The sequence below is a fragment of the Lonchura striata genome, chromosome 1 (assembly GCF_050655825.1).
Source record: "Lonchura striata isolate lonStrDom1 chromosome 1, ASM5065582v1, whole genome shotgun sequence".
NCBI lineage: Eukaryota > Metazoa > Chordata > Aves > Passeriformes > Estrildidae > Lonchura > Lonchura striata.
Genome location: NC_140703.1, coordinates 106,648,287 through 106,792,465, shown reverse-complemented (window position 1 = coordinate 106,792,465; position 144,179 = coordinate 106,648,287). Strand labels below are relative to the sequence as shown.

Here is a 144,179-nt window from a genome sequence, read left to right as displayed (position 1 = left end):
AAGAAAGATAATCTCAATGTTTTTAGAATTTTTCCTTCTCCATTCAGAATGACAGATTTAGGTGTTAATAATTATCCTCCAGAATTTAAAATGTGTTTAATTTGTTGGGATTTTTTTAAACAAGTAGGCCCTTGTTCAGACCAAAATCCTCCTATATAGCTGTCTAGGACAGCTTTGAGTACAATGTGTTCCCTAGTGTGCTCTTTCCTTAAAAATGCAGCTAGACATAGCCCCTCGTCCTTTGCAGACCTCCTTAATCGGCTCATTGAGGTTGCAGAACACATCTGCCGGTACTGACTGAATCACGAAGCACTTCAACTGCCTTTTCTCACACCTAGATTCTCCAGATATAAAAAAGCTTGCAATTACTCACTCCTTAGGAATTCAGCTCTGTGGGATACCCAGACCCCAGAGGGAACCCCCGTTGATCACCACATTTATGGTGTAACACATAAAACCCCTGTAAAGTGTCTTTAACACTGGTTTGGTTGCAACAAGGCGACTTAACTGAAGACAGTATAAACTGCTGGAGGATTTAGTGTAGGACTGAAGGCTGGGAAAATTAAGAATTCTTTTTGCTTGTTTGTTTGTTTTTGTTGTTTTCTCTTTTTTTTTTTTTTTTTTTTTTCCAGTAAGATACAAATAATGCTTAATAAAAGTGCTGGAAGTTCTTTTATACCATGAAATAAAACAAAGGTTCTCTGTTATAATCTCTGCAGTATGTAGCTTTTGATTGCTATATGTCTCAGATTGCCATCTGTAAAATGGGAATAATAAACCCTAATTACACTCCACATACAGTTTTTGAGGTTGTCACATTTCATAATATATATCAGAGAAGTTCTGTATATAACATTTTCTCAAGACTCTTCCCAGCTTATAAATTATTAAGAAAATAAAAAGACATTTTTATTATCAGATTTACTTTTACCTTAAATTTAAGAAGGAATTCCCTTTCTGGATTGCAGACTCCATTATATTTACCTCAAATTCAGCAAATTATTTTGCCTGGTAATATCATGTAAGAAAACTTGTACATTCACTAGTAGAGTCAGTGATGACTGACACTGCTAGTGAACAACAACGATGCAATAACCACAGTCTCTTTAGAAGTTTTTCCAAATAAGGGATTTTTCTCTATTCTTTGTGGTCCTGTAATGACACCTCTGTTCTGTCAAGGTCAATGTTACTCAAAAACATTAATCGGATTCACTAATAATCATGACAAAGTTTTCATAATGAAGTAATGTGTTGATTGCTTGAAGTAAACTGAAGTTTTTATTAGAATGAGAAAATACTTTTTTGAAAAAATTACTTGCTATTAATTCGCTCAAAAAACCTATTCTGGAATGACACAGTCACTTGAACAGAATGAAAATGTGGAGGTTCTGATTTAAAGACCATTTTATTTATAATAGAAATGGCCAGAATGTCTGTAAGTAAGCTCAAAATTATGAAATTTCAAGAACAACAATAAAAGAGATAGGAAAAAACTCAGCTGAAATTTCTATCTGAAGTTATTTTCATTGGCTTAATTGTAGACCCTGGTAAAAGTAGGGGTATGTGTATGAAGATATACTTTTTTATTAAATGGAAAAATTGACAGATATAAACTGTAGTCATGCTAATGAAACTATCATTACAATTCCAATTGATTTATTATAATAGCAGAAAAAAAATCCACTATAAAGACATTAAATCCCTGTTACTTACTGATGAGATTTATTTGAACTATTCACTACATAGCTGTGTTTTATATTTTTACCCATAAAAGACATTACAGGAGTTGCAGGAGGTAAAAAACAAAGACAAACCAGTAATTATTTGCCTAATTTTTTTTCTGGCCAAAGACATTGCTGCTATTAAATTGCCAGAAACAAATCAACCTTCATTCAAATGACAATTCTGCAAATTAAAAAGAGTAAAGCCTTCACGAGGATGCAAAACTTGCAGTCAGTTTGTAACTTTCTGTAAGTACTTTTGAAGATTAATTACATGAGGGTCTGCACTGTCCTGCCTTTCTCTCTGAACATGGCTGGTATTTTCATGAGTACAGTTGTGGGGGCCACATGTGGATATGACAGAGCACAAAACACCAAGATTTTATCATTCCTGCACCCTGACCTGGATAGATTCTGGAATGTCTATTTCAGGACCTTACCACCTTTCTGCATCTTCTTGTCATCAAGATACATGAGCCTTTGCGTGAAAGCAAGAAGGATGCTTGAACCACCGTGTCACTGAAGAATAGAGCAAAGAACACTGGCATTTCCATGAATCCCTGACATTTTAATATCAGTTAGGCATAGGACTCAGCCTTAGCTGATAATTCATCTATACTATCATGAAGGTATGTAAAGGGAAGCAAAGATGTACATTTCTGATTCTTCTTTTTCACAACACATAGAAATAAATTATTTTCTGGAGCTACTGGTGATAAGGCAATGCTCTGTCTAAAAACTGAAGATGTGTAAGTGGCCAAAAGCATTTTAAAATCTTAGAAAACTCCAACATGCAGAACCTAATTGACAAAACGTGCATGCAGCTCTGAATCTGTTCCAGCCCTCAAATCTATGGCTTGCTCTTCTGTGGTGTGGGGATTGCTTTGGCACACATCATGTCACAGAGTTGGGCCACATCTCCCTGTGCTGCTCCCACAGTCAGCTGCATCTCTGCACATCCAGGAGGAGCTTCATTCCAGCATTTGCAGCGCAGATGGCAGGACTTGGTAGTGAACAGCAGGGCTCAAACCTGAAGTTCTCCAGTGTTACCCATCTCCACATTTATAGCCAGACTGGCACTCAGATGCAATATGGATTTACATGGTGTCTATAATTTTATACTTTTTTTTTAACCTACATTCATTTATTTTGATCCAGACACCATATTTCTGGAGAAAGTAGGGTTATTCACTGCTGTGACAAAACAGCAAATGTATTTCTGCAAATTCAGGGTGTTTATTTCACAAGGAGGTAAGTTCATGCTTTATTCTCTAGATTTCTATTCAATAATTTCCATTCAATAGCAAATTATTCACAGAATGTTTTTAGAATGGAAAAGTGGAGATAACAGAATATAAAAAGTAGCATGTTCATTGATGCGAACATTCCTAATTAAAAGTTTGAAATATACATTGTGGAGAAAAATACAATGAAAACTCTCTGATTTTTTTTTTTTAATTAAATTAAACACACACTTTCTTGTTTTAAAAAAAACCCAAAATTGTCAAGATAAAAAGGAAATTACAAGCCAAATGTATTTTGGTATAAAATTATTCTGACATCCTTGGTAAAATTTTAAATTTAACAAAAATATTATTCAATAAATGTCTTTAATCCACTGTAGTTTTGAACAAATAAACTGCATCAATTGGGAATATCATTGACTACACAACCCAGTCTTTGAAAGCTGTAGACAGCTTCAGAAAAAGACATGATCTTTGCTTCCTTTTAGCTTCAAACCATCTTGTTAAGAAACAAAATATGAAAGCTTGCTTTCCTTTCCTGATCCATGAATAAAAAGTAGGTTAGAAATGCTGAGACATGATGTTTGTAGAATTATGTGTTGATAAAACTGGAAATAACCCAATTACCTCAAAAATAAATTAGTTCATTAATATTTTAAGTACTCCAGTTTTTATGAAAACATGTATTTTGCATTTTGTTTATATACAGTATTTTAATTTTTTTAAAAAAAAATAAGCAATCAAATATTAGATTATTTTTACACAATGTTAATTAATATACAGCTTCCTTTCAGAAATAAATTTACACAAATCACAGAAAAAATATTTTAAATTGCATTTTAAGTCACCTTTTTTCAACATTAAATATGCATAACCTGAAACAGCAAAACATAAGATCTTTAATTCCTTACATTTGTAAATAATTAACATTTTTTAGAAAAGTAGTTATTAATTTTTAGGCAATAAAATTTAAAAAAAGATAGTAAGACTCAAATAGTGATTTGTAAAAATCACTAAAATCTATAGAGTGGAAACTCTTGCACCCTACACTTGCATAAATTGGAAACTACATTCATCAAACCCATTCTGTCATGGAAATATTTCTCCCCACTTACCTGACTTACCTAATTCTGCTCACATTTAAATTCAAACCCAGAAAAAGAGATTTTTTTCTTTAAAAAAACAGTCATTTAAAACACATGTAACTACCTAGCTATTAGCATAGATACAGAACTCAGCATAAGTAATTTTTCTGAGAGCTGGAATAGTCAGACTTCTTTATATTCTGTTTGAAATTTCCTTTTTCTTCCAGACATGTTCAGCTTCCTTAGAAGAGGATGAGCGCCACCTTGGAAGAGAAGAATGGAGATTTGGTCAGATTTTAGGAATGAGGAAGACAGAAACTCATTTACCCAATATTAATGAAATATCAAATCTAGTTTAAAGTCTAAAATAGCCATTGAACAATTTTATCAAATAGAGGTACCAAAATTCCTGATGTTAGGCTATCTCAGAAGGCAGAAAACAACTGAAACCCGTGCTATTTTTATACCTAAGATATGCATCTCTTTATCTATCTATCTATCTATCTATCTATCTATCTATCTATCTATCTATCTATCTATCATCTATCTATCTCTCTATTCTGAGTATAAAGTAATGTTATTTCAGAATGAGCAAGGGATGAATTGCGGATTTCGTGCACTTTGCTTCTTGTAGGCGTAGCGAGGACTAGAAAAACCCTAATTCTGCAAAAATCTGCCAAGATTTTTAATAACAGGCAATGACAAAGTTTTGACTTCAGAATTAATTGGAATTAACATCAGAGACTGATGATTTTTATCAGCTGTTCAGAAGGGATAAGTCTTGGTTTTTTTGCATGGAGAAAGCAATAAGGGAAAACAAACAAACTCTCATTGTCACGTCACCATCGTTACAGCATTCTTTGAAGATTAATTGTGTCCTTCCTATTTTCTTCTCAAGTTACTTTTTTCCCCTAAGAATTTTCATTTTCCATCCCAGCTGCTAGCATTATTACCAGAAACTTCTAAATATCACTAAAGATGCAAAGTTGCAGTTTCTATTTTTAATTAATATGAGTAGGTTTTCAAGCACTTGTATGACTTCTGGTACTAATTGCTAGCTCAGTAAGTAAGAAGCACAAATAAAACCTAGATATAAACCAAGATATAAACGAACCCCACCTTCTTTATATTCCTAATAATTAGCAAACATACTTTGATTTTATGTTAATGTGGGATGTTCTTTTGAACACTCATTTATGTTTTTTTAATTGCATTGGTTGAATTTTCTTTCTGGATTCAAATTATTTTCCTTAATTTCCACTGTCTTGCATTACAAAAATAGCACTGCAATGATTTCCACATGAATGTACAGAAAATTTAAACAGTTTATTGATTTTAAATTGTAGTTTCTTAAGTCCCAGCTGTAGATACTGCAATTTTTTTCCCAATATCTAAAGATTTCTTAAATTTTGGAAGTAACTAAATAATCTTACCTTTTTCTGAGTTTTTATAATATATTGAATTAGGAATCTATTGAATCCTAATGCAAAGTTACACAAACCTTTTTACTTCTTCTTTTCCTTTTCATATAAAATTCTAATATCTCTTTACAGGTGTTTAGTTCTTTACCAAGATTAGAAGTCATTAGATTGAAAGTACACATTTGGCACCCTTCCATTATAGCACGACATCCATGGGCTCTACCAAAATCAAATTTTATTGCATACCTTGGGTTATTAATGATAATTGCTTCAGTCCATTGAAATAGCGAATATTCCTTCCTCCACCCTTTAGTACTGTGGAGATACAAAACCAGGTAATTTCAAAAGAAATTTAGAAAATAAATACTGGTGAGATGCAGGATGGGGTTAGTGAAGCCTGAATACATTTTATGTATATACAATTTGGAGGTTATGGTCTTCTAGTCATGATACCATTATGAGACTATTTCTTTCTAGGGCAAAGCAATTTCTGATATTTTGATAGAAGAAAAAAACCCCAAAGGCTCTAAAGATTAATCTTCTCTTAAAATGATACTCTCCTCTCTAATATTTTGCACTTATGGCAGATGATTCTATACAAGCAGAAAAATAACAGGATTCTGTATATTGAGTATAGTATGAGATGAGAGAGAAAACTTGAGTGTAACCTTAAATCTGAGAGTGGAATGCTGGCTAGTTGAATAGACCCTTTCTCAAGTGTTTAAATCAGAGAGAAAATATCTTTATAGGAGATAATCTCACCTCCAGTGACAACTATGAAGAAAGAGAATTTCTGAGTCCTTCTTTTCCTGGGTATTGAGCATGGCTCCAGCATTACACTTTTATGCCATGAAGCCCTCTGCATGTATTTTTCTTCATCTTTCTGATTTCGATGTATAGAAAGAAGCATTCTTAAAGAAGCTTGGGTGTAAACAGCAGTTGATGAAGTTGCATCTGTGAAGCTGCACAGTGGGGAAGGGGGATGATGATAAGCAGAAGGAAGAGGGACTCTAAACATGAGTTGACACACTTTGTGACTCCATAGAAAATAAAGGGTTTCAGGGGTAATTTTGTAACTTTTTAAAAATGTATTGTTCTTTGAGCTTTTATTTTAAGATAGCATTATGATTTATTCCTTCTAATTTCAGCACAAAAGAATTAAAGAAAAGCAGAGAAGGATATAAGTAATATTAAAAATCATATCTGTGATGGTTATAGTGTGATGGTTAGTATGGTTTGGAGAAGACCTTGTTGATGGACTTAAAAATCTATTTTTTCTGATTTGTATTTCAAATAATAGGAAAAGGAGGTCTGCTTCTGGGGAAGACTGTGACCAGGATAAGGATTATTTCTATGCTTCATTTGTGCAGTTACATATTTTTATTATATAATTTAATAGGCCAAAAATGTAATTATTACAGGAAGTATTATAATTTTCAAAATGCTTCTCATTCTAAATTGTTATTTTATTTTTCTTTTCTCTGAAATATTTCAGTTTGCAAGCAGGGTATTTTCTACCAGAGAAATTTCAAATACTTATTTTCTATCCAGTGTTATAGCTTACACTTTTAAAAACCACGACTGTTTGTTAGCATAAAGAGCTGGTTTGAAGCTAAAAGGACAGAGATTTTAAACTTCTGTTTCCTGGAATATATGCCATACTTAGCTATCAAAGTAATTAATAGAAAATTTAAAATATTTTTACATAAATGTGCATGCTATTTATATACCTGCAGAGATTCTGAAAATATGCGCAAGTTGTCACATCTTTCTCTTGCCTCTTACTATATCACATTAAACATTTAAACCAGAAATAAGATACTGAATATATACTGAATGTATACTGGAAATTCTAAATTATATTTTGAATTATTTACCTTTTCCATATCATCAACAGACATATGCCTTAGGATTGCTTTCCTTTCCTGTCTTTAATTAAAATGAGGGTTGTTTATTTTGGTTTGGTTTGGGTTTTTGTGTGTAGATTTGTTCTGCTCTTTTTTGGGTTTTGGGGGTTTGGGTTTTTTTTGCACAGAGAAAGTCTTAAGTCTTTCTCTCAATAGAAAACCTATGAGACATTAATTTTCTAGAAGTGCATATCTATGTAGCAAATTCGACGCAAATTCACTCCAGGAAAGCTTTCTTTTTTTTTTTTTTTTTAAGCTAGCACTACCATGACATCAGCAGATACTGGTAAGAATTTTTCAAGTTGTAATTGCCATTTATTTCAGGAAATAAAAATCAAACAATAGTCAATTAATTCAAGATTTTTTAAAAATTTATTTTCTTTGCTAAATACTGCATGTGGTTCACTGGGTAGTAAATTAAGAGCAGCTATCTCTGCTAGTGGTAAGCTGAGAGGCAATTTGTTTTTATTTCTGTCAAAAGATAGGTTGTGTGCTCCTGAACATTCACTTTGATCCACTAATTCTCACCTGTTATACTGTGATTACATGGATGAATTGCAAAGAGCCTGTATCAGATAAATTGCCAAGATAGGAGCACAGTGGTTTTCCCAAGAAAAAATATTTCAATTTCAAATTCGTCAGAAGCTCACTGTGTGCACAAATATTTCTCACAGTTTTAAAAGACTGCAGATGGGCTATTTGAAATACATTTAATTATGCAAAGTGCTGGCCATCCCCCTTCCCTTCAGACTATAGAAACTAACCACAAATACCAGTTTTAAGTGGCGGCTTAGCCTTTTCTCCTGGAGCATTACCAGATTTTTTTTTTGGTACAAAACTCTCCACCTCTCTGCAAGGATTTCTGGATGTAAGCTTTTATTCTTTTGTAACTTCACTGGCACCATTTCTAGGCATTGTTTTGTGTCTTAATTCCCTTAATAGTAAAGGGCTCCTGTGTGCCAGCTGCAGTAGACCTGTAAAGATCACCACTGACATTTCCATGGTATCTTCAGCCAGATCCTGGAGTATCAAACATGTCTTGTGGCTTTGCAGATTTTTCCAGATTCAACATTTGAAAGGAGAACATGGATTTTTAAAGGATGTTGTAAGTAACACCAACAAAAGTCACAAGGTGCAATTTGGTCAATAAAACCAATATGCCACCTTTGGCAAAGAAGCAATTGCACATGAAATCCTGCCTGAAATTTCTTTTCCCTAAAGAGCAATTTTGTCTTCCTGAAGGATCAAAACTTTTATTTCAGACACGTTTCTCCCAGTCAAGATTTCCTTGAGCTTTGTGGATAGTCTGTCATTGCTAAACTTCAGTATAAAATATTCCCCTTTCCCATACCTGTAGGAGAAGTTGTTTATTGTCTTGAGAAGAAAACAATTCACAGCTTTAATTATAACTCTGATATTTCTTTCTTTTCTTATTTTTTTTCCCATTGCTGCCTTTGTGGTCAAATTATACTCATTCAGTTCCCATCCAACATGAAAAATGTGCTGAAAAGGTTTTATCTTGCTTTCTACTCTTCCAATTATAATAAAGTGTTTGTATTTTATAAAAAAAACTAGAAATAAGTCCCACTTCCCTGCTTTATGGCAAAATATTTGTTCTATGTAGGTCCTAATATTTTACAGGTTTTCTAGAAGTCTACATGTTTTTTGCTTCCCTGAGTGGATGGTGGGACAAAAACCACACAGAACTTTAAATTTCTCTTTGGCCAAAAATAAAACTTGTGCCAATTTTTAAATTAAAGAGGATCTGCCAGTCTGTGCATATATGTTTATGTTAAAGATATACACTATTTATTCTGAATAAAATTACTCCGATTTTCAATAGAAACTAAACATTATCTAAATCTTAGAACATAAAAATATACATTTACTGCTGTATGCATTCTCTGCAATTATAAGTTAGCTATATATAGGTAAGCTTGCTCTAATATATCCATAGAAAACAAAGATTTTGTCATTGATGCCTGGGGCAGTGTTGGCAATATAAATGCATGTAATATAAAATAGTGACAGAAACTGGCACAGATGATGATGGTTTTTGGAAGCATTTAAGTATTTGCATATGTATTGTATGACATTCTGCTTCAGTTAGACTATTTTTTTTCCCTAGAACAGTTGATATGTAGTTTGCACCCCTGACCCACGAGCTAGAGTCAGAATGAAGATATTTTTGTGCTTGTCTTGTTTCTGTGAGGGTTCCAGCATGTACCCCAAAATGATGATCCCCCTATTTCAGCAGGAACTCTTGCCATATCCCTGCAATTCCCTTGATTTGTTTATAGAGCCCTCCAACAGCTTTGTGGCCTCTAATTTTAACCCATAAGTAAATTTATTTATGTACTTATGAAAAAAAAAAAAAAAGGGAAAGGATATAGGGAAAAAGGAAAAAATAAATTACTCTCTTAAAAGAGGAACAAGAAGCATTAGCCTGGCACTAGCACTAGCACTTTTCCCTCTTGTATTTGTTGTGTACACACCCATCCTTGTCTGTGATATCAGCAGGGATCACATTCTCTTCCTACTACCTCAATAGGACATCCCATTTCATGTTACACCATCTCTTCCTATTGACCCAGCAATTACATGTGATATTTCAACTTCAATGTCTAAGAACATTTATATTCATCAATAAATGAAGACAATTCAGGTTAATAAAAGTCCTTTCTTGATGTCATAACTAACACACACCACTGAGTGTTTTAAATCTTTCCAAAGGAAATAAAAACTTGGTGTTTTCTTTTTACCCATAAAGTTTCTTCATGAAGATGTTATTCCATGTGCACACACTTAGCACATAATTAAATTTATCGAATTTGAATAAGTGGGGCTAAGGCCTTCAAGAATCTCCTCAGGTTCCCTTTGTAAGCAGTGGAAAGACATAATGTATGACTATTTTAATATAAAACATGTATTTAAATTACTTGTTTTGTTCTGTAAAAGCACCGTGTCTCTCCACTGACTTTAAAAGGATGAATAACAGAGCTGAGGTGTCTGGTTCAAAACTGAGCATCTCTCTGCAGACATTCACAACTAGATTAATTACTTTCCATCTGTCATGTTTCAAAAAGAGAGAAAAGAAGAAGATAGAGCTTCCCTTTCAGCCACAACAAGAACAGTTTTTATATATTTAACTCACTACCCTTGAGAATGCTTCTATCAACCATAGAATCATGGAATAGTTTGGGTTGGGAGGAATCTTTAAAGGTCACTCATACACCACCCCTGCGATGAGCATCGCTGCATCTTCAGCTAGGTCAGATTGCTCACAGCCCGTCCAGCCTGACCTTGCATGTTTCATGGTACAGGACGTCCACCAACTCTCTGGACAACCTGTTCCAGTGTTTGCAACCCTCATTGTAAAAATTTCTTCTTTACATCTAATCTAAGCCTGCCCTCTTTCAGTTAAAAGCCATTATCCTTTGTCCTGTCACCAATGGCCTTGTAAGAAGTCCCTCTCCAGCTCACTCTTCCTGTATCCTTTAGGTCAGGAAGAAGCTACAAAGTCTCCCTGAAGACTTTTCTTCTCCAGGATGAACAACCTCCCTCAACTCTCTTGGCCTTTCCTCATAAGAAAGGTGTTGGGAAGGATGGATAAATATAATTATTCATAAATAATACAGTCAGGATGAGAACAGTCCTCTCTGCAAGCCGGACAATGCCCTTGACTATGGATGGGTCCGGGGGTCAAGTGGACTGTTCCATCTCACCCCCCAAAATGTATGGTTCACCCCACACCTGTAATCCTCCCCTAAAATATCAAGTGCTGTAGCTCCATTGGCCCGAGCCTTGTTCCAGCCCACCTTGAAGCCCCCTGATAAGGGGTCTCCGAGGGGCCAGACCCTCTCTTGGAACTTCCCCTCCTCTTGGAACTTCCCCTCTCCTAGAGCATCCTTTTGTCTCTCCCCTCCCCCATCCTCTCAAGCCTCGCCACGTGCTGCGTCTGGCAGCTCCAAGCAGGACCTTTCTCCATCCCTAATAAACCTGATACCCCAAGAGCAAACTTCAGAGATCTCTCGTCTCCAGTCACCTAAACCGTCCTGGAGCAGACAGTGCTCCCTAAAAAAGGTGCTCCATCCCTCTAATCATCTTTCTGCACAAATGCAGCTGTTGGCAAGGCTTTGGCCAGAGGAAAAGAAATCAAGCTCCTGATTACTTCAAAAAGAATAGATGGCAATAAACTGATGTCTGTTTTATTCTGAGATGAAGGATTCCCCTAAAAACATATTTCTCTATGACATCTTGATTTTTTGTAAAAGTCTGGTGCCTAACTTTTGTTATTTTTCTTCATTGTCTAGGAATTAACTCAAAATATTTGGAGGCAGAAATAAAAAATTCCACCACTCACAAAATATAAACTGATCTTAACAATAAAAATAAATTTAACATTTTAGTTCAAAACTTTATTTCTCCTTCTAGAACAGCTAAATATCTTCATAGGTTGGACTCAATTATCTCAAAGTTCTTTTCCAACCTAGTTGATTCTGCGATTTCTATTCTTATACAATTTATATTTTCTTGTATTTTAATTCTTAATTTTTATTCATTCCTGGTCTTTTTAGCTTGTTCTTGTTTTGATATGCTAATTCTGAGGTGATTTTTTAAACTAAATAGCTTCTTTGTCCAATAGAAAACCAGAGAATTAGTCTAGATTTTCAAACAGACTTAACTGATATATTACTCTAGAATTAAAACTGTGTAAATAAATTAAATATAGTTTGATGTTGCTTTTTCTACAGTAAGCCCTATGGAATTGTCCCAAAACACTATCTGGAAGTATTACAGGTCTGTGAAAAGGGAATAATTTGTGTCCAAAATAGCACTAATCATATAAATTCTGTTGGTTTCTTCTGCAGTCGTTTCCATCTTCTTTGACTATTTAATTCAGTTGGATCAATACTCATAAAGAAAAGCTTATCCAGCTGTTTTGACTCTTGAATGCTCTGATGCGATGACCTTGCAAACATAAAATCCCTAAATTCAAAGACTGATTCCCTAAACTCTTTTATACACATATGCTAACACAGTAAACTAAAAATAAGCTTTTCCAGACATCTGTGAAAACCATAGATGGGCCAGTCCTGCCTCCTCTCCACATAATGGCACCCTCAGCTGATCCTTCAAGCCTTTCTTTCCACACATCTACTCACAAAGTGACTGAGAAGGAATGCTACTCACTAAGAAGAAAAAGTGCTGCACTTGTCTTGGTTTTCACAAGCCTGTCACAAGGTGTCCCTTGCCTATTTAATCTGTTTTTCAATGATCCTCTCTTAATCTCAAAACAAAGAGAGCTGCCTACTTCTGCCACCAACGTCAAAAATCTATATGCTCATTAAGTCCTCTTGCAAGGGCCAAAAGTTTGTAGAAAAGAACGTTGTAGAATTTCCATGTGGGTTTTGGCATTCTTTTTTTCTTCAGGAAGCCTGGGGATGTTCACTCCTGGTCCGGGCTGCAGAGTGCACAGAGCCCTTGGCCTCAGAGCTGCTCCAGAGCTCAGCAGGCAGTTCATGCAGTGAGCACGGAGCTTCAGAGTGGCACTTGCAGGAACTCATGCTGAAGGTGTCACCTGGGGCCCGTTTGGTGTGGTCTGCACTAAAGACAGCCAAACACCCTCTGCTGCAGGAGAAATTGTGGGTAAAAAGTATTTTGGTCAAGGGGTATGAGAAAAGGAGCATCACGTCCTGTACAATAGATCAGAGAGAATCTTCCTGTGCTATTACTTCAAATTATTTGTCAGATCCACACTTCTGCATAGTTTAGAATACCCAATGATTTTCCCTATATCACACAACTGATTTTGTATTTAATGTAGCCAAATAGCATGATATGACCTTTTTAATGTGAAACTTTTCTTTGAGTAGATTTTAGAAACCAAACTTCCTACTGATTAATAAACTGGTAGAATTTCATTTTCTGATATAACATTGATTAAATTTTGAATCTCAGCTACAAAAACATATGGTGTAAGTAAAACATGCACAGATTGAAACATTTCTCAGGCAAAATTGGTTAACTCATTTTTTTGAGCATCAGCAACATTTAAATTTGGATTTAAGTTATTAAATCTGATATAATATAAAAAAATATAATATAAATATAATATAAATATAATATAAAAATATTTTAGCTTTTTTATTTAGATCATTACACCTTTTTTTCAAGTTCAATTTTCTTTACAATAGAAATTCAATTATTTTATATATTTCTTAATTAATTTTTAAAGCTACTGGACAGAAGAATTCTCTTATCAAGATCAGATCTAGAAAGCCATCCTAAATGGAAGCATGTGTCTTAGATGTTCCCAAATGTCTTAGGGACATGGGACATGTTCCTTCAGAGACTTATTTAGAGATTTATTTGACCAAGTGTAAAGGCTTGTGACAAAAAACAATTCTATGAATATCAAGGAAGTTATGAATTACCTTCATGAAAGGTTCTTAGAGGCAAAATAGTGAGATATCTTGTGTAATGGGATTTAATATTATGATTTAAATTGATCATATAATGAAACAGGAACTTATATATCTGTGTCTATGTTTGTGTTCACATGCACTTCTACTTGTCCTGAAGTTTTGACACGCAACAAAAATGTAACTAAATGTCTCAATGATATATTGAGGGAACCTTTATATTTGTTTCTGAAGAATATTTTTTTTTTTTCTCACAACCATGGGCTGCTCCTTGTCAAAGTCAGAGCTTTTTTTCAATTGATATTAAATAGCAGCAATTCCAATGCCTGCCAGTGAGAGGTTAGGGAAGATTAGTTTAGTGATCAGTCCTTTAATCTTTACCTTAACTTCAAATTCTGCAGCTCAAAGACTTTTTTTTTTTCCCTTCAGTATTGGAATAAATGAGAATTTACTGTGTGGAAGATGTAATCACTTTACCCTGTTGCAATGAAGTATTTAGATGATGATTTAGAGAACTAATTTAATAAATGTCTGACAGATGTGTCAAAATATTTATTCAAGTGAATACATGTTGTTTAAAAGGTGAATGTTTACAATCTTGTAGGAGTAGTACATTTAAAGGTTCATTTAAAATATATATTCCCTGATTAAAACTGAAGCTAAACCACTTTTTCTACTTTTTACAGGATCAACTAGGTTTTTACTAAAAGACTCAAGGAAACAAAATACTTCCTAACTGTAAAAATATAACACCTTGTATAGATGCAGCAGATATTCAAAGTTTAAATATCCTTCATTTTCCAAAATAAGTTTCTTTATGGGGAAGCAAATCACATCCTGTCTAAAAATCAGTATTTAGAGACTTCTTCAGTGTTGCCATATTTACTAATTCCCTCAAAAAACATTTCTTGCCATAATTTTCCATTACTTAAGAAATATTGTAAATTGTTTATTATTATTATTATTATTATTGTTATTATTATTATTACTACTAGTACTACTACTACTGCTATAATAAAGAGTTTGACAGACTTTTGATCCCTTGAGTGCAAAGTCTTTTATAACTGGTATGGTATAAACTGCTATATTTTACAACACAATCTAAACAGCAGAATATGAATACCAGATTAAAACAGTTATAGTCTCATAAAAAGCAATTTCAACAATGCAAAGTGGTCTCCCATATAAACATTATTACTACTCTAAGGCATTATTACTGCACAATTTCAATAAGAAAATATAGCAAATATGTAATAAACAATTTGAGAAAAAAATTAAAAAGTAAATAGGCCAACTGATTATCAAATTTATTCAGTTTTATGGGACAAAATAATTATATTGAGTGGTTATGACAATGTTCTGCACCAATACAGAAATTTGGAACATGTGTGTTGAGTATGCAGTTGGCATCTTTGACCCCCTTATGCTCTGAACTTGCAAACACTTCCCATTGAGCAGAAGGTCCATTTGGGTCTGTGTCACATCCTGATGGTGACGTTCTCTGTCTTTCCTGGTGTTCATGCCTCTCTTTGGTATTCCCCTACTTGCTTGGGAATATGTGCAGTTGGAGAGATGGGCCATTTATAGCCTAAGTTTTTCCTGTTATTTGGTAGTTTTTTTTTTTGACAGAAATCCAGGAGATTTTCTTCTTTATGTCTACCAGTTGTTCAGCATCTGGTGGCAGAGATAGTAGACTGCTTCAGGCCCCGTCTAGAGAAAATCAGTTTCTTTGATAAGCAAAAAGTGATACAGATCTCTGTGCAGCAGGGCTTACCAGGGAATGTTGGATTTGGAGCAGGATGAATAAGAATAGCAGTGGGGACATTTATTTTTCTTCTCTGGAATTGATAAGTTTTCATTCTTTCATTAATTTTTGCTAGCTGTTGAATAACTTCTTACGAATAATAACTTCTAGCTGCTGAATATGTGTCTAAACAGGTTTGACACATTCTTAATCTGTTGCTGATGATACCTAAAACTAATTAAATTTGGGTAAAATTAACTTATTAACTTTTCATTATTGAAATAAATTTATAATGGAAAATTGCTTCAAGTAAGACCTGCAGCTAGTCCATAAGAAAAAGAAAAATCCCAAACCAAAACCAAACCAAACTGAACCAACAAATCTATCCCCACCCCTAAAAAGTACCAAAAAATCCACCAACCAAGAAAAAAAAGAAACAAAACAAAAAACAAACAAAAAACCAAAACAAAAACAAACAAAAACAAACACAAAAACAAAACAAAACAAACAAACAAACAAAAAACAAACAAACAAAAAAAACCCACCAAGGATAAGCCAAACAGGAATTTCTAAGCATTCCACAAAAAGTCTCTCTTTTTTTTTTTAACTGTTTGCTATTGGTATTTTATTTTATTAAATTTGAGAGTATGCAAATGTATCCATCAGTTTACTGCTTTAATCTGCAGATAATGTATTTTGAAACATGCAGGAAAACCTGCATCAAGTGCCAAATTAAGTACCAGATCCATGAACTGAAGAACTTATTATAGGTTCTTGCTGTCAGAAACTAATTTGCTTACCTGCTGTCGAGTATCCATTTCAGTGCAGTCCTACCCCTCTGTAATCCTCCAGAAATCTTTCTGGTGCCATGTGAACCTCTGTGACATTATGACATGTAGCGGGGAAACTAACCCTTCATTTCTGACAGCAGTTGACTCACCTAAAGTTTTATATTCTGCACAAATCTCCGTAAAATGTTTTCAACAGTTGTCAACTACCACGGGTTGTTTTATTCACAAATGGTTGCTTTGGCCACTAGCAAAACATATAAAATATTTATCCCTCCTTATATTTGTGAAAATTACGGAAAGTCTTTAGAAGAAAATATAAAAAAATTCTTCAGTCCTGTCTCTAAAAGTTTTGATTTTCCTTATATATATCTATATATATATATATATAGATATAGATATAGATATAGATATAGATATATAGATATATGTTTTTATGAAATAAAAACTCTTACACTTTGTCTTTACAAGTGAAAGGAAGGATTACTGAAAAGCTTTTCAAGAGAATATGTTGGGAAAACTAAAGTTCACTTAAAGCTTGCTGCAAACTAATATTGCTGAGTGAAACATACTTTGCTGCATAGTCTTGAAAAAGCATCATTGATATCTAAGGAAAACATTTAAAATACATTTTTGCTCAGTTTTGTTATTGTTTATATGGTACTGTTCCATCAGAATTGCATAGGATAAAACAGTAGATGGAATAAATTGAGTACCATGTAAATGAAGTAATCCCAGTGCTGCCAGTCAGCTCAGATTTACCTTTATCTAAGGTGACAGAGGTCAAATTCTAGGCTAGCTGAACAACACTTTTAATTAAATGGATATTAAAGAGATTCCACAAAACTTTATAATTTGACTATCTATAAGCATTCATTTATACTTAGTCTTATTTCAAAGATTATATCTGCAGAAAGTGAGAAAATGTAGTCTTATTGCTCAGCATTCACTTTAAAAAAAAAAAAAAAGGCTCTCCCAAAGCAACCAAAACATAGAATGAACTCAGAATTTTTGAATAATAAATAAGAGACTCCTTACAACCCTGACACAAAAAGCACTGCAGACACTGGTGTTACATCAGTCCTTCCTAACTGTCTTGAAAAATATGTACCATGTTACAAAGAAAACAGCTTACCAGCTGTTTATGTAAAAATTATTTGAAGAAAAACAAGCATAGCCATATGGCACTCGAGCAATGCAGTGGGAGCATGGAGAATATTTTCTGTAGATTGTAGTAGATAATAGTCATACTAAGTGAAGTGTCAAATATTGATGACACATTGTATTAATAGTTAATCTCTCCTTTTATCTTCTAAGTGCCTACATTTCTTAGCAGCTTGTGTGTTGGAAAAAAATTAAGAACTTATTATGATGAAGAATTCAATTTTATGGAATGACAAAATATTTAATATATTGAAGAAGTCCCAAACATTTTCCAGTTAAAGTATATTCAAAAAATATTATGCCCTCATTTGAATGGCATCATGCCTTTTCATATTAATAAAAACCACTACCCTTAGAATTACCATGTATTATTCATTTGTGATTTGTTTATTTTGGGGGTATTTTTAGCACATATATATATGGCTCTTCATTTGTATTTTGACCTTGAAAATTTATTTTTATAGGGAAAAAAAAAATCTTTCATTTACTTCTGAAAAAAAGACTACAACCTGAAAATCTAATTTGTCAATATGAAGGTTCTGCAAAGATTTGTCAACCCTAAATGCATGTATCAAAGATATTAACAAGGTTAAATCCTAGGCAAGCCTAGAGCTACCAGACAAAGGATTAAAATGGAGAAGGAAAAGAAAAGCAAGTGCCAGTGCTAAGCTGCCAAGCTGGAAAGTGAAGCACCATGGTTCGGGGGTGGAAAGGGGTGGAGGGGTGGGCTGGGAATTAAAACAAGCAAATTATTGGGGAATACTTTTTAACAGCTTTGTGTGTGTTTATCCTTAAGTACATGTGAGCACTGGCTTTGCTTCATTTTACTATTGTGTACTTTTAAATATTGATTCAGACTGGATTCTCACTCTCACTCTCCACTGGGAAGACACTGACACAGATCCACCTGACACAGACCTATAGGTCATGGGGTGAGAATTTTGGTCAGGTGCCTTTATTCAATTATTGTAAACTCCCTCATCTTCCCACCCTCTCTCCTAAGCTAGTTCCTCTGTTTTCACAAAATCAAAACCATAACAATGTTAGGAGTTTTTTTTCCCTCCAGTTGGTTAGAGAAACAACATATTCACATTCCATGCATTACAAAATGCTTTGGGTTTAGGTTTTTGTAGGTTTTTTTTTCTTTTTTTACTCTATAATTGAAATAGAACAGTTGTGCACAGATAGAAATAATAAATTTCCCACAATGATATATAATCCTATAATATCAGTAAGTCTTAAAGGATGGAATGGTCAAACCTTAGAAAATGGCCTGAAGTTAAATAAACTCAAGTGGGAACTGGATTCCTGAATCAAGTCTTCCTCTGAGACAGAATAAGTGAAGATAGACTAATTGGCTTACAGACTAGGGTATTCTACTTTCTCCATGGAGTAAATCCTATTATGGTTACTATATCCATCTGTTAAATAGTTGTATTTTGCCTGCTAAAAAAAAAAAAAAAAAAGAATGTTTGGAGTTGTACTTAGAGAATAGCTTCTGTTTTGCTTCAGCAAAGGACTCCAGAGGTAAAAGTCTTTCACTGAGGATGTCAAAAACATTACTTCTCACTGCATCAATCCAAACACTGAACTAATTGTTCTGGTCTGTGAATAATACAGAAGACATGTCTGAAAAAAAAACCTCACAAGTAATATAGTACCATGGACCATTCTGAATTGATGTAGATTTTATAGCTGCTTGCTATTACAAAGACTTAACTTTAATGTTCAAGAGTTTCTTCTGGCCTGTACTTTCTTCTCTAATCCTGTATTGAACTGCATATATGATGTGATTGGAAGCGTGTGCCTCATATCTGACTTTTGATCATGTCACACACATATAAAAAAAACTGCTTATTTTTAGGATTACTAATGACATTTTCTTTTGAAATAGCGTAATTTTCCAAAACCAATGCACATTGATTTTGATAGGTTAGAGTCCAGCAAGAGTATCTGTAGCACTTATCAAACAGATTTATCTGAATCTTCTATCTATGCATTTAGACATAGAACCAAGTTCAATCACCTGTATCTTGACACAAGTACTAAAGAGTACTAGCTTGCTTCCAGCCATCTCTTCCATACTCCAACATATCCTTAATGGCAATAAATTTGACTCAAATGCTTTTCCAGATTACTACTGACATCTTGAAATCTTTGGGCACCAGTACTAAAACACCACTAGTAACAAACACGTCCATTTGCATACTTGTGACAGCAAGACCATGACATGTCCTGACCTTTCCTTGAGCTTTCTTATCAATCCAAATAGAGCACTCCAGAAAGTTTCAACCATTGACTGCCTCTGCTCCTGTCAGGAGAAGCAAAATATCATATGCTCATTATGCATCCAGCTGTGTCTATTGGTTTTACTTCATAGGCAGCAGTACAAGTATATGGATATCAAATGGATCTTCATTTTAGATCAAATCCAGAGGCATAATGCTGAATTTAGTTCTTTAACTCCCTGATCTCCTTTCACTGCATTTATTAATTTATTCACAGAATTGCTGAGGCTAGAAGGTATCTTTTGAGATCATCTACCCCAATCTTCTGCTCAAGCAGGGTTAGCCAGTGCCTACTGACATTCTGGCACAGTAGTTTTCATTTCTAAAATACTGATTAAAAAGTATTTCATTTTGCAACACTAAGCCAAAATCTTGGAAAATTGACTGAAAATTTACACTTACTATAAATATATGACTGTCTATATATTTGCATGTTTTTATAATAATTCTAAAGGAATTGTGTATTTGCTTCATCCAAACTTCAACTGTGCATTGATTTTTCTCCATTATGCTTCTAAATTTTTTTTTTAATTTATCCTTTTAAAATAGAAGTTTGCATTTGGAACATTCTATTTAGTTAATTATCTCAGTTTTATGAAAGTGTACTCATTTCTACTCTTATTGTATCAGTGACTGAAATTATTTTTGTTAAAACCTAGCTCATACCAGAGGAAAAGATGGCAGAGGATTCCATCTTTTTGATCATATTATCCTTCCCTCACATTCTGTTTTTATCCTCAGGGATCTTAATGATATTAAAAGGAAAGAACTGGAGGCTTTGTTATGCTCAAGAAACTGCATTTTGGTTCCCAGTGCTGCTGATTGTGTCAAGCTTTTGTCAGTTCTAATTAGAAGTGAACTCCCAGATTTCAGTAAACCAGGTAGGGATGTCACCCTTTATAGCGGCTGCCCAACTGGGAGGCAGATATTGCCTGGCTGAGTTGTCAAGCAGTGCCAAACCCTCATGATGTGGCATTAGCAAGGATCTTCTGGCTTGCAGCATGACTGGAGTCTCTTGAGGTCACTGCTAATATGTCTGTGTGGGTTTCAAATGTAGGGCAAGAAGGTAAGCAAATGTAAAGGTTTTACCTTGCAAATATAAATTTCTGGGAACTGTGAAGATCTGCAGTATGCTTTGTGCCTCTTTCTAGTACCAATTTATAACATGATTCTTTCATTAGTTAAATAAATCTCCAAACAAGCAGGTTCCTTTATATTCCCTTAGTACTTCTTCAGCACTTTCTCTCTAAACATTTTATATTAAAAATGACAGAACTTGTTCTCTAAACCTGTTATGAATCATTTGGCAGAAAATAAGCATTTAAAAGTCATAATAAATATAGAAAAATATGTGAAAGCTGAAAGATGCCAGATTAACTAATTAAATTCTTTGTAATGTGTTTGATTGATAGAAAAAAACCCTTTGCTTTTTTTTTTTGTAAATTGATGAACCATATTTTTTCAGTTTATTGTCCTGCTGTTTCTCAGATTTTGGGCAGTAGAGAGATCGGTGTGTGTATAACAAAACTTTTGACCCAAGAAAAGGCTGAGGAACAAAAGTCCTCCTGATAAATAGGTTTTCCTCAAAATGACACTAATTTGTCTACTAGCATCTTCTTTTGTTAGCACAAGAGAGAACAGACTGGAAGTAAAAGGGTGCCAGACTTCTTGATGGGACCTGTCTGAATGGGAATTGCGGTGAAAGGAGAGTCCATCTCTTTCAGGCAGCATCACGAGATCCAAAAGAACCAGCACACTTCAAAAAGTGGACTGCTGCATTATGAGCTTTTTGAAATTGTAATATCCCAGAAAAAGGAATCAAAGTCAAAGTGTGCCACAGTTGTCTACCTGATAAATACTTTGATACAGGAAAATTCACGTGTCTACACTTGAGTACTCCTCAAAGAGACAGGAACCCAAATATCAGAAAAACCACACTAAAAATATGAAAGCAATTGCAGAGGTGACTCTTCTGGAAAGATTTTTTCCCTTACACCTCCAAGAATTGGATCTATAATTATACCAGACTGGAAAAGAATAAACTTTGAGACATAAAAATTTCTCAGTTAGATTCCTGATTGGAAAATAAGAAAAAACAAATTAATTTCACAGCATTCCAGTGTTCATACACTCACTATGTCATGTACTATAGCACCTACCTCAATAAATGGGTCTGCTATGTTCATCCCTACCATTCTTTCTGTGAAAAGGCAACTCACATTTTCTTAAGGGGAAAAGAAAAAAATACTAGAGAGCAAAGAACATCAAGGAGAACAAAGTGCTGACATGAAAAGAAACATTTTGAACTCCTGTAATTTATTACATTTTAAATCAATATTATCCTTTCACTATAGACTTTGGTAACTAATGGTAAACAATTGCCATTTAGTTAAAATGATGACCATTACTTTTCCTATTGAGCTACCTGGTAATAGCTTTTCTTTCATAGCTATTTTTTGATAGCTATGTCGTCCCCAGCCATTGAAGTCAGAGGAAACAACAGATGAAACAGTAGCACTGCAGAATAAACTCATGTTTAACACTATTCCTTCGAGCTTTTCTGCCTAAAAACATTGTACAAAAAGGCTGATAATTTTTTTTTTAAAGAAGCTGCTCTGCCTTGTGTAAAAGAATCTGTTCTGATTATTTCCTAGCCTCTCCAATAGACCAAGAAAAGACAAAGTCTTGGTAAAACAGCTGTTACTCATATCAAAGCACTAAAGACTATCAGCAGTGCCTGAGAGTCGTTGACATCAAAGTTTCTCAGTAGATCAAATTGCATTCTAACTTATGTTCGACATTTATTTTGAGGAAAATCAAAATGAGTGAAGAGTTACAGGGTGAACATAGACAGACAAAATTCAAGCAGATTGGAATATTTCCAGCAGACAGATTGTGTTTTGTAGTGTTTTGTTAGCAGTCTTATTCAGAAACAGAAACCTTTCCCAGATGTCAAGACTGTCAGGCAAGAAATTGGTCAGAATATTCAGGTCAAGTGATTTGTTTCCTTCCTAAGATGCACTCCAACTAACAGACTTCCTCAGCACATTATGAGCAGCACCTCCACCTAATGGTGCCTTTACATTAATGGTCCTCTTACTTACACAGTGCCCATTACCAAAAGAAAGAGATTAAGATCCAGAGATAGCAGAGCATTTAGGTAATATTGACCAATAAGGTGTCTCCCTTGAAAACAGCATTCGTAAGTAATTCTAATACCTGCAATAGGTGCAGGAAATTCAGTACTTAGAAATATGCTAATAATTAGATCAGAAACTATTAATAGAATTGAAAATGGGGGATGAAATTTCAAATATGGTAGTAGAAAAACAGTAGCAATGTGTTAAAGCAGTGATATTTAAAACAAAAAAAAAGTGCAGAAGAATGTATTAAGATACCACTAAGGAAACTTGCACTCCTCATAACAATCTAAATTCTTGGAAGAAGTTTTATTTAGGGATTCATCTTTAGAAAATTATTATATTACCCTTACCCACTACATTTATTTGTGTATATTCTCTTAAACCTTGGATGTTAAGTTCTATCAGAAAAACAGTAAGAAAAAATGCAGCATATACTTTAAAACAAATGTGTTATATGACAGATGTTTCCTCTTCATTGTATAAAATGGAATTAATACTCTACTCTGAAAAGAAAAATTAAGCCCAGACTCCTGAACAGAACATCTGTGTTGCTTTGGCACTTTGCTATATGAATTGAAAAATAATTTCACACTCCTACTACAAGCAGGTTTCATCAATATACAAAGCATGATGAAGTTGTCAGCAGCAACTTTGGCTTTCTTAAAAGTACACATGTTAAAAATCACAGCTCATATTATATTTTTCCTATGTTCTGAAACAATGAATCGGGATATGGGTCCAGAGAGAAAAGTAGAACCAAATGCAGTAGAGTATTTTTGTATTTTGTTCTGATCTATTCCAGTGTGTTAAATTAGAATAATTTTGTTAATCCCACCCCACACATTAGAACTGAGGAACAGAATAAAAAATAATCTGCCAGCAAGCCCTAATAAAAAAGAAAATGTACATTATACACAATAATGAATTGAACAATATTTTTACTTATAATAATCACTCCATATTATACTGATAGGGAAATGAAATGTGTCAGTTATATCTGGAACACTAATTAGGAGTGGAAGCAGGGATGTCAAGACCAATGATTTAAAACCAGAACCATGTGAGGCATTATAGATGATAACATCTGCAATAATTGTTTCTTTGCAGATTCACTGTTTCTTAATTAGATGTGTTGTAATCAGAAATAGAATGTTTTGAAAGTTGACACAGCTCTACTGATTTCCACCTTTCGTGGGCCTTTTCTCCACTTCCAAATCAATAAAAAGATACAGGAAGTGGCAAGTGCAGTAGAAAACAGAGCCAATGCAGTGGGATGGTAAAGGGGAACTCTTAAAAGTAATTTAAACTGTATTTAGTGATTTAATTATTTAAGATAAAGGCAAAGTTAAAGATATATAACAATTTATGTTCATAAGGGTATAAACCAACATCACATGCTAGATGATCACATTATGGATGTTAGTAGAAATTAAAAATCACAAGATTTCAAAGCAAAATAAAATGTACACCTCCCCACAATATAATTTTGGCCCAATATAGTGATAAGCAGAAAAGTTCATGGTACATAAACACCCTGCATAACAACCTGGTCTGGGGTTTAATTATATACTCAGAATAGAGGGAGATCATTTTGCATTGCTCAATACCATACTAAAAACAGGATAGTGAAAAGCACACAGTGGTTCTTTTAAATTATGAGCTCTATAGGGAAGCACATTAATGTCAGTAAGAAATAAATAACTTCAGAAGGTCTTAATAGATAAAGTGCTAAAAATCATATTTGCATTTGCTGCAGTACACGTTATGGATAGGAAGGAGCTGTTTTCCTTAAATAATAGCTGATGAGGTGCTATGTTTTAGGTTTGTGATGTGTTAACCACAAAGGGATGTTTCAGCTTTTGATGACCAGTACTTGTACAGTCAAAGCCTTTTCTGATCCTCACCCCAAGCACCAGGGAGGAGGCTGGGGGTGCACAAGGAGCTGGGAGGGGATGCAGCTGAGACAGCTGATCCCTGCAGACTGGAGAAACATCTCATACCCTATGGCTTTGTGCTCCACAAGAAAAGCTGGGGGAAATATAAAAGGGGGAGCCTCAGTTACAGTGTTTTTTCTTGCCAGGTTATATGTGAGGGATCCAGGCTTCCCTGGAGATGGCAGCACACCTGCCTGCCCATGGGGAGCATGGAAGAATCCCTGTTTTGCTTTGCTTGTGCATGCAGTGTTTGCTTTGCTCATTAAACTGTCTTCAGCTCAAACCAAAAGTTTTCTCAAATTTGTGTTTCTAATACTCTCCCCAGTCTCAACATAAAGGAGTGAGTGCTGTGCGGTTGAGCTGCCTACTAAGATCAAATCCCAGGCAGCTGGGAGGAATTAGATGAAGAATTGTAAAATTGTAAAAATTTAAACTTTAATTAATCTAAGTTTAATATTGGTGTAAAAGTTCTAAGAAACCTAAGATTCTTACATAAGATTTTCCATTAATTCTACTTTCTATAGAGTGTAGGGATTGATTACTTTATATATATTTATCTAGACTGAAGTAAGTTTTCACAGTTACATTACAGGAAAATAGGTATTTCAAACAAAATTGTTCACCAAAAGAAAGCAGTTCTGTCAGTTGATTTTTTTCATCCTTTTAATTGCAAAGACATTATGTTTGGTACAATAAACCAAAAAAACCCATCACTGGTACAGTTAAACAAAGTAAGGATTTTATGCTTCAGGGAGCAGTTTTAAAGCAGGAATTCTGTAGGCCCTGAAGAAATCAGCAAGGGTAGTGATGTGGTTAGAGAAATTCTCAAGTTGGTCATTGTAATTTTTTCACCTGTCAAGCTATATTTTTTTTTAAATAAAAAATAAAAGTTAATAGTTAATAAAGGAGTCATAATTTTTATGCAAGATGAGATGGAAATTAAAGGAAGACTAGAATTAATAAATGCTTAGTAAAATCTGTCATATACAAATAAGGAGGTATCTTGGGTTCTTCTAATACTAATCAGATTTTGCAATTGTCTTCCACTATTTTAACAATAATAAATACCGAATTTGAAATTTTCAAAAATCCATTTTCCCTTACAAAACCCCCACAACATCTGCAATACAAACTTATCAAGCTTATATGGGACAATTTAAAATGTAGCAAATATTCCATTGAAAAACTATAGTCAGAAAAATTTAAGCACTAATAAATTTGGGTTAGTTTGATAATTTAGTCTTCCCAATTACTGCTTCTCTTTGAGATTCAATTTTTTCTACCACTGTCTCAATTTAATTAAAACCTTTTTTTTTTCTCATTGTAAAAACAACATCTTGCAGTGGAAAAACCAATAAGTGATAGTTAAAAGAAGCTTCCTAACAACAGCTATTAAATAAATATTAATACTGCTCACTATGCTATTGACATTTCAGGCAAAAAAATAATTGCCTAATAAATAACCTTCAGACACTGCATCTGTGGTGTTTTGAGGTTGGTTTTTTTTTGAGAGTTTTTTGGGAAATTTTTTTTTTTTTTTTGGTTTGGTGGTTTGGTTTGTTGTTGTTTTAAAAAGAAAATATATATATATATACACTTTGAGTAGTTGTAGTGGTGTTTCTTTCTTTTCAAGACATCTTTTTAAATCTTGAACTCATGGAACACTTTTTGATTTTTCTCTTTAAGTTTTCCTTCCTTTCCTTCATGGCATTTATTTTGTAATTCTTTCCTGCAGGAACTGTGCTTCATCATAGTTGTATGAAGCAAACTTTGATAACTGACAGAAGAATTGGTTGGTGTCACTCAAAGAACCCAGAGAGCACTGAGAATTTCATTGCTGATCCAGCTTTATTCTGGCCTCAATTAGCAAATGACAGGTTTCTTCAAAGACTGCAGGAAGTCTTTGCAGAAGCTGCCAGTGATTTTTCCAAATATTTAGTGGATCCTTGCTGAAAAAAGCAATTTCATTTTCTGTGGTCTATCATCGTACCCAAAGAAGAGAAATGCAGCTGGTAAGGAGCTAGAGCAGAAGTCCTGTGAGAGGTCACTGAGAGAGCTGAGGAAAGAAGGTTCAGGGGGGGCTGCAATTGTTCTCTACAACTACTTGAAACGAGGTTATTGTGAGGTGGATGAAGGCCTCTTCTCCCAAGTAGCAAAGATAGGATGAGTAAAAATGTCCCCACGTTGCACCAGGGGAGGTTTAGACTAGATATTAGGAAAAAAGTTGCTCACCAAAAGGATTAGTAAACAGAGAGGCTCCCCAGGGAAGAGATAGAGTCACCACCCTGGAGGTATTTAAAAATCCTGAAGATGTGGTGCTAGTGGACTAGGTAGTCTTTTGTTAATCTTTTTGGATCTAAAAGGTATTTTCCAACCTAAATGATTATAGGGTTTTATGATCTCTTATAAACCTTCCAGCTTTGCATAGAAAATTAATTCCTTCTCTTTTTTGTTGGAATGTAGACCATGTTCGCTTCATCCAAACTTGTTTGTTTCATTTTATGTCCATACTAATAAGTGTATATTCCCAAGGTCATCTGTAAGGCAGAACTGAACATAATTTCTCAAAAGTCCATGATGAATTTAGGTATACTTCTCTTTTATTTAAAAATACAGTACTTCTAATAAGGTTAATGGAAGATCTGAGATAGTAGGGGAAAAAAACCTATTGAAGTAATTATTATTATAATTTCTGAGCGGATTTATACCTTTTATGGGACTGAATATATGTTATTCAAATCAAATGAGTATTTTCAATGATATCTACATGAGGAGAGTACACTACCTCTATGAATGTTATACTACACTGATACAGAAATTTGGAGAGGTGTGAAGGTCTCATTGACTTCTGTGCTCTTGTGCCTTTTGTTTAGTTTTGATATTAAGGATTTTTCAGAGAAAATTATGTTCTTAACTTACTGTACAAGAAGGCATTTGAGGTTGGTAAAGGAATGAATATATATAAGAAAGGCTTCTGGGCAATTTTCAGTTGCACTCGTGGCAATTAGACACCCACCTTTAATTAAAAGTCAGTGGAGCTTAGTGACTAAGTACCGCTCATGAGTTTCAAAGTATCATTTAATTGATAGAGGAATGAATTAAAAAAAAAAAAAAAAAGGGAGGGGGAGACAATATTTGACTTGAAAGAAGTAGACTTCTGTGAGTCTGAAATGTTTGGACTGAAAAAGTGTCATTAAAATATTTTTGTAAGGCAGATGAGGAGAAGAACACACTAGTACAGAATAAAATAGAAAAGAATTGGTGCAGCTGAAGTTTCTGGTTGATTAGAAATCTGTCACTGAGCAGCAAACTGTGCGATGACTTTTATGTGAACAGTAAGATAATGGAGTTAGAGCTGCTTCTCCCCTCCCACTTCTCTGCATTGCATGAAAAAAAAGAATGATGACATGGCATTTTGGGTGCTGAGGAGAAGATGCTGCAGCCCCAGGCAATGAGAGGCCCTGCATGGGGATCAGGGCCAAGGGGAGAGGCTGATGGCTGAGGCTTAAATCCTGGGAAGAACAGTGGCCATTGAGCCATGTGCCAGTTGCCTCCTCCCTTTGAGGCTGGGTCTGTCTCACCAAAACTTACCCCTGGTGTGAGCAGACCTTCAGTCTGAGCACCAGAGCTCAGAAATGGCACACGAGGGTAAGTGGACTTTCTTTTCTAATGCTTCCTCCCCATACCTGAAAGACAAAGGGGAAGACTAAATATATAGAGAACAATAAATTCAATGTCAACAACTGCCAACAACTACACAAGCATATATGCATAGATAAAAAATCTGTTCTTCAAATTAATTTGCTGCAGTCCCAAGCAAATGAAATCTTAGTAAACAGTAAAGGCTTTGGAAAGGATCTTGGAAATCGTTGATATAGGTCATTCCACTTCCTGGATTATACTTACTGTTGCAAGAAATAATGTTGCTGAATTGGCTAGGAATCACCAAAAATAGGACTGGAAGGAAAATCAAGGGATCATCTCATCCTACCTTCTGCTCTAAGGCAAGATAAATTCTGTCCAAACTGTTCCTAACAGGTTTGTCAAAGATACTCTTAAAAACTGGCAGTGATAGAGACTCCACATAGAGACTTGACATTCTGCTGATTTAAGTGGTGTTTAACCTTCCTTATATTAGAAGTATTTTGTAATGGATTAGCATATCTACAAGGAGAATATTATGTTATGTGAAATAGAAACAAATACATTAATAAATAACTTAGAGGTATTTACCACCCTATTGATTTTCTTTTCCATTTGACTGAATAAAATGCATAAGATTTTACAAAGGGTATAATAAGTGCTAATATTTCTATAATTTAATAAAATAAAGTTAATTTCTTTTACTGGATATATTCTGGTCCATTTATTAAACCCTGTTCAGATTCTAGAATATCAATTAAAGAGGTATTATGGGGTAATTTATTCAGATTTGACAGCTAATAAACTTGGTATTAAATAAATAACAGCAGCAAAATTAATCTGTTTAATAGCAGTTCTTTTTTGCAAAAAGTCTTTTGAATTTTTTAAAATCAAATATTGAATCATTTCATGGAAAAGCATTTCTTTTGAGCATTGAAAATTGTTTAGAGCTGTGCATATAGGTGTTTACACAGGAAACTTTTCAACTGATGTTGCTAAGACTACATACACGAGCAATGACTGATGAAATCCATGAAAAAATGTAATATTTATGTTAGAGAATTCAACCTTGCATGCATTTATACTAATGAAGGCAGGAAAATTACTCATGAAATGTGAAATCCTTTGGTGTTTATATTCTGAATACTGAAACACACTTTGGGGTCTACATTTACTGAAGAGAGAGTTCACTTGCACAGGTATTCAAATTTGTTTTTTGATTCTTTCTGTGATTTTGACATTTTCCAGAGTGATGTGGGTATCAGTGTTAATGCTCTCAGTTTTACCTTCTGATGGTATCTATTATTGATAACCTTGGTGGAGAGAAATAGGACAACTAGGATTTGCAATTTTTTAGTTTGGATTTTTCCTCAGATGTGTTAAAAAAAAAAAAAGACAAAAATTTCAAAGAAACAAAAATTCAGAGAATCATTTGCTCAGGTAATGCTGAGATATTTATAAAAGGTCCAAGAAAAGCTGAGAAGGTAAGTAAGTATATGATGCATTTATTTCATAGTGATTTTCCTCAGGTTTTGTTGATTTTGCACAGGAGTTGAAAGGAGAAATGTAGGTGCATAACACTTATAGAAGATATCTTCATAACCAGGTCAAATTTCATTTCATGTCACCTGAAATGATCATATTTCTGTCTCAAGATATACTGAAGCAAAAGCAGAAGTTCTGATGGGAATCAGCAGTGGTGATAGGATTTCAGAATGCATATAAGCAATATAATCAATATATTGATTATATGTAATGCACATAACCAATATAATAATAAATATTTATCTGGCCATACATTGCAACTTAGTTTTTGAAGATGGTGGCCACTTAGTCCAGGTTAAAGCACAGGAAAACAATGGGTGCATTTTTATATTTTCGAAATGAGGATTTTTTATGGTGGAAATGTGAAACTGTGTAACAGCTTTTTCAACCCCAGCTTTTTGTATTTCACATTAGGCTCTGTCAGAAATCTCAGGAAGTCTCTGATTATTTAGGAACATAATATTTAATCTTAATTTCCATGCATTGATGTGAATACCAGCAACACTAATGTTGTGATAATGCTACAGTTAAATTATTACTAGAGTGCACTTGCTTAAAAGTAAGTAGAAAGTATTTTTAAAAGCAGAAAAACATACAGAAGTCAGGTGATAAAAATTGAAAACTATAAAAAGAAACACAGTGTAATCAAATTCTGCTTGATTGGAATAAAGTGAAAGATTGAATTAGTTAATAATCAGCTTAGTTACTCTCAAGGTATTGTTAATGTAAAAGTGTTTATAAAAAATCTGAGATGTTTTTATGTTAAATTAGATAGGATGAAAATGTATAAGCTATATTCTTTTTATTGAAACCTTGAAAAAAGTGCTTGTGCTTAATAATTATTTTTGTTTTACTAAAAAATTGAAAACAGGAAATAACCCTTTTTTTCCATAGAAGGGTGTGTGACTGATATATTTCATATAGAAGAACAATTACAATAAGTATACTTGAGGATAGAAAAGGTTTTTCTCAGTTGTGCAGAAGACAATATCTGAGTATTCATATTCCTTTCCAAGATTTCTATAACATATTTTTAGCTGTATCCTTTTCATTCCACTTATGTACAAAACCAATTTACTTTGCCTACTATTCTTTGCATTTTTAAGACTACACAGAATAGTGGGGCTCATGGACCAGGTTTCTTAGGCCTTTGGAATTATTATAATTTAGAACACAAAAGAGAGTGTCCTTAAATATAAGTCATGTAGGTTTTTGGAGTGTTTAATCAAATACTAGGTTTGAATATTGAGTTCAGTGTTGTATGGAGACAAGACATGGCAGAATTTAACTTTGGGAGATAACAATTCCAAAGGGGAATTTAAAACAACAGAAGATAATGGATGGCAAGTAACAATGCAAATTAAAATTTCTTAATGAAACATAAGGTAATTTAATTTCTTGGACTTGGAACACCAGCTATTTGAAGATGTACATAAAAAAAATTAAGTTGGAACAGAATTGCATATCCTTAAACAAAAAAATAAAATAGGAAGGAACCAAGGAACCAAAGCAAATAAAAATAATTAGAAGGTTCTGATCCAATCTGATATCTTTTAAGTAAGAAGAAATGCTTTCTAAATGAAACTAAGAGGTCCCCAAATATACTGATGTTAGGGGGAAAAAAAAGGAGGAAAACCTTACAAAACAGCAAAAAAAAGAGTGAATGTCTCTTGAAATAGTGGAGGAAGAATCAGAATAGAAATAACTGTCTAGAGACACTCAAATAATAAAGAAATCAGTGGATTATATCAGAAGCAAGAAATGTGCAAATAAGCAATAGGAGGAAAATATGAATTTTGGAGAATGTAAAATACAAAAAAGATATTCACAGACATTACATAGCTTTTCTTCATTCATATTTATATTGATGAAGGTGTTGAAAATGTACGCACCAAAATATTCATGATTCTTTTTAGCTAACACTGAAATCAGACTATAGTTAAATTACAGTACATTCAGTCAAGTACAGTCATTTGCATTTAGTGATTTGCGTTTTTTACAGTAGTTCTTCCTATATTGTTCATCACATGCAAGAAACAGACCCATTTTAGCATCACCTTGCACCCCCACATTTAATTTAATTTCTGTCTTCAATTATAATTTGATTATTGTTTGCTAAGACTGAATATTTTTTGAGTAAAAAAGTTTGGACTTTTAATTAAAGAAAAATTAAAATCCCTTGCTAGTACATTATTTTTCTCAAGAACAAGTTCTTGTTCAGTGCTTTGGTCAAAGGAAGCAATGATATTGGTTTCTAAGTTCTGGTGCCATGGCCAATACTATAATTTGTGTTGTCATGCACTCCATACACTGGGTGTATGTGTGTTTATAGAGCGTGTGAAAGACTCGCTTGCTGCTTCTGGTCCTGTGAAAGGAAAGGTAGGGAATGGAATTGTCACTGGAATGCTGCCAAGGAATAAGTCCCAGACCTGAAAGTGTAATACTTCACACAGAGCTGCAGACAAGTAGCAAACAAGTGAGTTAGAGGCTTTTGGAAGGGCCTCCAGAGGTTTTCACTTAGCCTGGAACTTGGTATGACTGACAATGAGAATTCTTCTGGCTTTATTAAGCAGAGCAGTGCCTAAGCCCCAGACATCAATCAGTAAATCTTACCTTAGAAGAAGACTTACATAGGATTGCTAGAATTGTGTTGAATATACAGCTAACAATCCAGAACAAGAGTTGACAAAATGGCATACCACAAAAATATACATTAGTCATAGAAAGCTATGAAGACTCCTAGGGGACCGAATGGTAATCAGATATAAATAGGATGGTAGTCAAAATTCTCTAGGGGCAAAAACACAGCAGCATACGTAACAAGAGATGACATAAAAAAAATTTGTACACATTGATTGGGTTAAATTAGCTGAATTAAATAGGGGAAATGATCAAGTCCATACTATTATCTGTGTAAACCAGTGACCATTAGTGGTTAGAAAAGAATCCATGTTAGGCTCTATAAGAAAAAAAAATGAAATTAACAACCACATCTTTCTAATGATGGATGCAATTATAAGAATGCCTTTATACTGCAATGGATGAGATCAAAAGCTTGGTGATAAATGTTAGAAATATAGAAAGGATCAGAGTACTTTAAAAGCAATTTACACAGTTCAAAATACAGGTACATATTTTTAAATGGATTATAAAATGTCTCTTTTTTCATTCTGCAGTTATGAAACTCAAGGAAAAAGAAAAATAAAATTTGTGAAAATAAATACAACTTTTTCATTATTTTTAACTCAATGTGGTATTCAAGTCAGTAGCTTACAAGAAGTTCAGACAAGACATGAACATGGCTGATAAATATTTAGGTGGAAAAGGTAATTAAAAGTCAATAAATTATGACCAGTTTAGATCAAGCTTCATATGTAAGTAAGTTCTCTCAGTTATACTCTCCCTCCATTTGAAGCATCTTATGTTACTACTTTAAGGATGTGATAAGAGGAAGACTGTACAGCAAAATCTGATTTGGAAAGATAATCGCTATAGGAAATTAAGAGGAAATACGATATCTCTTTAGATAACATCTTGAAATATCATCTACCTTTGTAGATATTTCTGATTTCAAAAGAGATATCTAGCCTCTTCTAGCTACTACAGCAATATATAAATCAGAGTTGTCAACATTGCCAAATCATCTTTGCCTGTCTACCTTTAGGCACCTTTTGCTAATGGTTTACTCATTGCAACATTGTGCTGCTTTCCAAATTTAAAAAGCCAAGAATACTATTCAATACTATCGAAATAACACTAAAGAGCACTACTGTTTCTTTCTGTTAATTCAATGAATGACAGAGATTTGTTTTATAAACAAAAGGAAGCACCCTATGCAGGTATTTTTGCAGGATCTTTGAAGCAGACGTTGTCTCCTCTAGAAAAAAAAGAAAATTAGCAATTTTTATATGACAATAGTTGTTTGTTCATCTGTTTGTTTGGAGACTGTAGAAGATATGTTTGCCTTTAAACATCAAATTAGAGGAGATTAAAATCTGGATTTGGAAATCTGGAGAAAGGCGAAAGGCTATTTTGAGTGGAACTCCTAAATCAAATACTTGCATTTAGAAGGAAAAGTATCAGCATAAATCCACATTATTGCAAAAAATGTACCTGCAGTGCTTCCCACTAAACGAGAGGAAGCAAAATTTACTTAAGTGAGGAGTATCTAGCTGAGCACTATTCCACAGATATGAAATTCACAGTTGCAATTTGAAGCTATGTTTCTTTGGGGTTTGCATTTATGAGACACATGAAAAGAAAAATCACATTCTGTGTCGTGCTCAGGTGCATTTGATTACAGAAAAGGTAATTTTAAAAAATATTTTTTGAAAGATTCTGCGTCAATTGTGTGATATACATATTGTTGTGTCAGTCACAATGGAAAAATATTAGTATCTTGCCTTCTGAAGCAGAAAAGTAGAAACTATGGTGATAGTAGCAATGCCTTGCAAATGGAATCTCATGTTGATTGCCATGATTATGCTACACATGAATCTACAAAACTTCATTATTCTTTTGCCTTATGCTGGTTTAGCAGGGTACATTGGTAAGATTATGCTCACACAAGTAGAAAGATAATAATGCCGTATAATTATTGCCACACTTTTAATAACTCTTCTTTGTCCCTCATGGATATATGGCAAGAAAAGAATACTATTTCCATTCTATTCATTTCAGTGTTGTTTCTGATATAAGATTTTGTCTAATCCCACACAGCTATTCTTATGCAATTATGTGATGTAATTGTACTTATTAAACATTCTGCTAGTACAGCCATTAGATAACCAAGAGAAAAGTTTCATATCAACTTGCTGTACTTGGAACTTTCTAAAAACTGGTGATAAACCCAAAAATCTTGCAACACATATTTTTTTAACATGAGACTAGTTTTAACTGAAAGCAGTCTTCAAAGCAAACACTTTGATGACTTTGCATAGGCCCTATTTAGAAAGAGGCTTGATATATCAGTGGAAAGATATGAGTCAATATATAAAACTCAAAGCCAAATGAACACTAAAGCTGAATAAATTAATGGAAAATGAATTTGTTTTTAATTAAATCTGTTGGATCTGAAACACTTGGTCTGTGTCTGACTGGACGAGTTGTCTTTCATAGCAGCCTGTGTGATGCTTTGGATTTGTGGCTAAAACCGTGTTGGCAACACATCAATGTTTTGATGGTTGCAAACAATACTTACACAGTGTCAAGGCTTTCTTTTTTCTTACTCTTCTTGCTGCCTATCAAGCATGAGTGGATAAGAGGTTGGCAGGAAACATAGCTGGGAGAAAAAACCCAAACTGGCCAAGGGAACATTTAATATCATATGATGTCATCCTCACAAACAAAGAGTTGGAGCAAGAATGCTTTGACTTTCAAGGAGGCTGTTGCTTGGAGACTGGCTAGATGTTGGTCTGATTTCTTTTGTTTCATATTTTTGGTGTCTGTACCCTTCCCTCTCCCCCTTTCCTTTCACATATTAATCTATCTTATCTGAAATAATGAGTTTTCTCACTTTTTCTCTTCTGTTTTCTTCCCTATCCCAATAAGAGTGAGGGACCAAGCTCTGTAGAAACTCAGCTACTGGTTGGCATCCACCCATGACAACACAATTGAATCATATACCATTTATAATCTACATGATTCTGTTATCCTGGTGACTAAGAATCTTTATATTAATTAATTTGGATAAATTCTAGCTACCACAGCTGTGTGGTCTCAGAAATTTGAAACAAATATTTAATAGAAACAATGAGGGAACAGAGATTGACCTTAACTGCTGAGAACATATAGAGCCCTGGGTAAAAAGTATAAAATTACTGATAAAGCATATCTGACTAAATTAATATAAATTATTAACATGCAATGACTAATATCATAGCTAAAGAATAATAAGAAAAAATATAATTTGCTTTTTAAAAATATATTTTTTTCTTTTGGGTAAGCTGCTGAAGTCACAGTGTTATATCTGAAATCAGAATTTGGTGTACTGAAATATGTAAAATATTCTGAACAAAAAAAAAAAGGTGATTTAGGTGCTGGTGTAATGATGCTATTCTTGCACTGGTATAGTCAAGGTTATATTTACAGGTAATTAAAATATGCAAATTTAATATAATTCCATTTTGTCTTTCTCCCTTAAAAAAAAAAGTTCCAGATTTGAAATATTACTGATTAACTGAAGATGGCATTACACTATCTTACTTAAAATCTTTGCTTGCCTCTTAACTTGGTTTTGCTTCTCATTTATCACTATTATCTTATGTCATCTTTTTTTCCATAAATAAATTAACATGTTTGGCATAAGAATTTTGCTTAAATTTGTGTGACATCAAGATCCAAATGATCTTGTAACATTTTTCTTTAATTACCTCTTTTGTGCAATTAGCTCTTCTTCACTATATCTCTAAATGCTTGATCCTGTCTTTCATTTGCCCTAAATTTTAGAAGTGAAGTCACAAGTCAGCTAGATCTGGTTAGCAATCATTTGAAAGTCTCCTTGAGGTAGCACCAGTGGTGACATCTAACCTAAGCTTCCTACATGAGTACTCAGAGCACACTTTTCCATCACTCTCAAACCAGGACAGGAAAACCACCAGGTTTCTGGAAGTGGTTGTTCCCCATGCTGGGCTTTTCTGAAAACCTGTGAGTTTTCTGCAGTTGAACTTAGATGTTACACTTGGAAAGTACCAATGGTACAAATAACTGATACATTGCATGGAGGAACTAATAAATAGCTACATATTCAGCTGAAACATATTTTGGGAAAAGCAGAATACTCTGAATTGGCACTGATGTTACAATAAAATATCTGTCTGACTCTTCCCAGAAGAATATATTGGAATGAGTCCCCTCCAATTAATCTCCTTCATGGAATTTCACACAAGTATAAACGTTACTGTGAATGATCTCTGAGGGGATATTGTAAATTGGACATAAAGAAATTAAAATTTCTGAGAAATAAATTGAAGTGACTAGTACAGTTCTGAAAGTGAGTAAGAGCAAAGTGTGTGTGAGATAAATACATGAATGCCATTATCTCTGTGGATTTTATGTGATCCTCATAGTTTACAGATAAGCACATATACCATAGACATAACTGATTAATTAATTCTCCATAGTGCCTTTGCCCTTGGAATCTTCCTACAGATTCTAATATACTAATATACTAATATTCTAATATACTAATAAATTAGGAGAAAAAACTGTTAGCCATGTCCATGGTCACTGTCTCCTTCAGCATCTCATGGACAGTAGACCAGGCACAGCCAGCTGAGTCTGTCTGCAGTTGAGGAGGGCAAGAACCTACATAAAGGTGTACAGTCCTGAGTCACCAATATTCCCATCTGCCCTCAGTGCCAAAAGTGAAACAAGAGAGATATCTGTTGCTCCTACAGACAGTAATCACACAAAACTCTAGAGCTGTCCATCCCCAACCATCCTCTGCTCTGAAGTTCTTTGACTCTTAACCTTCCTCCCGTCACATATGAAAGCAAAACCAAGTGAGATACATGTAGCAAAACACCTCAGCTTTTACTTTCTTTGTAGCCTGTTATATTTTCTTCCATTAATCTATTTGTCTCCTTCTATTTCCTTCTGCCTCTGTCATCTGCGTGTTTATGTACATACACATTCAATAGTGTGCTACAAAGACAAGCTCTGGTTTAAACAACTGTAAATCTTTACCATGAGTGTGTCTCAGTGCTCTTGATTCCATTGTGTTCTGATACAGACAATATATTGTTATAAGCAGAACACCTTCTCACAGTGGAAATGCCACAGGGGTAGACAGCCACCTATTATCAATTTCATCTTCCATCTCAGTTAATGTGCCTGTGTGATTGAACATCTGTTTTAAAAATCAGCGTGGTGCCTAACACTTCCCAAGTGAAGTCTGACTCACTGATAAGGTCACTTGCACCTCAGCAACTTCTGGACATTAGATAGGAGAGCCTCCTCAGAGCCCCACATCAGTGGAAGTGTTTTGAGAATAAACAGCCAAAGCTGAAAGGGATGGCAACACAAGGAAAAACAGCAGCAATGTTCCTGACAAGGATATTAATCATGAGGATCAATGTCAGGAAATATCTGGAAAAAGTCAAAGGAGATCAGGCATAAAGGAACAATTTGATAGATTTATCTCCTCCTTTAGGAAAAAGAACAGAGAATTAAAAAAAAAGATAATACATTTTATGATAACTGAACTTTCCACCAGAGCTAAATTAAATATATATATATATATATATATATATATGCCCAAAAGGAATATCCAAGTTTTGCCTAAAATTTTAAAAATATATTTAATTTTCTTCTGGAGTACCCTGTGAAATGGCCATTTTTACCTATCTTATTTTGTAGTTTAACCCCAAGTGGGCAGCTCAGCCCCACAGAGGAATTGCTCAATGCTTGCTTTTCAGTGGGATGAGGAAAGAAAATTTAAAGTGAGAAAATTAATCAGTGGCATTAAAGACAGATTAATAAGTAAAGCAAAAGCTGTCCACACAAGCAAAATAAAATCAGCAATTCATTCACCACTTCCCAAAGGCAGGCAGTTCAACAATCTCCAGGAAAGCTGGGCTCCATCCAGTGACTTGGCAAGACAAACACCATCATTCCAGATGTGTCTCCCTCTTTCTTCTCCTTCACCCAGTTTTTATTGTTGAGCATGATGCCGTATGGTCTCGGATGTTCTGCTGGGCAGCTGCGGTCAGCTGTTATGGCTCTGTGCCCTCACAACTTCTTGGGTGCTGCCATATCACTTGTTGGTGGTGTGAAAAGTGAAAAAGGCTTTGACTCTATATGAGCAGAACCTAAAACATTCATGTTATGAAATTATAAACACAGAATCACAGAATGACTAGGTTGGAAGAGACCTTCAAGATCATCAAGTCCAACCTAGCCCTAACACATCAACTAGACCATGGAAGAGAGTGCCACATCCAGTCTTTTTTTAAACATATCCATATCCACCTCCCTAGGCAGACCATTCCAGTACTTTAGCACTTGTTCTGTAAAAAACTTTTTCCCAATATCCAACCTATATTTCCCTTGATGCAGCTTGAGACTGTGTCCTCTCATTACCAGGATCCTCCTTGCTACCTTTTTTGTGAACTGGTGTCACATTGGCCAGCTTCCAGTCATCTGGAACCTCACCAGTGAGCCAGGACTGCTGGTAAATGATGGAGAGTGGCTTCCCAAGCTCATCTGCCAGCCCCCTCATCATCCTGGGATGGATCCCATTGTGGCAGCAGCTCTCTGGCCACAGAGAGAAACAGACAATTTTCCCAGGCATTGTTCCAGGAAAAGTCTGTGAGAAGATCAGAGAAAAAGATGAGAAACAATTAGCTTAAATTAGCTTACTTTACCTGGTATTGTGAACATGTGGAATGCATTATGGAGATTTGTTTAGCAAAGCCAATGGTGATGTTGTTTTAATTAGAGGACTAATTAGGTCTACCTGTAGTGAACTAGGATATGGGTTCCTATTGAAAATAAACAATCAGCCTTCTGTAAATACATGAAGTCTATGTAGCTTATTACCTGATTGGGGAACCTTGCTATGATATCCCATCTGGTCCCACAGACTTATAAACATCCAAGCAGCTCAGCAGTTCTCTGACTGCTTCCTCCTGGATAACAGTGGAACCATTCTGCTGCCTGACACCATCTGCCAAGCCAGGACAGTTGTCCTGAGGACAAGCTGTCTTCCCACTAAAGACTGAGGCAAAGAAGGTGTTAAGCACTTCAGCCTTCTCCTCATCTGCAGATACATGGTTCTCTCCCACATCCAGTAGAGAACAAAGGTTGGTCTTACCCTTCCTTTTGCCATTAATATATTAGTAAAAATATTTTTTACTATCCTGTATGAAAGTTGCCAAATTAAGTTTGAACTGAGTTTTGGCTTCTAATTTTTTTCCTACATGCCCTAGCAACCCCCTTAAATACTTCCTGAGAGACCTGACCCTCCTTACAAAGATGATAGATTCCCTTTTTATTCCCAAGTTCCTTCTAAACCTCATTGTCCATCCAGGCTGGACGTTTGCCTCATCAGCTCATCTTTTGGCACACAGGGACAGTCTGTTCCCATGCCCTCAAGATCTCTGTTTTGAAGCACGCCCACCTTTCCTGGACTCTTTTGTTTTTCAGGTCTGCTTCCCAAGGAAATCTCTAAGTCTCCTAAATAGGCCAAAGTCTGCTCTCTGAAAGTCTAATGTAAGAGTCTTAATGATGTTCACCCAGATTTCACAAAACACAGCACGAGAGCAGCTACCATAAAAAAATTAACTTTATCATTACTAAAGACAAGTACAAAATATTTTTTGTATTATTCTGATTTTTCCCACAGAGCTTTATATATAATTCTATGACCTGAGGAGCACCTGCGAATCTCAAAGATGGCAATGATGGGACACTTTGGAAAAGAAATATGGTATTTTTATTTATTTCTTTCATTATTTGAAAATTATTTAATATGCCTCATGGACAAATTGTAAATAAGTCTTGCTTAACACAGTGGAGGAAGGAAAACTAGAACAAAAAATAAACACACATACTTCACGCCTGATCACTCAAATCCTGAACCTCTTTCAGTCACCCAAATTTTTTTAACAACTGAGTATGCAGAGTACCTAAAGGATTCCACTCTATACCAGCTTTGTGCTCATCCCCAAAATTTTTTTAAAAAAAAATCTTTTCTTAAGAAAATATGCAATTTTTTTGTGCAGATAGAAAATGATAAATTGAATGTTTTCAGCTACAATTTTGAAAACATTCCTTTTGTATCTCAGCAGGCTGACAGTACAGCATTTCATGTATTTGCACATCTTTGCAAATCTTTACTTGTTTTTTCTCATTATCCACTTATAAAACAGAAATGCATAAATGGTTAGATAAAAGGAGAACAACTCAAACAAGAAATTCATGTCATTATCACAAATTATTCTCAGCATTATAAAGGAAATAATGATGAGAAAAAGAAGAAAAAGCAAATAACAGACCTAATAAACTGTACTCTATTTCTGGTTCATTTGTGTATCATAAAAAGAAAGAGTAAAATATACATTAAATATCACATATTTGTTTATTTGATAAAGATAAAATAAGATTAGTATTTTTGAAAGTATCTTAACTTACAGAGATGAAAACCTTATTTAAGTGCTTTCACTGTTTTTCTAACATAAAAATTATACATATTTTGATCTTCAGTTTGAAATAAAATATTGATAGAAAAAGGCATTTAATCTAGGGAATTATTAAATTACAATTAAGTCAGAAAGTAAACAGTCATGCTTTTTTCTCCACAAATCTCACAGTAACAAAAACTGGTAAAGGGTAGGTTCAAGTTAGAATTATAGAAAGTAGTCCTTAGTACTTGTGTTCATCTCACGTTTTCCATTTGACCATTTCAGCTTTAAAATAAAATTAAATGTTTAATCTGCTGCAAGAATGTTAATTGTTATTATCTCATGAGGGCTGAATGACTTTGGATATAGAAGCATCTATCTGCAGAGTGAGTAAACAGCAGCTAATAAGTAATCATTATCATGTTTGGATTTCACTTAAAGATTTTTTTTTATTTTCTTTCCGTCTCTACAGGGTGGAGAAGGAACACCTCCCAAGGAAGAAGCATTCACAGCAAATTTCTTTCAACTACTCCTCTAAAAATTCTCTACTTAATTCTGAAACATTGTTATGAGGCATTTTTATGCTAAGATGTTTCAGAGCTGTAAACTGGGAGGGGATCACATCTCAGAATTTTGCTTTACTTCTCTTAACAGAAAATGTCTTCATTATGTATACAAAAATAACTGTTAAAACGAAGATGCATCTGTACTGAGTCTGTCTGAGATGGACTTAATTTTCCCCACAGCAGCCCTCAGAGTGCTGTGCCTTGCATTGGTGGCTAGAAAGGCATTGATAACACACCAGAGCTTAGGCTACTGCTGAGAAGGGCTCACAGAGCACCAAGAATGATTCCCCAACATTCCCTCTCATCAGTAACCTGAGAGTGGGAAAGATCCTGGGAGAGGACACAGCCAGGGAAACTGGTCCAATCTGACGAAAGAGTTATTCCATACCATGTGATGTCTGCTCAGACATAAATGCTGAGAAAAGAGGAGGAGAGGGGTGCAAATTTGCTGTAATGATATTTGCCTTCTCTAGTAACCACTACACAGCTGACGTCCTGCTTCCCAGGATCTGGCTGGGCATTGCCTGCTTATGAGAGGTACAGGATTTTTCTTTCCTTTCATGCATGACCTTTTCTTTTGCTTTTAAAACTGTCTGTACCTTCACCTATGAGGGTTTTTTTCTTATTTTATCCCCTCTACATTTTTTTGCTGAATAATAGAATAGTTTGGTGGACACCTGATATCCAGCCAACATCAGCCCACCACACCATCAAACTCCTCTATTGTTTTTGACAATTTCCCACCTACCATGTTTAAAAAATGTAGGATTCAATTTTAAAAGATATGTTTTATCACAAGAAGATATTATTTTTATAAGTATATTATTCTTATTTTTTATATTACTGATTTTGACTTTGTATGATCATAGTTCTGCTCTGGCTAACTTCCTATTGATTAACATTTTCTGCACAGTATCCAATTTCTATTTTGGTCATCTATCTGACTTTAGAAAAATGTCCTAAATGTGGGTATTTTTATTGCTAATGTATTAGTTTAACCTGTCTCAGATCAATTATCAACATTTATGTGTGATATTAATGGTGTACTTTCCTCTTTTTATTAGTAAGCAAATAAAAAAAATCTCAAAACAGCAAAACAAACAACAAAACCAACAAAGAAAAGACCCAACAAAAATGTGTCCAAGTCCAGTACTACCATATATCCCTATTCCCAGCTCACTCTTGTCACATCTGGAAAGTTTAAGATGTTGCACAGAAATCACCTCATTGGCTAATAAGAAAATTTCAAGCTTCAGCAAACCAGTGGGGAACTCAGTCAAGAGGTGGTAGTGCTACCTGGGAATGTCCTTTTTCAAAACATGAAATATATGATTTTCCGTAATTAATGTACATGTGATCTTAGCTTACAATTAGAAAATTCCTACTTTTTTTTTTTAATATAGATTTGTTAAAATCTTAGAATACTTGCTCCCTAATAAACACACACACAATTCCCTCTAATAGTGGTTCCTTGCTTGATATTGATAGGAGTCAATATTAGACTTGATCATTGTTCACAATGATTTTGTTGCAAACATATCTGAAAGCAAATTGAGAAGGCTGTGTTCCCTCTAGCAATTTCTTAGCAGCCTTTTATGTGAAATATGTAGCAGATGAATAAGGAACCAACTGACTACATACAGAGAATATGGAAACTACAAACTATGAGGAGATCTGTAAAGCAGTTCCACACCATAAAGAATCTGGGATTATATAAAAATGAAGATGTTCTGGTCTGTCATATGCACAGGTACACATAGCCATTTATGACAAAGGTATATGGAATAGAATAGCAAGATTATCAGGATATTCTACAGAACTGAAAAACTTACCAAGTGACAGATTACACTTAAAGTGCAATAGCTTAAAAAGATGGATGAGAAGACTCTGTTTGTACAATTTCTCAATACACTGCTAGTCTAATTATATATAGGATAGTATGAGCTAACACACTTTTATCACACTTAGCAATGAAAATTCAGCATTCAAATGTTAACTGCATCTAAAACTGCATTTAGATTGTCCTTTAAAATCCATTTTCTACAGCATTGATTTTACAACTAATATTTTTTTCTCTTGTGTTACCAGCTCACAATAATTAGAGGAATAGAAATAAAAATTAAAATTAAATGTAAACATTGAAGTAGTGCTTTACTGCTAACACTCATACTAAGAAGGCAAATTTACTAGCTGTAACTTTGACAAATAATTATTTGTGCATAATCAAACAATATCTTAAGATGTTTCAAGGGGTAGAAAATATTGTCAATTGGTTGCTTGAGCATTTCCTGTCAATGTCTGACAAATATAAATCAATCTCAGGCCTACTTTCCAAAGTGGGAATATAAACAGCCTGGCAGCAGATTGTCCTATCTGAACGGAGATTTTTAGAGAGTTGATCTCAGAAAGCACAGAAAGACACCACACATGTACACTGTGCTCTGCATTAAAGTGTCCCATGATCCACTGGTCTGTAGAGGTGCTTCAATGAGTTTTTGTACTGCAGTGACTCCCTGTGGTCTAAGGCACAGCAAAGCAACATTACTGAACATCATTACAACTTAACGAAAACCTGTTGTTTGATGTGGACTATAATAGAGTTAATTTTCTTTGTAGTAGTTTGAATAGGGCTATGGTTTGGGTTTGTGACAAAAACAGCATTGGGAACACAGTTTTAGTTATTGCTGAGCAGTGCTGATACAGACTAAAATATGGAGAGGAAAAACAAAAAAATAGATGTATATGCACAATTTCAGTGTGAAGTTTTGGGTCCTTATACATGAATATGTCACCAAAGAGCAATTACTTGGTTTTAACTTTGTAAATTTTTTGTTCTTTCAGAATGCATACCCATTTCTTGCTGTATTTAGGATACAAAATGAGGAAAAGAATATATACAAGGTAGAATGCTAACAATAGTATCCTGTGCTACTCTAACCCTTTGCAACATTTTTACATATGCTTTGGTTGTCTGAAATATGTGAGCATAAAAGCAGGAAGAGAAGAAAAAGGTTTATTTTTGGTATGCACAGGGCTAATAGCATGTTGCCAAACATTTACCAGTTTTAAGGACATGAGGGTGTTACATGCAAGTGTTTTAAAGTTCCATCAGAAAATGCTCTGTGATAGACAGAAACTGAATATGTTTATCTGTTTTGTGTTAAAGGTGTTGACCCCTCATGAAAGGCATTTTTATTGCCTTTCTTTCTCATGGATGAGGAGTTTGTAGTATGCTTGCAGCATCGGTAGACAAGTTCCCCATTGAATTTATTTTCTGATTATTACTGGAGCAAAAATAAGACTTTTTTTCTGTTCTTTGTTGCAGAAAATTAAACAATGTCATAATTTTGAATGAGTATGAACAAACATTTTCCCAATGGCTTTTAGAATGCAATCATTTAGGCAAAAACACTGCTAACATTATTAATAAAATTTACTAAAATAAAACTGCACTGAAATCTTGGAACTGGATTCTACATATCAACAAAAGTGCATTTAGCAAGAAAAATATTAATTCAAAAATAAGTTTACCTTTTATGTTTTGTTGATATATAGCTATCAGACATTTTCTTGCAGTTTCTGCACCAAGCCATTATTGCTTGGCTAATTTCTTGCAGGTGTCACAGAAACATTGATGAATGAACTATTAGTCCAGTTTGGAGGCTGGATTTCCCATTATATAGAGATAATGATTTTTTTTTAAATACAAAATTGAGGAAATATTTCTATTATGTTTTCTGTTCAGTTTTCTGAGTCAAATCCTAAAATCATCATATCCACTTCAGAGACTTGCATTTTCTCACTTAGCCTAATTTTTAATCATCAAGGTCTTCTAAATGGACTTATGGCTGCTAGTATTAAAGCACCAGTACAATTTTCCATCCACCAGTTTATAGTTTTGACCTATAATGAACAATTGGACTGGCCAGAAAGGTAACAGTTTAAATGGAATTGAACATTCTAGGCCAAGAATTAGACAAGAAAAAGACACAAGATCAAACTGGTGAACATTTAGAAGGACAAGCCTGAGTGCTGGAGAACAAAAGGAAGTGTATTGAAAACAAGTCTGATCAGAGCTGACAAGCTGAGACTTTGTTGTGGAAAGTAGGAAGTTTGGAAGAAGAAACTGAAAGACAGAAACAATCTTGTAGGATTGGCAAAAGAATCCAACAAACCAATCAACCAAACAAAACCCCAAAAACATTATAAAAGAATTCATTAAAAAATTGTGGTCAGGAGGTCATAAAATTGAGACCTATTTAATCTTTATTAAACCTGACACAAGTGGAAGAGACACTAGAAGACAGATTCTGACATACTGACAGTACTATGATAATTCCATACACATCCCTCAGATTTCACTGTTTGATGTTGTCTTCTGTACCGTAACTTCCTAATATACTGCTTATGATACAAAATTTAACTTTTGTTTTAGGTTAGAATTATTGAAGTACAAGTTCTTACAGAATCAACTGCTGTTTTGAAATACACTGAAGTATTTATATTGCTCTTTCTTATTTGTGAAACACTTGTGTGTCTTTCAGAATTTAAAATTTATGAGGACACCTCTTATATACAGTTTTGTACAAGTCAGTTCCTTTAAGTTCCTTAACCACTGATCATAGAACCATAGGATGATTTGGGTTAAATGAGATCTTAAAGATCTTCTAGTTCAAACCCCTCTGCCATGGGCAGAAACATCTTCCACTAGGTCAGTTTGCTCAAAATCCCATCCAATCTGGCCTTGAAAATTTCCAGGGATCTCTATGCATTACTTTGTAAATCCTCTTCACAAGAAGTGGATTTTTTTTCCCTGTCTCTCCTGAGTAGATGGTGTATAAAAAGGAAAGCATGTCAATATATTTTGTGTTGTCCTTCTGGGACAGACTTGATGTATTTTGCATGGAAAAATTTGTGTTTATTCTAAAATTTTGGGACACCAATATATGCACAGAATCTAGGACTGGAAGAATTGACATAAAGAAATTGTTGACATTTTCTTCCTTCTTTGTTTTGGAGAAAATGTCTCACTTACTTGGATTTATACCTCAAAATAGATTCTTCAAACAATTTAAATAGAAGAAAGGAAATTGTTTTTTTACATTTGATATGTAAACTGGGAGAGCACATTGGTAAGATTTTTCTGCAATATAAATTGACCACTGCATAAAGAAATTTGGAGGCAAGGTAATCCCCACAGGGAAAGACAAAAGGGTTTAGCATTTACAAGAGAAGTTCAACAGAACATGGAGAGTGTTTGGAGGGACCAACATTGTTATTATGCTTGTTTCAATGAGAACAAAAGGAAAAGCTGGAAAGAGAGGGAGGGAAAGAGGGAGGGAGAGAGAGAGGTGACAGCTCTTGAAAATTGCAGTTTATTTCATTCAATAAAGGCAAAAGAACACCATGGTCATTATGCAGTGTCCAAACAGGGTTACATAGTGTGTCCAGCAGAGGGAGATTGATTAGTTACTAAGCCTCTCCCTTTAAAAAAAAAAAATTGTGCGTCTGCATATGTTAGGATGCCCTTGAATTCAGTCAGCTGTGAAAGCTTCTCAAGATCCATCCAGCTGTGAATGCCAAAAAGGCAAATTTTTATTCTAGTATATAATTTTGACTCTCCTTTGGAGTTGTCCCCATCCGTAACCTGGAATAACACCCTATAGTATAACATAACATTTTTTGCTGCAATCCATGTCAAATTATATTACAGTAAGAGAAAAAATTAACTATGGTGAATATTATTTATTTTTGGTAACAGTCACCTTATTATAATTTTAAAAAGTTAATTATTTTGTTTATTTTCAACAGGAAACTTTCTTCTTCCTGGGAAAAAGATTGTTTAAACTAGAATAATGAAATATTTTCTGTATTCACAGAAAAATGTGGAAATCAGTGAGGCTCTACAGAAATCGAGGCTGCATGCTAAACTCCTGCTCCTTGGATTAGGTGTTAAGTTGATCTGGAAAAAACCCAAACCCCTCCCTTTTCCTTTCCTATAATTTCCTTGCTGTACTGTCATTGCAGAAGTATTAATAGGAATGGAGGACAATATTAAAACTATTTATATACACAGAAATACATTTAAATAAATGTATTTAAATGTATTAAATCATTAAAAGCTGAAGAAGAAATTTAAATATTTTGGTTTGATAGATTCTTTTCGAGAAATGTGCAAATGAAAAAAATAGTTTGTTGGGATGAATATGTAAATCCTTGAAGAAGAACTCATTACTTAAAGGCAAATAAATATATTTTTCATCTTGTAACTCAGTTCAGACTAACTATTATTGGTTAGTTGTTCTGCAGTAGTTTCTTTATGTGAAGCCTTAATAAGCTGGAAAAATGTGGTTTCATGCAAGTGACTCATACGGCTTTCTTTGAAATAGAAGGAAAGAAACAGTTTTGTAATAGCATCAAGGGATACCCTTCCTTGCTTTAGAGAATATTTTTTTCAAGATTAATAACAACAATTTAGTAGTCTATAAGCAACCTGGCTTCTTGATAGGACTATGTAAAAATTCTCTTCTTAGGACAGCAACCACTCTTCTTCCCCTATAAAGCATTCCCCACATATACCACTTCTGCTCTCCAGAATAAAGGCACCCTTTATGCCAATTGATGCATTTTTGTCTGTCACTTCATCAGCCACATCCTTCATACCATTCTCTAACTAGATCTTCCAACCTTATGAAAAAGTAAACTTTTTTTTAATAGATTTTTTTCTTCTTTTTTTAGTTTATGTACATGGCGAATTTAAAAACACAATGACCCATTAAAATCACAATTAAACAGCTTAAGGCAGTATTTCAGCTTCAAGCTTTTTTATGACCTACTGCTCTAAAAACTGAAGAGTAAGCATGAAAAGAGATTGAAGGTTAAAGAATGACAATGCTTAACAGTCTGCTGTGAAAAATGCCTTAATCCTTGAGGCAGCGTTTGTCTGTGCTGTGAAGGCCAGTGTGAGGACCTCTGTACCCACTGAGCCCTGTGGTAAAATTACATGAAGAAGATGAAGGCATCATTTAGAGAGACTTGGGTTGGGACAAAGAAAGGATCATGGCATGTGGGGCTGTAGAGGGTCCAGTGGTGCATTGATGTTACAGATTAAACTGGCAAATAATGAGCTTGGAATGTTTTGAGCAGCTGTTGGTGTCAGAGATCGGATTCATCCTCAGCAGGAAAGAACGAAGGTAACAGAGTTTAAAGTGCTCTGGAACAGACCTGAATCCCCAAAGATTACACTCCAAATGGTCTTGAACTGTAATCTAGCTTGTACTGATTTGTTTTGGTTTTGGTTAGACTTGATTTCAAAATGTTAATTATTCATAGGCAGACAGTTTGTAAAAATGCTGTTGAGATAATGCTGTTTTTATTAATCTATTTGCTTCAATCAAATCTCTGTTATTTGTCCTGTGATTTTGGCCATGAAAATGATAATTAAGCACAAATTCAAGAGCAGATTTGTAGGATATGAAAACAGACCTGTGACCTCAGGTTGCTTATTGGGGAACCAATCTGTTAAATACAATGGGGGCATTTGCCCAAGATTCATCAACACAAATAACAAGAGATTACTGAGCTGTCATGGAGAGAAACATGCTAAAGATAAAATGCCATTCTGAAAAATGTTTCTGCTATTCTATGGATCATTTACAATCTTACTGTCATTTTATTATGTACATGCTGCAGGACACTTTTGTAAAAAGAAACATCACTTACATGTCTCTGTTGGCCTGTCAGTACCTTTTGAATTGACCAGTCAGGTGTTGCAATCTCTTCTCCAGTGCTGTAATTGGAATTAGCTTGTAAACTGGGTGGAAGGAAAAACAGAAATTAGGTGTGAACATTCTGTCTGAGAAAACACTCCAAGTTTTCACATGTGCTGCTGAAACCTTAGTTATCCCTGCCTTATGTGGATTTCTCTGTAACATAGCAGAAGGAAGGAGTTGGGACATGATGATGACAGAACTCATATTTCTAATTTTAGCTGGTTTAAGATGGATTTAGAAAAAGAAATGAGGAAAAATGGAGACACCCAAAGTTAGCAGTTATTTAGGCACGTATTTTCCATAGAAAGCATCTTAAAATTATGTAATTCTGTCAAAATCTGTTGGTACTTTAAAGGCCAAAAATATTTACTCAGTGCCCTAGAATTGTAAATTGATTAAAGGAAAACCCCCGACAATTAATATTTGTTGGATCTATAATTATTCTTCAACTTTTCTTAGGATTTGCAATCTCTTTCACTATTTAACAATTTTCTGTTATTGGATAATTTGCTATTATTTTCCAAAAAAAGTCTATGGGAACTTTAAATATTAAACTTTAAATATTTCACTGTTTTGAAATATTTGATGAATGCTGACATACTGCATAAAATTGCTGGCTATTGTTTTAGTTTTATTTTTATATTATAATAATTTTGAAAATCAGTTTCTAGTAGCAATGCAATAGTGAATGTAGTTTTTATTTTCATGGTTATTATTCTGTAGCTAAATGTCATATTTTCTTTCTGAACATTTCTGGCATACAAAAGAATTCTTTATTGTCAGACCATTGCCTCTCTGCCAACATGCATTAGAATGAAAAGAGTTTTCTGCTTTATTCAAGCACTTGTTAAACTTGTTGCAAGAGAGACTTTTTGCTGCATTTGGGGTAGTAGAATGTAGTATGATGTGCATTTTGATAAAAGGATTTAATATGATGTATGCATATTAACTGCTTTAAAAAAGTGATGCTGAGTTTTGACAAAAGCCTTCTTTTGCTGTTTTAGCTGCATTACAGATGCTTTTGCCATAAAAGAAGAACAAGTAAGTATATTTGTTTTCATGATAAGTTTTTTCCAAGATTTGATTTTCAGTAAAAATACTAGCTTTAAACTGAGACTTCTGGAGTCTCAAGGATGGTTTTAGTTTCTATGATTTGTGTTCCTTCACAGCAAGAAAGGGACTGAAAACCCATCAGTGAAGTTTACACTGTGAAATAAGTAGTCCCCAGAAAAAAAATACTGATCCAGATCAGGACTTAACAGTATTCCAGGTATGTGGTATTTTATGTATTTTCAGTCTGAAAAACCCAGAAGAGAACAGAATGGGACAGAAAGGATGGAATAAAATAGAATGGGACTGAATGAGATGACATCTTAAAAAAGGGAGCACAAATAAGCTATTGAGGCAATTACCACAATTATTTCATGATGTTCTATTGCTTGTACTGTTCAGAAGATCTTTTTTCATGTATTGCCTTTTCTGATTACAAAAAGCATGGATTTTCAGTATCTATAAATCCATATATAACCACTGTCATAAGTGTTTTTACCTTGATTTATACTGAACAAAGGCCTGATTTGAGTACACTAAAAGGTGTCTATGCTATTACAAGCCTCAAACCAGTCACTGGTAGGTAACAGCATTTCTTTTCGACCCTGTGCCCATTTCAGAACTTCTTGCAATAAGAATTCACTTTTAATAAGAAGAACATATTTTAATAGCCTATCCTGGCTGTACTGTGCCCTGCCTTCTTTTGCACCTGCATCGGCAGATCATGGGAAACTGAGAAGTCCTTGATTAAGAATAAGCATTGCTCAGCTGCAAGTATCAATGAGGTATTGATATTATTCTTGTATTAAGTTCAAAACACAGCACTGCATGAGCTGCAAAAAAAAAAAAAAAAACAACTAGGAAAAATTTATGTAGGACTCATTTTATTTTAAGGACTATTGACTAATTCTATGAGGTTTTTTTAATTGTCAGGCGGTTGTAGATAGATGGATTTTAGCTTAATAAAATATAGATGGGGCAAAGGCATTTTTGGTCTATGACCCAGTATTGATGGAAGTTAAAGGTATTCACATTTTGTTACATGATGTGTCTACTAAGTTACAGTATGTTAAATCATAAAAAAAGCCAGCTTACAGTCTGTCAGTCACTTCCCTGAGAGGTGCACCAGTCTTCACAAAATGCTGACTTCTACTAATATTATAGTATTATATGTATGGTATCTGGATGACAGCTACCCAAGTTCTTATCTGTCAGAAATATCATATAGGTAAATTATTATTATTATTATTATATTTTTTGGTTTTCTACTATATATGTATATATTTATGTGTTTGGAAAACAAATAGTCAAAAGGAGGTATATGTAACAATTCTTGTCAGTAAATATGTAACTACGCACTATTAAATGTTATTTAACAAGACTGCCAAGATGAAATATATGGTAGACAGAAATTATATAAGTAGAAACTGTCTTTATGCATAGATGTTGGTTAAAAACAGTTTATAGTTTTTACCAGGATATACATAGAATTTTATGTATGGTTAGATTACATGTATTAATTCACCACATATGTGAACTTTGTGGGTAATAAGGGACTGTGAGCTGGTCTTGTAGCAAAGATCACAACTGAGCCAATGGTTTGCAGTCTGATTCTTATGAATTCTCTAGAGTGAAAAATTTCAATACATAAATTTCAAGTCTCCCTTCTGATTTGTATCAAAATTTCTTCCAAAGGAAAAAATTCCAGCAAGTTGTTAATCACAGGCTCAAACTTATTTAAAAGGCCTCATTCAAATCTGTAATTGGAGGCATTAACCTCATTCACCTTCACTGGTCTGGCATTTGTAAGAAAGGCAATATCTGGTGCCGCTCTTGTAGTTCCTATGGCTTTGCTTTATCTGCTGGAGCTCAGATTGGAGTGACATGAAGAATCAGGACACAATAAAGAGCATAGGAGTTCTTCAGGAATTGCAGCCAAGTCAAATTCATAAAGGTCATGCTCATTTATTATTTAGCTTATCACTAGGAAGCTCATATGAGAAAAGCTTCTTAGAATTTGTAAACACTACACTACCTTTATTAGTCTGATCCTAAGGGAGCAATGCAGTGGAACTGATGTGGAAGAAATATGTACATAACTAGAAATACAGGTGTTAATAATATTCTGCACTGATATGGGGGTGGATGGAGCAGTTAAAAACACATTACTGACTTCACTGGCCATGAATAAATGTCTACAAGATTATTCCATGGAAACACTAAAATAAATCATTGGGGCATAAGAACAGGAATTATTTCCTGGGGGAAGAGGTAGTTAAGTCTGTAGAAAACTTATTAAAAATGCGGATGCTTTAATAAAATAGAGAGAGAGAGGAAGAGAGAAATAGGGAGAAAAAATGCTGGCATAGCTTTAAAGACTAGAAATATTAAAAAGGATTTGGTGAAAAAAAAAAAGTATGTGTCTTGGACAAACTGTAACTATCCATTACATTGATGAAAATATGGAATAATCACAAAGAAATTCATATTAAGAGAGAAAAATATTGCATTATAATAGAGTAAAAGGACAGATTAGTCATTATTTTAGTCATTCATCCTGTAGAAAGTATATTAATCTCAAAAAGGAAAGTACATAGTGTGACTAGATATTTCACTATATTTTACTGGGATACACAGATCTCAAATAATGACAAGGTTGAAAAAGCAATGATGGGACACAAATTATCAGTACAGTGATATTCATATGGATTTTCTGAAATTCATTTTGAAACAGTCACAAAGTCTGTGCTGCTGTTAAAAAGCTGCTCAGGGTGCATCTGCTATTGTCAGGTAAATCTGCATGTCTAAAATAATTCAGAGAGCTTTCAGGATTGTGATGTTTAAATGTCAGAATGGTGAAAATCCATTTTTCTTGGAGACACTCCAAGATTTAGTGAACAGCAATAATTTATTGCAAATCACAGAAAGTTAGGTTTCCTAGCCGTATCACAATCATTTGCTGTGAAATCCCTCCACAGGATTATGTATTGTTTATGAAGTCTGCACCATTCAATGGACTTATGTATTCCTGATACTGTGCAGTTATTGTTTGAGGTAAGTAAATCTTGTGTGATACAACCCAGCCTTCCAAAAGGACGGCAAGGAAATCATAGGACATCACCAGTGTCCTTTCCCTTTGCACCAATTAAAGAAGGAATTTGCAATAGGAATTTGCCTTGTTCTAAGACAAATCTGCCAGGGCTGCTTGAGCAAGCAGCTCTAGTATTGCACAGAGAGATGCCTCAAAGGGAGCATTCCAATTGAAAGTTTTCTGGATTCCAACAAATCAGAAAAATAAGCCACAATAAATTCTATTGAAGCAGTTTTAGTGTTTACAATTATTTTATTTTTTCTCTTTTAGATATTTTATTCTCTAATTTTAACTTTCAATAATGGCTTTCCTTGTCTAAAAGAAGTTCCTGTAAAAACTTGCAGCCCCAAAAACCCTAATTCCATGAAAGGTTGTGGCAGAAACTCAGCAAATAATATTTTTTTCTTTTTCACTCGCATTGTGATTTTTATTTTCTAATGATTGCACATGGTTTCTCTCCTCAGGGAACATTATTTCCAAGTTTGAAGATAATAGGACATGATGCCTTGAATATGGGAGAACATTTTTGCTTTTGGGAATATCTCCACTTCTGTTTAGAACTGATTGTCCTAAATTCATCCCAGTCTCTAAACTTTTTAAAAAGAAATATCTGTGTTCTATGTACCTTCAAAACTTTGTTATCTAACATAGCAAGTCAATTAATAATTTTTTATATTTTCTCGGTGGGTTCATTGATTAACATATGAAGAACCTTTCTCTACACATGGGGTAAATAGCTCAGGGTAGTTTATATAATATTAAACTGTGCATATTTGGACACAGGTATTCAAGGCTTTTTATTAAAAAATGTGTCCAATAAGACACAACTGCTACAGCCTGAACATCCAAAGTCAGCCAGTTTGTGATCCTATTGCCTATTCCAGCAGCATATTTTCCACTATGTTGTTCAGCTAGCTGTTTGACTTTTTAATGGCTTTTCCCCATCAATGAAAAAGAAGGGAGTTACTTGTAAACATAAGTGGGAAGATATATCTCTAAGTGCTAATCAGATCAAAGGAATTGCTATTCCATCACCACCTGATTGAGCTCTCAATGCTGAGCAGGAGTGTCAGTGGTGCTATTCAGAGTGTTTTAGAATAACATCCTGCAATAAAATCTCTTAGACAAGTATTAGTCATATGCAGGCATTATTACTGAATTTTGCTTTTTCTTGACATGTTATTAAAAATGAATCAACTCCTTTTGGAGGCTGCTGTGTCTGTTCTTTTGTTGAGCAAAATAGATTATCAGCTGTTTAAATAAACATCCATATCTGAGGAAGCTGCTTTTGGAAAATACATGTAGGCAAGTTAAGAGCATCAGAATATGAAAACCTGAAGTACTGCTTACACACACTGTAATTAGCAAGCTTTTGCTATATGTTTGTCTTGCATGGTTATCTGTTTCAATCTAATCCAAACCACTGATGATCAAACCTACCAGGTTTAGGGCTTAGGATCTTGAGCTGACTTGTTTCTAGAAAATTTGAATAGATATTCAGAAAATCAAAACTGATCTTTGTAATTGAAAATCAAATCTCGATCTCTTGTAGTTGGCACTGGTGAGGCCACACCTCAAATCCCCTGTTCAGTTTTGTGTCCCTCACTACAAGAAAGGCACTGAGGGGCAGGAGTGAGTCTAGAGGAGGACAATGGAGCTGGAGAAGTGTCTAGAGCAGAAGCCCTAAGAGGAGCAGCTGATGGAGCTGGGAATGTTTAACCAAGAGAAAAGGAGGATGAGAAGAGACCTTATCACTCTCTACAATTACCTGAAAGGAGGGTGTGGCCAGGTGGGGGTCAGTCCCTTCTCCCAGGTAACAGTGAGAGGGAAGGTTTAGATTGGATCTAAGGAAACACTCCTTCACTGCAAGGATGGTCCATGAAGTAGGCTGTCCAGAGAAGTGGTAGATTCACCATTCCTGGAAGTATTCAAAAAATGTGTGGATGCAAAACTTGTGGATTTGGTTTAGTAGTGAAGAGGGTAGTGCTGGATTAACAGTCATACTACATTATCTTAAAAGTTTTTTCCAACCTCAATGATTCTAAAACTCTTTGAATAAGTAGAGCCTCAACAAACAGGTAAAGTCTTCATTCACTAAAATTATTTAGTGAAGCTCATTGAAATATAACGTTCAGGTATTTGCCTCTTTTTCTTTTTTTTTTTTTTTCACTGTTTTAAGTAACATAAACAACACCTTAGGCTTTCCAACAGCCTATATCAATATTACAGCTCTCATTTTTTAGTGTCAGTCAGGGAGAAAAGCAGGCAGGGTGAATTTTGTTTTTCTGCTGTTCATGCTGAACTATTCTTCATTAATATTTATATATGGCATTTGTTTCTATAAACATATTCTCTATATCAGTGTTCAATATCAAATTTACAAGTGAAAATAGTACTATCAGTTCAGACCCAGATAGCTCTATATTCTCTTTGCCACTCATTAACTTGCTAGTTATTATGACAATTACATACATATGAAAGAACAGGCCAGAAGGCATTTTTAACTCGTTCACAGAGGTATTTGTGTTGCTACTCATGAAGTAGATAGAGAATTGAATTAATTAGGAGATAAATAAAATAATTTTTAGAAAATTATGTAATTTAGAGACTAAAATAATTTTATTTTGTACATTTGTACTGAACTCTTGTGTAAGTGATACTTATATATGAATAGCCTTACAACAGTCTTTGAAAATCTCTTTGAAACTCAAAACCTGTATGGAAATTTGTGTGGTACATTTCAGATCTAAAATTCTACCTTTCTTGCATGGCTAGAAATCTGTAGATTAAAGGTGAGAGCAACTGGCATCCTCATTTTATATTTGTGCCATAAAGAAGCAGAAAGAACTATCTGATTCTAGAACTGTAAGAAGAAAACTGTCAATGAAACCACAGGCTGAAATAGAGAAGGCTACATGAAAACATCCTTCTTTTAGCTCAGAAAGATTCTTGTCATAATTGTCATTCATTTGTTTAACTACAAATGTCAGACAAAAAATATTAGAGTTGTACACAAAGACCTGGACACTCTTCACAGCTGCTGTTCGTAGAGACCCTTTTACAAAGCAAAATCAATTTTCACAGGAGCAAAGGTACTTCTCAACGAAGGTCAAACTTCAACATTCTGCTTATAATTGTTTTGGCACTAGAGATATTTAAAAACATAAATAGAAAGAAAGCAAAATCAAACCACATGCAGTCGGAGGATTTCTTCTTTTATAACTGAAAAATAACTTTAGGCAAGAGATATAGAAGTGAGTTCATTCTCACTTTAACTTTTTTAAAGTTTACTGGAGTAAACTTTAACTCCAGTATAAAATACTGAGTTATGACTCTGAGCCTATCACTGGAGGTCTCCAAATGTGCCTTGAGAAAACATGAAACACTCTATATTTAAATGAATTAGCAACTCCTGGCGGATTTACTTATTTTTTGGAACAAGCTAAATAATTTTTCCAAAAGGAAGTGGTCTTCCAAAACTTATGGATGTAGGTAATATAACTTCAGTTTTAATCAAAAATGACTCAACTTCTCCTATGTTATTTCCAGGTATGAAGTATCTTTTTTGTACACACATTTTTACTTTTTTCAGCATGGACAGAAATCTATATGATATGCTGAAGAGTAATTAAACAGAAAACCAGTTTCTTATGGATGAGGATGCACTGGGAGATGAACAGATGGAGAACAGTCCTGGAAGAATGACTTGGGAGAGTTGGTGGATGAGAGGCTGAAATATGAGCTGGCCCCTTGAATCCTGGTAGTGCTCAAAGTCAGGCTGGACAAAGCCTTGAGAAACCTGATCTAGGGAAAGCTGTCCTTGACAGTGACAGGAGGAATTTGATCAAAGAGACTTTTAAGGTCCCTCCCAACACAAACCATTATATGATTCCATGAAATCATGCTCATCAAGAGGTTTTTTCCAAGCTCTTCAGATTTTCTGTCTGGGTTTGTGTCTGCTGATTTTGGGCAAGTTGTGACGGAACTAAAACATTTAGAACCAGATAGTGATTGCTCTGCAAGTTCCTATAAACATTCTCTAAAATCCTTTAGCAAATAATCTTCATCTAAACCTGGACGCTTTGCATTTCTTGTTTTTGAAATATATGGTGATAATTATACAGCTATTATGCAATTTAATTATCCTATTAGGCCAATATACAAACAAATCCTGAACCTGCATTTACTGTTATTTAAAAGCATGTTGTCTGAAAAGATTGGCTTAAATCAGTAGATCAGTAAATTTTGACAAAATATCTCTGAGTATGGGCAAATAATATAAAAAAAGTCTGAGTCCTTCACTGAAAAGATTCAAGATAATTCTGTGGGTATTATGAAACTGTTCCACTTGTATTAATCTTTGAGATTTTAAATATTAATAGGATCTTTAGTTAAGTAAATGTGAATATAAAATATCAAACTAAAATGCAAATGGCATAGATCTTTCAAATATTTATAATATATGCTAACCAGACATCAGAGGAGCAAAGGGCAGTCTGGGTTTCAAAGTCATATGTAAGCAAAACAGAATAGTCAGAAAATCATGTAATGGGACACAAGACTTGAATAGTAAAGACAAGCACTACATGTTTCTCAAACAAAGGAGCCATTTTAGAAAGATAAAGAATCAATAGTATATGTGATAAAAATATCAGTGTAGAAAAACAATATCAATTATACCATGTTCTTTTCATTACAGTACAGCCACTCTCTCTACTGTCTCTTGAATAATAGGAGTAAAATATATAATGAAAAATTCCCAAATTCTTTAAAATCAGACTATTTTATGGTAGTTTCCACAAAAATGTGCAAAAATTCCACTTCTCCAAGTGTCATGAAGAATTCTTGCTGATGCAGACAGAGCTTTTATAGCAGCTATGTATCAGTCATTCTGTCCTGAGCTTTTCTGCTGTCATCTACAAACAATATATGTGAAGATTTTCATGAGAAAGTAAATGGCAACAACAAACTTTCCTCTGAAATTTTATGAAGTCACTGGCGCTGTTTCCTTTTATGACACATCTGAGAAGGGTGAGGAAAAAAAAGATGCAATTTCTGCTTTCTGAATGGCCATTGACTGTTGTTTCAGTTCCACAGGTCATGGCAAGAAGGGAATATGCTCATGACCCCATCTCATATTTTGTCTGAAACACCAAATGGAAATAGTCATTTGAGGTCTGACTCCAGCAGAGGTCTGATTGCCTGAACTGCTTTTAAATGGACATGAGGGCACTGATCCCTCCACAAGATGATGTCAATGTAACCATCTGTTCTTAGGGAAGGGACCAGCCCCTCCTCTTCAGCAGTAGAATATAAAGATCCATCCGGGTTTGGGACAACATTCCCCATGTTGTCCTAGTGTTGAATAAGATTTAGTATTCTTTTGGTTTTTTTCTTCTTATTTTTTAACTCAGCAGAAGTCCACAGTTTGAAATATAGCTCAATTTTGCTGCTAAACCTGAAGCTTTCTCACACACCCTTTTTTTACACTCTCTGCAGAATGATATTTCTGCAGATGTACAAAAATTCACATTACTTTTTTGCAGTGCATTTGCATGTTTATGTACATAACATAACACTTCATTCAAAATAATTGTGGCTTGGATAGCAGCCTACTGCAATGCCTAGTGTTGTAAGGATCCTCTATAAGGATATTTAAATGACTTAAATGTTTGGTTTTTCAGGGTTTTTTTTTTGGTTTTTTTTTTGGGAGGGAGGGGAAGGGATGAACAGTACAATAGGACCTGAAAATCCACATGTAAAAATAGGTGATGGGTTCAATTTAATCCTCTTTCTTTTTCTTGCCTTTTATTTTTTATCATTTACCATTTTTGATCCTGCCTTTTCTCATGATTATAACATATATTGATCAGAGGGGAAATGTGGTCTATCTATTGTGATAGAATTAAGGTGTACTAAAGGTCCTCTGGATCTAAGACACAGAAAAGCCACTTCAAGAGTGTTAATTAGCACTTTCAGGTAGGGTCATAAATCAAAGTTTAGTGTGATTCTTAGGGAAAGAGAATCTTCTTTCCCTTTTTTTGGTTATGTAACATAGAAGTGGAGTAAAATATGCTGTGTTATAATGCAATTAAATGTGTATAGTCTTGAATAGGGACATAACCCGTATTTTGGATTACACAGTGTAGATCAAATGTAAGCAGCCAAATAATGTCTCTGGTAACTACTTAATTAGCCTTTCAGTCAAATTTTCTTGCTTTCTTTTATTTTCAATTTTCCAGCAGAAATGATTGAATAAACAAAAAATAAACCAAGAATCTGTGTTTCACTCTAAACCAAAATAAATTTGTAACAACCTACTTGTTAATTTGAAATTTTTTATCTATTTTCTAAAGATTTTGCTTTTCACTAATTCATAATTTAAATGTTTGGTGGCAGATATCAGAAATTTTGAGTACAAACATGAAAAAAACCCTCAGAAAATATAGTAAATTACATTAATGTTGACCTTGTATTACCTTTTTACTGTCTAGTGGATAAGTATTTTGGACAAAGGAAGAATATCTCCTGAGAAAAAGCTTACAGTAATTATTTTTTCTGGTTTTTTTTGTTTGTTTGTTTGTTTGTTTTTTTTAATGTGTAGGTGTGTTTTTGGATGGGTTTGGGTTTTTTTTGTTGGTTTTAGTTTTTTGGGGGTTTGGAGTTTTATGTTTTGGGCTGTTTTACTTTTTGGGTTATTTGGTCTCTCTTTGTTTTGTTCTGTTTTGGGAGGTAGGACAAAACATGGAAGAAAAGTAGCATTTGTGAGGTGTCCTTGAACATTGCTGTTACATGTGATAGCCCAGCAAAGTGACCAATTGTAAAGCAAATTGGGTCTTCCTATTTAATCAATTTATCAAGGTATTTTTGTTTTGGCTTGTTATTACTCAGTTCTCAGATACACTTCCATGTTTTATTAAAACTTATCCCTCAAATTCTCTTAAAATTTCTACTGTTGTCTCCCAAAAATGAAACAAGTTTTAAATTACTGATTTTTCTATTATTGTGAAACATGCAAAATAAAATTTGTCTCTTTTATTAACGATTTATTTTTACTTATTCCATATACATTTCTCTCTGATCTAAGTCATCAAATAAGTATCATAAAAGCAGTCTTCTGAAATTTCAGATATCATTTAACTACTACCTCCTCTACACTGCTACGTGGTATAGGTTTTCTTGGCAATAAGAGAAAAAACACCACAAAAACACAGTTTCAGAGACTTGTTCTTGAGCATGATGCTAAAAAGGTGATAGTTCATTACTGCTCTTATTTTTTGCATTTATTCATTTATTTAGCAAGCAGCATACTATCTGGTTGTAGGCTTGTAATCAGCAGTTACACACACACACACACACACCATGCCATTTCAAATGAAAACATGGTCCCTTATTCATAACTTTCATTTTAGGCAGGATAATATGAGAAAAAAATGGCTAAGGAATACATTAGATAATTAAGCAATAAACCCCCTTTAAACTTCCTTTAAACTAGAGAGTATGCTAAAATTGTGATAACTATTCTTTATAAAAGATAGTGTCCCTTGGGGATTCTTTGAGCGTCATGAAAAATGTGTGACAAGCTACATTCTTACAGGTCTCTAATTTATGAGAAACTACATAACAAGTACACCATGAAATATCCTATGTTTTCCAAATGGGCTACATCTCATTTTGTGAAAAAACAATTTTTAATTACCACATGGTACACACAGGACAACAAGGGGACCAGGCACAGTCAAGATGGGTTTGCAAAAGGCAGGTTCTGCTTGACCAACCTGACCTCCTTCTGTGCCAAAGTGACCCTCTTAATGGATGAGGAAAGGCTGTGGGTGGTGTTTACGTGGACTTCAGTAAAGCCTTTGACATCATTTCCTGCAGCATTCCCCTGGAGAAACTGACTCTTCACAGCTTGAACAGGTGCACTGTTTGCTGGGTAAAAACTGCATGGCTGGGCATAGAGAGTGGTGGGGAATGAAGTTAAATCCAGTTGGCTGGTCACAGGCGATGTTTATTTATGTCTTTATTTTGTTGCCTAGATCAATTTATTTGCTGGAAGCAGTGGAATATAGATCTTCAAGACTGCTGGCATTATATATGAGAGTTTTCTTTTACTGTTCAGCTTACCATATGTTTCTCTCTCCTGAGTTTTAAGGTTCATTCTTTGCCTTTTTTTTCATTGTTTAAAATACATAATACAAATACAAAATATATTGGTAAATACATAAAAGTCTGAAAACAGTGTATTACAATAAGAACTAGAAAACTTTAATTATAGCTACTATATTACTTCTAATAAATCAACAGACCTTGTGAAAAGCTGGTGCACATCTATGCATGTCTCAATCAAGCACTTTTCAGCAGCTCCCTTGCTTGCTAATTTTCTGTACAAACTCTGTTGCCCTATGTCTGCTGGGGGTTTCAGTTTGTTGTCTTTTAACTTCCATCTTGAACTGGGAACCCAAGGGATGGGAGCAGATGGCTAACAATGCAGAGTAATCAAAATTTATTAGCCTGAAGGATGTGTAATTCAAAAAGAAGTATGTTGCCACAGTGAGCTAAGAGATGAAAATCCCAACAGGCCTTACTCCCAGATGCACTTACATGTAAGGGCTCTTTAAGGGATAGGAAGTCAGTAGGAAAATTTATCTGAAAGTGGGTTTGTGGAAGGAGCTTTAGGAAACATGAATTTGTAAAGTCCTCTTTCATGCAATTAGCATAGGTAAGTGCACTTGGCAATACATGTGTGGCTTTGACTTTTCTGAAAACCCTGATAAAACCCTGATAGGATTCTACACCCACTTCCTGTAAGCTTCTCTTTTCACTCTGAGTTTGCACAGCAGCTCCTTATCCATCCATGGAGGCTTTCTGGCATTTTTGCCTATTGCCTCCTTGTTGGTATACATTGCTCCTGAGCACAGAGTAGATGATCCCTGCAATTCAACCAGCCCTCTGTCTTCAGTCAGGACTCTATCCCATGGGACTCTTCAAGCAAGTCCTTGGAGAGCCCAGAGTCTGCTCTCCTGAATTCCAGGGCAATGAACTTATTGTGGGCACTCCTCGCTGTCCCGAGGAACTCCAGCTCCACCATCTCACAATCACTGCAGCCAATGCTGCCTTGGAGCAGAAAATTCCCTCCAGATATTCCCTGTTGGTGAGCATGAGGTCCAGTATTGCATCTCTTCCTGGCTCATCAATCACTTGAAAGAAAGTTGTTGACACATTCAAGGAACCTTCCCAACTGCTTGTGCCAGACATGGAGATGTGCCCAGCCAGCATGGGTTTATGAAAGGTAAGTCCTGCTTGACCAATTTGATATCCTTCTTGACAGGGTGATAGTTACAAGGAATAGGGCAAGACAAAATAGCTCAAGTTGTGCCAGGAGAGGTTTAGATTGAATCTAAGAAAAAAAATTATTCTCTCTGAAAGGGAGATTGGGACAGGCTGCCTGGGGAACTGGTGGAATTATCATCCTTGGAAGTGTTAAAAAACCTATAAATACACTGCTTAGAGACATAATTTAGTGATGGGCCTGTCCTGTTAGGTTAATGGTTGAACTCGGTGATCTTAGAGGTATTTTCCAACCTTAATGATTTTGTGTTCTAAGTTGTGAAAGCTGGTAGCAACTGTTTCTTGATTACAAGTGTTGTTCTTGTCCTATATTCCATGCTTTCTTTTTCTGATGTTAAGTGTTTTAGCATGGTTACAGTGAAAATAAAGGGGAAAAAATTATTCCAAAGATAAAGCCCCATAACATCAGTTACAGTTTAAGGGAACTGTGGCAGTACTTTCACATTGTTAATGACTGGAAACCAAAAAAGGCCTCTTTTCAGTGAGCTGTTCCACCAAACCTGAAAATCATATCAGTATGAAGATCAGAGAGTTCACTGACATACAGAACTGACACAAAGGAGAATTAAACAGATAATGTCAGTAAATTAAAAATCTCTGCAGTAATATCTAAAGCATATTTGGACAGGAGAAAGTAATGAGACTTCAAAGTAGGTCACTGAGCTTTCACAGATCTCATTGCCACATGGGAGGATCTCACATGACACTTCCTGTATAGCTCAACAGGTGGAGTGGAACCCAGTCCACCTCATGAAGGAGTAAGTTCATTTCGTAAACATAGGCAATGTCTTTTGACTGACAAGTTACATAATGTAATGCTAGTTACTGGTATCAAGGCAATGGAGTTGTCTTATTGAGGTCCTTTTTCAGTTGGCTAAGGACACACTTCACACTGGTCACATCCTTGGAACAGTGCAACAAGATGACAGCAATCTCATAATGCCTTTCTCAATTGTTTTGACTGCACATATGTGGAAATATTTTTGCAACAGTTAAATAAAGATTGTTAAAGTATTCTGACTTTACTGGGACAAGCACTGAAGTGGGTTTTATCCAAATGTAATCTCATCATGCCCCATGTTTCAGAGGAATCTTAATTGTAAAAGTAACTGGTGAAAAGTTTTACAGTCACAACCTTGTAGAAGAAGGGTCATTCAGGAAACCAGGGAGTCTGCATAGGTAACCAACCTCCAAGCCAAATTCCTAGCAAATCATAATGTTATCTTTTCAAGTGATTTGCTACTGGAGTGGTTTTTCTTCAAATTAAAACAGCCCAACTGAATCTAGGTTTAGTAACATGAGTTTCCAATAAAACCACAGGAAGAAAGCACCACAGATAGCACAACGTTGGTAGATCTGGTTTTTGCTTAGATTCTCCTGACTGTAAGCAGATTTCAAGCACTGAAAGTTGCTGAAATGTTAGACAACCTGGTGAAGTGAGCAGAGCTGCTGTTCAGCTCATAGTTTCTTGATATCTTATATTGGTGGTGTCATGTGTTCCTCACCAGAATTAATTCTATTTATTTATAACTGAGTGCTCTGGCTGACTGGCAAACATGGGATGCTAAATAAAACAGTGTGTTGTCCTTCAAAACCTGGTAAAAGTATTGAAGGAGGACACTTTTGTGTTCAAAATATGACACTTACATCTAATCCAAATTAAATGTTATTATGCTATTTCACTAAAAGTGTTACTTTTTGACCCCAGTGTATTTATTGCATTACCTTAAATTCATCCATATTAGAATGCAAAACTCTGAATACAGGCATAAGTCTAAACCTGCAGAAATTTCTGAAGAAATCACTGAGATAATTGCCATTTTTCATTGAATCATGATAAAAAATGAAGGAGAAATGCTGGCTGTGATCTGAATATGCCTAGCAATTACTGTTCAGTGAAACTTAATATCATTTATTGAGGAACAATATTTTACACTTTAGAACTCTCAGTCTTGTATGTGACTATGCTAACACATTAGATATATTTAATATTTTTAATGAGGGGCCGTTTTCTTCTTTGTTTACTCTTAATTTGAACAGGCATTCCATAGGGAATGTGAACAAATTAATAGCCATTAGTTCTACTTAATAACTGGAAAAGCTTCCTTGAAGGTGGGGAAACTAGTCTAGTTCCATAGTTCATAAACCTGAACACATCATTAGTCTTTCTGAGCTGATTATCAAAAAAATTGATAAGGGACAATATATTCCAGAAAAGACTGTAACAGTTTCAATACCACATTATTACTGTTGTTAATAGCAGATAATGAAATATTAATGTGTAAATATTTATTTAAATTATTTTAAATATAAAGTTATTTTATTTAAATTTTATTTATAATGTTATAAAATTATAAAAAAATTAAAAAGCTATGCTAAAAAAGACATTTTTATTTTGTTTACATTTAAGAAATAGGAATTAGGACAAATAGGAAAATAAAGTTCTTAAAAAACAGAAAATCAACTTTTATAGCTACAGCAAAAATGAATGAAAGGAGAAGATCTTAAACAAGAAAGAACAAGGAAAAAGTAAGTTAGGACACTATTTTATAAATAGAGACTCATTAAGAATACTGATTTTAATGAGAGAGAATCGGAGAGGAATCCTCAGTATACATTTAGGGCCAAATTCTTCAGGCTTTGTACCTGAAAAAGCAAGAAAGAGAAAAGGCATGAAGTAGGCAAGAAAAAAGAGGGCATGTAATTGTTAGTGGTAACACAAAGGGGCAATAATCAACCAGGGAGTCTGTGGGTCACGTTGCCAAACCAAAGGTTATCCTAGGAATGGGAGCCAAACAGGAAGTATGAGAATGACATTTCTGACTTATTTCTTAACAATGATAATGAGATATAAAGCAAGCTATTAAAATATTTTAAAAAGAAGAATGTAAGTCTCACCAGCACTATAATTCCGGAAATGTGAAGTCAAGTACAGAAGATTTAAACAGTTCTTTAAACAGTAACTTCAAGAAATGAATGAAAGAAAAGAGAAAGTGGTCAGAAGTAAGCTTCAATCCTGATAATAGCTGGCTCTGAAGCTCTTGATGTTTTTTAAAAAGGGTTCAGTTGCATCAGGCAAAGAAAGCTAGCCAAGAAATTTCATGTACAGAAATGTGAAGTGCCACGCCCAATGCAAAAAAATGGAGATTGCATTAAAAAAAAAAAAAAATACATGTTGCAGAAAGGGAAAGAAACAGAAAGTCTTTAGATTCATCTTCAAGTTTTGGATGTAAGAGATCTATTGTGGATGAGATAATGTAAAAATTAAATCCTGAAAATGATTAAGAAGTTAAGGTGTAACATTTAACAAAGAATAAAATTTGACATGGAAAGGCATAGCATATTGAAGTGTGTTAAGGATGGGCCATACTTAGATTGTCTTGCTAGAGTGAAGAGCCTAAAATTTGTTAAAAGAAGATACCTTAAAAAGAAAGATTTTTCAGGACCTGTCTTGCAGTACACAAACAGAATAAAATGTACTTTACAGGTTAAGATTAAATAACAAGAGTGAAGACAAAATACAGTGTTTGGGAAAAACATGCAAGAATTATTCTGCACTACAACATTTTGTAGTCATCAGTGCTAGCAGATTATAGTACTACCACTAGCTCTGAAGATCCTTTATATAACTCACTGAAACTCATCAAAGTTGGATATTATCTAATTCTCCATCCAAAAGAAAAATAATAAAACAGCTTTTATTTCTGTTTCTAGTTAATAAAGGTACCTGGTGTTCTCACCTACTCCTGAACATTTATTAACCCTTTAAAACCTATGTTGTGTGAGCTTCCCTCACCCGTGACTGATCAAGACAATCTCTTCAACCAATAGACATTGAAAACATAGCATCAAGCCTTACTGCTTTCTTTTCTTTATATATTTTCTAATGTGATATCTTTATACTTTTCTATTGCTGTATTACCATAGATGATAATAACTGAAATGGCTACATATCTCTTTTCCATTGCAAGCAAGTTGTTCTAGAATAAAGTCTACCTATATGTATATATATATATATATATATCCATGAAAACAGTGAGCATTCAGTGTCATTTCACTCTAATCCTCCCTAAGGCATCTATTAACAAGCACTTGAATTATCCTTGCATTTAGGGGTAATTTGAAAGAGGAATGCATCAACAGGTAATCAAAGAGCTGATTATCCTGCTCTGTTCAGTGTTTGTGCAGCCTCGTCTTTAGTATTGTGCAGTTCTGGGATGCACCATTTAAGATATAAAGGTCCTTGAATGCATCATACCTGCCACAGCAGCTGTAGCAGTGGCTTACAGTTTAGCAGGAACTCAGCCGAAAATTTGCTAAAACAATTGAGTCATCCTGTGATACCCAAGCTAATTTTTGTTAGAAAAATGGTGGCAAAATAACCTAGACAGGAATATATGCAATGAACTCCATTTGCAGAAGTCAATATTTTAATTCCCTCTGCAGTCAAGGGAAGGGAAAAAAGTTATAGGACATGATTCATCTTATTCTTAAGTAGTTATCTAAATAGGTCAGATGAATCATTTTCTAAAGGGCCTTTTCTCTCTGATAGCTATAAAGAGAAGCCAAAGTGACTAATTGAGATGTAGACGACTAAACTATAGGTGTCTAAAGTTAGCTGCAGTGAATCCCACACAGAGTGGCTTGTACCCTCCTAGTGCATGAAAAAGGCTGGGGAGTAAGTTCACTTTCATCGCTGGCATAGTTGTAATATACTGCCACAGACAAATTTGATTTGTCCTAAGCTGACATTTCTCCAACAGAAAGCTGAAATAAGAACTCTTTGACTAGCAAACCAGTAAATCTACTTTGTAGTTTGAAAATACATAAAGTTAACAAATATCAAAATATAACTAGGGATTCTCAGGAATTGTCTTAGTTTACCAAAAATTTTGCTGTAATAACAGTATTGCTTGCAGTGAAGTTGTATCTAAATCTGAAATTAATAAAGTGCAAAAAATGGTGACTAAAATGTCACATGGATGGAGCAAATGCCTCACAAAGTGACCCAGTGACTTACAAAGTGACTTTCAGGGATGGGAGTGTTCAGTTTATATAGGACAAAAGTGAGAAGCAATATAGTGGAGGTTTACAAGCCTGTCCTGGACCATTCATTCGTCAATTCTCACAATACTTGAGCTGAAGGCACCTGCTGAAACTGGCAGAAATTCAGGTTCAGACATGGAAAAGATGACATTTCTTTTCACAGCATGTAATAAATCTCTGTTATTTGGTGCTGTAGGCTGCTGCAAAGGCAAACATCACTAGTTGCAAAAGGGATTAGATAAACATTGAAAGACAAAGCAATAAATAGACAGTAAAGGGACTAGGCAGGGATCTACTATTTAAAACCCCTAAAATAACTCTAGATGTAGAATGCAATGAGAAATGAGATGCAGACACAATCAGAACAGGCAGGATGTGCTCTTCCCAACCTTTTTCTCCTTCTTCCATTGCTAGAAGCATTGAGAATACAGGGCTCTGCTGGTCCACCTTGATGGGGCTCTTCTTAACTTCTTACAGATATAAAATCTTACTCATATAAACTTCTCTGATCATGCCACTTCTTTTAAGCAAATACTTAGAAAGGATGAGAAAAATTTCCTCTAAGTCCTAGAAAGCAGCAAAACTTAATGTTAGACCAATCCATTTCTGAGTAGCTCTAAGATGGGCAGCAGGAGCAGCTTGAGATGACTGAGCCTCAGGACAAAAAGCACTAGAACACATTAATTTAATTTAAATTAAACTTCTGATTAAATTTCCAGGGAGACTCTCAGCACCTCAAAGAATCATGTTAATCACTTTAGTAACAATCTTGGGTAAAGCATTCCACAATTTTCTGTTATGAAAATGCTGGGTATTAAATTTTGCAATGCCCTCTGGAATGGAGAATGTGAGGAATCTGAACTTGCAAAGACTTGGCCATCAAACCTACAGGACTCTTCTGTGGGTTGGGAAGAGACTTGTGCTCCACAGCTGGCAAATGCGATCTTACACCTTCATTGAATCTCTTCTCCATTAAACTACACAGCTCTTAGTGCCTGCTCATCAACAAAATCCTTTTCAGCAAACAGCTTTGAAGCCTGAGTTGCATCTAAAATGAGTTTTATATTTATATTTAAGGCAGGTGCTGGCTGGGGTCTTCATGTTTACATAGGGGCTGAGATAGCTCCTTCCTGCATTAGAATGGCACAATTGGTGCCCAGCATAGTGCTGACCTCTCTCATCACATATTCTTCTGAGGTACTCAGTGCCCTTCCAGAGAATTCCTCTAAATAAGCCTTAGTAATTTGAAAAGTTATCTGAGGGAATGAATTGTGAACAGTGTGACCCTGAATTTACATGTGTCCCTCTCAAGCATCACAGAAATGACAGCTTCAGTCAGACATAAAGAAAAATATATTTCAATTTTTTAAAAGAGCTCTTTTGAGGTCTTGGCTCTCTTTTTCATCTGTGTGTAAAAATGTTAATCTATTAGAGATCAAGTATATTTTTTCATCTTTTTCATATTAAATTCTGAAATATATCCAGTGAAACTAAAAGTCTAATTAATTTTATGGTAGAATAGAAATAGTTTCTGAGAAAAGTTTTAAATATATGTCCTTTGAAGGTAACATTTTGAAAACAGAACTACCTGCTAATCTGATAAACAATTATTAAGATTTCCTGCTGTGAGCTTGCATTCTTTGCTAGACTGAGTACAAAGGGATGTTGTAGCATGCTATGATGCATACCTAGTAACCCTTAAGACATAAGCATTGAAGATCTTTGTTTTCTCACTAAAATTTTTGTAGTGACCCTTGTTGATGTAAAAGCTTCATTAAATTAGGCATGTTATCATATAGGCGCTGTAGATTAAGTCACTAGATTTTTTAATGAAAAAAGAGAGGAGCTGGTAACAGTGGAAAAAGAAAAATACAATAAGTGTTCACAAATATGTGGTGAATTCAAATGGGAAAATCTGGTTTATTTCTGTGTTCTTTGCCCTTCAACTTGTCTGCTGCCTCTACATTAGCATTCAGAGAGCACTATTGCCATTCCTGGTGATTCACTAAGGTATTATGAATATGCAAAATATCAGAAGCTTTTTATGTCTATGGTTTGTCTTTCTTAGAAGTTCAAAAGAATTATTGAAGCCAATCAGTTCTTGAAAACTTACATCGAGGTGAATTCCATTATGGAAGAAAAAAAGAGATTTAATAATTCTCACAACATAACAAAATGTTGACTTCTATTTTATAAAGAAAATACCTCTTGTTTATTTTTCCCCACAACAAGACTAATTGATTTACAGGTTAGTATGCCATACTATTTTCGTTTCTCAGTTTATTATTAAGTAACATGTTAAAGGGCTGTGTATTCAGTGAAGTATTTGGTAAGTTATAGTTTTTTTCTCTTCTTTTTAATACCTTCTGACCTGAACAAAACACAAATACAGTTTTACAAGCAAATCTCAGCAAGTTCTATTTTATTTATACGTTCAAATAAATCCATCAAAATCAGATTACAATTTTACAGTATCTGATCTGGGATCATTCTTCTTACCCTTTTCTTTTAATAAATAATGTTTTTTTCTTCTAAAAATAATTAAATAACAAGCAGTTATCAGTGTTTGAAGGGTGATACTTTTAGTTTCTGAGGGGTTTCTAGGTTTTAATTTTCTAGTTGGTGTAAAAGCTACACAAAGCTCACCCTTTGCAATATTCCTGGAAAGTAACAACAGCTCAGAACTGAAGTGTGCATGCAAGGGAGAACAGCCATTCATTCACTGAAGCAAGAATGATTTACAGCAGACAAGGGATGGAGTATTGCCTAAAGAACTAAATAAGGACACTATGTTTCTTTCTTCTGTATCTCTTTCCTGCCTCTTTGAAGCCTCAGATTTTCAAATATGACCTTGTATTTATTTTCAGGTACAGTTTTCTTAAGTGTCTTGCACCAATGCTCAGCTATGGGGGAAATATCAGTCTCCCCAGTTTTGCTCTCACCTGGCTGTGGCTTCTAGATGCTTGTGAGGATGTGACGATTCTGGCCTTTTACCTGTAGCCAGGAGCATACTGGGCTGAAGAAGAATTTGAAATGGGTGGAATGAAATAAGAAACAGCTTGAAAGAGTGACCCATAATTTTGACCTTTAAGACTGTAGCAAAACCCTAATATTAAAATGCTCTGGGAGAATATTAAATTTGACTGCTCACCCTGATTGCCTAAGACAGAAATAATATCCATCTTTCCTCAGCTGGCTGTAGAAGAGCAACACCTGCAACTCTCCAGTCAATGTGCATGTTGAGCTGCTGGCCTGGGACCATTCACCAGAATGAAGTCTGAAGTTCACTTTCAGCACTATGTATCAAACTGGAGTCTGAAACCTCTGTGACTTTCTTTTAAGCTGTTTGAGTTCTGGGTAATGAGGCCAAATCTCACACAGGGCTTTTCAAACTGCTGCAGCTCTGTGTGAAGTAGTTGAGACAGTTTTGTATTTTCATATGAGAAAACTACCTGGCTGCATCGAAACCTTCAAGGGACTGGTTAATATATAAAAATGAATGAATGAACAAATGATGGGGGGAAGAGAGAGAAGTAGGAAGGGGGGAAAGGAGACAGGGAAAGGAAAAGAGAGAAAGAAAGAAGGAAAAGAGAGAAAAGAGGAAGGAAGGAAGGAAGGAAGGAAGGAAGGAAGGAAGGAAGGAAGGAAGGAAGGAAGGAAGGAAGGAAGGAAGGAAGGAAGATAAAGAAAGAATATATCTGCTTAACCTTTTTTTCTTTAATAACTTTTGGAAATAAGAAAAAAGTGGAGGAGTTTATAATAGCAGTTATAAAAGGAAGACAGACAGAGTGTTGCATCTCCCTGAATACAGATTAATCCAAAAATATCTTGATACCCATTAGTTTAGATGCACTAGAAATAATGTCATTTCAGGTTCTCTGATGTACTTCAGCAGGAGGAAAGCATGATTTCTAGGTGTGTGAAGGATTCTTAATTAGCATTAAATACAGTAATTATTTACAAAAACTCTACACAATAAACCAGTCATAACAAGATCCTACTATCCACTATATCCATGACTTTTTACAAATTTCTAGTAATATTTTAATTTCTTTTAATTTTAAGCATACCATTTAAAACAGAACTTTTTATCTGACAAATAAGTATTGAAGCTGAAATTCTGGGAGTGTGCTATAATGTTTAGAAAGGAATACTCTGATATCACATTTTAAAAACTCTCTGTTTCTACACAGCTTGCTTGCAGAGATATGAATATGAGAAGTCATATAGCTCAAACACTAAAATAGAATCATATAATTATAGAATTTTACAATGGCTTGGGTTGGAAGGGATCTTAAATGTCATCTACTTCCAACCATGGGCAGGGGCAGTTTTTGCTATACCAGCTTGCTCAAAGCTCCATTGAACCATTGAGCCATTGAACATAGCCTTGAACATTTCCAGGGATGGGGCATCCACAGTCTCTCTGAGTAACCTGTTCCAGTGCCTCACCACCCTCACAGTAAAAAATTTCTTCCTACTATCTAATCTAATCTCTTTCAGTTGGAACCCATTCCCCCTTGTACTGCCACTCTTGTAAAGAGTTTTGCCCCATTTCTCTTCTAGGCCTCCTTCAGGTACTAGAAGGCCACAATTAGGTCATCCATGAGCCTTTTCTTCTCCAGGCTGAGCAATCTTAGTCCTCTCAGCCTTTTCTCCAAGATGTGATCCCTCCCTCTGATCATCTGGCTGGCCTCCTCTGGACTGGCTCCAACAGCTCCATGTCCTTCCTGTGCTGGAGGCCACAGAACTGGAGTCAGCTCTGCAGGTGGAATTCCAACAGAGCAGAAGGGGATTCTCCCCTTCCTCACCCTGCTGCCCTCAGTGCTTTGGATGCAGCAAAGATGTTTTCGGTTTTCTGGGCTGCAGATGCCCATCCCCAGCTCATGGTCATCCTCTCATCTGCCAGCAACCCAAAGTCCTTCTGGGCAGGGCTACCCTTGATCTGTTCATCCTGAGTTTACACTGGGGCTTGCCCTAATCCAGGTGCAGCCCCTTACACTTTATCTTCTGTACAGCAGGAGATTCCCATGGGCCAGTGTCGCTATAGGACATGTGAAAGCACGACGTGAGCCACCTGCTATTTGCAAGGTAAAGAAGAAAGTTTATTACCCGACTCCGTCTTTTATACTTTCCCAAAGGTGACATTGCATTGGAGAGTGAATGTTCCACCTCTCCAAAGACATTGGACAAACCACCAGTACATCAAGTGTTCTCCACCCCCATAAAAGAATGTAAACAATATGTTGTTTACAGAAATTGTGTGGGAAAGTTCTCCAAAAGAATGTAAACTAAGAAGCCTTTAGAAAGTCTTAAGAATCAGGGTGACAGGCCAGTTCTCAAGCTTGTCCAGGCTCTCCAGATTGCATCCCATCATCCAGGTGTGTCAATGACTCCCTCAGTTTGATGCCATTTGCAAACTTGCTGAGGGTGCACTCAATACCCCCACGTGTGCCATTAATGAGGATAGCAAATGGCACAGGTCCCAGTACAGATCCCTAAGGACACCACTTGTCACTGATGTCCTTTGGGATGCTGAGCTGTTGACCATGACCCTCTGGATGTGATGGTCTGACCGCTTTCCTGTTCATCTAACAGTCCACTCATGGAACCCATCCAGTTTAGAGAGAAGGATGTTGTATATCCGATCATATCTGAGGCTTTAAAGAAGCCCAGATAAATGACATCTATGACCCTTCCATCTTCCCTGTGACACCTTCCCTGTCAAGGACAGTGTCACTACAGAAGTCATACAGAGGCCCTTCTTTTTGCTTTATCTTTCCCATCTCCCAGGAAACTGAGTCTAAAAAGAGGGCTTAGTTATTACTAGTGTAATTCCTGTTCATATGAAATGATAAAAAATAATAATGTAAGATTATATTTTAAAATGCAAACAAATACCACAAATAATCCCAGACAGAGCCCTCCAAGGAAATTCACTTCCATCAAGAGAAGACTGACTGACTGACTGACTGGCATGCTACTGTACTGAGTACTAAACTAGTCTCTTAAGAAATCACATGTGCTTTCTACTCCCCCACTGAAATATGCTAATCCCACCAGAAAAAAAAAAAAAAAAGTATTTCTGGTGGTTAGAATCTTTTTTACCCTTCATCCTGACATATAAAGCACTGATGTTGATTGCATCAAGGTTGGATATCAACATTCTGATTGGACATCCAGATATTAGGTGCTGGAATAGTCCAATCCCACCTGGCCTCCAGGGAATATTAAAGACTAGTTTATGGTCTCCCAGACTGTGGGAAGTATTAGGCGCCTCAAAAAGGTGAAAGGGAAAAAAGAGAAGTCACTGAAGTTACCTAGTAGCCTTCAACTCTTAATCCTATCCTTATACAAATGTCTGCCTCCTCTGTAGCATAGACCCCCACAATAGCATTGCTGAGCAGTTGTGTTGGAGACCAGAATAAGAAGCAGCAAGCAACAGTGACATCCACATCCACCTGCTTAGTGAGACCTAGCAGGTGGTAAATCTGAAACTCCTCCAAAATGAACTTATATAGAAAGTCTACTATAAAAAATAGCATCTGCCTATGGTGTAATTTGTCCCAGAAAAGTCTATCCTTGTCTCTCTAGACTGCAAAAGAGCCTAGAGCTACTACCCTCTTAATTAAGATGCTTTGGTTAGGGCACTTAAAGTTAGGGGTTCAGAACAAAGTCCGTAGCCAAAAGTGCTGGAAGAATTCAGATGTCATTTGCACTTAGCATTGTTTTTGAATAATAATGTCAGATTTAGTCAAGGGAAATCTTAAGTCTTGTTTAAGGCAAGCTGTAAGTCTGCAGCATTATTAGGGAAAATTGAAATTTTTAAAATTTTATTTTATACATGCTTCCATTTTTCTCTGGCATAGAATACTCACAACAGTTTCTCTGCACATCTAATGTCAAGGATGAATTTTGATTAGTTTTGCTATTTCTTTAGTCCTTTCTATTTTTTTTCCAAAGCACAAAATTTTTCTTATGTTTTTTCAACATAAGGAAAGTATGTACGTAATGAATTTTACTGGACTACATTAAAATTGTAATCTGATTTTTAAAATTGAAAGAAATTATCTTTCTCTGACAAATAGCAAAAGCCGAAATGGAAGAAAAGCTGAAAAGAGAGAAAGCAGGCAGCTAACTGACAGTCAGTTTTCTCAATTAAAACTGAAATTCCTATACCAGGGACTTTTCTGTGTAAGATTTCTTCCCGCTCCAAAAGAGGAAAATCCCAAAGAAAGTAAGGCAGTTAAATTTAATGGGACACTAAAATACAACATCAAGAATTGATGTCTTCTACTGATATAGAAATTGTATCTTTTGACATGTTTTCCAGTATTATGTATGGTTAAATAAAACCATGCTGGGTGTGTGCTCCAGCTGTCATGGTGTTTGGAAGTTAATGCTGGCATGGCGGGTGCTGGGTAGGAAAGTGGCTGGGGTTTGAGAAACACAGAGAAAGGGCCCTGGTAAGACACTTTGTGAATAATTTGCTATAAATACCCAAGGAACAGCAAGACTCCTGCGCTGCTGTCTTGTTCACAGAACAGGTATTTTTGAGGATTTCTGCTCTTAGCAACATTTATCTTCACAGGCTTTATCCAAATCAATCTGTTTTCTCATTTGGGACTTATATGTATACTTACCCTGCAAATACAAGATACTAATTCAAATACAGGAAGCTAAATAATCTTAAGAATATTTAAAGAGGAACAAAAAGCTTATGTTGGTCAAATCCGATCCTTATGGAAAACTCAGAGGAACAGCTATGCAGAAAATGTGACAGGTGTCAGCTCAAAAGACTACTATTAACTATTATTACGATCCTGTCACCAATTTATGGTGACACTAAGAAGACAAAAAGAAAGATCATCATTCTAGGAGCTAAAAGTGACATATGAGTATATTTGGTGGGAAATTGCAACATGCTCTGCACCTAATGGTAGTTGCACCAGCAGCCACCTTCTTTCTGATTGTAACAATATAATGAATCTCTTCCCAATCAAAAGTGTACAAAGAGGCAAATGGCTTCATATGCTTCTAAGAAGTGCATGTTTTATCCTGATTAAGTATATATGGGTAGCATTCTTTTAATGTTTTGGTTAAAAAAATATCTTTTTGTTCTGTGACAGGTGATTAAATACTTAAACAAATCACTGTTTTGTGGCTTTGGTTAGTTTGGGTAGATATTAATCTTTTCTTGAAATGTTTTTAATGTGCCTTATAATATTTGCTCTTAGTGCTGAAGTAATATATTTTAGCTCTATTTTTCTTAAGAAAAGACTTAAAAGAAATTATGTTGATTGATGATCCTGATATTTCCTAAATCTATACAGTCTTCACAGTGTTCAGTCCTGTGAGTAATGTAAACTGCTTCTTACATTGCATGTCAATGAAATGATCTAGCCCTGTGAAACTTTGCCTACATTTTTTTTTTAATTTGAAGAATGTAAATGCATTACCATTTTCATATGTATATGCACATGATGCATAAATCGTGCTTTTCCATAAATACTTAGATTGCAAATTGACAAAAAATTGCAATATGAGAATCCTTTCTCTGTGACTATATTCTTGAAATACTGCAGCATCAAAGATAATGCATTTAAACAAGATAACTTGCTTTTATAGCAGAATGAATTTGTTCAGCATTTGTAGAGTAGTGCTCTGGGAGTCTATCTATGCTATCATAATTCAGTGACTAAATTCCTTGATTTTCCCTACTTAGGTAACAAAAAACTAGTGTATACACATCATATAGAAAGCAATAAAATAATGCCTTCATGATGATACAATTCTTGCTGTAAGTATGGATCTGTAGAGTTTGCTCTAAAGAAGACACTGTCAGCATATAAGAGCATCATGTCTTTATTAAGTTTTATTTATTTCATCAGGTTTTGTGGCATTTTTTTTTTTTACTAGGAAGATCCCTTGCCCCTGTTAATCTTTGTCATTTGTTGTGAGCCCTGCTGTTGTCAGAGAACCTGGTGCTTAAATGATTAGAAAGATTAAATTAAATTTGGCCCTCAGACTGCAAAACGCTCTTTGGAGTTGGGATCAATGACTTATTTGAGATTTCATATTTAAAGCACACTGAGAAAGTATTACATGTTTGACCTCTGAAGTTATTCATGCTCCCTCCTGCAGTGAGTGAGGGGCATCGCTGCGATACGGAGCCATTCCCACCAAGCTGTGCAGGTTCTGCATGGAGGAGCAGAGGGAGGAGCAGAGCAGAACTGTCTGAAGGCAGAACTCGGTAATCGACTGTAAAGTTATTTTACAAGAGACAGTGTAATTATTAAAACACAGACAGATCATGCTTTGATATACTAAGCATACTGTCTGCACCTTCTCTGAGGCACTAGACAAGTAAATGAGAAATAAAAATAGATGCCTTGAGGGGGAAGAAATAAGTTTCAAACTCTGAAGCCTTTATTCATGGCCTGATTGCTCCCCCCAGCCTCTCTGCCCCATTTGTGCCTCAGACTCCACAGAAAGACAACTCCACAGCCAGAAGAGGAATGTATTTATTACAGCAGCACTGCCAGCCAAAATTTGCATTTCAAGAAAGTAACACAGTAGTTTTCTATTATACGCCTTTTGTTCTAAAGTGCTTTATTTAGCCTACACAAATATGGATTACTTCCATTGATTTAACTTAGCTTAGTTTTCTAATTTATTTAAAGTTCCTTCCTCTCCTGGTTTCTTGGAAGATTTTTTTTTCATGCAGTGACTTTACACTGGTACCCAATTGGAATAGAAACAAACAATTCTGTTTCCCTTCTCCATCCTAGTTAAATTGTTAGAAAGAGTAGCTGATGCTAGTGAATATCCCCTTAAACATCATTAACAAAGGCTGTGATCAATCCTTGTCCCTTGCATTTTGTGCCATGTAGCTTCATTATTTCAATACTTTTTTCTTTCTGTTATCTAATACTGTAGACTTTCCTTCACTTTTCAGTCTCTGCAAGACTACTTGTGTGTATGTGAATCTCAATTAATTTTAAACCCATGTTCAAAGGAATATTGTATGAAAAAATTCAAAAGTGCAGATATATTGCTTCACCTGGAATAAAATATAATTGAGTTAAAATAGAACTGTGAAGGACCAGGCTTTACCAAGGCTCTTCAAAGAGAAAAGCATTGCTTCCTCCAACTAAGAAAGTAAGAATTGATCCCATAGTAATTACTAACATATCCTAAACAAGGTTATCATATTCCATATTTATAATAAAGCTAAATTAACATTAACCTCTTGGTTATTTGCATATAAACATAAAAAGGGTAATACTTTTTCCATTTCAGATTGTTTTCAGACATTTTTTTCCTACTTGTTTTCGTTTGATGAGTTTTTCCCCATCCACTTAGAACCCTAGAGTACTTTGTTTCCATTTTTAGTACAGTCCTTACTAATATATATTCCTAATAACACAGGAATGAATTTCTGAATGTACTGTTCACATGCACAAAAACTGGCAGCTGTGCTTATCTTCAAATTAACATCTCTTGCACAGAAATTGGTGTGCTCATTCAGGCTTTTATCCATCATAAACATATTTCTTTTGTTTCACCCCACAACAGGTTTCTCAAAGACTGTCCCACCACTGTGGGAACCACCTCCTGTTTCTATCTCAGCTTGTGTCATGCCCAAACCTTTGAAGTCTTTAAACTTTTTCCTGCCATGGAAGTCCACACAGTTCTCCTTCTCTCCTAGATCCTTTCTGCCTGTCTGCTGTGAGCTTTCATTTTGATTCCAGGAGACTGAAGAGCAATATATGTAGTCCAGCATAAGATCTGATAAGATTCTGTGGGTTTGCCCACCTTTTAATTATTACCTGTTTCTGACCAGGAAGTTTCCCTGGTTCTGTCAGATGTAGCTCTTGAAAGATCTGCTTGTTTTTTACTTCTTGTCATTTGGTGTGATCTGGAAGAAGATTATAGCACTTTCTTCACCATTTACAAAGTTACTGTTTTAAATACTACTGATCCCTATGCTCCTGTTTATTGTCTAAATCATGTCCGAAGAAAGTTAAATAGTTCTTCTGTAAAAGAATAAATAAATCCATAATCTTTCCTCTGATTGCAACAGTCTCTTCTCTGAGATCCTACTCTTTCTCCAACTTATTCCTTCAGGAGTTTGTAAGCTTGCAAATTCTCAGTCCAGAAATATCAGTGGCAGCACCAACGTCACCAGTAATCTTTTTAAACATCATTCCTTACTTTTGCTCAATAAGTACATAAGTATTACAATAGGTTTTACAATAAATTGAGGAATAACTCTCTGTCATCAGCAGTTGGAATCCAACAGACCAAGCTGCACAAACTCTCTGCAGATTCAAGAAAATTTCCAAGTTTGAAAGATGGGTAAAAGCAAATGTTGGTTTTTATGTAAACAGCAATTAGTATTTCCTGTAGCTTACTATAGTGAAGGTCAGACAAAAAGAAGGAACAAATCAAATAAAGCAGTCAGGTAATCATACTAATTTAAGGTAGGTAAAAGCAGAAACAATGTGTAGGTTACACAATACCTTTATTAGATAATGGCAAAAGGACAAGTCTTTCTGCTTCTGGGATTCACATTGACGAGCTCAGTTCATGACCCCAAGTCTGGAAGAACAGAGTAAGAAAAGAGAACAAATTATCCTTATGTATCTGGACAGACACTATCAGATTGACTAACAATTTAATTGGAGTCTGTTTATATCTGCTAGAAAAGTTAACAGCTGGATAATTAAAGTCTCTGCCTGACCCAGAGGGAGTAGAGCACACTTAAAACGTTACTGCCCACAGAAATTATTCCAGTGAGTATGCTCCAGTTTTACTAAGAGATACCTTTATAAATGTCAATTTACCTCCTCTAAGTACAAATATACAACCTCCTTGATACTAAAACTATTGCACTAGCAGCATGAACTTAAGTATTCAAAACATTTAAACCTTTGTCAACATTTAAACCATTGTATACTGATCAATACATGCCACACTGCTCCTTCTGAAGAACTCAGAATCTCTGGTTTTCCTATTAGTAGCAGAACAGACATACCATATATAAGAAATTCATTTCCTTCTGTAGGTCAGGTGGACACAAATTATTGCTAATGTGTTACTGTGGATGTGCAGCATTTCCTTGTTTGCAACTAGTGTCTATTTTAGTGAGCTGCTATATATAGGCTTAAATAGTAGTAGCAGTAGCAGTACCAGTGGTTATAACAAAACCAAAAGTAATTAGTATGAAAAATAATAATAGAGGTCTCATTATTAACCTTTTATTTCACCATTTATTTGGAGGGAAAAAAAGGATTTTGCAATTCTCGGTAAAGTATATTGTAGAAGTATTTCACAGGTTATTTTCTATTTTATAGTGTGAGTGTAAACCTTTGTGGAAAGAACTGACCTTTTTTTCTGTGCTTATATTGGACTTGACACGTTGTTGATGTCAAAAATTTTAGAGAAGTACTCTTCTGGTTAATATGACTCCCTTCTGACTTAAGACTGTGGGAGGACACAGTCTAACTTTACTAAGAAATTTGAATACTCTGAGACATATTTGTACACATTGCAATTTTAAAGGCTGCCTTAAAACAGTATCATTTGGCCTATATCAGAAAGTATATTAATACTAGAATATTACCTAGAGGGTATTATTTTTCAATGATACTCTATATTTTAAAGGTTGCAGTTCATGTTTTATTTCTGATGCTCAGCCTATGCAAGGTGACTTTCATAGATCTGACTTGGTTGAAATGTTTTCCATGTTCCATAAGGCACTACAAAGTTGTAAGTGTTGCTTCCTTTATGATAATATTCTCTTCTGATCTCTGTGTCATTTGTTCAGAGTTAATTAGCAAAAGATTGGAATGGGGAATTCATAGTTATTATTAAAGTTATGTTAAAGGGATAGAAATTCAGTGGAGACCTCCTAAAGTGCACAGTAGTAGTGTACAGTAAATATATTTTTTTGTCTGGTTTTCATATTAAAATTATTTGTATGTAAAGCATTGATTATCTCTTTGTTCAACTGGTAAACAGAAAAATTGGTGTATTATTTATATGTGATCTGTAGTGGTCTTGTAATATGTGTTTAAGACTCTTAAGCCTTAATATAATGTATCACTTTTGAGCAAATTAGAAAATAAAAACTTTCCCAGTGCAGGACAAGTCTTAGGCAGAGTGTCACTAATCTGAGTGTGACTCATCTTCTGAGTGAGCCCTTTCAGTTAACATCATGTCCCATAAAGAAAAATAGCCACTTATGGAGGTAGAATTTGATTATTTTGTCAGACAGTAAAGAATTTCTAGAGGTTCAATTTAAATGCACATTACTTATGAATCTTTGGTTAATTCTATATTCATAAGATATCTATCAGATTTAAATCTCCAATAAAACTTTCTCACATTGCTCTAAGAATTATGAAGGACTGAAATTTCCAAGATGACCAATTTCTCAGGTTGGATATTGTGGGTAACACTGACCTTTTCCCTTCTTCTTGTCATATGTTTTTGTTCTACGGTCATCTTTCTATTATCTGATATTTGTTATGAATAATAATAATAATAATAGTTATTATGAATGAAAATAATAATATCCTTACTATTAAAGGCTATTTTTTAAATTCTTGTAACTGAGAAATGAATATTTGGTTAACTATGTATCACATAATAGGGTTTTTTTTGATTCCTAGGTCACTAACTGTCTATAAATATTTTCAGTTTAAGAAATAAATTTTGAAATCACTGTAATAAAAAGAGAAGGACAGGTAGAGATGATGATATCATCCAGAAGACAAAGTAGGTTTAAAGGATCCACTCTAGAGTTTGCAATTTCTGTACTGCATAGATAATACAGTGATATGTGTGTGCTCTTCTTCCAGGCTTTGAGTAAGATGGAAGCATGCAAATAACCACTAATTAGAACTGGGAGAAAACTACACTGCTAGTATATGGTACCCTTCCCTTCACCTTTTTTTTTTTCTCAACAAAATAAGTATTTAGAGATATAACTGAAATGCTCTAGTTTGTGAGAATATAACTCAAAAACTGCAGGTGCGATGTCTGGTACTGCAGTGCAAAGGCTATTTAATTCATTCTGGGCTGATTGTCTGTTCCTTCCAGACTTTTATTCAGGAAAACACCCCCTGATGAATGTGAATAATAATATTCTTTCCCCCTTCTGAGTGACACTTGAAATATCTCTGACTGGGTCAGAGTCAAGGCTGATCAGAATCTGTACTATTCCTGTCAGTCCAATGTATATGCTTAGGGAACAGTATAAATACAGGTGCAAATAATTTCTGTTGTATTTCTGACTGCTTCCTCTCCTCTCCCTCTCCTCTCCCTCTCCTTTTCCTTTTCTTTTCTTTTTTCCTTTTTTTCTTTCCTTTTTTTTCTTTTCCTTTTCCTGTTCTTTTCTCTCCCACACTTTCTTCCTAGTCCTGGTCTTTCAGTTGTATTCAGTTTTTGTTGCAGTTCTTACTGTAGAAAACTATTTCATAAATGCGTAGAATTCATGGTTGATAGGAATATATTACAAAGGATTTATATAACTAATATACTTCCACACATGAAATCATATTCAGACTTGTGTGAGATGCAGGCTTGAAAATAACACCTATGTTTAAATTTCTTTAAAATGTTCAGTATTTATGCTTGCCATAAACTAACCAAAATTTAACATTAACCTGAATTGTTCTATATTCAGTTATTTGAAATTTATCCATCAAAACCTGTGCATTTTTTCTGAGGAAAGGCTTGAAGCACTGATACATTTTTTACAAAATATTGCTGCTTACCTGAGGAATTCTGCTTTTCCTTGTGGCAATGGGTTTGAGTTTCACTGGGTGTCTGGAAGCAGTCTGAGCCTGAAAGAAGTAGGGCTGCATAAGGCACCCGGCTACAAGTGAGTCTTAAGACATGGGAGTACTCACAGTATGTGTTTGTACCAATCTAATTTGGGAATACCTTCCCTCATCCAGCAGATTATGTCTTTTGCCATCCTCATTTTTTCCCTGATTTTCTCACTTCCTAAAACTGCCTTATGTGTGTTTAAAAAAACCGTAGAGGTGTGTTAAAATTTGCCAACGAAATTCGCTGAAAATGGTATCTATTTCACATTGCAGATTTTGGCCGAGACTTTGCTTCCAAATATGAATCTGGCTTTCATGATGCCATGACAGAAGACAACATTCACAAAGACAACCAGGAGAGCTACTGTGCTGACAGTGAGGAGTGTGCTGAGGAATGGGGAAGCCAGCAGTGAACAGAGAGCTGTGTGGCCTGGAGGAGAAGAAGGAAACAAGCTGACACTCAGAGAGGAAGGAATGGAGAAGAAGTAGCATGAGAGTACCCTGTGCTGAGGAGGGAAATAAGAAAACTGGAGCAGAAGGGAGTAAGTATGGGGGAGAATCAGAGCAAAAAATGATGGGATGGCTGGGCAGGACAAAAAGGTAAGGGAGAAGATGAGATGGATGCACCCTGAAAAATTTGTAAAAATATTGTTGTGAAGACAAATTGATTAATGCTTTTTAAGTGCCAGCTGTTCTAGTAACAAAATCCATAAAAAAATCAAGATGCCAATAATCATGTTTCAGTTGATTAAGAGCTATGGTAACATGTGGTAAATAAACTCCAGAGCCACATATTGAGTGATAAGAGAAAAGAGAAATATTGAAAAATTGTCTAAGCTATAAGCATGTGCCCTGAGTGAGGCAGGTGTCCTGTGGAAGAACTAAAGATTGTATCAAAAAACTAAAGATTATATCATAATGTATGCTCATAAATCCTAGCAAATAAAATTTGCATGGGCAATCTTAATTCTGACATTTCCTAAATCTGAGGGTTTCATTTTGCAATCTTAATGTTCTTACTGGCATTAAAATTAGAAAACAGTTAAGCTAGGTTAAACATAGAATCAATGAAATCTTAGCTGCAAGTGCTTCTGCTTCCCAGATGGTTTAAAGCTATTGGTAAACCTACCTCAAACAAACAAATAAAAACTATATTGCTTTATTCCTTAGATGTAAAACTGTGATGCTTTAAAAATAAGCACAGCATGAGAAGTTCTACTGAAGATCTAATTAGTTTCTGAAGTTTTAAATCTGTCTTATGGTGCCTCATATTTCTGTGCAAAAATTCAAGAAATAATAGCATTGCACTCCTTTTGCTTCACTGCCTTCAGAAATCTTTATTTCATGCTTCAGATTTAAACTGTCATTAATTAGATTCACATCATGTAACTACACTTCAGGAAGAATAATACAAACTTGATCTGACATTCTTATTTTCTTTTCCAGCAACTTCCTTTATTTTTCTAGCTTTTATAGTCCTCTGGGCTCCTGTTCTACAGGATATACTGATTATATCCGTTCTTTGACACTTTCAGCTTTCAACCTGACTTCCTTAAGACATTTAAATAGTGGGTCTGTAGGGAAAATTAGCTAACTTTCCCTGTCTTTCTTAGGTTCTGATTTTACCCTCTGCTTCCATTCTTTCATGAAGAAAAAAAATTTCATTCTTAAGATAAGCAATGAAAAATGGTGTTTCAGAGACAATTTATAATGACCTCCCTGACATAATGTAATTTAACATTGTAACTAAAGAGGGAACAGACTTTTTAACTGCTACAGCAGAAAAGTAGAAAAAAGAGAAAATGCTCTTTGAATAATTTGATTTTGATGCCTTGAAATGTTGAACTAAGGAAAGCAACTAGTGGATTTGGAGATGAAGAATTTTTAAAATTATTTCTTGAATCTTAAAAAATTCCCCAGATAATCCCTAAAAGAGCCCTTAAAACAACTTGCAAACAACATATTTCTGAAACATATTTTCTTGTCTATCTTTTACAGTAGTACATTTTTTCAGTGTGCATAGTGTGCATTATTTAATGTAGTATGAATATGTCACCATATTTTGCAACACAACACAAAAAAATTACTATCTCTCAATAAGTAACAGAAGTCTTTGTAACTTCAATTCTTAAATTTCAAAATGCCCTTTTATCTTAGTTAAGTGAATTATGTAGTTGAAAATACAACTCTTTAGTCCAACTGTTCATTTGTATCACCTTCAAGAAATATCTTTCTCTAACTCCACAAGTCTACTTGGTTATAATTCTCAGTTTGCAGAAAGAGACGTGACTGAGAGAGACAGAAACTTTATATTACAAGATATATTTCTCTAATGAAATAGTTATTAAATTTCCATGGCCTAGGAAAATTTTGAGGGAAGTCTTTAAAAGGAAGTCCCCTTAGGTTTTGGAAAGAGAAAAAGCCCTAGGGTGTGGGGCAAATTATGTTCTTTTTTTATGGATAAACTGTTATGTATAATTTCAATAAATAAAGGATTAAATGAAGAGGTTTTCTTAATGCTGTTTCAAATTAAAATGCATTAGCAATAATCATAGGAAAATAATACAATGAAACAACCACTAATACAAAACTTGAGAAAAGTAAGAATGAATTCAAGATGGTTACTGAGGTAGTGAAGAAATTTTCAGTGAAATATTGATGTCTGATATGGCAAATGTCAATTGCAATAATTTCACTTTTATGCACTTATGTACATTGTTGAATGTCTTGTCAATGGAAATTGCTGTGTTAGCAGATGACAACAGAATGGAATTAAGATGAAAAGGAAGACAAAATCAAAACCAGTATTTGTATAATGAAACTCATAAAAATAAATGGGATATAATATACTTTAAATTAGCATTAGGCCAAACCTAATAGCTATGACATCTTGTAGAAAAGAAAATTTGTGCTGGATGTTTAAAGAGGCAGACAAAATCACTGAAAATTAAAACTCGCAGGCAGGTGCTGGTTTTCTCTTGGCTTTTTCATATCAAATCCTAAAATCCCTTAGGCTTTGTTATTTATTGCCCTAAGAAATGTAATAAAAATAAAGAACAAGTACTACATGTGTGCTTTTACTTTTTCTAACAGGAGCCAATATTATTAACAAAATGAAAATGGCTATATGAGAAAGACAGAAAAGAAGTTTATGAGAAGGATTACTTGACGTGGCTACCTGGTTATCTGTGCTAAGAGTCTTTCAGTTCCAAGTGATCTCTTTCAGTGGGGTGATCTTACATTGTCAAATACAAATTTGGACGACAGAATTAGCAAAATTCTTGCAGAAAACAGATTAGAAAATCAATAATGACAGTATTGAACTGTCCAATTAAAAACAAAAACAAACAAACAAAACAAAAACAAACAAAACCACAAAAACAAAAACCAACCTTTTCCAACATATCCCAGATACAGGTCAAGCTCCTACAGTCAAATAGAATTAGCTTTGCCACATAAATAGCTGCGGTAGTTTAAATGAAATGCAGATATGAGAAACCAGGAGATGGACAAAGTAAAGATTCACAGAAAGTGTTGATAAGGATTCACAGATTATTCTGAGTTGGAAGAGACCCACAAGGATTATCAAGTTCAACTCTTAAATAAGTGACCTGTAACAGGAATTGAACCCACCACCATATTCTAACCAACTGAGCTCAATCTCAGGGTGGCACTTAAGGGGAAAATAAATAGGAAAGAGACCAGAAGAAATAATGAAAAATAAAGAAGAAATACAAGAAAATCAAAACAGAGTAAGGTTTTGTTTCATATAAAAAATTAGACAAGTACATTTTTGTCTGATATATAAGAAGAAAATCCATATAGAAAATGGTTCAGCAAAAACCAAAGTCTGTTAGCCAAGTTACTAAATCAGAATTTAAAGTGTTTTGTTTGGCACCTTTTGGAAGGAGTTGAATATGATACAATCCAACATGTAAGAAAGCAAAATTACAGGTTTCACTTATTAATGGTTGCTCAATTCAGAATTCAGAAGCAGTATTCAGACTGCCTTATAGAGGAAGTCAGCTACATCAACTGTTGATGGTTATATTCACTGAAAGATATTGAAAGTTTTAAATCTTATCTTCTCAATTATTTAGGTACATCATGTAAGCAGCATTATTAATTTAATTGTGGTCCTCTTGAACTGATTTTTCTCTGCAGATTGAATACTGTTGATTGTGTCTACCCCTTAGGGCTTTCATACTATTTGTTCATGTCACTGAACAAGAATAAAACACGAAGGAGAACAACAAAGACAGGCTTCCTTTTTGAGGTCCTGTGCTCCCTGGTAGAGCAAAGAATGGTGAAAAGAAATAAACTGCATCTTCAAAGATGTACAATGCTCTGAGAAAAATGTGCACTTGATTATTCCATTCAAAAGTATCCAAGAAGATAAGTGCAAAACTATCAGCAAGTGGCACCCAAAAGAACATATCATGGTGATAAAAAGGAAGTTATTTGTTGATAGAACTACTATAAAAAGGGCGTCACTGAGTCCTGCCAAAGTGACAGTGACATTTTAAGTTATCTAAAAGGTAACTAAAATCACAGCTAGTACTTACTGCATTTATAAGAAATACAAAGTCAAATACCTCTGAAGAGAAGTTTTGAAGGACAAGTGATGAAATTTTATGTTTCATATTGTAACTGGATGCCTTTTAGGCTTAAATCCTCTCCTTGACAGAGAGTCATTGCTCTGTTTCCAAAGCCAGCAGTTTTAGTGTAGCAAAAGCTTTGAGATTTATCAGCTTTGAGTTATAAGAAAGATTTAAGTATGGAAATCAAGTTATTCTACAGTTAGAACTGTAGTGTAGCTCTTTGTCAGAGCTATGCCTATATTCATACCCAGTGTATCAAGTCATTAGTTCCCTAGGTAGTCTGGGAATGTGCCAAATTCTGTGTAGATATTAAAATGGACTTGCTTGAAACATCTGATAGATGTGAAAGTCCAAGACACGTACAAAATGAAGTATTTGACTGATTATTTCAAGAAGCTCTTCATCTGGGAATTTTGAAGAGTCTAGAGAATCTCACAAGACTTTCCATAGGCCAGTCTGTGGGCTTAAATGCATTGTTTAGCAACCTAGATAATGAGTATGGCAATTCCCTCTAGACACTTTCCCAGTTATTTCCTCCTGTAAAATTGATCAAACAGTATAGAAATAAGACTCAAGTAGCGATCCAATAAAACCTTGTAGATTGTGGCTGGATGACTGGTTCCTACCCAAGCTATTCTGTCACTGCCATCATATGGCATGGGGAGTTAAAACAAAAAGCAAAAGGCTTATGTATAAGGACAGTGGGAAGTCACTCCCCAGTTACCACCACAAGCAAAACAAATCTCACTCAGAAAAGCTAATTGAATTTATTACCAATCAAATCAGGGTAGGATAATAAGAAATAAAACCAAATTGAAGAAACACCTTTTCTCCACCTCTCTCTTCTTCTGAGCTTAGTTTCCCTCATGATTTCCCTACGTGACTCCTTCACAGCAGTACAGAGAGATGGGGAATGGGAGATGTGATCCATTCATCATATAATTCAGCTCCTGCCCATGAGGAGAGGATCCTCAAATCTTTCCACATTCCATTGTAGGGTTCCTCACATAGGAGACAGTCTTCCCCAAACATCTCCAACATGAATCTTTCTCCTGGGCAGCAGTTCCTCTTTAACAGCTCATGTGGATCCCTCTCACGTGGTGCAGTCTTTCAGGAACAGTCTGCTCCAGCGTGGGCCTCCTGGGATCACAAGTCCTTCCAGCAAACCCACTCCAGTGTGGGCTCCTCTTTCTGTTAATCCACAGGTCCAGCCTGGAGCCTGCTCTAGCACAGCTCCCCCATGGAGCCACAGGCTCTTTTGTGTACCAACTGTTCTGGCACTGGGTCCTCCCCAGGCTGCAGGTGGATTCTTTCTCCTCCAGCAGGGATCCCCATGGGATGCAGGGAGACAGCCATTCTCACCATGGCCTGCACCATCTCAGCTCCTGCTCCTGGAGCACCTCCTGCTCCTCCTCCTTCACTGACCCTGGTGTCTGCAGGGCTTTTGCGCTCACACATTCTCACTCTTCTCTTCTCTGGCTGCAATTCTTGTACAGAAATGTTTTACCCTTCTTAAACGTATCATGTTTGGCTGATTGGTTCAATCCTGGTCAGCAGTAATTCCATCTTGTAGCCAGCTGGCATTGCCTCTGTTGGATATGGGGGGAAATTCGGCTGCTTCTTACAGAATCCACCCTTGTAGCCCTCTCTCCCCGCTAGACTTTTCCATGCAAACCCATTCCTGAAGAGGCAGTAAAGGCCACATCTTTTCCAGATAGTTAAGGGACATTTAAGAAGTATTTTGTATTTAGTTCAGATAACCAGTAGAAATAAATATTGCATTTACTGGAGGATCATGGGCCAATTGGATTATAAGAATTTATCAGAAGAGCATCTTGGGAATGTCATACAAACCAGATGAAGATGCAGATTTCTATTGTGAACTGGGCACTAATTAAGCATCCTGTTAAATAAAATTTATTTTACCTCAATTTTTTTTTTTTTTAACAACTGCTATTTGTGAATGTCTATCTAATATAAGCATGAAACAGCCAGGTTAGTAAAAAATATGGTGATATCACAGCTTACTCAGTTATTTGAATTATGCAAGTCCTTGAAGAGTCATTCTCTTCACTGTCTTATTGGAGTATCTTCCAATCACAGGTAATGAGCATTCCCTTGGGGCTTGTTGTTCTAGGGTTTTATTATCCCAGCAGCTTACTTTATGTTGTTTAGAGGGGCGGTGGTTAATTCCAAGTGATCAAGAGAATATTTTAAGCACTACGTTATTGCTCTTCTGATGTGTGTGTCCCTTTCATTCTTCAGTTTCATGACAGAGTTTATGAAATTGTACTCTCCATATTTCCTGTTTGAGCAATTTATATCTAGCAAAATGTAATCACAAATGGTTGCAATAAGTACTAGAAACTCTCTCTACTCCATTATAAGTAAATGCCCTAACCACCAGAGAGTAGAATTCATCCTTTCCCTCGTCTCACCCTTGCCCCAAATGCACGATTTTTCCCTTTCTTTGTCTTTCTGAGTTAGTTACATAGGAAAGTTAAACAGCTCCCACTGTAGGATCTCAGAAAAACAGAAAGCAAGCTTTACAATCCAGTGGGATCTGGCTAGTAAATATAGAAATGTGAGTTAGAATCCTCTCTCTGTACCTGATAGGAGATCCATGAACCTAGATATTTCCTTCAAAAAGTTAATGCTGCCGTTAGAAAGCAAACTGAAAGGCACAATTTTCTCATTTCTCTGTCTAAAAAGGCAAAAGGCTGTTGTGTTCAGCTCTCAAAAAGCTTTGAAAAATGTTTTCAAAGTTCTTTGAAATCTTCCATGTAAAAATTATGGCAAAAGTCAATAAAATTAAAAATAGCCTTTAGCTAGCTCTTTCATATTTCCTGGAAGCTATCATAAAAATACATTATAACTGTGAATAGTAAACATGAAGTGAAAGAAACCAAAGGTCACTGAATCACAGAATCACTAGGTTGGAAGAGACTTTCAAGTTCAAGTCCAATCCATGTCCCAATGCCTCAATTAGACCGTGGCAGAGAGTGCCACATCCAGTCTATTTTTAAACATATCCAGGGATGGTGACTCCACCACCTCCATGGGTAGACCATTCCAGTACTTTATCACTCTTCCATAATAACTTTTACCCAATATTCAACCTATATTTCCCTTGGTGCATCTTGAGGCTGTGTCCTCTGGTTCTGTCAGTTGTTTCCTGGAGAAAGAGACCAACCCCACCTGACTACAGCTACTTTTCAGGAAGTTGTAGAGATTGATAAGGTCACCCTGAGTCTCCTTTTCTCCAGGCTAAACACCCCCAGCTTCCTCAGTCATTCCTCACAGGGCTTGTGTTCCAAGCCCCTCACCAGCCTCGTTGCCTCCTCTGGATGCACTCAGGTGTCCCAACATCCTTCCCAAACTGAGGCCCCAGAACTGGACACGACACTCAAGGTGTGGCCTCACCAGTGCTGAGTACAGGGAAGAATGACCTCCCTGCTCCTGCTGGCCACACCATTCCTGATCCAGGCCAGGAGCCATTGGCCTTCTTGGCCACCAGGGCACACTGCTGGCTCATGTTCAGCTGGCTGTCAGCCAGTACCCCCAGGTCCCTTTCCTCCTGGGCACTGTCCAGCCACACTGTCCCCAGCCTGTAATGTTGCAGGGGGTTACTGTGGCCAAAATGAAGGACTTGGAACATGGATATTGTGATTGCTGCCTGCTCCAGGATGGTGTAGATGGATTGAAGTGAGAGATCTCTGAAGGTTGCTCTTGGGGAATAAGGTTTATTGGGGATGTAGAGAGGTCCTGCCTCGAGGTGCCAGATGCAGCACATGGCGAGGCTTAAGGAGGTGGGGGAGAGGAGAGACAAAAGGATGCTCAAGGAGAGGAGAGGGGATTTCTAAGAGGAGAAGTTCCAAGAGAGGGGAGGAAGACCCAAGAGGCCGTCCAGCCCCTCAGAGCCCCTTTTTCAGGGGGCTTCAAGGTGGGCTGGAACAAGGCTTGGGCCAATGGGGTTACAGCATTTGATGTTTTAGGGGAGGGATAGAGGTGCAGGGTGAACCATACATTTTTTGGGGGGTGGGATGGAACAGTCCACTTGACCCCTGGACCCATCCGTAGGCAGGGAGGACTGTTTTATCTTGGCTGTATTATTTATGAATAATTACATTTATCTATCTTCTGCAACACATGGACTTGTTAAACTTACTGGACTCTGCCCCTCCATTCAACTGTTCCAGGTCTCTCTGCAGAGCCCTCCTACCTTCCAACAGATGGACACACTCTCCTACCTTAGTGTCATCTGCAAATTTACTAATGAAAGACTCAATCCTGTCATCCATGTCATCAAGAAAAATATTGGACAGAGCTGGCCCCAGCACAGAGCCCTGAGGGACACCACTGGTGCCTGGCCCCAGCTGGATGCAGCACCATTCACCAGCACTCTCTGGGCCGGCCAGTTCTGAGCCCAGCACAGAGTGCTGCTGTCCAAGCCGTGGGCTGCAGCTTTCCAGGAGTGTGCTGTGGGAGACAGTGCCAAAGGCCTTGCTAAAGTCCAAATGCACAACATCCACAGCCCTTCAAAGAAACTGATAGGAAAACAGATGACTTGTCTCAAATGGGCATCCTAAAAGGGTGAACTTACATCGTTTCCCCTGAAACTCCAGGTTCAACATGTCACCATTGTTACTTGTCTCCTCTTGTTGAAACAAAATTTATATAAAGTTCTTGTTTGAAACCAAGGCACTGAACAGCCCTCCCTTGGTCAGGGGTCCAGGAGATGTTAACTGGGCTAATTCAGTGGCAGCCAGGATGCCCATTCACCTACAATGTGGTTTTGTATACACAGAAGAACTTTGTGCAGAAATTCACATAATTTTTCGACTAAACTTAAGACCTAGTGACTTACAATGCCAAGGGCAGAACAGTAATAGATACCAATACTTAAAATGGAATCTTTATCTCCCATTAAAGGAATTCATACAGGGGAAGTAGAGCATGAATGTCAGTACATCAGGGAGACATGGGTAAATTCAAGCAGATATTATTTTAGTCATGACAATCAGGCATATTTAATAAATAAATGGGGTCAGAACACATCAGCAGTGGGAACAGAGAAAGTGAAGAATTAAGAGAAAAATCAATAAAGTAACATCAAGAGCTCTGGAGGTTTTTATCACTAATTTAATTTTATTTTAGTTCCTGCAGGGTATAATATGTATTCAGGCATAATTGCAGAGAAACACTGAAGTACTACTGGGCTATGAAGTGCATTTGGGAGGAAACAGAAGGTCATGGCTCTTAAATGGCAAACTTGACAGGTCAGAAACATGAATGTTGCTGTGTCCAGCCTAACCATACTCAGCCAGTAACTTAACATTTTAAAGCCACACTTCCATCTGGAAACAACAACAAAAACAAAAACATAAACAACAAAGCAAACAACAACCCTCAGATCTGTTCATAACAACACCATTATAGAGGCTACAGTTTTCTTTCAGAAGTAATGACTCAATGTGCAATGTATCCAGTGTTCAGGTGGTGAATATAGAGCATGTTCCAAAAAGTTGGCACACTATAATTTTGCTGAAAGAAAATTATCAAATTTTTCTGATTTCTCTTCTGTATGAGTTTATTCCCATTGTTCTTTGCCTTTCCAAATGCCTGTATACTTACACTGCCATAAGAATTTAGGACTGTGTTAAGGTGTTCTGTGTGAGGTGATGAAATGACCACTTCTAGCATTTTCTGAAACATTTAAAAAAGCCTGTCTCATCTGACTATTGTGGAATCTTAGAGTATTCAGACAAATAATATACTCAAATGAGATCTATTTTATAAACTAGTTCAACCAGATAAACCAATTAAAGCTCTGCCAGCAATTGACTGTGAATTTGTGATGACAAATGGAACTGATACTGCCCAACTGATTTAACAATTCCCAAGGTTTCAGAAAGAGCAAGCCAGAATGCATAGTCACTCACCCAGTCAGGTGGGGGCTCTCCAGGAGTTGTCTTAGGCAGCATCCCAGCCCATGGGGTGAGACCCCAGCTTCCAACCCACTGTTCTGAGGAGGCAGACCCAGGTGCCCCCTGCCCCAGCAGGGCTCCAGCAGTGTCATACCTGATCATTGCTCACACAGGGTCATGTCTCTGTCACACTGCCACTGCCTGGGGTCTGGTCTCATGCCCCACAGCAGACACCTTGTACATGTGATGGACACTGGCCTGCCCAAGGCCGCTCACAGGTCACTCTCTGCAGTATTTGGCACGCTGACACGGTTATATTGCTTCTGATTACAGACCTGCCATGACTAAGCAAGGTCTCAAGGTGCTGTGATTCATCCTTTGTGTTCTGAAATGCACAGGGCAAATGGAAACACTTTGTTCCAGAACACTTTTGTGCTACAACACCAGCTCTTATGCAAGTCCTTCAGAGAAAAAAGAACAGTGAACTTTGTATGCAACCTCCAGACCAGGGCTGCATCTGCTGAGAAATGTTACAACTAAAACTCCATCATTACATTAGTGGTTCAAATTCACAGTATATTTTTGATAAGACTATATTTATAAATATACTAATCACTGGAAAAAAATCAGGTTAACTTCCACTGTGAAAACATTGTTCTGTAAGAGCTGAAAATATGTGAACAGTGAAAAACCAGCTTAACTTCGTTGCCAAATAAATAACACATGAGCTATTGAACTATCTGCATTCTTGATTTTTCACTGAAATAATTTAAAAGAGACCACTAAAATTAGTATTTTGATGACAACTCCACAAAAATTCAGATGCTGAACATGATTTTTACAATCCAAGAGCAAAGTGAAGGTCTAGGGGCCAAAATAAAACTGAAAAGTGGCAGTATATTTTATATATGCTGTTGATTTGTTTATCATGTAAAATGTAGACAACATAATCATGATGGAGTCTGAGAACTCCTGCAAATGGCACTTCTCAAGTCCAGTAACAAATGGACCACCAGGAGAAAAAGTTGCTGAAGTATCTGTAGAGTACTGTTATGGATATATGGAATGAAACTGGATTTGCAGCTGGCTATCTTTGTAATTCCTAAGCTCTGATTCATTAAAAAGATATTTTAAAAGAACAAACAAGAAGAGCTGTGGCTAATGAGCATTTTAACCCAAAAATCAATATCCTCCCAATAAAGTAGTTAAAAAAGGCCCCCCCAACTACCAATTGTGGAAAAAAAAGATATATGTATCTTCTAAAATATTGGTGCTGCTGGAGTTTTTTTCATCACATAATATTTGTTTACACACAGTCTAGATAAAAGCAAAGGTTGTGTTTCTGTCATTATGGCTGGCACAGAATGTTTCTGAGGCCTTGCATAAATTATCAAAATACTTTCACTCTATTTCTCTTCTGACAAATATATTCCATAAATACCAATATATGATAAGATAAAATAAATCAAAATATATATATATAAATTATTTCAGGGAGCAAATAATTTTTTTAAGAATGTACAAGCAAATAGAAAGCTGTTTTGTAAATTAATATGACAGACATATTTTAAGGAAGGACAAGTTTTTCTTAAGGAACCTAAACATTTTAAATAGAGTTAATATAATCAAATGGTGATTGCAAAATGCTCTGAATACTGTGGTCTTCATTATAAATATTTATATTTTTAATGTCTGGTTCAAAATATTTTCACACATGAAAACCTTCCTGTTTACACTTTTGCTGAGTACACTGACCAAAATCTGGAAAAAAACAATCTGAGAAATGTGAGAGAGGTGGTGTGGTTTGGTGTGGTTTGGTTTGGTTTGGTTTGGTGTGATTTAGGGGGTGTGTGTATTTGTTTGGGGTTTTTTTAACAGGACCATTTGACCACAATCTTGAACTGACAAGAAAAAATGGGGTCTGGTTTCAGCAGTCAGAGGAAGAGGGATTGTTTATCTGCTAGGCACAAAGGAGCCCTCTGATCTGCCAGGCACATTCCCATCACACCTGGACCATGCCTCCACCACAGAGCAGGTGAGCCCCATCCTTACAGATTCTACCATTCCTTCTTCTACACAAATATTTTTAGTTGACTTTGGGTTGAACAAATGCATTCCTGTACTTCTATAAACTGCAGTTGATTTTGTTGGCCTGAAATCTCTAAACATGCATTTTTATAGGAAGCAGATAGTTCCTGTACCATGTGTAGATAAAAATGGTAATTATTGAATCTGTATGTTGCATTTATCTTCTTAAACAGTCTTCTATATATTTTTGCTTTCTCTCAGTAGCTGAGTGGCAAAGACTACCTTTGACCAAATTAATGTCTCCCTAAAAAAGGTAACGTTGTTCTTAAGTAAGGTTTGTAAGTACCTCTAAAAGTTTTGGGAAATATGGAAAAACTTCTAAAGAAATGCATCAAGAGACTGTCCTGGTTATTTTGGATTCATGAAATATCACAAAGTAATATTCATTAGCAAGTAGTCTTAAAATAAATTGCATGGGAGAATGATACCCTCAAAACCTTGAGTTTATATATAAGTTTTGAGATAATTACAGCATACTGCCTATGGTTTGTTTTTTCTATTTTTTTCCTCACAGCTCTTCCTGTCTTCTCCAGCCTAGATCTTTTAGTGGATGTGGGTATCTCTGCTCTCACAGAAACTAAGGAATACTATTTATGTCTTCCTAGCACAGAATTCCTTGAATAGATGTGAGCTGGGGTGCCATATGAGTAAATTACAACTTCCTTTGAGATCTTGATGAATTTACTGAAAGATGAAGACTGCATGGGTTTAAAAATATAAAATTTTCACCCATTCGTGGATTCTGTGTGTTTCCACAAGACAGTGGAGATAGACAAAATAACAGAACTTATGAAATTTGTTTATTAAAGTTAATTTTTCAGCAATCATATGCTATTTTCGGTCTCATAAAAATTTAGTCAACACGCATTCTTTTTATTCCTACTATACTCCTGAACATAATACAGTCCTATGAAGGTATGCTATTAAAGGTATCCATTTTTTTAACTCAAACAGTTGCTGAAAATTTCTTTAAAACACTTATTTTAACATGTGAGAAAATTATTCTTGTTTCTCAAAAAGGGCTAAACTACTTTTCCAACACCTGAAAGACAGTTTAATTTCAAAGAGAGCAGAAACTTGGTGTATTTTAAAAGAAAATTAAAATTTGTGTAAGACTAGAAGCCACTGAAAAGTGATTATTGGAGTAAGAACTTGTATGCATCCTTAACTACAGATGTTGTTACTGACCCTGCATAGGGAATCACATGGAATTGATTAATCAGAGAAAAAATACTAAACCATCTCTTTCCTTATAAACAAAATCAGATTGAAAAATATGCACTTGCATTTTTCTTTAGTTTTCCTCATATTTTGCAGTAGAAAAGTTGTTGAGGTAGAGAAAGTAGCAGCACTGAAACCTTTTCATTGATCATGATCATATATAACTTGCAGAACTCTAAATCTGTACCTGAATGCTACCCAGCATGTACATGGATACTGTGTATAAAGGTAAAAAAGGGATATTCCAGACACCTTTTCAATATCAGCAAACAATATTAAATGCTTAGGACAATATCTTTATGTAGGTGTCAATAAGAAAGAACATTATAAGGCTCTCTAATCTATATAGTCCTCTTTCTATTTCAAGATTGATGTGGTCACTGCTAAAGAGTTGAATTTGTCAAGCACAAGACAAAATAATGCATTCAATTTTTTTTCTAGCAGTGGCAGCTGGATTTTGTGCTGATTTTCTGGCTGATTCTGCTTTCAATTGTTATGACAGATACAAATAGTTATTGGCTGCTGAGCATTTATACCATTTGAAGAACACTTTTCACATCTCAATCTATACATTTTGCTACAATGTTCACATAGGGGATTTGCTGCAGATAATCTCAATATTCTTAAAATATTCTAGAATAAGCACAATAGAGCTGGTTTGCATTACCTATTACTGTTTTCTGCAAGAGTACTAATGCTGGTTGCCCAGTTATTTTTCTAATGATATTTTTTGTTTCCTGTAAATTTCTTTGGAATTTAAATATCTGGTAACTAATATAATTTGATTTGTATTAATATTTAGGTTTTGTTTTTTGTTCATACTTTGGTTTGGGTTTATTTTTCTGTTTGTGTATAACCATATTTTCAAAATTATTTGAAAATAAATGTAAATTAAAATTACTTGCATTTTAAAATGTCCTTTTGAAAATATATGTATTTTTCTTTTTTTGGGTAAAATAGTTTTAGTAGACAACTGAAAAAAAATTCCACTAATATATAAAAGATGTGGTTTTCTCCCACATACTTTTGTTAGGCAGTTTCCACTATTAGTAGTTATAGAATCTTAGAATAGTTTAGGTTGGAAGGGACTTTTAAAGGTCATATAGTCAAACCTCCTCTCGTAGTGGCTGCATGAAGAATATCAGGACCATCTGATACAACAAATGACAACCATCAAGGCCTCTCTCTATATTATATTCAGTTTTATTCTTACTGCTACAAAAATTTATAAGTCCAAAATGTTTTATATGCCTCTGTCCAGGAACTGAAAATCACAGTTTGTGAGTCCAAAGTATTTGGACTATTAGGCGGACTTAAAGTTCAAATAGGCTGCTAGGTCATCAATGATTAATCAGAGAAGAGACCTAAGTCCAAAGGGCTACATCATTTTAAGGACAAAGGATATCTATAAGGAAACCTTACCATCACTGACTCATAGATACAGCATGAGAAAACTTATGACAACTATGAAATTCCTTATCAAGAACTGCTGGAAGCTGTCATTTTCCCATCCACTCTTTCATGCCTCTAGAGCTGCCATAGCTCAGGCTTTGCACCATTCTGCCTTCTCCTCCTGGGCTGGCCCCAAGTGGCAGCCAAAACCCCACCCAGCCACTCATTCTCTCTGGCTGACCCAGAAGGTTTAGGGCAGGAAACAGAAAGAGCAGTAAAAGGAAAGTCCAGGGATCAAGATGTGAAATAGTGCATAAATTACCTGATTTTTTGAAAATAATATTTATTGTGAAAAAAACAAAACAAAACAAAACAAAACCACCAAAACATTAAAAAGTATGGGAAACACATTTTCTTCCCCTGTCCCATGCTTGACTTAATTCCAGACTCTTCCTTCCTCTTGCTGTTTTGGCAGGTGACGCTCAGGCTTTTCAGAGTGGTGATGCACAACACAGGACAGGATATGTTATGGTCAGAATGTAGTGGTTTCTCTCTTTCACTCCTCATTCTTTTCTTCTGCTCTTTTAAGGACTTTCCATGGGTGGCAGCTCCTTCAGGAACATCCATCTGCTCTGGTGCTAGTCCTCCACAGGCTGCAAAGAACACTTGCTCTGGCATGGGGAACCTCTTTCTCCTCCTCCTCTGACACTTGTGTTCCCTATGCTGGTTTTGTTTTTGTTTTTGTTTTTTTTTGGTTTTTTGTTTGGTTTTTTTTGTGTGTGTGTGGTTTGTTTTGGTTTGGTTTTTGTGTGTTTTTGTTTTTAGTTTTGGTTGTTGTTGTTGTTTTAGGTTTTTTTTTGTTTGCTTTCCTCTCTCCCTGTAGTACTTTTGTCCCTTAAGTATATTTTCACAGTTGGCACCAGCTTGGCTTGGCACCAGCCATGTCCTGTGGTGGGTTCATTTTGAAGCCAGCTGGAAACATCTGTGTTCAGAAAAGAGCAGTCCATGCCTTCTCCTTGCAGAGGCCACCCCTGCAACCCTCTGTTACCAATAGCCAATACACAATCATACCCCTTTTTTAATTCAAATGCCCTCAGAAGAAGTAGAATTATCAGTGATAATGAAAGTTCTGCTCTAGTCGAAACGGTGGAATATATACACAGCTTTGAAAAAGAGATCCCTTATTGAATTGTTTAAATCTGCCATTCCTAATCTATTTTCAAAAACCTTGGGAATCTGATAATATTAAAGGCAGCAGCTGAACAGAATCCCTCAAATGTAATTGTGTGACTATAAAAGTATTTGTGAGCATCTTCTTGGATAAATAATGCATCAATATTAGATCTATTTTGATTTAGTTAATTGCTAAAAGTTCTAGATTATTTTTATTTACTTTAAGTAATATAAAGTTCTTTAGTATTATGAATTTCTATAATAATTTTACATTCCATGAAAATATTATTATATATACAATATTACTTTAAATGTATGTATATATAAAAAAAATGTTCCTTACCTGTAACTTATGAAATTGTCCCTTCTTTTATTGACTTTAGTTTTTAAAAGAAAATATTTTGAAATTGACTATTTATAATAATGCAATGATCACGCTGTAGAAGGGCTGCCTCTACTACCCTTGTACTGCCCTTGTTACTGCCTACAAAACATCCAGTTCTCTACTAGCTGTGACAGAGCTTACAGGAAACAACTCTGGAAACCTATTTCTCTTGCATTTTTAAATGTTTTTCCCATTGTCTCTAAATAGAAGACAATATATTTCAAAGTATGTAACATGAGGTAATGCATTGAATTATACTACTATGCCACCTACAGCCACATGTATGCATTTCTGCCAGAAAAGCTTTTTCCTTACGTAAAAATAATTACACAAAAAGCAATCTGATCTAAACATGCAGTGTCTTCTGTTTGTGTTCCCTCTCTTCCATGCAAACATAGCACTGATGAAAACATACTGAGCTCTCAGTAGTTTATAGAGGGAAAAGTATTTATTGGTATAATTATCTTTTCAATCAAAAAAGCCTGAAAGAAAAACTAAAACAAAAACTCCCAAAATGTAATAAAGACTGCTTCTACATTGTTTTTATGCAATGAATAAAGTTTTAAGGCTTTAATGTTGTTGTCTTAAAATTGGTTATCTGGTACATGAGACTGATAGAAAAAAATAGAAAACTTCAAAGGTTTATACACTGTGTGCCATGCACACTTTAAATGAGTGATGTCTAAATAAATATTTGGAGTAGGTGACATATCAGAATTTTTTTCACATTTACCATGTTTTCCCTGTTGGATATAACATTAAATGTTATGTAAAGGATTTACTATAGCAATTTTGTAGCCAATTACTTTTAAGACATTTTCTCCCCTTAAAATATAATTGCCTGAAGAAATGTGCAGCCTAGAATAATATAAACTAAAAGTGGCGTGCTTTACAATTTCACAAAGATGGTCAGCCTTTACCTAGCAACGAGACAGAGCTCTAGCTATCCTAGCATTACTGCCTGTTGTGATTCTCATAAGCTGCTGCTAGTGCTGTAATTTCTCTTCCCCAAATGCCCTGAAAAACACTCTCAAGCTTGAAAGTACAGTTCCTTAAAAATATATTTGTTTCCTTTACAAAAAAGATGTGTCTCTGAATATGAAAGGTTTAACATTTTGCAAGCAGTGGAATTTACGAAGGAACATTTTATTTTGCTCAAATAAGCTCGGTTTGCAGCACTGCAAAGATGCAGCCCTTAACCAAAGTAGGGTTTGATGCTTTGGATTTTCATTTTATTAAAATTTTCAGGATGCATTTTCCCAGTATGCTGTAAAAATTATAAAATCAGTTTTTTCTTCCCTCCCTTCCCTTCTTCCTTCCTTCTGCCTTTTTAACTCAATGCATAGAGCATGAGAGCATCTTTAACACTCTCTGCTTACAATACAGATTTAGAGCTGCTGTGTAAGGAAATCCCAAATCTCCACATCAAAGAGAGAAGCCCGATAGCTTTAAGAAAATGTCAATGTAGCAGTGATGCACTTAAAAGAATATCTGCTACCACACCCATGTGTGAGGTCGCAGAGGGCTGGTAGGTGGCTGGGAAGTGTCACTCAGGGTGGGAGCTGGCAGGAGTCAATGTCAGCACTGTTGTTCCACGCTGCCAGGGCAGCCAGGGCAGCGGTGCTGCAGCGTTGCTTACGGCCATTCTGTACCAGGGGTGGAAACACTCCGGGCAGTTACTTTCACATCACTGCAAATTATACCTGTTGAGTGAAAAGATTCTAGGGACTTTCACAAGCTTAAAGACATTCAGAGAGATTGGCTTGAAGAGAAATAAAAAAGCTTTTGCAGCCAAAGTATTAGAAGAGGAGACAATTAGTAGGGAGTAGGGAAAGAGGGAGGTAGTCATGCTTCTGTAAGACCCTGTTATTTTTTTCAGCCACAGATACTTCAGAGCTCATTACTGTCACTGCATATTTGTGAAGTTGTCCAAAGGACATAGAAAGATGTAGTCTTCCAAAAGTGAAAAAACATAGAAGGGAAAACAAAAGATTGCAAATTAAAAAAAAAAAAAGTATTCACTGGTACATCTTTAAGGAAAAAGAACTGGAGCAAAATACAAGTGAAGACAAAAGAAGTGCCAACAGGTGCAATGAAGATGAGACAAATCACAGAATTACAGAAAGGATGGAGTCAGAAGGAAACTCTGGGTATCATCTGGCCCAATCCCTCAGTTAAAGCAAATCCATATCAAGCAATTTGCAAAGGACTGCATCTAGGTGGGCTTTGAATATCTTCAGAGGTGGAGACCCCACAACCTCTTTGGGCAGCCTGTTCTAGTGCTCTGTCACTTTCAAAGTAAAGATTCTTTTACCTCATATTCAAATTAACTGCTTATGTTTCAGTTTGTGTCCATTGCCCCTGGTCCTGTCACTGAACACCACTGAAAAGAGTCTAATCCCATCCTCTTGATACCCACCTTTTGAATATTGACATGCATAATGCTCTTGAACAGCTGAATGTAAATCGGAAAAAAAAAAAAAAAAAAAAAAAAAAAAAAAAAAAAGAAGGTATAAATGCTTCTCATAGAGGAAACAGAATGATTGAGCTTCGAGGGTAGAGACTATTGGGACATATTCTGGAGGTGAGGAGCAAATGGAATACCACCATGCTCTGTCTTGGGGCCTGTCCTGCTTCAAACATTTTCATAATGACATGGGGGCAATGATTCCCTGTTAAAAAGTTTTGCAGATTACTCCAAACTGAAAGGACATCTGCTGTTAAGGAAGACCAAAGCAGGAGTTCTAAAAGGAACTCCAAGCAAGTCACTAAGGACAATGCAGAGACTTCCTGACAGTGCTGCAGGTTGGGCATTGAGTGACTGGGAACCAGAAAAGGCCCTGGGTCACCACTGAGGTGACCAACACCAATAAGAGCAGTGTGGCCAGCAAACCAAACAAAGGGATTGAATTATCCTACTCAGCATTCCTGAGACCTCATCTGACTGTTGCATCTGGTTTAAGTCCCCCAGTACATGAACAGCATCATGAAACCAGAGTGAGTTCTGTGAAGACCACAAAGGTTGATGGGGTTGGAGCACTTGCAGGTAATGTATACTGTCCCAGATTGCAAGGCAAGATGTATTCCCTTTCCCATCTGTATGGCAGTTGTCTTCTGTTAATTGAGCAGTTTTACTTATCTCTTCCACAACTAACTCTCCCACTGGGGAGATATCTGTTGTTAATGGGCTATTGAATGTATGGCTGATAAAAGTTACAGCATCCCATTGTGAGAGGGAGGAGCCAAGCACTCCTAACTGGATATAATCTGGGTTTTTGGAACACCAGACTCGGGCTTTTCCGCTGGATTTCCAGGAGGACTGCTGCCATTCCAATTTGAACTACTACCAACATCCTGACCAAAACAGGGTCAGGTTGTTCTCTGACTTTGTCAGGGATTTTTCTTTTGTATTACTGCATGTATTTTGTTTTCTTTTTCCCTTTTCCTAATAAATAGTATTTCTGATTTGGAGTCTCTCACTGGTTTTGTTTTCAAACCAGAACATATACATTGCAATAATAATCAGGAAATAGAGAAATTTCATCCAAAAATATTACAAAACCAGGTATTCAGCAGTCATAGTCATTGTAGGCAAGCAATGTGTGTCAAGCAAGTCAGAATCGTCAATAAAGCTATTTCCAGCCCTTCAGATTCCAAGAAAATTAAAAAACTGGGAGATGAAGACACAGATATACCACCCTCTTTTAGGAACAAAAGTTCACAGTTTAATATTTGAAGCTGAATAAATAATTAGCTTTCAAGAGCAATTTCTTGGACACATAATCTTAATTTGAGATAGCAAACTCATTGAAAAAAAATCTTTTACTTCAAATGATAATATTTTTGAGATTCTGACTTTATAAACTCTTCTAATCACTTTATTTCCCTTAGAGGACATGAAAATTTTAAGTAAAGGATAGAGTATGGAGTGTGTCTGTGGAATGGCTCTTATAGCAAGATAAGGTTAGGAACAGGAGGAACAATGGGTAGAAATTTTATTCCAGTAGAATTAGATTATATATAATGGCTTTTTTTTTTATCATGTTTCCTTCTTTCTTTGACTTAAATCATAGTTTCTGGCTGCCTGTGGGTAAATTTGAAAACTCGTAAGCTCTTTTTTTCCTTTCATGCCAGGAAAAACATTTCATAGGCCAACCTATCCTATTACAAAACCTATGTCTGCCTTCAATGTCTTTCATAACTTTCTCTTGGGCAAGATTCAGAATCAATATTCTACCCTTGCTTTCTGTAGTTTATTAGATGACCTTGAGACCATGAGAGATATTTTATTGTTAATTTTGTCTTTCTATTAGGTTCCATAGTCTTGTCCTATCCTAAATATGCTTTCAAGTACATCTTTAAATTCTAGTCAAGGTATCCCCAAAATGTCTGCAATAGGTCACCAAGATTTCTTTCTGGAATTCTGGATTCCTTTCCATCATCCTTTTCACTTGAAAAAATTCATTCAGTTCCTCTCTTTTTCTGGGTCTGACTCACTGTGTCTGAGATTAAATTTGCATGTATGGTCAAATCAAATTCCTAAATTTCATTTGAAGAAAGCTCTTCTCCCTCATTTCTTCTCATCTGTTCACAGATACTGTGAACACCATCAACATCTTGTCAATCTGAGATTACTGCTGAGATGTTATGTGCTATTTGTTCAGGGACTGCAATTTTCCTACATATCATTAATAATGTCTGTATTTTCATTGTTGTCACTCTTGCATTTTCAGGCATTTATTATCTTGCATTTCAATTTACATTCTCTCTGCTTTTGCCTGAGAAAAGTTTAATTGTACCTGGAGCAATATATCAATTGTGAGCAGTCAATCAATGCCCAGCTCTTTTCCTGCCCTTTGGTTATTCAGACAAGTATATTAGTGAAATTTTCCTTTTAAATACTCAGAAAATCGCTTTATTGACTTTTATTGTGTCTAAATTCTCTCTCTTGCTGTCATATCTATATGGACTGTTCCATGATAACTGCCACACACAGAGAATGGTAAGATCCTCCTCTGACAATTTAATGTATTATACTTTGCCATATTTTAATTTCTTTGCTATAGCAAATTGTTGCCTTCATACTGAAATTGTAAGTTAGTCTTTTCCTGAGTTGTTGGCAAATATTTGAACTATGTCTAACACAGTCAACATTTTTGTAGGCTAAATAATAAGTAACACTACAATTGCTGTTACCATTAATAACACTATTAGTCTATGGTAAAGACTGACTGAAGAGGAGAAAAATATTTTTAAGAGCAATTTATCACATTTTGGCTTTGTTTTAGAAGAGATTAGAGTGTGTTCTTTTCTTACCTTGTCATAGAGCAGAAAGAAATTACCTATATTTTTCATAAGCTCCTATCTACAAGCAACAGAAGCTGGTGAAAAATAAAACAGAGTACATGTGGAACAAGAAAAGGAAAGAATTGGGAGAAAAAAAGAAAGAGGATCAGAGAGAATCCCTTGACAAGTTTTTCTGACATGTTCTAGTCATTCCTAGATGCAAATGGCATTTGATCCCTTATCTATACCTACATTATTAATTCTGAGCAGACATATTTGCACTCAACAGCAAAAAAGTAGAAATGCCATCCTGAGAAATTTTTTCTTAATGTTCGTTTCATTCTAGCAAACATTTTTTTTCAATATATATTCCACTTCTCCAGATCTTAAGAGAACACAAAATAACAACATCATTGAGAATTAATAACACATTATCTTGAAGTAAACCCACAAATGTCTAATGTCTGAAAGCAGCACAAATTCCAATGTTTTTTCTAGATCTATTTAAATATGGATTCATAGATCATCCACAGCAGGCTTTCCAATGATAACTACTGGGAAGAATTTCTTTCTTTCATGGCTTTGGTGAAGATCTTCACTTTCTTATCCATCTCTAATCATTCCAGCATGGATGTCCTATATGATGATGGCAATTGTAAAACATCTGCTGATTGAGTTACCCTGAAGTGTGTTTCAGTAAAGGTAAAATCATGAATTATAACATTCTTCATTGTGTTCATTGTAATTTATTGTGTATATTCTCTTATGTTATTGTTTTTTTACCTGCAATTTAATAGTTTGATATGGATTAAATCTTTGTTGTTTAACTGTTGCATGAAAGCAGTGTCAAGGGATTGAATCTGTAAAAGAAGTATTCAGTTAAAAGACAAATCTGAAACTAAAATGCCCTTTTGTCAGGGGACATATTAGTAAATCAGTATATCTACTGGATGTCCTTCAGGGATAGAACAAGACATTTATGGTCTCCTAGGGATTACATGAATTCACTAGATATTCTAACACTATGCATTTACATGTGAATAAAATGAGGGTACAAAAAAATAAATTACAACACAGAAGTCACTTACACCACAGCAATTTTATGAGATTTGTCTTAGCAGATCATGGTACAAATATATGCTATCAAAAAAAATCTGTTGCTAATGTGAAGAACACACTTGAAAAGCAAAGTTAAAGAGAAACACCAGTTTCCCTGTGTGCTGAAACAAACAGCTGAGCTCCAGCGAGGAAGTGAATGACTTTACTTCACAGCCTGTTGCTGGCAGTTACAGAAGGGTGGTGTCAGACTGGGGAGAAAATTGAACAGCACCTTATTTCCAAAGGAGAAACTACATCTGCACCAAGGCAGCCACAGGTGCTCTTGGATGAAGTAAGAAAGCAAGCACTTCAGCTGGATTGCATAAAAAGCCTCAGGGGAGCAACACTGATTCCAGAGAAGCAGGAAGGTTGGGGCTGCTCTTTGGAAAGTCCTGGTGTGTTATTGAGCCTTTTGCACAAGGCCCTCTGAGTGGCAGATGCAGACAGATCAGACTGCCCATACAATCAGGCATTGCTTATCTTTCAAAGTTTCAAAGCAGTACCATGAGGGAATAGTGTCAAGGAGGACTTTACCTCTGGTGCTGAAACGCCTCTGGCCGAGTGGCAGAAAGCTTCCTGAGAGGGGTGGATCAGGGCTGACAGCTTTTCATGCACACCTGCAGACCTTTAACCATTTTTGTGGAGATGTTGGATTATGCTGCTCTTAGGGAGAAAATGGAACTCTTATGTAAGAACATGAAACAACTATTCTATTGTCTGTTTTCCTTGAATTCAGGGGTTACTTTATTTTCAAAATCAAGATATTTGCTTTTGCCTCCACACAGTATACCAGTTACTTGCTTTTATTTTGGAGACATTTCATTAAAAAAAAAATCTGTTACAGAGCCTTCAGCTTGTGAGCAGGACTTTCTGTGTCAAAAGGGAGGTTTACGCTTTTGTGAAAATGGGAAATTAAATCCACTTACCCTTTCCAAAGAGAAGCTACTATGGGAGATATTTAAGATGGCTTAAATCATCTGGCTTTTTCAGTGAATATCATCAACAAAGACATTAAGACATCATTTGCAAGCTTTATTTTTAATGTAAAATGGCAGCAATTGATATTTAAAACTGTCTGATAAAAAACCCTGTATAAGGGGAGCAGAAGCCACAAGAATCTCTTAAGTGGAATGAAAACTTATTCTTTCAACCAAAACTAAAAAGGGTTTAAGAAATATGCTCATTTTCTTAGCTTGAATTTTGAAAACAGTTGCTTAGGGCTTAGGTGTTTTATATTTTTTATTGTATTTTATGAGACAAAAGGGTGTTGAACACAGGGTAAGATGCTCCCTGCCCCAGTTTATTATTCAATAGAGACTTTTCTTGCAGAGTAGAAAACTTATAGCAAAAGGTTTTAAAATTACTCACAGATTAATTTTCCTTTATATAGATAAGATTTCTTTTATATGAGTCATTCCTGTTTCCAGCATGAGCTGTCAGTATGGCCAAAGAAAATCCAAGTGAGTTTTTGTTTGGTTTTTATAAGCTAAATCTCATAATGATCATGTTTACAGTTAATACTTAACAAGTACAGGTAAGAAAATATTCATCGGTGATCACAATTCTCTTTAAAAAAAGTAGTGATAGTTAAGCTGTTGTAGTGCAGCTTTTTTCTCTTTATGATTAAGACCAAAATGCAGCTGTAAGTGCTCTTTTTTTTCCCTTTTCTTTTTGACTTGTGCATTCCCCTCCTTAATTTACTGCTTCACCTTGATGTTTCATGAGCTGATCTGTGTGCAAGTGTGTGCCTGTGTCACTGTTTGGAACACAGGACTGATAACAGCAGCTGCTCAAAGAGAGAATTCCACTGCGTCAATTAATGTTCCATGCTAAGTAAGAAACCTACATCCTCCACACCAGCCTTGTTATAAAATAATTAATTTGATTCAAATGCTAAATTAAGTATGGCAAGGAGGTTTTTGGAATAATGTTAAGGAGGAAATAGACTGCAGCCTTGGGAAGCCTAGAGCATGTTTTGTACTGCACCTTGAAACAAACAGCTCGACTAAAGAGTAAGTTAGTCTGTCTCTTTGATGGCTGCATTACCAAGTCAAAGTCTTCAGGGCCTCGTGAGGGTTCAATGACAGAGAATATTGTAGCAGCTAGATGTAGGACACATAGAATTTAGGCTTTTTGATCAAGTTGTAATAAACAGCTTTAATTAACTGGGCTTCCCAGAGGGGATTAAAGAGCAGTGAAGAACTCTTTGTTTTATTATTTAAGATTCAAACTATTGCTTCCATTAGGCATATTCAGAGTTTACAGCTAGGATCCATAATGGGTTCATTGCAGTGGAGATTGCACATGCAGTATACCTGACATGTTTTCCTTCTCTGGCTTGGTAAAAATAAAAACCTTCAGGTTCCATCTGTGTTTCAGAACAGTTATTAAGTAGTTATTATCTTTTATTCCCTTCAGACACACATCTGTTGACTCACAAGTAAAGACAAGGGAAAAAGAAAGAGAAAATAAGAATTTCGTAGTGGTGGTATGCTGTATTCCCATTCTGAAATCTATTTTAATTTGAATCTCTCTTCTGCTGGGTAACTAACCACTGGTCAAAAGCACCACAGGAGTCTGATTAGAAATGACCCAGTGAGTTGCTAGAGCAAACAGAACCCATCATTCTCAGTGAACATATAAAAGGCAGTGCAGTGCAGTCTCCTTAGCTAATAATTGTTTTGAGACAGTATTACAAGGATCACTCCTAGAGATCACACCTCACTTGTTACTTCACTTTGCAAGTACAGAGGTGCTTAACTTTGCATACATAGTGACAAAAAACTTGAACTATGGTCCTGGTAAAAGCAATATTTTTTAAGAACTAGCAGCTGACCTGTATACTGGAAAGCAAACAACTCCAAACCATTGGACATTTCTTCATAAATAAAATGTTTAATTAATTAAACTGTTTAAAAAGTATTTTCATTCTATTGTAAACTAAAAACTGAAATTTACTAGAAAGTATGGCTAAATAAAGCCTGAAACAGGGGACTCCGAGGTGGTTCATCAGCTGTCAATTGACCAGCATTGGTAGACACCCTTAAAACCTCCATCAACTTATTTTCAAATGTGAAATATGTTACAGTAACTACTGTCTCCCTACTTGAAAAGAATTTTTTTAAGCTATAGCAAAGAATTAAAATACTCAGAGGTAAAAGAAATAAATGAAACAAAAAAGGTAGACTAACAAAATTATTCCCTGTCATATTTCTTTAAAGATATAAATTCAGTGAGAAACATCAAAATAATGGAGCTGTATTGATCCTAGAGGAAAGTTTCCAAATGCTAATGAGGAATATTCTCACAACAGAATTAGACTGTTCAAACACAACAATTGAGAGACAAAGTTGAGAAGGTAAAATTTTTAACTAAGGAGAAAAAAAATATTAGGTTTTATTTCATAGGGAATCAGAGAATTAAAAAACCCACACCATATCAATATTGATCCCTTCATACACCACATCACAATTTACTTTATGAATGAGGAGTTTCTTATGGTATGAGTTTTGAGTTTTCAACCTGTATGAAATTGTTTCCCAATTAATTATGTAACAGCAACTTAGTGGGACTAAATCAAGTTAGCATATAGACATACAAATCAAAACTAGGTCACAATAAAATATGTATATTTTAAAAAGTGAATGTAAAATTCTCCTTCTTCATATTGCATTTTTGCTTTTGAACAGTGATTACCAGGGATTGGTCCTCATTTAAATGTGTTCTCACTGAAGTCAATGGGAGACTCCTTTCTGGCTCCAGGAGCACAAAACAAGCTAAGACTCACTAAAGGAATGGGACACTTCCATTCTGTGTAGTGTTGGTGGTTTTTGATACTGGAATTTCAGCATCAGAAAACCCACTTTTGATTGGTATCTTTACATGACACACTATGAGACACAAATACCTCCCCCAAGGCAAATATAGCCGAGAAATGAGAGGAAAATGAGACTGGAAAACAGAGATAAAGTGGCTTGCTCAAAGTCTTGAAGCAAGGCAGTGGAAGATCTGAGAAAGATCCTCCTGAGCAACATCACCTGCTGGACAGCACAGCCTCCTTGTACCATCCCTCCCAGACTACAGCTGCACGTGCTCCAAAATAGGGGTACCAAAAACATAGACTGAGATGAATTTTAATCTTGAAACAGGAAGCTGGCATGATGAAATGTCAGTGATCCAAGAAATAGGGCTTACAGGGACCAAAAATTTGTAGCAGTGATGTCAGACAAGATTGAAAAACAAAAGCAATGAAAAAGATACTTGGCCTGAATTATTTACTGTTAAGCAGAATAATCAGAATCTTTTTTCAGTTAAATTCTCCAAAATGAGTTCACAGAATTTCTCCATTTTTAAAAAATTTTTGAGGTTAAAAGTATATCTATATATACTTCTTGACAGAGTCCTTCTATAAAATAAATGAGCATATAGATACCAGTATATAATACATCAAGAACTGCAATATTTTTAAAAATATATACATACTCCTGTTCAAATTTGAATATAGATAAAAATGTATTAAATGGGCTGCATTATTTATTAAAAAAGACAGATACAGAGGAAAAAGTTATATAGTAGTTTGCAGCAAATAAATAAATTACTGTCTTAATTATAACCATTATGAAAAAATAAAAATAAATATCTTTAAAAAATAATGCTAAAGAAAAAAAAAGAGTGGGCACATTGATCAGGAAGAAGGAGCATTGTACTGGAATTGTAGAAAAAAGGGAAAGGTATCTAACGGTTTTACAAATGAGAAAGAAAAACTCAAAAAACTGAAAACGCGATGCAATTATTAAAAACCCCACTCCCCTCTCTCCCAACTTTTCTCTAAAATGTCATCTTCCTTTTGAGTCAGTTTGCATTAGAAAGGAAGAATCATTTTGTGATTTTGAGATAGGAAAAAACTACCAAAATTAAATACTTTCTTTGCCAAAGGTGTACTCTGGGATCTTGGGAAAGTCGTTTAGCTTCTTTCTGATTTAACTGCCTGGGCTATTAAACAAGAATGCAGTGTTTTCCTACTTGGAGTCCTTCAGAATGTGAGGAAATAACCCCATATCATTGAAGAATATTGCTTTAAAAATATCACCTTTCCAAAGATAATTTAAAAAGTATAGTCTCTATATATTCATCAATAGTATCATAAACTAGATCTCTGGTTAAGAGTTAATATGGAGTCAACCAGAGTAAGATAGAATTAAAACTCATAAACCATTTTTACACTCTGTTTAGAAGAAATGGTTTAGATGTGGAAATGACAGGTTAATGGATACAAACAAAACAAGGTTTCTAGTAGAAAACTATATCTTTACTGTGACAAATTGATGTTTTCAAAGAGATATACAACAAGCAATCTTTTCAACATGGAAGCAAACTTGTGTGACTGCTGTTTTCTCCAGTGATTTTAGATGGTGCCATAAAAACTATTATCTACTCCTACAAATCTTTTTTTTTTCATAAACCATGGTCAAATGTAATTCCTGAAAAGCTGTTTCAGGAACAATTAAACAAACTACCATAGGAACTCCTAAACAGTTAAACTTGCAGATAAATCTCTTCAGAAATAAGTAGGAAGTAACAATAAACTCACAAAGTTTTTATTCAGGAACTTGCATCACTGAGGTCTGCAATAAATCAGACAACACAACAGAACCACCAGAAACTTCAGGTCTGTGCTTTTGGTGTTTTGATTTTACTAGACAGCCTCTAAGCCCTGTGAGCAGTTGGTTAGAACTAATGTCTCATTGCTTATTTAAGATTTTATGAAGCAGTTAACTCTTTCCTATTTGCAAATCTGGTTGCCACAATCTCTGTTTTTAAAAAAAAAATACTTAGTCTTTTTTTTGGTAAAAGCTTTACTGCATGTGTTTTGCTTTTTTTTTAACTTCAGGTTATTTAGGAGAATGGTGTCCTTTTAATGTAGTGATGGGAACTGGCTGCTGCCAATGGTCCTGCCTATCTTCATCCAATGGGTGGAGAAAATTGCCTAAGATAAATACAAGAAACATGAAACTTGTTACTCTTGTACATTTTATGACATTCTTGTTGTAAAAGAAAAATACCCCAAATAATCATGAAAGAGAACAAAATTTAGTATTTCATGGTTTACTTTTGAAAAAGGCCTAGGATTACCCTGACCCTGCAATCCAGTTATCTATCTCTGATTAATTATGGCATTTTCTTTTTGAGAAAAATTACCTGTTAGACATTTTCTTATTCAATCAGTGTGACAAAGAGCTGGTTTACACTCTTGCTGTCTGATGAGAGAAAGAGACGAGGGGCAGTGTTGCTGCAGGTTACAAGCTCAGTGAGGGACGCACCAAAGGAAGACGCATTCTCCAGGCTATACAGATTCTCCCCAGCCACATGCTGTCACATCCCCATCACAAATCCCCTCATGTTGGTCTCAGATTCAGTCAAAGAGAGAAACGGAGAGTTTCTAACCAGGCAGAAGCCTGAGAAAGTGCTGAAAATAATGTAAATAAGGTTATTTATCTCTCTTGTTGTTCACATTGTTTATAGTTAAGTTCTACCACTGTGCATCATGCACTGTGCACCAATGATGTGAGTTGTTTTCACTTCAGGAGAGTTGTTTTCACTTCAGGACCCATGGAATTGGTCTGAATGAAGCTCTGTATAAAGAGTGATGCATTTTGAAATAAATCAGAATTTTACTCTCACAGCCTTCTGTAGTGGAGTCATCTCATTCCCGTCCTGCCTCAACAGCATCACCCTCATCCCAAGGATCTGGGTCTCTGAGCTGTCTTTTTCACTTATTTCATCACAATCAGTTTGGTTGTAGTCACTCCATTACCAAATTTGGGTTTTTTTAAATTACAATTTATTTTATCATTATCTCATTTTCAGAGTGTTTGTCACACTTTCTTCTCTGTTTTCAAGATTTCAATGAGGATCAATTTGTCAAACTTTGGTCCATTTCCCTGCACTAGATGTCATGCCATGCCATTTTATTGCACTTTCTTTGGTGCAGATTTTTTAAGCATTTCATTTAATCGATTTCTTCTCCTCTGCTTGTTTGATTTCATTCCCTGATTTTGGAACTAAAGTTATTTATGGTAAGTTTCAGACCTTTTTATTGTACCTCATTTCATCACATTGGCTCGACTTCCCTAACCCTAGGTGTAACCCTAATCCTAAGCAGAGCATTAAAAGGAGCCTTTGGTTGAGGCTGGTGCTAAGCAGAAAGGTGTGGAGGGAGCAATGCTGGGGCACTGCTGTGCTCCCCTTGGCATGCCTTTTTTAATTGCAGGGTCTCTGGAGCTCTGGGTTTTGTGGTTTTCCCAACCCTGAACCTAAGCCTAAACCTAACCCTAAGTGGAGCACTATAAAATTAGTCTTTTGCTGAGGTACCAAGCACATGAGCGGTGCCAAGCAGAAAGGTGTTAAGGGAGCAATCTTGGGGCAGTACCATGCTCCATTTGGCATGACTTTTGTAGTTGCAGTGTCCCTGGAACTTTAAACTTTGTGCTTATTACAAGCCTAATCTCAAGTGTATGACAGTAAATCCCAAGTGGAACAGTAAAAGTAGCCTTTTACTGAGCACCCAGCATATGGGTGGTGCAAAGAAGGGTGTGAAGAGACCAGTCTTCAGGCAGTGGAGTGTGATGTGAACTGAAAAAAAACTTGCAAAATTATATTTATCAAAATCCCAAAATCAGGGAATGAAATCAAATGAAAACACAGGAGAAGAAACTGATGAAATTCAATGCTTAAAAAAAAAATTTGCACTCAAGGAAAAACAATAAAATGGCATGGGGTGATGTGAAGTGCAGGGAAATGGACCAAACAAAGCTTGCCAAATTGATCCTCATTGAAATTACATTTCCTTTCATGAAGGGCCACAGACCAAGGCCTGGTTTCCATGAATATCTGTGCAGCCACGGGTTAAACTCCTGAGAATGTTTCTAGGGTGTGAAAAAAAAATCTGCAGAATCCCAACTATTGAAAATAAGGCAGTTCTCAAGACAGTGATTCAACAGGATAAGTACTATCAGAAAATATTTATAGCACTAAGGAAATGAAACAGGGGGCTGGAATGCTGCAACTCAGCAACACTGAGGATGTGTTGATGCTGACCCATCCCTACCTGAGTGACAACTTCCTTTTGTGTGCTATAATGAACTTAGGGAAACATGTTAGTATTTCTCATAGTTGTTTATTCTTCCTTAAAGTCTATTGACTGTATCATCCAATAATTACTTCCTACTTTTAACTGGGCGGCTCCTGCTTTCAGACTGCCTGCAAGCAGTATAAGCTTTCTGAATAAACTGCCCCAAAGAGAAAGGGGCAGAAAAAAAGCCACCTTCTTATCTATTCTGCAGAAGTGGGAGGATAATGTACTGTTATTATTTGTCTGTCATTTGTCTGTTATCCCCTGCTGCTGCCCTGCTAGCAAATTTTTCCAATTATAGAACAGCTGCAGTGCTGCACTGGGGATGGAAATCATATCCACACAGAGCAAAAGGCCACAAGGAATTATTTAATTTCCCTTTCTCCTATACCCTCCTCCCTGCTGATCCATGGTAGGGAAGATTTTGGCACCAAACTGGAAAGATGTCAGGGTCACTATGGAGTGCAACACCATAGCTATGGAGTCCTACTGATGACTAGAAAATTAAATACCACTGACGATCAGTGAAACATCTGATAGTTTGTTAGAAAAACATCAGGAATCCTTTTATCCCATGTGTTACACAGGACTGATTTTTGCTGTCCTCTTAGATGAGGATTGTAATTTATTGTGGGTTTAGTCATCAATCAGATGCAGGGCCACTGCCCTGACTGAGGCTTCTACATGCTAATAATGTGCAAAAGATAGAGGTGTTTGAAAATTGTCTCTGCCTTGCAAGATTTTTGTGAACACAGTAGATACAACATCAGTCAGGTCACCAGGACTCACTAAATTAAATTGCTTGACACTGGGACTCCACTTATTTGAATGAGTATTGCACAAATGGTTCAGTGGCACAGTATATCCTGGCATATTGAAAACAACAGATTTAAGTGGGTTTTTACTTTGAAGGGAAAGCTGTTGAGGCAGAGTACATCTCCCAGATGTCTCTTGAGAATTACAAAGTAAAAAAATTAATCTACAGACTGGATAATTTCAAAAGTTCTTTTAAAATTTTAGGTACATATTTTGGAGGCTTTTTCTGACATTTGATGGCTAGAAATATTCTTTGGCACATATAACTTTAATTGCTGTAACATCTTAAAAAATTATTGTCTTCTCTGAGTTTTGTCTCTAATCTCATCTGAATCCAACTGACAAGTGTTATTGTTGAGGCGCGGCATGCGCTCCTCGCCGCGGCACTCCGAGCCGTGCTGGGCGGTGAGGGAAGAGAACGGGCGGCCGCTTTCCCCCGCAAGCTCTGCAGTTTCAGTTCGTGGCGCGCAGGGACAGACGAAGGCGACACGGGACTTGGGGGGGGAACGAGATGGTTTTATTCCATGAGCCCCAAGACCCCGGCGGGCGGGGGGGCAAAGGTTTTATACAGAACTCAGGAGGACGGGTGTAGGAACAGTAACCAATGAGGGAATAGCAGGGGAGGAGTTTAGGGCAGAACTAACATCTGGAAGCTGAGGAGGGGGCTAGAATGAATGACAGGGAAGGTTCTAGGGAAAGGGGCAGGGAAAGGGGGGTTGGGGGGGGAAACAGATATTAAACAAATATCAAATGAAAGAAAAACACACCACCACATCTCCCTCTTTTACTTTACAAAAAGAAGGAGAATTTTGTGGTTTAAGCAAATTAATAAAACATGCAAATAATATAAAATCATATGATAACATTGTAAATTACTTAAAGGACATGAAAGACACATTATTGCATTTATAGGGCAGGAAGAGTAGTAACAGCTTAAATTAGACACAAGACTGCACAAAACTTGCTGTTTTGCTGTTCTGAGTAACAATTTAAAATAATGTAAATAATGTAAATAATTGAAATAGAATGAAATAATTGACAGAAATTAAACTAAAAAATTTAATTAGAATGATTAAAATTATAACTATCTAATTTGAATAAAATAATTAAATGGAATTATTGGAATTAAATATAATAAAAGATCAACTAAATATAACTAATAAATTTTTAAATTTCGCAGCAATGCAGCAAGCCTGAAGCGATATAGTAGCTGAGTGATTCCTGTAGCAATAATGGTTAAACACAGCCTTTAAGTTAAAAAATATCAGAAAAGACTGAATTAATTATAATTACAACAAAACAACTTAATATAAAATCAAATTGTAACATTACATATTATTAAAAAAACATAAATTGAAAGACATTAAAAAATGATAAACTAATTGTGATTATAACATATGAAACATATAAAAACTTCATCTGGAATATATAAAATTGTCTTAAATGAGAGTCCAAATTAAGGGTACAAAGCACAGCAGGATTTGTGACTTCATCTGATTTAGAATTTGCTGCGTCGCGGCGCTTGTGATGTTCAGCTTCTTAAATTTTTAAAGCAGAGTCAGCGGATAACGGCGCTTGTTTTAAAGCAGAGTCAGCGGATAGCGATGTGGTTTGTTCAATTTGAATGTCCGTTTGAGAGGTGGGCATAATATCTTGAGTAATAATTAACTGGGATGATTTTTTTTCTATAAAATATAACTCAACAAACAGATTATTCAAAAATAATCAAAAGCAAAAAGAGGAATTTGTAGTTAAATAAAAAGGAGTATTGGGTAGGGTACATTAAGGAATAGGATAGGGGAATCAGACAATCACTTAATTAGTGATTGCCATGATTAACAGGGGGTATCGGTAAGGGGTGGACCGGGGTGCCGCCATTTCAGGGGGAAGACAAAATGATGGATCCTCAGTCCCGGGTTTCGGCTCCATTTCCTCGGGAGAAGATCCCTCCCGACCCTCCCCCCGGAGGACGAGCCTGAAGAAGGATGGGGAATATCCAACCCCGCCTCCCCCAACAGGGACTAGCCTCGTGCAGGGACGGTGCAGGGCTATTGGGGGAGAAATGGGACTGGCGGGAAACCAGGGGCGGAAAAGAAGGGTCAAGGCGGGAAATGGGTCCCGAGCGGCGTGGCCAGCGCCATCTTGAGAGGGGTGCCGGGCACACTGCACTTGGCCTGAGCAGTGTCCGGCAGGGCACTTGGGGCGGCTCGGCCACAGCAATCCCCAAGGGAGGATAGGAAAGGGTTTTAGGAAAGTCCGAGGGGATGGGGGCATAGGGAGCTTCACAGAAGCAAAAAGGGGAAATTTATAGGAGGGGGGGGGGGCCGCCCGACGCAGCTGGATGTCGGCGCAATGCGTGGGTGTAAAGGGCCCCTTTTAACAACTCTCCTATAGCTAACGTGTCGTCTTCTTAGCTGATCCCTACTGGTGTCTTTTCTACCCCCTCCGTCCAGCCCAGAATGGGGAGGGGAGGATAGAGAAGACAACTTTTTCGAGGAGAAGAAAAAGCGATCTAATCTAGGTCCCCACAGAAGACTAGGCGAAGGATAGCACTCAGTGCTAGCTTCTCCCAGAAAAAGAAAACCCACCCGCTTGCCAGGGACATGCACGGCTACAGCCCCAGTCTGGGCGCAGACGGGGGTTAAAACGCGAGAAAAAAAAAGTGACAGACTCAGCCGCCCGTCGGGGCGACCCCCACCCCGTGTAGCCTACCTTACCTTGCAGGCTCGGACGGAGATGGCTTGAATCTTCTCCTCGACTCGATGGAAAAGTCGCGCTAAAAACTGGGGATGTTCCTTCTCTTTCGGTTTGGCCCTTCCGGAAGCCTGGGTGTTCCCGTTAAACCAAGACTCGTCCCCGAAGCCTTGGTTTCGGCCACTATCAGCCTCCGGTGGTCTCGCTGCAGATGCTGACCGAGGAATGAACCTCTTCTCGGTCAGCCCCTCTTCAGGCTCCCCCGAGCCGCTGCCAAAACCGCCCTCTGTGTTCTCGGGTAAGTCTGCCCGCCAAAAAGCTCTGCAGCCCGGCTGCCCGTGCAGCGCGGCTGCTCCCGGGCGGGAAGATGGCGAGAACAAAGAGGTCCCGGAGCCTCAATCTTTTTCGCTCGGCGCTCAGCTCCTCATAGCATCAGGCAGAGCTTTTACGGCCGTAGATGTTCCTCTTCCTTCCTTCTTCTTCTGTGAGGCGGGCGCCCCCACAAATTTGCCCGTTTTTTTTACAAGACGAAGGAGGGAACCATCCTCTCGCTACCATATGTTGAGGCGCGGCATGCGCTCCTCGCCGCGGCACTCCGAGCCGTGCTGGGCGGTGAGGGAAGAGAACGGGCGGCCGCTTTCCCCCGCAAGCTCTGCAGTTTCAGTTCGTGGCGCGCAGGGACAGACGAAGGCGACACGGGACTTGGGGGGGGAACGAGATGGTTTTATTCCATGAGCCCCAAGACCCCGGCGGGCGGGGGGGCAAAGGTTTTATACAGAACTCAGGAGGACGGGTGTAGGAACAGTAACCAATGAGGGAATAGCAGGGGAGGAGTTTAGGGCAGAACTAACATCTGGAAGCTGAGGAGGGGGCTAGAATGAATGACAGGGAAGGTTCTAGGGAAAGGGGCAGGGAAAGGGGGGTTGGGGGGGGAAACAGATATTAAACAAATATCAAATGAAAGAAAAACACACCACCGCATGTTATGGCCTTTATAAATTGTTTTAGTACTTCAAAATAAAATAAATCACCAATATTTCCAGAAGAAAAGTTCTTGTATAGTCATCTAATAGTAAAGTCAATACCAGTATTAAAAAAATAATATCAATAATATATGTGAATCATAATGTGAAAAAAATTACTTCCTGCACTCTATCTTTCAGAAACATAAACAGTCAATTTCTGTAGTAAATTACACAGAATGTGTATAGCAAGATATAGAAATACTATATATAAAAAATAAATACCTGTCAATAACAGGAAGATTAAAATTGGTTTGAAAACAATGTTTAAAGATGTTTAAAGTATTTACCACTTCAACATCCCACTCCTAATGTAATGGAAAACTAGAATAGTTCAGCATATATTAAATAGCTATTTCAGGCAAAATAATAACTAACATTTAAGCAATTTCTTAAAGTCTTTTAATAAAAATGTTTTTCCCAAGGCACTAATGGCTGCTAAAAAGAATTGCTGAAAATTAAATAAAAATATAAATTAAAAATGTAAAATGTTTTGAGGAGTAATATATTTATACCTCTAAAGGATTTTTCTTACTTTAATCGTGTAGTTGATTTGTATGCAAACAGGTGAAATCACTAATCATTTCAGACCAAGTTTAGTACACTTTTTAGTAATTATATAATATGACTGATATTTTGACATTTAAGTTCTAGTTTCCAGTGAAATATTTTGACCTACCTCTAGTGAAATAAAATAATATATAGAGTGGAATAAAATTTTTGGGTTTATTATAAAAAAACAGTTCCCAAGCACAAAATCCAGTGGAACATTCATAAGCTGAAGTTGAGATGTTAATATGATATCCATCACATAATAGAGTTATCCAGTTGGTGTCTGGGCATTGGTCCAGAAGAATCCTATGAGAGATAGTACCAAAAGCTTTGTTGGAGTCCAAAAAAATTACACCTTCTGGGTTTCCTGGATCAGCTAGGTAAGTTAGCCTATCACAGAAGGGAATCAGGTTCACCAAGCAGTATTTTCCACTCATGAAGCCATATTAGGTGTGACCAAGTTGTCCTCCAGGTGTTTTTCAATAGCTCCCAGAGCAATTTTTTCATGACTTTACTGGGCACTGAAGGGAGACTGACTAGCCTGTAGTTTCTGGGGTCCTCCTTCTTGCCCTTCTTGAAAATTGGGATGTTCATCAGCTTCCAGTCAAACTGGAAAGTCTCTGGATTCTGGGGCTACTCAAAAATTATCTAGAGAGGCTTTTCAATTAGATCATCAGCTCTTTGATGATTCTTGGGTGAATTCCATCAGATGCCATAGTAGGTATCTAACTGAAGGAACAGTCCTACAAAACTTCAGGGTCAACTGAAGTTGATCAATTCCACAGTCTTGGTCCTCTAGCCCAGGGCACTGAGACTCCCTTGGCCCACCCTCCGTGTTGAAGATGAAAGCAAGGAATGTGTTAAACACCTCTGCCTTTTTCATATTCCATTCTGCAATGGACTGATGTTATTTCTCCAATGCAATTAATGTATTTGAAAAAAAACTCTTTTTATTGTCCCCCACAATTCTTTCCAGCTTCAGCTCCAGCTGAGCTTTGTTCACACAAATTTTCTCCCTACACTGGCAAGTAACATCTCTGTATTCTTCCCAGGTCACCTAACCTTGTTTTCATTTTGCATATACCTTCCTTTTCTACCTTATTTCCAAGAGAAAATCCCTGCTCAGCCAAGGTGACCTTCTGCATGATTTCCAACATTTAGGAATTTTCTGCTCCTGTTCCCTTATGAGGTAATTAAAAAGTGACCAGCGTTGACAGGCCCAGCATATGCAAAAAAAATTATCTCAGGGGACTTCACTTACTAATTTCATGAGCCTGAAGTTTCTTTCCCTCTTGTCCAGAGCTGAGGTTTTGCTGCACTTTTCCTCCTGTAAACGGGATTTTAAACTTGGTCACTTCATGGTCGCTGTGGTTTGGTGATGGCCACCAAACTCCACTCATGAGATCCTCTCTGTTGACAAAAAGATCAAAGAGGGCATCCTTCTGAGTCAGGTCCCTTAGTACCTTCCATCAAATTGTGATCTAATTTTTCAGAAATCTGTCCTGGGTTGGGCCAACTATGGGATCCTTCCAGTTGATTTTATCATGTTGAGGTCCCCTACAAGAACAAGGACAGTTGAATTGGAAGTGTCCCTTGGTTCCTCAAAGTCTGAACTAACTAGAAACTATTTATTTTAAGATGTGTTATTTGTTCACACCAATCAACACCTCTGAATTGGTACTTTTTTCTTTATGAGCCTAGGATAATATATAATTCAACTTAATCAAGAAATTTCTAGGAAAAAATATAGCATTTTATATAGAAATGCTATATAGTTTATACAGCATTTTTTACTAAACTAGTCTTACCCATTTAATAAAGCTGATCAATGTATATTTTTAAAATTTGTTACATAATATAATAATAGCTAGTAAGGGCACAATTTAAAATATGTGGTATTTCAGAATTAAGTGCTTTTCTAAGTTTGCAAGTTATATAAAGGCAAAATTACAAGCACTGCCAATAGGGCCTTATACATGTGAGGAAGAAAATAGACATGTCTTTTATGGTAGGTAATCTACAGCTTGGAAAAAGCTGACTTGCTGAGTGAAGACTTATAACAACCAAAATGAAAAGCAACTGCATCTGACCTTCCCTTTCTTCACACCTGGTAGTTTTCCAGACTATATCTTCCATCCTTTGGTCCAGATCCAGCATTCAGAGGTCATTTTGAGAAGGTTTATTAAGAGTGAGGAGGAACTCTTCTATACAGGAGAGTTCTCTGTCAGAAAGATGATGCCTAGGGATATTTACTTGTGTGACTTGTCAGAACACTTACCTGCTGGCTCTAAATGTGGTCTAGGCAGGAAATAGCAAAGACAGTAATGGGTAGAAAGTTAGAGATTTAGGGAATCTTCAGTTAAGAAAAGATGACACCCTGTTTAATTTCTAAATATAAGAAACAAGTAAGCATGGACTTTGTGGCTGAAGCCTACTGAAATCCTGCTTGAAAGGATTTTTCTTTATTATTTTAATATTCATTGAGAGTTTTCTCTACTCTTTTATTAAGTTATTTCTCCTTTAAAATAATTTTAAAGTCTTATACTTCACTAGCTGACTTTTATATGTACACATTTGCTAAGTTTGTTCTGGGAAAAGAACAAGGGACAGAAGTATCAGCCCTAAGGATAATCTGCTGCAATAACTCCAATGTTATGGAAAAATCAAATCAGTCTATTTGCATTTCAGATGACTGACACAGACCCATGACAGTGAATGCTTAATCATAACCTCACACACAAAGGCGTTCTCTTACTTGGGAACACCAAACTACTAAATACTCATCTATTTCAATGAGGGTGTTGCTGATACTTCTTAATTCTGTATTTCTGATTTGAATAATCTTAATCTCCTAAACTGTCTTCTGGTAAACCTTATAGATTACCAAATGTGTTGGAGGCATCATTATTCCTTACTTGTGTAAGAACCTTAACAGTTGTCATTCCTTTCATACTTCTTGTCATTTTGACAAGATCATCAAATCAATAATGTTTAATGAAATTTAAATTTACTAAACAAGTTAGAAAAGATTTAGTTGTATTTCATTTTTGGTAATTATTTTATAATGAGGCAAACAGTATACAAGCTGTGTTTTACCATTTTAAAATATCTATTGTGTATTTTAGAATATGTTTGTTTAAATGAACTATAAGAGTTATAAGAGTTTAATAGTTATAACAGTTTTAGCTGTTATCTTAAAATTAGACTTGTGGTTAATTTGTATTGTTTTGATCTGGCGTCCTGTGGAGAGCAGTTGTAGATTTTTCGTCTACAAGATTCAGAAATGAAATACTAAAGACTTTATTTTGCCTTTGATGAAAAAAACACTGCAATTTGAAAGCAAATTGTTCTCATTATTTAAGTCCAATATGCATTTATACTTTATTATATAATCCATTTCTTTCAATCAGCTTGCTTATTTAATCCATCTGCTCTCTTTCTGAGGAACTATGCTAGTTGAATAATTATAGAAAAAGAGAGCTCAGAAAAATAATTTTGGAGAAAACCTTACATTTATAAGTGATGAACATAATACTCTGCCATCAGAATGTATTTCAGGTTTCTAATGGGGAATGGAAATACCTCTGTAAATTAAAAAAAAATAAAAAGTGAGATTTTACTTTTTGTCTGTTCTTACCATTTCTCCAGTGCTTTTAGATTATGAAGGAAATACTGTTTCTACAGAAGTATCTTAAAGGATTTTAGGATAATTTGCAGAAAGTCCAAGTGAACAATTTTTCTTTTCTTTTTTTTTCTCTAATTTTGAAACAACTTTAAACCTACTTACATAAGAACAAGCTCTGACCCACATGCAATGTCTGAGTTGCACAAGTCCTACATCTTTAGAAAAAGCAGCTCTAGATAATGCTTTTTTTGAGTTTTTAAAGGCTCTGTCCAGTTAAGTGTGTTGGCTGTGTGGGAGCTGGAATCTTCAAATATATGAACAAGCAGAGTATGTCTATATTTTTCCAAACAGACAGAACTTAAGACTTTGAAGACAAAGGAATGCTGGAGACAGCTGAGCAGGGGAAAAAAAATAGTGGTTTGTGCTTTTGTTGTTATATTAGGAATCTGGTGAACCACAGAAGATAGAAACTAATTAGAAAGAGGAAAAAACATTATGGTATAGTAGGTAACTTGAATATTGATTATTCAAGAGGAAGAGAAAGCAGGGCAAAAAACCAATAGAAAAATCTTCAGAGACATGGGTAGTGGAAACTTATATGTAGCAGTATAGTAAAGTTGTATTAAGAACCTCTACCCAGGCTGTGACCCAGGCTCTCCAACGGTGCTTACAAATAGTACTGAACACTTGAAAACATGTTGTGTTTTCCAGGCATTATCAAGAAAATAAGTGCTCTTTAAAATACTGATGGATTCTCCAATGCAGCTGTTTCCAGTAGCAGATAGATAAAAAGTGAAACCTACAGTATAAAATAAAAATATTTCTAGTACAGAAAGCCAGATTTTGAATGGACTTTGGCTGTCATAAGATGATTATTTGACTCTAACATAAAAAAATAAAAATATAAACACATTTAAAATCAGAGTAATTTTATTTTCACAGAAAATATCAGGGAAGTGAAAATATAGCTGCATAACATAGTAAATACAAGTCTGTTCTCACATCATCACCGCATTAAGATATTCCATTCCTTCTTATACTGAAGACAAATGATGATGAAGGAAAATAGCTTAGATCTATCATAGAAAGCAAAAATTTTTCTCTCTGGGAATCCTTATGCAAGCTGTATAACTTTATTCTGTTTGCAGTCAACAATTAGTTAGAAGATTATAACCAGAACTTGAAGAGTACTGAAAGCCACAAGTGAGCTCATTAGTAAAATGATAGTGAATTGCAATATCTTTTTAATGAAGGCCTCTTTGCCATTTATCACATATTACTCACTAGTGTAAATTGAGGAAATCGGAGCAATCAGGATGAAGCTTTGGCTCTAAGCTATTTCTTATGATAAATATCAGCTTTAGTAATCGTCTACTGTTTCTCTTCTTCCTTCAGCTGTTGAATACTCTTCCTCTCAACCCCCCTTTTTTGTTTTCCCTTGCTTCAAAACGTTGCTGTAGCACAGCAGGCTGGTATGAAGGTGGGCTGAAAGTGAAGAGGCAGCCTGCCCAGTCATTTCCACCCTGTCTATGCATTCATAAGCCAGAGCCTTTTCATATTCAGGAACAGTGTCATTGCCTGCCTGTACTGGCAGCAGACACAGCTGTGTGAATAAAAGTGGATTGTCTTTGTAAATACCACCACAATTTCTTTCTCAGTCCTATTTCCATGTCAGGTTTCTTTCTCAGCTGATGACAACATCCTCAGAGTTTTCTCCTTCTGTTGCCATGTTTCTGTATTTACTGTTTAAGAACAGATTTATGTTTAACACGGAAGAAGTGTGTTCATCTCATATCTGTGGATCATAAGTAATTGTTTTTGGTACAGCTGCTCTTAATATACCTCAAAATCTTGGTGGGAAGCAGTATAAGACTAACTGTTGTTACAGTAATTATAATTTTTAAGAGTTTATTTTGCAGTTTCTTGTTTTAAGAAAACCAACCAGACAAACTGCAACATAGAATAAAATCATGCAGCAAAAACAAATTCTGATATATTTATAATTAAGCATTTTAGATTGTTTCAAAAGTTCTAGTATGCTGCCAATCTTGAGGGGGGGAAAAAACCATATGCAGATTAATTGCTGCACAGTGTACCAACACTATTCCTGCCACTGTTCATACTAAGGGAATCACAGGAACTCTGTTTAATATATCTATTTTTCCACTCACAGATCTGTTTTAACAACATTACTGAGCTGAAATGCAGGAAGAAGAAAAAACAAAGCATTGTACATCCAGAACCCTGGATGAAGGGAAATTTGGTTTCTTGTGAAAGCCAAAATATACAGTGTTTGCATTTTTGCACTCCTGTCCTGCAATAACCTCCAAAGGGCAGCATGTTGGGTCCTCCTTTCCATAGTGACTTTCCTTCTCTTCCCCACCTTCCCCCACCCTACCCTTATGTATGCTTTCAAAAAGTTCAAGTAAAGTGTAATAAGATTTTTACATGATAACGATGGACAGAAATCTCTTATGAGATGAATTCCTTAGCAGAAAATCCAATTACTTCAGAGAGATTTGACCCACCTGACATCAGCAATTCTTTTTGATTTGGGAGCAGATTGAAGGACAAAAATAAATCTCAGAAACAGGTTGGTTTCTTTTCTTTTCTTTTCTTCTTGGAACTACTTTCTGAGCATTTTTATATCAATATAAGAAAAAATATTTCTAGTTCAAGTTGCATTTAAAATATGTATTATTGTTTTTCTAGATTTTTTCATAGCATAATTAATAATGTTTTAGTTATTAAAAATAATAATGAGTGATTACAAAGAGTTAAACATCATATTTTCAGCTGAAAATCTCTATGCTGAAATTATTTTCTGAAAGTACAAATTATCAAGTTTTTTAAAAGATATGCCAATTTCCAATAGCTAAATGAGTAACATTGTTGAGACACTGTTACAATACATTGTTGACTTTATAATTTTTGTTCTGTAAAGATAAAGGAAACACTTATGATTTGGTTAGGCTTATGTTATGTATTTAAAAATAAGACTAGCTTGTTTCTGAGTAGTATCCATCTTATAGCATGATAAATCCTTAGTTTAATGTACAAGTATATAAAGAAGAGCTGAAAAATAATGAGAGAAATTTCCTTCATATCAAGAAGCAGACAGGTAAATGAACTTGCCTAAATGCAGCATTTTTGTACTATTATTCTGATCAGTGTAGATACATAGTACTGGCTTCACTTATAAACAGCAAGTCATGGTCTGAGAAAAGGAGATGTATCCTATGTGAATTATCTCCATATAGGCCCATGCAAAATGGGCAGATGCCAATGGCAAACTTTTAGCAGGATTTTCAGATTTTTTTTTATTTTTAATAGGATTTACAAATTATCTGGCATTTTTATAAAGGGGAGGAGGAGCTAAGAAAAATCCTGTTGTTAAGTATTGTTTAACATATTATTCAACTTATCACAAGATGAAACCCAACACATGCTAACAAAAACACTCTGCTCTCCAAAAGTACCTCTCCTGTGAAAAGCTTAAGAATACAAAGTCCTCTTGGAAAATATTGCTTCCTAGTCAGTTGAGTCCAGAAAGTTTAAGACCTGACTTTTTTTAAAGTATTGCTTCCTCCAAAACTCCTTCAGAAATCCAGTCTACAAAGAATCTTTTACGGGAGTGAGGAAACATTCTAAAATCATACAAGTCTGTAAAGTCTTTAAATTCTGTATTTAAACACTTGGATTACATGCCATTCCCAAGAAAATGTATTTCAGCTATCCACTTGAGTGCACACTGTGTGATGGTTGCTGCCTCTTGATCTTGATCCTTGCTACATAGCTCCGAGGGAAAAATGATGCCAAGCCTCACAAAAGAGTCATCAGCAGAGTTTGCTAGATCATCACATGGAGTGTTTTTTCTTTTTAAGAATTTTCCTCTTCTCCTTTGTCATGTTTACCTAATGAACAGTCCAGTATGAATTTATAACTTGCATTATAAAATTGTATCAATATATCCTGCTAACTCATTTTTTCTGTGTGTCTTTAGTATGCAATTAGATGCATTATCAGGGCACCTAGCAGAAAAACATCCCCACTCCACTTTACATCCCTGGATTGTTCCTTACTCTTTGACTGTCTCTCTCCCACAGAATTGTCTATGTTGACATAAGCATTTACTTGTGTTAGTAGACAGAGTAGAGATCTTCAATCTCTCCTTTTTTTTTTTTTTAATTTATTATATATTTCCTAGCAGTGTGATTTTTGTTATTGAAAAAAAAGTTGTAAATAGGGAAAGAAGAAGAGTTAATATTTTATAATTTTTTAGGAGTACATCAGGTTCTCTGAAAGTCTGATAGTGACTGATGCCAAATACATTTATTGCAAAACAAATTTATTGTAATTCAATTTCTCTGTGGTCTCAAAGTATGAAATATATTATTGCAGACTAGTTTTCCTTACTTTCTTTTTGTTCTTTTTCTGTTAGAGGGTGATGCATGTGGACTGAACAAAATCCAGCACCAAACAGAACATGGCATTACAAAGCCCTTCACATATATTACAAAATATTTGTTACCAATATAGATTCCTACCTCCTCTCCCCACAGCTGGAATTTTTCCTAAGGCTGTGACAGGCAGACAACACCCACTCCTGTCTGAAGGTAAGAGCTAATGCTTTGTCAATACTTGTGTGGCTGACCAGCTGAGAATACTGAATAACACTGATGCTGAAGGCACAGGCAGGGGTATGATGATGCTTTTGCCTGATCTGGATTAAGTATTGCACCTTGCAAAACTTACTACTAACTTCTTTATGCCAGCCTTAAGAGCAACACAGCATTTAACGATGAACAGGAAATGAGTAAGAGAAAAAAAGTATGAAAAAGAAATAAGAGGAAAAAAATCCTATTTTTCTAGAAGTTAATGGAGTTAAATGCAATCCAGAAATATTTATTTAAAACTGCAAATTGTGTCACCAAAAAAAATCATTAAAAATTGCTTACACTTATTTGGAATCATAACTCTAATATTTTTCTTAATGGTAAATGGGATACAAAAATATTCAATTTTAAATTCAGGTAGCTGATGCTTGAAGCTAAAGAAGAGCTAATTTAATATGCTAAACTTCCTGTACTGAAAAGAAAATTAGAGGAAAATAGAGATTATTTGAGTTGTAATCAAAGTCTTCTGTACGTATTTTCTCTATTCTTGTCTGAAACTCTTTGTCACTAATAGAGATAAAGAAGTAAGAAAGTTCAATTTTTATTTTTTTACCAGAAATCCTTAATCCTTTTTGGCACTGCAGGAGTCCAAACAAAACAGGTCTCACCATCTTCACTCAAATGAGATATGAAACAAGGGAAAAAACTGAGATGTAGAAGCTTTTTAATCAAGGCTCCTGAACTTGTGTCTTCCACATAATTTACACGAAGAAAGCATCAATAACAGTATTTCTGACCTTCTTCATGGGATATGATGACTCATGCTTCATCAAGACCCAAATACACCCTTTGAAACTGCTGAAGATACTTATTAGATTTGCAATTAGTTTACCTCAGTACAATGGGTGGAGAAGAACATCCTCTCCCAGCTGCAGCTGTGCTGACTGATCTGACATGAGTGATGCCACCTCGCCCCCATCTGATCTTTCCCACCTCCCTGGCGGAAGTAATCACCCCTTCCTTTCCCATCTGCCAGATGAGCTGTTCCAGTGAACAGCTGGGTGAACAGCCTCTTCTCCATTTTCACCAAAATTACCTGGGGAAGGTGTTTGAACAATTCTAGTAGTGGATTGTTGCAGTAATAGGCAGACAGGACTCCATTTCTTCATGCAGGAAAACCAATTCTTTATTCACATGTCATTTTTATACAGTTTTCACAGACCTCCTGTTCAACTCCAATTGGCTAGTAGTTTCCTTGCCACTTAATTAATTGGTTAAAAGGTGGTTTTGTGTGTACGTGCTAAGGCTTTCTAAAATTGTTTACTCATCTTCTTCACTGATTCTCATGGCATAGATTTATTGGTTTCGCAGGTGCAAGCAGTTCTGTGACCAGATTAGTTTGCTGGGCTAACTGCTTTCATTTTTATGATTTTTCACACAGGAAGTTACAAGCTGACTGCTAGCTTAGCTAGAGTATCAGGGCTTAAACCATATTTTATAAGGCCTTTCTTTTATAATATTACAGAATCACAGAATAATGAGGTTGGGAGAGACCTCTAAGATCATCAAGTCCAACCTATGCCCTGACACCTCAACTAGACTATCGCACCAGGTGCTATGTCCAGTCTTTTTCTAAACACATCCAGAGATGGTCATTCTGCTACCTCCCTGGGAAGACAATTCCAGTACTTTATTATTCTTTTGGTGAATTTTTTTTCTCATATCCAGCCTGTACCTTCCCTGACATAGCTTGAGACTGTGTCCTCTTGTTCTGTCAGTTGCTGCCTGGTGGAAGAGACCAACCCCACCTGTCTACAACCTCCCTTCAGGGAGCTGTAGAGAGCAATAAGGTCACCTCTAAGCCTCCTCTTCTCCAGGCTAAACAACCCCAGCTCCCTCAAACATTCCTCATAGGACCTGTGCTCCAAGACCCTCACCAGCCTTGTTGCCCTCCTCTGGATGTGCTCAAGATTCTCAATGTCCTTCCTGAACTGAGGGGCCAAGAACTGGACACAGCACTCAAAATGCAGCATCACCAGTGCTGAGTACAGGAGAAGAATAATCTCCCTACTCCTGCTGGTCACACAATTCACAATTCACACAATATGTCTACCTGTATGCAACAGTGGATTATCTTTCATCTCTTTCATTCTCTACCATCTGAGCTAAAGCAGGGTAGGCAATGCAGAAGGAACACTCAATAAATTGAAGACCAGATCTGACTTCAGAGGAGGATGTCAGACCTGAGGGGTACCAGAGAACAGCTGTTCAGCCTCCATGCTGCAGATTCAGGGAGCTATCTCTGCTGCAGGGCTGTGACTGCGGTAGGATTTCTTCCCAGGAAAGTGCCAGCATACAGGAAGGGCATAAATAAAAGGTCGTGCCATGGTCTGCCTTGACACCCTCGGTTCAGGAAGATCCCTACCCTAGCACGGGCTCCTCCTCACCTCAGTGCCCTTCATCACCCCATTGTTGTGTAAATGCAAAGGATTCAGAGAGGTAAACCCCTTTGTGGGATGGTGTAGCTTGCTTTGGCTTACATTGTTCTTGAATTTGCTGCCAGCACTAATCAAGAGCAGTTGTCTTTCCCCCCTTAGATACTCTGCAGCACTGGGATGATTTCCCAGCATGATCTCAAATGAGTGCATTAATCTCACAGACTGCAAATTTGAAAAGAAATAATTTTCTTGTTTTTCCCCACAGAAATTTAATGGATCTGATCCTACATCTTGAATATTGCTTTGGAGAACAGTCAGAGAATAAAAGCAAGCAACAGGAATGAAAGGTGCTGGTATTAGTGGTGCTACTGAACTCCAATTTAACATTTGAAGGGTTAAGACTAGTGCACTTCATCCAGTGTAGGAGCAAAAGTTTGAGATGCCTACTCTCTGAATGACCCCTGCAAAAGCAGTCACCATTAAGATCCTAAAAAGGTTTTCTTGAAGTTTTCTTTACTGCAATAATTAAAAAATATTTGAGTAGTACCAAGGACAGAAATACAAGTTTTAGTAGGGAATTACTGTGAGAATGAATCAGAAGTGTGAAGTGAAACATCCTCAGACCTTTAATGTGATAAGTCATTTAGGCATTAATGTGAAAGGCAGAGGAGGTTTCCATGACAAAGAATGTCTTTTAAACTGCAAGCCACAGCATCTGTTGGCTTATAAAGGCACTGATTATCCTTATTCCAAGTGTGTGACTATATGTAAGGTAAATGACATCAAAAATATTTTTCATTTGTACCAAAATCAGAGGCAGGTCTTGTCTAGAAGCAAGTTCTTGCTCAACTGACTGCAAATATAAGTAAGCTGTCACAGCACACTGATTGGTAACACTGATTACTGGTACCACATATTTTCAAGGAATCCAGCCAGCAGGCCCAACTATTAATCAGCTTCTAAACATTCAGTTCTAAGTTATGTTAAAATACGCTGGTAAATCTCTGGTGAAAATCTAGATTCCAGGTCACAATCCATTTTTCTAGAACATCTCTTTATATACTGCTCTATATAAAGGCATCAGGACGCTGAAAGATTGAGAGCAAAAGATGTTTTAAAGGGTGTCCTAACTCTGGGTCAGAATTTATTCATGTATCAAAAATGAAAGTTTGCAGAAATACATGGTCAAAAGCAGAACAGTAAACTCTGAGTTGACTGAGATTTTCAATTTCTAGCATTTTCCCTCAGTTATTCCAATAACTATGCAAATTTGAAATTAATTATGCTGTATTACTGAGTGTTGGAACTCAAAATGTCCCTCAGACATTTTTAGAGGTTCCAGGCCTTGGTCAGAGGCATTTTAGATCCCAGCAGGCAGCTGGAAACAGCTGTGATTTTGAGTTTGAGCCGTGGAATGAGTTACCAACTTTGGAGGTGGAACAAGCAATCACAAAAGGTTAGATAGTATAGTAAAAGTAGTTACAAAACAGAGGGGAAATTATTTTAGTATTATACAGGGGGGGTTTAGCACCTGTACAGGGGGGTTTTTACTTTGTACATGGGGTTCAGAAGTTCTAAGATGGAGGAATGTGGGCTGATCCTGTTCTTCCTCCTTTTTCCTTGCCTCCACGTTCTTGGTGATGTTGGCATCCACAGATTGGTTTAGAGTAGAAAAGCACTTTGTAATATAGGTAGTAGGTATTGGGGAAAAGCTGCAAACATGTAATATATAATATATCATATAAAAGATAGCAGCAGCCCTGGGCAGGGGGAGAGAAGAAGAAGACAGCAGACAGAGAGGATGTCAGTGTGTGTGTGTGCCTCTGCCCAGGCTGCTGAGCAAACCACAGCAGCCAGAGAAGACAATCCTTTAGATAACTTGCAATAAACTGCCTTGAGACTGAACAGCAAGAGCCTGTGGAGTTTTTCTTTGGAAGCACGGGCTGGAGGAGAGTCTTTACCATCACATGAGACCCCCAAACCAAGCCCGGGGTTCTCACAACTGAGGGGTGACTTGTTTAAAAACATTCAAATCGTGGGAATATATTGGGAAGAAAAAATACACTAAAGCATCTCCAGTGTGTCTTATCCCTTATATAGTATGCAATTTGATTAGTTTTAGCAACAAATCTAATATTCATACTCATGCTTTCCAGAAGGAAATGACCTCTCCTGTACATCTTTCTCAGAAACACTGAAAAAATCATAGGCAATAATTTTCTGTATTTGCTCAATTCACATAACCCATACAAATTAATTCTTCATTTATTTATGCAATATAACTGTGTATACATTTCTACAATAGTTTATTACTAACAATATTCAGAATCTAATATAACTATATTTTACAGGAAAAAGATAGAAGCCATGGATCTCTAATACTGTTGTGGGAGACAATTATTTTAAAATTTTACCCTTGATAGTCATGTTGTACAAAGTAGTTATAATGGATGATCATCTTTTGTGTTTTGTCCTCTGCTTGCTGCCAGAATTGACAGAAAATGCAGTACTAAGTCCACAGCACTCCAAGGTAAACCAACAGGCCACTACTTCACTGACATTCCTCAGGACCAACCCTACGGAGGGAAATGTGCAGCACAGAAATCATCCTTTCAAGTTGTCTTTGATAAGGGGAGTTATATAGGCTGGAAGTAAACTTTCTAGACAAGCTTTGTTTAGTCATCTGACCACAGGGATAAGCAGAATTGGTTTTATAGAACTAAAGTATATTAGCACAATCTAATAATAAATGCATTGAAAACCAGCAACAGTTAACTTGCAAAATTCACGTATGGTATGAATTTAAAAAACAAATTATCATAAAAATCAGGGCATGTAATGTATCAAAGTCCAAGATGTGCAGGATAAATTGAGTATATACAGCAAAGGAACATGAATGCTTTACTTGAGTCCCCTGACCCAAGGGATAGATGAGAGAATGGACATCCAAAGCATTAGTATCTCCTTTCTGCACTTCTTATATACACCAGCCCTTAGAAGTATGCAAGCTCTCCATTCTACTACAAATTTGGATGATTACCTTATTTAGTATGATTTCAAAAGAGTCAGTATCAACTTAATCAGACCTATTTAACAAATTAATAAAGTAATAAATCTTGCACATACTTCAAGATAATTTCAATAGCTTCAAAAATTGTTACTATCTTATGTTGTCATGAAATCCAAAGTGAGTCATATCATGAACATTTTTCTTTCAGCAATTTATCTGTGTACCCCTACCTGCATAGATGTGCTGAACATAGCTGTGGTACATACCAATAACAACAATAATAATTTCAGCAACAACAACATACACTCAAATATGTGAATGATATATTTATGTTAAATCCTTCATACAAAATAGAAGAACTGGGGTTCCGTGTGCAACCCTGTGCACCTGGTTATAAATATGTGTAAAAAAGACTTACAATAGTACTGGCAAATTCATGGGTATTGAACAGGTCTTGAACTCTGCCTATTATTATGATTTGTGGATGAATAAATAATTATTTCTTTGCACTAAATTATTTATTTTATAATTAAAATGTGAGAAAATATGTTGTCTTGCTTTTGTTGATTATACTATGAAAGTTAAAAATATATTAATTGTGATTATCATAATGATTAATGTACTGATGAAGTAATAATGATCTGTCTAGCAATAAGCATTTCAAAAAACTGTGAATATTATTTATTTCAAATCAGAAAGTATTACACTTTTTTTTTCAATTTATTTGGAAAATAAAAGTCAATTTACCATAAAACCAAAAATAATTTTATCTTCTCAGGTCATGAGATCATTGCATACGTGACATTAATGACAAATCTGGAATTTGATTTACTTATTTGCAATAAAACATCTGTGTTAGAGTTACATGAAATATACAATAGATAAAAAATATGGTGCAAATGAGCAATTTTTCATTGACTTCAGATGGGAAATCTTGGCAAAACATTGCTTCTAAATCTTCTGTGCCCTTCCTGCACTTTGACAATTGCTATGAACCCTATTACAGATGCTATTTATTATGTATGCATATTCTCAAATGTTTATACAGTAATTTTGCTTTTATATTACCACATTATACTCTAATGAAAGTTTACTTTTCAAATTATTTCATAATCTGAGTGGCAAAGTTTAGAGTGAAAGATGCTGCATCAGCTCCTTGATGTTTGATGTTTGATGTTTGATGTTTGATGTTTGATACACTGCTTTGTAAGTACAGCTGTCAGCTTTCAGGTGATATCTTCTTGAAGTCTAATGTCACCATTGAATTAAAAAAAAAAAAAAGGACTGCAGATAAACAGACAATTTGGAACCATTATGTGCTCAGCAAGATTGCATCAGACACACAATAAAGACTGTCATAAAACCAAAGCTGTATCTCCTTGGTAATGAAACCATTGACCTGGGTTCCACCTGTCCCAAGAAGCTGTGTATGGAATGCTAACAAGGGAAATATGAAACTCATTTTTGTACTAAGCCTAAGCCTCAGTGAGGTGGGGTTTGCCTGGTTCCACTGCAAATGATCTCACAATTGCTGAACCTCCCATAAATTAAGCAAGCAAACAAAGCTCGATGCCAAACTTAATTTCCATTTCACCATTACTGCACTGAGCAGTAGTACAGTAGAGACTGAAAAAATGAATCTACTGCAGATAAATTGAATGCTTTAATTTCAATTTCTTTTATTTTTATTGATTATCTCTCTTTCAGGATATTTCAGTTTCCTAAAACCTCAGCTATGCTCCCGTAATTGTTGCTTTTACAATAAAACTCTCCCTTAAGATGTGGCCTTTATGTTTATTGTATACTTGAGGATATGACATGTAAAAACTGAAAAACAAAGATGTAAATATGCAGAGGAAATATAAAGGGGGTAAATATATAAGAGGAAAATAGCAGAACATTGTTTTTCTTTCCAAAGTCTCCTACCATTAAAGAGAAAATGTACAGTAAAAAAAAACCTGAGAAGCAAACTGGGGACAGCAAAAATCATATTTCCATTCATTTTGATAGTTGAGTGACAGACTATAAGTAGGAACACATAGGCTTTTTCTATTTAAAGAAGCAAGTGATAGATCCTCTAAGAATTCTGCCTTCCTAAAACATCATCCTGTCCCATGGTGTGAAGTTTGTTGTTTTAAAGATTTAGGTCTATTCACAACAGGCTATATCTTTTCCTTGAGAATATCTCAAGTCTGTCTCTTTTTTCCCTTGTTTGTGATCTTTTCCTTCTATTTTTCTCACCATGATAGGCGGAATTCAAAGAACTGGTATGTGAGGAACTTCTTAGCACAGTATGAAGGATGTGAAGCACAAATTGCTGACTGATCAAGAACTTAGTCTGGATGTAGATAAGTACAGGATTGTGACTTGTGGTGGTGGATTTGAGAATGCCAGCAGTTGTACAAGAGCTTCATCCTACAGAACTGTCTCATGTGAGGAGGAGTTTGTCATGCAGACATTAGTTCCTTTACCTCTGGAAATGACACAATTCATTATATCCCAAGGGAGAATATAAGCTCCTATTTAGTTGTAATGTTGTTTTCAAAGTAAAGGTAAGAGCTGAGCCTCTGTTGCTACAAATGCATTCCAAGTTCTGCCAGCCAATTTAATTACTGAAGAAACAGAAGCAGTGCTGCTCAACTCTCTCTCTTGAAAAATAGCTAAGCATTTAAGGTTTTTTCTACATTCATCTGCTAAATTTTAAATTATTGTTATTACTGAAACTATTACTTAACACAGCAGAACTTAGTGGAAACTTTTATTTTGAACAAGATTTTCAAAGATATTTCAACTCAGAATTCTATCCAAATCTAAAATTGTTTTCCCATGAGCAGCATCCACATTGTTTTTTAGACTATTCCAGGAGAACACCTTGTCTCCTTCCATCCTTTTCCTCCTTTCTTCCTTCTTTCCCTACTCTCCACACTCTTTTCTTCTTTATCCCACTCCTTCCTTTCTTTCTGTTCTCTTCCCCTCTCCCTATATTTTTCTCTCTCTTTTTCTCATCTCCTTCCTCTCACCTGAGGCATCCAAACCAGAAGAAACACATAAAACATTCTTCTGCATTTCTTTGTTCTCTCTTCCAGGAACATAAATAAAACCAAGTAACTGCGAGCACCTTCAAGACTGCAATTGGATTGCCCTCAAAGTGCCCTCAGCACACATAAAATGTGCTGGAAATACATTAAATATATACACAGAAAAAGAATGAAAGTTACTTACATACTGTCTTCACAGGATTTAGAAAGTAGGGGAGAGTGGAGAGGATAAAAGACAAAAATAGAAAGGTTATTTTGATATATGACATTTTGATATTTGACAAATCTGGGAAATTTGATACTTTGGAGGTCTACCTTGCAAACAGCAGAGGATGGTGAAACTAAAATAATCTGTCAGTTAATTAATCTAAAAATATATGTCAAATATTAAAACCAAAATGTATGAATGTCTGTCATGGTTTAAACTCAGCTGGCCACTAAGCATGACACAGTTGTTCATTACCTCACTCACCAGCAGGGTGGGGGAGACAATTGGATGGGTAACAGTTGGAAAACGCATGGGTTGAGGTAAAGTTTAATAGTTTAAGAAAATTCTTCATACACAAAAAGAGCAAACCAACAAATTCATTAACAACTTCCATGGGCAGGAAGGTGTTCAGCCACCCCAGGAGAGCAGGGCTCCCTCGCCCTTAACAGTGACTTGGGATGGCAAACATGTAACTCTGAATGTCACCCACTTCCTCCTTCTTTCCCCCTCTTTCTATCCTGAGCACGATGTAGAAATGGAATATCCTTTGGATCAGACTGGATCACCTGTCCCAGATGAGCTTTCTCCCACCTTCCCAAGCACCCCCAGCTGCCCACCAGTAAGGCAGTGCCAGAAAGGGAAAAGGACTCGGCACTGTGTAAGCCCTGCTCAGCAGTAACAACATCTTTCTATTACCAACACTTTTCAGCACAAATCCCAAACATATCTCCATACCAGACACTGGGAAGAAAATTTACTCTAACCCAGACAAAACCAGCACACCATCTTTCCTGTCTTGAACACAACAATGGTAAATCAGATATAACTCGGCAATATTTCTGGCCCTATATTTAATTTTACAAATTTGCCTGGAAAAATAATTCAAACCTCACCAGGCAAGATTTTAAAAACAGAAAACCTTGTTACAGGAATCTATGTAATGTCATCTGGGAAAAAAAAAACCCAAACAAAAGTAAACACCTCTGTGTGAAATCCTATTCTCACTCTAGCCAGTGTACTCACTAAGTTAGTACATAAAAACACTGTCTTAAGGGGTATTTTAGTATGATTGAATAGTCAGATGAAAGATCACTTGTTTTTACAGAAACAGACTACAGGGAACAAAATATTGCCAGCATATTTGCATTAAGGTATAATAATTAGTGACAATTCTGACTGTTTCTTTTCTGTTTGTGTAGTTGTAGCAACGAACATCACTTTTATTTGTCTAATAAAACTTAATGGAACTATTAGAAGACTGCTTTTCTTGGGCTTTTCTTCCTTTTTGTGTGTCTGAGGAAAATGAAAGCAGGGTACAGCATAATCTGTGTTCTGTGCAGGACATAGGAATATACTTTTTACACAGCTTTGGTGTGGAAGCATAATATTTCTGTTTGAATCTCTGCTGACACTAAATAAATTATTGATTCAAAGAAATAAAATACTAGGATGTAGAGTTATTTTAATGTAAGAGTCAAGTAAAAATAAAACTTTATGGTTACAGATATCCAAGCAAATGTCTATCTTTAAAGACAAGGAAATGGTAGTTCATATTAATGGAATACCAATCTGGTGCTGAATACTCATCTAGTCATTCACACCTCCTACGTTCTGTCATCCTCCTTTAATGGCATATTCAAGGAAAGGATTATATAAAAAGTTTATTATAAAATTGGGTAGAATGAGTCACCAAAGGATACTTAAAGTCAGCCTGTCCAACAAGGTGGTAATGTTGTCCTACTTAATTTGCCTGCGTATGAATTATATGTATTCTGTGCTAAGAGGACAAGCATAATACAGTTCCAGCTTTATGATGATAAGTTGATCTATATTTACTCCACTTCCAGATATGCAGGTAACATCGGATGCTCATTGTGCCTTAAAAGATTAAGGTCTTAAAAGCAGTGGTTCTGAATCAACAGTGCACTTAAGCAAAAATTAACTTTGTCAGTGGAAATGACTCAGGTATTTCAAGTTAGGAACACACTAAACACTATTCTTTGATCAAGGTCTTTGTCAAAGAACAGCTCTTTGCTTCAACTAGAATTTGATTGAAATTAATTTTCCTTTTCTGTGTATGGATTTTGTGTTTTATAAGTGAAAACTGTGAGCAATAAAAATAAAACCCAAACATGATTCTTGCTTCATTCATTGGGAAAAATTATCTTCATACAAGTGAGATGTAAGAAAGGGATGTTAGCTCAGAATCGAAAGATGATATTTGTTTAAGAGATCACATTTTCTGGAATAAAAGTTACAATGTGGTGCCTATAATCTAAACAAGTACTCCTCATTGGTAAGGAAGTCTAACACAGTTGACATTCAATTAAAATTTTACAAGCATTAAATACACTTTCAGTAAGTCAGAGGAGCAGTAGATTTTTCTTTCAGTTACTCTACTAATTCTTTGTGACACTCCACTCTTGATAAATATAATTTTGTCAAAAAACAAAATAAATTCACCCTGGAACTATGGTAGCTTTGATACTTATTTTAGAAGGTATTAATTAACTTATTTTAGAAGGTATCAATTGTTATTCCATTGTGATTGATATAAAAAATGTTATATATTTTAACATGTATATCTTCTTAAAGGCATAGCTTATTTTTCTTCATAGGCCTGAATATTCTTTAGAGGCCTTGTTTTTACTATCCACTCCTGTGTCTATTCAAATAATAAAATATTCTAAAGCAATTGATAGTAATTATTTATTTATAACACATGCCTTTGCTGCAATAAATTACTTATGCAGGTACTCAGAGTGGATGGAGAACATTTAAAGATACACTTGGTTAATTTGAGAGATTGTTCTTTGGAAGGGAGATTGTCTCAAATATGGCAGTTGTCAAAACTTGTTCAGGAAACATTCAGCCAAATAAAATGGATATAATGTAATGCCATTTATATATGCTGGCATTTCTGAAAAGGAGTAGGCCTCTGCATCAATAGTAGTCACACATATTTTAACTGTATTTCAATATTTATTATTATTCTAACATATTTTTCTGTCTCTACAGTAGCTCATAAAACTATTTTCTGTTCTCAGATCCCATGATAGAAAATAGGCTCCGAAATAGTAAAGGCAAACTCTGAATAGGTCTGGGGAGATATTTTTTCTTTTTCTTTTCACTCCTTTGGATAACTTGCAGATACAAGAATAACACTACTCCAGGCTAAAATCCTTTGATCTAAATTTCAGCTTGAAAATCTAACAGGAACTGAAACATTTCCATGTCTTCTTTTTGTCTTTGTTTTATTTTGGTCAAACAGAATATCAAAACCTAAATGTGTACATTCTATTAAAGAAGACTACTACTAAAGGTGTAAGAAAATTTATACCCCCTCATTTTGCCTAACTTCCCATATATTGAAATGAATAAAACCACAATCAAATACCATCTGGTGTTTCAGGAAACTACAGTATGTAGGCAATTGACTTTTCCCTCATAAGGATTTCGACACCTGGAGATATTTATTTTGGCATGATGGTCAGAACATTTAGAACATGACTTCCTTAAAATGCTTTTATCAAGGCTTCTCCCAAGTCATCACCTATCCCAGACTGGCCCGCATGAACCACAAAATTAGTCTTGGGAGCTGAAAAAAGAAAGAACTTAAAAAGAAGGAAAAGCCCCAATCCCCACAACCACACTGTCAGATAAACATGTATCTGTTCTTCTTAATAAGGATTTTAGTAGTCCAGCTGGGATGTGGGAGAAAAGGTTACATTCTCTCCAGTGAGAGAGGGAATTTGAATTCTTATTCCCTAGCAGACAAATGCTTGGCATTACATTTTCTCTGGTGGGACTCATATTTTTCCACTATAGTTCTATTTTATATAGCAAAATGAATATTTTTTGGTAAAGAGAGATGAAGTCACGCATAAAAATTATTTGCTTTCATTTGTCTCTGGCATAGTTCATGCAAAATTCTGATTGAAATATTTGATACAGAATAAAATGATTAGTAGGTCTTAATAGCACTCCTAAATAGGTCAGAAAAGGCCTGCAGACTGGAAGAAGTCAGAAGGAGTTTGAAAAATACCATTCAAAGTTATTTCAGTGCAAAGAATCTAAACAAGGTAAAAATGTTCTTTCAGGGGAACTATTTTAATAATGAAACATATCATCATAATAAACCCATGCATTTCATTAAATGTTTTAGGCGGTTGATTAAATGGCAAAATATCCTCATTGGGCAGAATAACACCCCTAAATACTTAGGAGAAAAGAGCAGCTTTTTTCTGGTCTCTTCATGCTATTTAACTATTTAGCATCACAATATATCTATGGAAAAATCCAGGATATAAATTCTACTTGTTCATGCATTTCATACCTTGCTTTGATAATTAGTATTGTGATTTGGGGATTTTTTAAATGAAAAAATAACTACAAGTTGGTATTACAGTATGCAATATTTGCTTACAATCTGTCTACTGTTTACTCACAAAGACTAGACAAAAGATGAAATTTACATTTTAATTAAATGCATAAAATGTATCATTGTTAAAGAAAATTATTAAAAGTGTTGGAGGTTATAAACCCTCAGAGAAGTAAAATATCTTTATTCAGATTTTAGATGATGATTTATCTGTGAAAATATTTATGAAACAGAATATTCACAAAGACAATCCTTATTCCCATAAGTCACAAGGGTGCTCCCGTTATTTCTTTTGCATTATTATTCCTTCAAAAAAACCTAAAGTTGGACTAAGATAAATCATATATCTGGCAAAGGAGATACTGCAACTTTGTTCTTATGTACAAATTATCTTGTATATATAATATATATGTGATTAAAATAATGATATGTGATGAGTAGGAAATTTTGCAATTGTTCTTTATAGTCCAATTTTTATAAACAAAGAATTTCCAAAGGTAAAGTAGGGAGACCAATACTGAGATATGAGACACATTTCTAGCAGTTGTTTGTCAAATTCTAAGCAGATGTCACTAATGGTAACCAAACAGATCACGTAGGCTGTAGTGAGATTGAATCTTACTGGAAGATTTATTAAAACAGGAGAGTTCAAAATAAACATATAAAAAAAAATAAAATAGCTTTCTCTCACAAATCAAAATTCTGGTAAAATTCTTACTTTTGCACAATGTGTTATGAGGAATGTTTGCACACAAAAAATCAGAGAGGTTCTGGAAATCATGCACTACTTTGGGTAATTCTGTAAACAATTGTGGCATGCATAAGGACCCTAAGACTGTGATTTAGATAAACTATATGTGAACACTGAGAGAAAAACTCTATAGGGAGGTAAGAAGATAACACAAAAAGATAAACCCTCCCCTAAAATTCCTATAGATTCCTTTCCACCAGATATATCTGTTGAATGAACATGTATAATAAAAAAGTAATTTGAAACATGGAATTACAGTGGTATCAGATTAAAATTCATCTAAGTCATGAAATTCATGAGGACTAGAAATTTGAAATGTAACAGATTTTTTTGTACATGTTCATGACAAAAGAGATGGAAACCTTGACCTGTATATTTATTCTGTGCATTCTGTCTTGAATACCTGAGATGACAAGTATATTTAAGAACAGGAAATTTAAAAAGACAAAAAAGGGGTGGTACACTAATCATGTATAGTGCTGAAAATTTACTGAAGTCATAGTTATAAAATAATTATGTATTTAGGGTACTTTAATAATTCATTGTAAAAAAACCCTTATCCCAAAACTCAAGAATACACATCACCTGTATTTCTGTAAGAAGGCTTGGATTATTTATATGCCTTCATTATACTATTTTCACTTCAGGATAACTTAAAAGATATTGTCCTGAAGAACTTTATTAGAAACAAACAAACAAAAAAAAAAAAAAAAAAAAAAAACAAACAAACAAACAAAAAAAACAAATCCCACTAAAATAAAACAACATAAGATGCCAAGATCCATTTTATGATGATGGCTTAAAAATATGAATTAAATAATCAAGCAAACCTGCAATGTTTCCATGGCTTATCTCAGTGAATATATGACAAAAATGCAAAAACATTTTTATAAGAGAGACTTTGAAGTTTATGTTTTCATTACCTCTCTTCTTGAGAATGATAGATGTGTCATCAGTATGGTAGATGCATTCAGAATGTTAATGTGTATATGATAGTCTGAACTGTTGCTCTGTTCTGGATAAGAGAAATGTTCTTCACTAAAACAAAAGGTGCCACCAGTTTGAGAGGTTTGGAAGCTGCTAATAACAGCATCCATGAATTAAGATATATTCTTTGGGACCTGTTTTTTATGAGTGGCAATTTGGATAAGCACAGTGTTTTCTCAATTTTTTGACATATGGAACGGCCACCTGTTTCAATTCATTTGTGTGGGTGTGCATGGGTGTCTGGGTGTGGATATCTATAGAAAGAATAAGTTTATTTCTAGGGCTATTACGATATCCTCTGAAAGAACACATTGGAGTCCCTTGGAGTGAACATTTCAGAGAAGCCAGAGGTAGTCTGGCTCTTTTTTCCATCAGAGATATACATACTGTATCACATAGAGTTCTTAAAACAAACTAACAGAAACATGGTGCTTCTAGCAACATTACTGTAACCTTTGGTGAGCTAGGTAAAATTATCTGCCTGAAAAAATACCAATTTGTGTTTTTTCTTATGGTAAAAGACATTATCTCCTTATTCCCATAGCAAGATAAACATAATTTTAGAAATACTTTCCTTGGTTTAACCATAGATATGGCAACATAAATGCTCAACATTTCATTAATCAAGAGTATGCTTCATTAAGGATTTTAGTAGAATCATTTAATTTAATTTAGTTTTTTCCTGTCAATGCTCTTCCTGAGCCTTCCCTTCTGCCTTCCCTTTGCTACATTGACTTACTTGAAAAGATTGAATTTACTGTATATATCCCGAAATTTTTCATTAACCCTTGTCCAGATGATAGTCTGGCAATTATGTCTTCACTGAATTGGTAGATAAAAATATATTTTGTTAAGACATTGATTTAAATTATTTAGTGCTGTCTCAAAGCTGAAGGTCAACACTGGAGTACTATGGTAATGCCACCATGTCAAAGTCCCTGAAAAGAAAGAAATCATTGTGCTTGCCATCTTTTATTTCTTCTTAGAAGAGCTGTAAATTTTTAACAGCTGTTTCAAACTCCAAAGATCATCCAGAGTATGCAGGGTATTGCCTTATATCAAAGAAAAAGGAAAAATAAAGCAAACCAGAAAATATCTCAGACTTGAACCACATCACTGCTAGAAATGTTTTTCCTTGATATCCTTACACAAATGAAGCACCACAGAAAAATCTGGTGGACTGTAGCTGGAAAATGAAGTTCTTGTTCTCATAACCACTCATGCAGTTGCTTATAAGAAGAACGACAACAAAAGTTAACTCCGATACAACATAACCTTATAATTGTGTCCAGCAGAATTGAATCATGTTGAAGAAAGGACAGAAACAAGTGTTATGGTATGGATAATGCCTGAAAATACAACCTTACAGATTTTAGTCAAGAGGACTGAATAGAAAAAATATATAATCTGAGCCTGGGTCAATGTTTGCAAGAGTAAATTCTGAGACATCTCCAGTTTCTTGCTTTTCAGTACTTTCTTCAAGGGTGATATTATTAGGGATACATTTAATACATTATATTTTAATAGAAAATAAATTATAAAAAAGAGATAGATCTTAAGTTACCTCCTTTTTTATTCAGAAAGCTTTCTGTGTCTTTGCATGCACCACAAGTGTATCTATGAAGAGAGTGTACAAAGCCCTTTGTGCATTTTAAGTTAATATTCTTTTTCTCCTATTATGGAGTTTCTGGTAATCATTTTTTCCTGTGATCTCTTGGCTTGATTCACTCAGCTTCTTTAATAAGAATCCTTGTAGTTTTTCCATTTCTACAATTTGCACTTAAAATTATAGAGATAAAATAAGAACAGACAACGGAATGCTTAATTTTTAAAGATTTCAATAACTATA

The 144,179-nt window shown here is 35.6% G+C and overlaps 2 long non-coding RNA genes across 2 annotated transcripts; one reads left to right on the top strand and one right to left on the bottom strand.

Annotated features, from left to right (window-relative positions):
• Positions 1–37,238: 37,238 nt before the first annotated feature.
• LOC146768810 (uncharacterized) lies at positions 37,239–56,936 on the top strand. Its single transcript, XR_014956802.1, has 3 exons — positions 37,239–39,854; positions 40,397–40,480; positions 41,647–56,936. It is a non-coding gene; the product is annotated as an uncharacterized LOC146768810 (long non-coding RNA).
• A 2,058-nt stretch (positions 56,937–58,994) lies between these two features.
• LOC146768809 (uncharacterized) lies at positions 58,995–82,973 on the bottom strand. Its single transcript, XR_014956803.1, has 4 exons — positions 82,837–82,973; positions 79,576–79,654; positions 78,883–78,971; positions 58,995–65,650 (listed from the first exon to the last, which is right to left on the bottom strand). It is a non-coding gene; the product is annotated as an uncharacterized LOC146768809 (long non-coding RNA).
• Positions 82,974–144,179: the final 61,206 nt, after the last annotated feature.